A 144,179-nucleotide genomic window follows, 5' to 3' on the forward strand; every position below is an offset into this window, starting at 1 on the left:
AATCATGATTTTCATAGCTCTCTTGTATGTCGAAAAAGAAACCAAGGCAAAGTCTTGTCAGTAAGGATGTACAGAAAGACTGGAGAATTGTCTAATGACAAGTGATTTAAACATCCTTTTCCAAGTTCCTAAGGCTTCCTTTCTAAAGCAGTCTCTAGTACTTTAATTTCAGTATCCTCTTTCAGCAGACCTTGATTTCCAGAGGACTTCTAAAATTCCATGAAAATGGAATGCAATGTGAACTCAATGTTTCCCCCTAGTTTTAAAATAAGAAATGCAGCTGAGTATTTATTATTATTATTATTATTTTTAATATAGAACAAAAACAGGAGTGCTGAGATCTGCAACAAGGCCAGAGTCAGTATGGGTGATAAAGTGTCGAAGAAGGCAGTAAATTAGTTTTTTAAAACCAGATTTATACACTAAGGAAGAACTGGGGCAACGAAAATTAAACAAGTGAAAAACACAAGTTTTAACAAAAGTAATGATGATCTCTCTCTCTACCCCCCAAAAGCTTTGGAGTGATTATAAAACCCAAGAATCCTAGTTCATAGTTCTTGTAAATGTGCTGCTGTGGGACTTTTTACCTTTCTTCATAAATACATTGTTGACACAGGAATGATGCTGTTTACTGAGCATAGTGAAGGGGCATTTCAGGAGTTGCCTCTTCCTTCACAAACATAAGCACTGAAGAGGCTGTCAATCTCTCCTCCTGCCTTCGTGCAGGGCTCGGATTTCACCTTACCTATTGCCCGCCAGAAAACAGGAAGAGACTGCAGACAGCTGCAACCTGAGGAGAGCAGGAGCTGTCAATGTCTCGTAGGATTCTTCTTTGCTGTGACTGCTGCTCCCTATGTATTATTAATCTGTATTTATATTTAACTCCAGCTCTTCTTCCACCTCTCCCAGCCACCAAGCTATTTGCAAAGGAGAGGAGAGGGAGGAAAGGGTTGCTATTATTAGGCACCGGTGTGTGATGAGGGTGGAGACAATTAAATAACACCACTTTGCTTCTTTGAAAATGAGAGATTACTGGGGTGGACCGCTGAGGGTTGGTTAACATAACCTTTCCCCTCAAGAAGGTAAAACAATAGAGATACATTTCTGAAGCACTTAATTAAGCCTTCAGCAATGAAAGTCGGGAAATTACAGAGCCATAAAAACCCTCCAATTCTAGGCAAGAGGACATTTTCTCTGCAGTACTCTGACACTGCTCATTTACTACATCATTTTGACAATATCTCATATTTCCACAAGGTTTATACATAATCCATAAACAGGGACAGGAAGGTGAGGAACAGAGGGAACTGGACCTCCCATGCTGTCACTTCTTTTCATTTTTCCATTCCAGCGTGAGGCTGAAGGGTAGCACTTTAAGATGATTTCATTAAAAGGCCGCAATGTTAATAATTGACACAGCAAGAGGAAATCTGTGAAAAACGGCCACTGCTTGCTCACTCTTCCAGAGGCTAAGTGTAATTCAGTCATAATGAAGGTTCTTTAGTGGTCCTCCCCCAAACCTTTTTCGATCAGGAAAGCCTGGAATCTGTAGGCAAGAAAGATAATCACATTAAATCTCAAGCAGGAAAAGTTCAAATGCTAATAGCCCTTTAAAACTTTTTCCTTGTTTTCCCCTTTCTATATGTCAGCCTGTTGCTCCTTAAAGAACCAGCTTTCTGGGGTATTACTCAAGAAACCACAGAAGATTAAATAATAAAAAGAAATTCTGCCAAAATGGAAAACATCTGCTAATAAAATGAGATTGTGTCATCTAATTAGGGAGCATGCATTTAGCCTAGTGATTAGGCCACTCCCCTTCCAAATAGGACTACCTGGGTTTGATTCCTGCCTCTAGTTCTGGACTCCCGCTTCTTGCCAATGCAGACTCTGGGAGGCAATGGTGATGGCTCACATAACTGATGCCACCACGTGTGACACCTGGACTGTATCACAGCTCCCCATCTCAGTCCCAGCTCAACCCCAACCACTGTGGACATTTGTGGGAATGAACCAGTGGATGGAAGATCTCTCTCTTTCCCTGGCTCTTCCTCTCTATATGTCTCTCTGCCTCTCAAATAAATAAATTAAAAAAAAAATAGGAAAAGATCAAGATGAATTTAAAAATACTCAACTATTAAATCTGCATATGAATTATCTGTATCTTGACAGACTCTGGACATATAGCTTTGAAGGCTCAAGCAAATGATTTTCTTCTATTATTTCATAATGTTACCTTACCTTTGAATTACTCTTTCTCAGACCCTTATTTCCCATTTACTCTGATCTTTTGAGTTGAACAGTACAGAAGAAAATTCGTTGCTTGTGGCTAAAAAAGGTTTTCCTCAAATTTATGTGAACCCTTCTGAAAACAAATTTGGAAATCATTTCTCCCCAGATTTAAGAACCCATTTTATCAAGAAAAAATAGATACCAACCTGATTACTTTCTCTTAAAAAGTATCTTTTCTCTATAACCTGTGAGAAACAAAGATTTTGAGGGCTTAGCACACATACTTGGAAAAAGCAGTTAACTGTAATGACTACTAATGAGAATAAAAGGTATTTATTTCTCTCTCTCTCTCTATATATATATATAGGTTTTTTTTTAATAGCTGTGGACATTTAGCGTAGTGAGTTACAATTTGATGCTACTGAGACCAGGATTGTGTAGTATTTCCATAAAGACTTACTTTATTACAAAAACATTAAAAACATTATAGATAGATCAGAAAATAAATGGGGGTGGGCACTGAGACCTAGGGTTTTAAACTGCAACTTGGGACTCCTGCATCCCATATTGGAGTGCCTGGTTTGAGTCCCAGGTACTGTGAGCTTCCCATCCAGCTTCCTGCTAGAGGGCCTGGGAGGCAGTGATCAATGACTCAAATATTTGGGTTCCTGCCTCCAACAAGGGTTTGGTCTGGCTCAGCCCTGGCTGTTGCAGAGATTTGGGGAGTGAACCAGAGAATGGAAGACCTCTCTCTGTCTCTCTCTCTCCCTCTCTCTCTCCCCCTTCCTGTCATTCTGCTTTTCAAATAATAATTAAATCTTAAAATGAATAAACAAAAATAACTCAATGACAGAATGACGTAAGTTCCCATTCAATTCTTAGAGTATGGCAGCAAATCTGGCTTTAAGTTGTTTAGCGGTCACCTCCCAAAGGTACCTAACAGAATCCCAGAAGATAAGTAAGCATTTGGTTATTGTCATAATACAGTTTTCCTGGAAGAAGAGTTGGTTTAATGTGGTGACCCACTACACCCAAATAGTAAAGTGATGGATTTTGTACACCCTTAATGTAGACAAATGAGACAACATCAAAAGCAGCCAATTAGCTTTCTTTTTTGAACTTAGTCTACATCCTTTAGTTTTGAATTATCTGTATTTGATCAGGAGGAGAAAAAAGTTAAAGCAACAGACATATCTGCACTTATCTATCACTACCAATGAAAGAAAATCCTCCAAATGTATGTCTTAATGTAATCGAATTTCAGAGCAGCATGTTTTCAATGATGAAAAACGTTTTAAAATATATTTTTTATTCTAATACATGTGAGATTGCAATGGTTGACAGGCAGTGTTTTTTCTTTACCTTAGCTGCTGTGATAATAAAAGTAATCATATAGGGATACAGGATAGCTGGAGATGACATCTAAGAGATGTTTCAGTCTGGAATTATGGAGCTTAGGGTTCTTTTGAGTGAGAGCAGAGCATATTTGTCCAGGCTGGGCCTGCTAGCTCTCACTGGTCTGAGAACCGAATCATCCAGATTCTTTCTATCTCAGAAACCATGTCTGGGTTACTTCTAGCCACAAGAGACCCAGGACAAAACTGCATTCACTGGTCCCAGAAACGAAAAACCAGTTCCGAATTAGCACCTATTTTGAAACGGCTGTCTCCACAAACACCAACAAGGGACTGATTTCCTTTCCTGTCTCCACAGCAGAATAGGAAAATCTTATCATTTAAACAATTTTTTATATTTTCTTTTTTTTTTTTTTAAAGATTGATTTATTTACTTGAAAAGCAGAGTGACAGAGAAACAGGGAGAGAGATTTAAATTGCATCTGCTGGTTCACTCCCCAAATGGTTGCAACAGCTGGGGCTGGTCCAGGCTGGTCCATTCTGGTTTTCCACACGGGTGGCAGGGCTCCAAGTACCTGAGCCATTCTCCTCTGCCTTCTCAGGTGCATTATCAGGGAACTGGATTAGAAGCAGAGTAGCTGGGACTCAAACCAGTGCTCTGATAAGGGATGCCAGTGTCACAGGTTGGGGCTTAATCTGCTGTGCCACACACCAGTCCTCTTACCAAATCTTGTTCCCTTCTTAAAACTCACCAAATTGCTCCTGAGTTTGTAAAATAAAATTTCCTGACAACTCGGATTATGCTAGTCTATAACACATTGTTTTTCTAAGATATAACTTACCGTTTCTTATTTTTTAAATTTCACAGTTAATAAATGGTTAAGAAATTTGAACAATATACGGTGGGTATATTGTTGTGGGTATATAACCTGTTGCAGTGCAGCAGGTTAAGCTGCTGCTTGGAATGCCTGCATCACTTACTGGAATGCCTAGGATGGAGTACCAGTTCCTCTGTTGATCTAGCTTCCTGCTAATGTGCCTGGGAGGCAGCGGATGATTGCTCAAGTACTAAGGATCCTACCATCCACATGGGAGATCTGGATGGAGTTCCCAGTTCCTGTCTTTGGCCTGGCTCAGCCCTGGCTGTTGTGGGCATATGCAGAGTGAACCAGTAGATGGAAAATCTCTCTCCCTCTCTCTCTGTTGTCTTTCTGCTACTCTTTAGAATACATCAATAAATCAAGCACTCTTTACACACAAACACGCACACATATACACTGTGGAGGGCCACTGGTCCAAACTGAGCAGAAGTTGTTTATTTTCATCTTGTGTTCAAAATATATCTTTACATTTTTAACTGATACATACACTGTACACAATAAAATACCACATGTTGATTTGATATATGTATAAACTGCAGTGTTCCAATCACAGTAAACTCATTTACTCATTTATTATTTCTTTATAATAAAAACATTCAAAATCCTTTCTTCTATTTTTTAAAAAATATACATTTTTGTCATCTATCAGTATAATCCTACTATAGTATGGGACACTACAACTTTTTTCTATTAATTATAAGTCAGTACTATTAATCAACCCTTCTCCATCTCTTCCTCTTCCATGTCCCTATCCTCTCCATTCTCTGGTAACCACCTTCTTACTCTCAAGTTCTATGAGATTAACTTTTTTAGATTCTATGTATGAGTGAGATCATGTAGTATTTGTCTCTCTATATCTTGCTTTTCTCACTTAACATAACGACCCCCCAGTTTCATCTATGTTGTAACAAATGACAAGATTTCATCCTTTTTTATGGCTGAATAATATTTCATTGTGTATAGGTATATTTTCTTTATCCACTCATCAGTTGATGGACACTTAGCCTGTTTTCATTTCTTAGTTGTTATGAACAGTGCTGCAATAAATATGGGAGTACAGCTGTATCTTTGATAGATTGATTTATATCCTTTGTATGTATCTACCCAAAATACCAGCAATAGGATTGCTAGATTATATGGGCATACTATTTTCATTTTTTGAGGAAAGTCTACACTGTTTTCCACAAAGGCTGTACTAATTTATATTCCCACTAACAGAGTGCAAAGATTCCATTTCTCCACATCTTCACTAGCACTTCCTCTTACATTTTAAGTCTGAAAACAATGTGAAGAGAAATCTAGGTTCCTTGCAGTGCTTTCCAATGTTTGTCATGTTATGGAACATTTATAAATTGCTCATATTTAATTTATGAAAACCCATGGCCAACATCCTATTGAATGGGGAAAAGCTGGAAGCATTTCCACTGAAATCTGGTACCAGACAGGGATGCCCACTCTCACCACTGCTATTCAACACAGTTCTGGAAGTTTTAGCCAGAGCCATCAGGCAAGAAAAAGAAATTAAAGGGATACAAGTTGGGATGGAAGAAGTCAAACTATCCCTCTTGCAGACGATATGATTCTTTAATTAGAGGATCCAAAGAACTCTACTAAGAGACTATTGGAACTCATAGAAGAGTTTGGGAAAGTAGCAGGGTATAAAATCAATGCACAAAAATCAACAGCCTTTGTATACACAGACAATGCTATGGCTGAGAAAGAACTGCTAAGATCAATCCCATTCATAATAGCTACAAAAACAATCAAATACCTTGGAATAAACTTAACCAAGGACATTAAAGATCTCTACGATGAGAATTACAAAATCTTAAAGAAACAAATAGAAGAGGATACCAAAAAATGGAAAAATCTTCCATGCTCATGGATTGGAAAAATCAACATCATCAAAACGTCCATTCTCCCAAAAGCAATATACAGATTCAATGCGATACCAATCAAGATACCAAAGACATTCTTCTCAGATCTAGAAAAAAAAAAATGATGCTGAAATTCATACGGAGACACAGGAGACCTCGAATAGCTAAAGCAATCTTGTACAACAAAAACAAAGCCAGAGGCATCACAATACCAGATTTCAGGACATACTACAGGGCAGTTGTAATTGAAACAGCATGGTACTGGTACAGAAACAGATGGAAAGACCAATGGAACAGAATAGAAACACCAGAAATCAATCCAAACATCTACAGCCAACTTATATTTGATCAAGGATCTAAAACCAATCCCTGGAGCAAGGACAGTCTATTCAATAAATGGTGCTGAGAAAACTGGATTTCCACCTGAAGCAGCATGAAGCAAGACCCCTACCTTACACCTTACACAAAAATCCACTCAACGTGGATTAAAGACCTAAATCTACGACCGACACCATCAAATTATTAGAGAACATTAGAGAAACCCTGCAAGATATTGGCACCGGCAAAGACTTCCTGGAAAAGACGCTGGAGGTGCAGACGGTCAAAGCCAAAATTACCTACTGGGATTCCATCAAATTGAGAAGTTTCTGTACTGCAAAAGAAACAGTCAGGAGAGTGAAGAGGCAACCGACAGAATGGGAAAAAATACTTGCAAACTATGCAACAGATAAAGGGTTAATAACCAGTATCTACAAAGAGATTAAGAAACTCCACAACAACAAAACAAACAACCCACTTAAGAGATGGGCCAAGGACCTCAATAGACATTTTTCAAAAGAGGAAATCCAAATGGCCAACAGGCACATGAAAAAATGTTCAAGATCACTAGCAATCAGGGAAATGCAAATCAATACCACAATGAGGTTCCACCTCACCCCAGTGAGAAATCTACGAGTGGGAGGGAAATTATAGGGGGGAAAGCCATTGTAATCCATAAACTGTACTATGGAAATTTATATTTACTAAATAAAAAAATAAAATAAATATTGTTTTGTTAAAAAAAATAAAAAAAAAAGAAATCTACCAACAACAGATGCTGGCAAGGATGTGGGGAAAAAGGGACACTAACCCACTGTTGGTGGGAATGCAAACTGGTAAAGCCACTATGGAAGTCTGTCTGGAGATTCCTCAGAAACCTGAATACAACCCTACCATTCAACCCAGCCACCCCACTCCTTGGAATTTACCCAAAGGAAATTAAATTGGGAAACAAAAAAGCGGTCTGCACCCTAATGTTTATTGCAGCTCAATTCACAGTAGCTAAGACCTGGAATCAACCTAAATGCCCATCAACAGTAGACTGGATAAAGAAATTATGGGATATGTACTCTATAGAATACTATACAGCAGTCAAAAACAATGAAATCTGGTCATTTGCAACAAAAATGGAGGAATCTGGAAAACATTATGCTGAGTGAAATAAGCCAGTCCCAAAGGGACAAATATATGTTCTCCCTGATTGGTGACAACTAACCGAGCACCAAAAAGGAAACCTGTTAAAGTGAAATGAACACTATGAGAAACGTTGACTTGATCAGCCCTTGCCCTGACTGTTGATGAACAACTTAATACGTTATCCCTCTTAGTATTTTTTTTGTTTGTTCTACTTAATACTATTGGTTGAATTCTGTAATTAATACACAGTTATTCTCAAGTGTTGAAACTTAACTGAAAAGTGATCCCTGTTAAATATAAGAGTGGGAATAAGAGAGGGAAGAGATGTACAATTTGGGACATGCTCAAGCTGACTTGCCCCAAATGGTAGAGTTAGAAACGTGCCAGGGGATTCCAATTCAATCCCATCAAGGTGGCATGTACCAATGCCATCTCACTAGTCCTGGTGATCAATTTCTGTTCACAATTGAGCATAATGATAGGACTAAGAGTCAAAGGGATCACATAAACAAGAGTAGTGTCTGCAAATACTAACTGATAGAATAAAAAAGGGAGAGAATGATCCAACATGGGAAGCAAGATACACAGCAGACTCATAGAATGGCGGATGTCCTAAACAGCACTCTGGCCTCACAATCAGCCCTTAAGGCATGTGGATCTGGCTGAAAAGCCAATGAGAGTATTTCAGGCATGGAAAGCCAAGACACTCTGGCAAAAAAAAGAAATGACCTAAATGAAAGATCTTCGTGAGTGAGATCCCAGTGGAAAGAACAGGTCATCAAAGGAGGTACCTTTCTCTGAAGGGGAGAGAACTTCCACTCTGACTACGACCTTGTCTAAATACGATCAGAGCTGGTGAACTCCAAAGGCTTCCATAGCCTTGGCAGCTCATGACAAGAGCCTAGGGTGATTACTGATGCCATAAACAAGAGTGTCAATTTGTTAAGTCAACAACAGGAGTCACTGTGCACTTACTCCTCATGTAGGATCTCTGTCCTTAATGTGCTGTACATTGTGATTTAATGCTATAACTAGTACTCAAACAGTATTTTTCACTTTGTGTTTCTATGTGGGTGCAAACTGTTGAAATCTTTACTTAATATATACTAAACTGATCTTCTATATATAAAGAGAATTGAAAATGAATCTTGATGTGAATGGAAGGGAAGAGGGAGTGGGAAAGGGGAGGTTTGCAGGTGGGACGGAAGTTATGGAGGGGGGGAGCCATTGTAATCCATAAGCTGTACTTTGGAAATTTATATTCATTAAATAAAAGTTAAAAAAAGAAATTGCTCATATTTGTACAGCACATGGGGACAAATAGAAGAGTCTACCATTTACCCAATCTCTGACTTCTCTAAGAACTGAGGGAATCAATATTTGGGCATAAATGATCCTATTTGCCATATACCAATAATAAGTTAAGTAATGAAACCAAATTTGGACTAATAGTAGTCTAATATTAAACACAAAAGAGTAGTAGGGCTTCTATTATGCTGATATAGTGAACAAAAGGAATAAATATTAGATCTCTAAATAGTTAACAGAAAAATGGTTCATAAAAAAGCTAGAGGAAGGAAATGGTTTTATCAGGAGATTGCATGTAAAAATAAATGTAATACAGATATTAATCTTTTCCAGTAATACATGATGTAACACATCCTATTTTACTTTGCTATGCAGTATCACCATTGGGCCGACAACTTAAGTCTTAGTTACTCCTGTGTGCATTGCAGTCCTATGGCGTTGTGAGGGAAAGACAAACAGCGCTCTGATTTACCAGTATGCTGAGTCACTACATTTTCATTCCAGTTCAGGACAATGAAATGGTGCCAGCAAAGAGTCAACAACGGGAATGCAAAGGTTTCTGATGGGGAAATAAGAAGATGACATAACCTTACAAAACAATAGTGCCATTTAGGTGGAGAAGCCAAAAGAACTCAAGGCTTTAGGCAGAATCTCCTTAGTTTATTGCCTATTGGTAGGGGTGGAATGGGAAAGTGAACGGGTACAAAAAGAGCCGGAATATGGGAAGGCATAAATTGGGATAGCTTTTTAAAAACCCCATTTAAATCCAGTGGCTTTCACCCTTTAGTTAGAGAACACTGGTCATAGAGTAAATACATCAGCAGGTGTTGAGTAATTATACCAATAGATAAGAGAGATCAAAACAAGTATTATTCACGCAGTGAAGTTTCAGACATAAAAATAAAAGGACATATTATTCTACAAAGAATTTAAACTCTGATAATATATGTTAAGTTTAAAAATAACTTAATTGAAGCCATTACCTTATCAAAAAATCTACTGAGCTTGACAGCATTAGAAGAACCTGCAGCTAAGTACCGTGGATTTGTGCAATCCTAGAGAATAAAACAGAAGATCCACAAATAAATGTTAGCAAATATAAACTCTTTGTGTATCACAGTTGTTACTACTGCACACTTCAAGAGTAAAATATTAGGCATAAAACTCATAAAGTATTCAAATTATTTTCAAATTATGATGTACAAATAAAAGAGGAAAGTACTAAAGGAAGATAAAGCCATTTACTCTTTGTCACTGAAGCAATTTTAGAGTATATTGTATGAATGTATTCAACATCAGATAATTCATGAAGGATGATAGGAATGGTAATGCGTACTAATAATGAAACCAAGGTACTGGTCAGGTAGTCTACCTGCATTTATCCTGAAAACAGAAATAGAGCCATTAAAAATAGTAAACACTTCATTTTGTAGCACCAGTGCTCAAGTAATTAAGAACTATGAAATTCATGTGAGTAGTACAAAGCATGAAAGATATACAGTTTTTGATCATAATAGACAATAGATATATTACTATTACTTAATGGGATTATTTAAAATAGGGAAAAATAGGGCCTGAACAATAAAACAATTTAGAACATTATAATCACTTGTGACATTACAATAACTTATAAAGACCTTGAGAAGCTTACTATTTTTTTCCCAGAATTCCAGTGTGGCATTATCTTAGCTTGTCACCATGCACTTGCCACCTCAAGAGATAAGAGTATACTTTGATTTTTTTTCCTCATTGACACCTAAGATATGACTCTTTTCCAATGAATTTAGCGTTTCTCATCCATATCTGACATTTCAAGGCTCTCATTTTAAATTCTGGCCAGAAACTATAATATATTTTCCAAAGCCACAAAAAAGAGACAACAAATCTTTCAAAGATCCCAGGGTACTAGAAAAAACAAGGGTCTTTGACATCAGTAAGCTCTGAATCCAAACATCTAGCTCAGCATTTCTAGATTCTGGTTAGGTTACTATACTTTTAAAGTGGGCTTACTTATTAGAGAACTGGGGGTAACAATATTTATCCCATAATATTTTTGTGAAAATTAAACAAGATTATGCATGTTTGACACATAGTAGGTCCTGGAATATTAGTTCTGTTTTCATTCTAAGAAAAAGTTGTCAGATTGAATTTTCAGGTTAAAGGATAATTAATTTCATATAAGGATTTAAAACATAGAAACATCATTGTGTATGCTGCTGTATTTAAAATAATGTTTGAGTGCATTTCTACAGTAATTGAGGCATATAGGAGGAAAACCTTACACATGCATTAGTTATGTTTTACAAAACGGATACTGATTAGATATTGATCATCAGAATGTCAAAGATTCCTAAGATGATCTAAATAGAATACTAAATAATAAACTAAATCAAACAGCAAATAAAAGCTCCCTGAAACTTAATTCAAGGGCTGTACAATTTTAACTTGACCAGCTTAGAGAACCAGATGATTTTAAAAAGAAAATTTAAGAGCCCAGAGAGCCATCTGTCATTGATCATGGCTCAGGGCAAAGCCTGGAAATCAGTAGCTCTAAACAGCTTGTCTGAACCTTAGAAAGGATTATTAACTAGGGAAGATGCTTTAATATGGGCATAGAGAAATAGTCGAGACAAACTTATATTAGATATAACAAGCCTAATAAGAGTTTAAAAAACAAGTGCTCTTCTAAATATTTATAATTTACACAGTTTGCATGTATTTAAGTAGAAAGTAACTTTGATTCTCCATTTGATACAATGGTTAGATTCTTACTTTCCTATAGCTATTAGTAAACTCAAGAGTAACTGATGCTAACACTAATACTGTTATACTAGTTTAAAAATTTTTGTGAAATCTGTTTACTTATTTGAAAGATGGGCAGAGAAAGAAAGAAACAGACAGATAGACATATTCTAACTACTGGTTCACTCTCCAAATGTCCACATCAGCCAGGGGCTGGGCCAGGCTGAATCCAGAAGCCCAAAAATTCAATCCAGGTCTCTCAAGTGGGTGGCAGGTTCCCAAGTACTTGAGCTGTCACCTGCTGCCTACCAGGAAGCACATGAGCAGGAAGTTGGACTCAGAAGCAGAGCCAAGACTTGAACCTAGAAACTCCAGTATGGTATGTGCACATTCCTTTTTTCTTTTTTTTAATTTTTTTTGACAGGCAGAGTGGACAGTGAGAGAGAGAGACAGAGAGAAAGGTCTTCCTTTGCCGTTGGTTCACCCTCCAATGGCTGCCGTGGCCGGCGCGCTGCGGCCAGCGCACCGCGCCGATTCGATGGCAGGAGCCAGGAGCCAGGTGCTTTTCCTGGTCTCCCATGGGGTGCAGGGCCCAAACACCTGGGCCATCCTCCACTGCACTCCCTGGCCACAGCAGAGAGCTGGCCTGGAAGAGGGGCAACCGGGCCAGAATCCGGCGCCCCGACCGGGACTAGAACCCGGTGTGCCGGCGCCACTGGGCGGAGGATTAGCCTAGTGAGCCGCGGCGCCGGCTGGTATGTGCACATTCCAAGTGGCATCTTAACTCCTATGCCAGTTGAGGCTTTACATTTCAATTTGAGGCTTTACATGGTCCAGTGTTTATTACCTGGGTTATTTATACTGAATATTCCATGGTGGTAGCTAAGAAAAATAAGGCCCTTTCATTGTAAAACACAATGTGAAAAACAATAGAATGGTAGGCACAAGCTGACTCAGCTACCAGGGAGTAGAGGTGGGATGGAACCAAGCAGTTTTCAGAAATGTTGAGTCACAAAGTAAGGGCATTAGAATCACCTGAATTATTTGTTAAAATTATAGAGTCCTGGTACTCCTGCCAGACATTATGAATAAAAATCTCCAGCTGTGGGATAGTTATTTAAAAATTTTCACAGTTATTGCTGGTAATATAATTGTGCTGTTGGGATTGGGTTACTGTTAGTCCAGAAAATTTCTAAGAGTTCTCTCAGCTCCAAAATCCTACATGTGAGTAAGAAGGATAATTAAATGGAAAACAGGCTTAACTACAGAGCACAGACTCTGGAGTCAGAATGTTACCTGTGTAACTCTGTTCTGGTTACCTCTCTCTGCTTTTTGTCTTCAACTTCAAAGTGCGGAAGTTGTACCTGCCTTATAGGCTTGGTGTAAAGATGTGTTTGAGATAGTTATGAATGCATTAGAAAAGTGGTTGGAATATACTAACACTAGTGTAAATGTTGGCCATTAATATTATTAAAATGTCACCACCGCTGCATAACTGAAATGACAGCACAATATGTCCCAGAAATCCTGCTTGTGAATAATGACACACAGTCATGACAGAAGCTGCTGACCAACATTCTTTCTTGGGTAATGCAAACTGACTCATACGAGTACTGTTTCTTAGCCTCTTTAGCATCCAGTTCTAACTGAACTAGCTATCTCAGGAAGGAATGTAATCTTTTATACATACATACATTTATATAAATGAGGCCTTAAGAAGCATTCCTGGTTAACAGTTTGTAATTTTCTCATATTTCTGTTTAGTTGCTATAAGGTAAATTTTATAAAAGCTAAGAGGTTTCCTTTCCTTTTCTTTTGTTTGTTTTTTTTTTTTTTTTTTTTTTTAAAGATTTACCTATATATTGGAAAGGCAGAACCACAAAGAGGCAGAGACAGAGACAGAGACAGAGACAGAGACAGATATCCTCCGTCTGCTGGCTCAACCCCCAAATGGCTGCAATGGCTGGAGCTGTGCCAGTCCAGAGCCAGGAGCCAGGAGCCTCCTCCAGGTCTCCAAGTGGGCACAGGGGCTCAAGGACCCGGGCCATCCTTCACCACCCTCCCAGGCACATCAGCAGGGAGCAGGACCAGAAGTAGAGTAGCTGCAACTCAAATAGGCACCCTCCTGGGATGCTGGCACTGCAAGCAGCAGCCCTACACACCAAGCCACAGTACCAGCCCAAAGACGTTTCTTAAAAGTAAGAATCATCAAGGTATAGTGTCACCTTAATCAGTTTAATTACTTTTGTTGTGACTTTAAGAAGTCTTCTTAAGGTACTAATGCTACCTTACATGTTAAAGTGATCATATTAAGTGTGTAATTGATCATATAGATAGGATTAAGTATCAAAGGGATCACATAAATAAGTACAAGTGTCTGGTAATAACAACAGATAGAATTAAAAAGGAGAGAATATTAAAACATGAGAAGCAGTCCCCACAGCAGACTCATAGAATGACACACGCCCTAAATAGCACTCTGACTTCAGAATCAGCCCTTAAGGCATTTGGACCTGGCTGAAAAGCCCATGGCTTTCAGACATAGAAAGCCAAGACACTGGCAAAAAACGATCTGCATGAAAGATCTCTGTGAATGAGATCTCAGTGGAAAGAATGGGCCATCAAAGAAGGATATATTTTTCTCTGAAGGGAGGAGAGAACTTCCACTTTGCTTATGGCCCTGAAGCAGTTTGTGGCCTCAAAAGGCTTCCATAGCCTTGGCAGCTCATGACAAGAGCCTCGGGTGATCAATGACATCATAAATAAGAGTGTCAATTGTTAAACCAACAACAGGAATCACTATGTACTTACTCTCCATTTAGGACCTCTGTTCTTAAGGAGTTGTTAATGAGAATTAACTGTAAATCTTTTTTTTTTTTTTTTTTTGACAGGCAGAGTGGACAGTGAGAGAGAGAGACAGAGAGAAAGGTCTTCCTTTTGCCGTTGGTTCACCCTCCAATGGCCGCCGCGGCTGGCGCGCTGCGGCCGGCGCACCACGCTGATCCGATGGCAGGAGCCAGGTGCTTCTCCTGGTCTCCCATGGGGTGCAGGGCCCAAGTACTTGGGCCATCCTCCACTGCACTCCCTGGCCACAGCAGAGAGCTGGCCTGGAAGAGGGGCAACCGGGACAGAATCTGGTGCCCCGACCGGACTAGAACCCAGTGTGCCGGCGCCGCAAGGCGGAGGATTAGCCTAGTGAGCCGCGGCACCGGCCGAACTATAAATCTTGTTTTCAAACAGTACTTTATACTTTGTGTGTCTGTGTGGGTGCAAATTGTGGAAATCTTTACTTAGTATAGAGTCGGTCTTCTGTATATAAAGTTAATTAAAAAATGAATCTTAATGAAGAATGGGATGGGAGAGGGAGTAGGAGGTGGGATGGGAATGGGGGTGGGAGGGTGGGAATAACCGCTATATCCCTAAAGCTGTACCTATGAAATTTGTGTTCATTAAATAAAAGCTTTCTTTAAAAAATAAAAAAAGAAAAAGCCCATGACTTACATTATTTATAGAATAAGGCTTTAACGTTCCAACATATTACAAATTCAAAGACTATGCCCATCTGATTATCTAGCTAAGTTGATTGCAATCTTGATTACATTTTGGACTAGAACCCAAATAATCTGACTTTAAGCATATATTTCTTTCACTAGAATACATGACTGGAACACGTCTTTGGTTTTGCTGTTACCAGATAATAATACAAACACCCATTAGTTAAAATACACACCAAATTTATCTCCTCTGCAATGAAATCCTCAGCCAGGAAAGCAGTCCTAGTTAAAACTTCATGGCGCTTGGTTTCATGAATCTGGTCCAGTTTAGTTCCTATTACCAACAGTGGGATTTGGTTATCAGCAAACTGTTCCTGGTCATAATCCCTGTGATAAATAATAATGAAGTGAACAGAATTTACATTTACCATATAGATGTGTAATACATAAGTGCAACTATACTATACTATTGTACTGATAATTAACTGACTTCTATTTGTTCATTTGTTAATCTATTCTCACCATCTATCATGTTCCAACCATTCATCTAAAACTCAAAATTTGCTTCACTGTGCCTTTATTTTTCATTTTTTAAAGTTTAATTCATTTTTATTTTTATTTATTTGAAAGAGGAACAGCCACTGATTCACTTCCCAAATGATGCAACAGCTTATGTTGGGCCAGGCAGGCAAAAGCCAGGAAGCTAGAATTTCATCCGATTCTCCGACATGGATTAACAGGGATCCAAGTACTTGAACCTTCCAGGGTATATATGGGCAGAAAGTTGGATTGGAACTGGAGCCAGGACTCAAACCTAGACTCTGTGATTTGAGATGCAGATGTTCCAAGGGGCATTTTAACTGCTGTGTCACAAGTCTGCCCCACCCTATTACTTGTGGAACTGTTACTATTACTGTCTTTATAATAGACTACTTGAACAACTGTGTACCCACCAAAAAATGATAATTGACTTGACTTCCCTCAAAGCCCTGTCAACTAACACTAACAGCTCAGAAATTTTTCAGTGTAAAAGCAGAAAATAGATTTAAACCACTCAGAGAAAAACCAGGAGTACAGATGACACTCAAACCTTTTGCCAGAGGGGAAAACAGCAAGCTTCTGGGTACCTTTTGGCGGTATACCTAAGCTCTATATCTCCCATACACACTTGTGACTATGAATAATAAAGAACATATCATTTCAGGAAAATAAGAACTAGGGAAGCTGAAAACTAGAACACATCGAATATAGATGATACTACCACCTGGGGACAGATGGATTAAACAATTGGAAATTGAAACTGCTGAAATGCAAAATGAATGGTAAAAGGAAATAATTTAGTAGAAACAATTACTTGCAATGACACAAGAGCCAAGGAAGGCAGAGGATAGGCAGTAAGAATTATTTGGGGTTAGTGGCCTTGGATCACTAACCACTAGAATCCTCTTTTCTATACCCAAAGGATAGACTGGTGATGTAAATAATAGTTTTCATTACTGCAAGGAACATAAAACCCATTGTTGTTAAATTAATTTAAATTTTCTTCAGATTTAGAATAATTTGAATTTCTGAAATGTTATAAGCTGAATTTATCACACATATTAAATACAATTTTGCCCAATTTATGACACTAAATCAATACTGCAAAATCCAGTCAATACAACCCAGTCAAGCATGTCTATTTTTCTTTCTTTGACACTACTTTTCTTTCTTTTTGAGTAAGCTGAATTGAGGTAGGGGGCAAAAGTTACTAAATCTTTATACCTTGCACTATAATCTTTATATCTTACAGAGACTCAGCTACTGTTCAGGACTGAAACACAACTGTTTTGAACTATGTAATCTATATCATTGAAGTATTAACACTTCATTTAATTCATCAAACCCAATAATAGCAGGAGTTCAAGGCCTTTGATTTTTCTTACCAATATCAACATTGATTTAGGAGACATGATCCAAAACTGAAATTTGATTGATCTGAGAATAAGGTTTTAAGAGTATCTTCCTTTAGGACAGTTACTTTCTCCTACACTCACTAATTCTGTCTCACATGAAAAACACTGCATATATACCTCTAAACATCATCTTTGATACAACACATGTCTGTCACAGAGTTGTACAATTACACATTAACATATATAATGCATACATCTTTTTAGCTTATGGTTTCCTTTCTTTCATAACATCTTACATCCAACTTGAAATGTGATCTTGAAATTTTTTAACCATTAAGTGAAAAGCTGATGAGACAGCTTTATCGTGGATGGATAAAGTTGATAAGTCTTTAATATCACAAAGACATAGACAACTAAGTATCCTATTTTATGTACAGCCCTATTTTTGGAAAAACAAAAACCCCTGCAACTTTCAAGCCCATTATATTTAACTTCTGCTTTAGAGAAGATGTAGGAATCAGGAACCAAGTTTAAGAGACACTATAGAGATATATTGAGGAAAATCTAGAATACAAGAAACTGTACAAGGCAAGCCATCTTTTCCCACAAATAAACTATGACAAAAAAAAAAAAAAAAAAAAGGAAGTGGAACCTGCAACTTAAATACTGTTTTAGAAAAATCAATTGTAATATTTATGAATCAACTGAGGAAATTAAAATAATATTTACTTATTAAAGGATTATTGTTCCATTTTAGGTGTGATAATTATATATTGGCTATGTTTTAAACATCCTTATCTTTTAAGGTTACATATTAAAGTATGCATGATATATGAAGTAATTTTCTAACATTTGCCTCAAAATAATCTAGTTCAAGGTAGAGGAAGATGCAGAGTGGGATGGGTACAGAAGAAGCAAGAATAGCCATATGTTGACAGTTGTTGAAATCAAGTGACAAGTATATGTGGATTCATTTTCTATTCTTTATATTTGTATATGTTTGAAATTTTGTGCAATGAAAATTTAAAAATTATATTAGGTGAAAAACACATACAACTTAGTTAGATCTTTTTATATGGTTCAAAACTTAACCTGACATAAGCAGTCTTGTTTCTACCCTTATCCCTACACCCATTTTCGTTGGCCTCCTATAGGTAACTTTTTAAAGTTTATTTATTCTTCCACTGATCTTTATATAAGTATATGTTCTTATTTCTCTCCTTTTTTACACAATAGGAGGTATATGATACATAATCTTTGCACCTTGACTTTTTAAACCTAACAATAGATCTTTTTTAATACATGGAGGTCTACTTGATTATTTTGCAAATGTTGACTAGAACTTTAGTATATGGACATACTGCTATTTATTTAATGAATCTTCTATTGGTGGACATTAGGATTGTTTCAAATCTTGCTGTTACAAATGATGTCGATGAAGCACTGATGCATTAATGTTGCTTAATACATTTGTAGATTCATTTATAGATCAAAATTAAGCTGCTTGGTCAAAATGTGATTGTAACTTTAATTGCTATTGCCACCTTAAATTCCTCGACACCAATGCATATATCTTTCTGATATGAATACATTGTCTCAACCCTAAATTTACAAATAAAGTCCTTGAGCAGTAATAATTTCATTAGAAAACAGTTATACAAAAGCTAGACTGATGAAGATATCAATGACAAAAGGAATTGAGATACGAAATAGGAAATATCTATTTGATTTTGAAATAAAGCTTTTAATTTAGTTATGTTTATTCTTTTGGAGGTCATCAGGAATACAGATGTACACAGTCAAACTTACACTACATTTAGGTTTCACAAAACAATCAGACCTCCACATAGAAAATAAAAATCCTCAAAAGACTTTCTTCAGTTAAAAAATGGGAGATGGGGTTCTGTACTCAATGAGATGGAAGTAGGAAACTCTACACTGTCTTTCCCAGTGAATGCAACCATAAAACCTGGACAGAAAGTATGAAGCAGGCTAAACAGTAGCAGGCCCACTAAGGAAGAAGACCAGAATTTAAGTATCATTGAACCAACAGTGAGTTTATGATTTTGTTTTCCTTCCATATCACCTTTCAGAATGCAATGTAGCTTCAAACCCAAAAGTGGTCATTGTGTAGGCAGAGAACTGTAGAAGAAGTTTGATAGTTCTGATTTAAGGAGCAAGGCAAGGGGATTCTGACTGATTGGAGACAGTATGAAAATTCAGTATATTAATCCTTTTCTCAAAAGCCAATCTTCGGGCAATTTCATGATGGTAGAAGATGCTGTAATAAAAAAGGAATGCTAAGGAATTACAGAGAAAGGGAAATCTTTCTGATTGGCGGAGTTGTAATTCCAAGAGGGTGGGGCCAACTCTAATTGCTTTTATGAGTATTCTTTTCATTGTATTCTTTTCATTTTCACCCTGGACATGGGCACAGTTGCACAAGCACATGATGCGGAAGGTAACTAAACCCCCAGCTTTTTGTTTTATTGATCCAGAGGACGAACAATGAGGGCTCAGCAAACTGCAAAGTTTTGAGGAGATTGTAAAGAGGGTGGAGTTTGAGAAGGCATCTCCATAAAGCAGTTCATGAACCCCCGGAGTCATTCTCAAAATTGTGCATGCATGCATCTGATCCTAATTAGTATACCAAAGATGTTGAGAACTTAGTCAACAGAGACCAACACTCAGTCCCATATCAATCATTTGGTGGCATACAAATATAAAAAAAAACTGAAATCACACAAAATATGTTCTTGGGTCATAATGACACTAAACTAGAAATCAACAGAAGGTAAAAGGAAAATCTCTGAATACTTGAAAACTAAGCAACATATTTCTAAATAGTCTATGAGGAAATATCAAGGAATATTAGAAAGTATTTTGAGCTAAATTAATTTGAAAATAAAACAAAAACTTGTGGGATGCAGCTTAAGCAGTTTTAGAAGGGGAATTTGATAGCACTAAATGCTTACATTAGCAAAGAGGAAAGGTCTCCAGCTATTAATCTAAGATTGTATCTTACAAAACCATAAAGAGAACAAAGTAAACGCAATGTAAAAAGGAAGGAAACAAGAGCAGAAATCTATTAAATTGTATACAGAAAAACAACAGAGAAAAATTTAAGAAACTAAAGCTTTTTTGGAAAAGACCCATTAAATTAGTAAACCTCCAGCAAGTCTGATCAAAAAGCAGAGAGGACAAAAATTACCAAAAATCAGGAATGAAAAATGGTATTATCACTACAGACTATGTAGATATTAAAGGTTAAAACACAAATACTATAAACAACTCTAGTCACATAAATTCAATAACTTAAATGAAATTCCTCAAAAAATAGACTACCAAAGCTGACTCAAAATGAAACAGACAACTTGAATACTCTTACAGTTACTACTAATATGAAACTGAATTTGTAATAAATACCTTTAAAATAAGAAATCTTAAGTCTCCAAGGGCCTCACTGGTAAATTCTACCAAGCATTCAAGGAAGAAGTAACAACAAATATACAATCTCTTCAAGAAAATAGATGAGGAAGTGATATTTCCCATTTATTCTATGAGACCAATATCATCCTCACACCAAAACCAATCAATGACATTAGAAGGACAAAATCTGCAGTCCTGTAACCTTCATGAACATGCCAAAAATTCTCAAGAAAATATTAGCAAATCAAATCCCGAAAAATATAAATGAATAATAAAACATGGCCAAGAAATAGAAGGCTGGTTTTATATTTTAAAATCAATCAATCTAATCCACCGCACTAACAGTCTAAAGAAGAAATCCACATGTCCATATCAATTGATACAGAAAAAACTTCTCATAAAACTTCTTTTTTTTTATTTTTTTTTATTTTTTATTTTTTATTTTTTTTATTTTTTTGACAGGCAGAGTGGACAGTGAGAGAGAGAGACAGAGAGAAAGGTCTTCCTTTGCCGTTGGTTCACCCTCCAATGGCCGCCGCGGCAGGCGCGCTGCGGCCGGCGCACCGCGCCGATCCGGTGGCAGGAGCCAGGAGCCAGGTGCTTTTCCTGGTCTCCCATGGGGTGCAGGGCCCAAGCACCTGGGCCATCCTCCACTGCACTCCCTGGCCACAGCAGAGGGCTGGCCTGGAAGAGGGGCAACCGGGACAGAATCCGGCGCCCCGACCGGGACTAGAACCCGGTGTACCGGCGCCGCTAGGCGGAGGATTAGCCTAGTGAGCCGCGGCGCCGGCCTTCTCATAAAACTTAACATGCATGACAAAGCTAGCAGTACCTTAGGGATAGAAGGAGAATTTCTTCTTCAAATGATAAATGATATCAACAGAAGCCTACATCAGGAACAAGATGTTTAATTCCATCAATCCTATTTAGTACCACACTAGAAGTCATAGTTAGTACAATAAGTCAAGAAGTAAGACTACAGGCACACAGATTGAAAAGAAGGAAATAAACCTGTCTTAGTGGAACATCCTAAGGATTCTACTACAATATTCTGGTCACAGGATTCAAGATTGGTACTCAAAATCAACTTTATTACTTTATACTACTAGCAATGAACAATTTGAAGCTGGTATTTAAAAAATATCATTCATAATAGCTTTAAAATATGTACTTTGGTATAAACTTCTAAAAATATATAGGATTTGTATGCATAAAACTATGCTGATACTTATAAAAGAAATCTAAGAGGATCTAAATGAAATGGAGAGACATATTGTGTTCATGAATTAGAAGATACCACACAATAAGTGTCAATTTTCCCTGATTTGACCTACGAATTTGATGCAATTTCAATCAAAATCCAAGTAGAGTTTTTGTTGATTTAGACAAGTTGATCCTCAAATTTTTATGGAACAATTAAGCAATGTTGTAGAAGAACAAAGTGAAAGGAACTACACTGCCTAATTTTAATACTATCATGCAACTATAATGGCAGTGAAGTATTGGTGAAAGGATGGACACATAGCATGGAACAGAATTAGAATCCAGAAATAGACCCATACAAATATATTCAACTATTTTTTGGCAAAGGAGAGAAAGCAATTCAGTTGAGAAAGGATAAACTTTTCAACAAATACTGTTGGAACAATTGGACATTCACAGGCAAACGTTAATGTCAGCCAAAATCTTACATCTCATACAAAACTAACTTTAGGTCAAATATCTAATTATAAACCTAAAACTATAAATTTGTGGAAGACAAAATGTGTATGGATGCTGGATTAGGCAGAGAGTTCTTAGACATGATAATGACATCACAATCCATATGAGAAAAATAGAGAAATTAGAAGACCTCATCAAAATGAAAACTATTGCATTGTTACAGACATTGTTAAGAGAATGAAATGATAAGCTATATAATGGGAGAAAATATTTGCAAATCAAACACTTGCAAAGTATTATTTTGGAGAATAAATTCCTGTGATTGCTATAACATTTCAAACCAATTATAAAGTAATTCTGGTCTTACCCATTTGTCACTAAGACTCCAGTTGGTACCAAATCCCTGTTGAGAGCTTCCAGTGACCAACGATACAAGTTTTGGGATGACTTCTTATTTGTTAAGTCATGCACTAAAATAATACCTAAAATAATCAGAGAAAATAATATCAATACCATAAAAATTCCCCTTCATTTCACAACTGGCAGAGTGAAGTCAGTAAGTGCAAGCATTAGATTGCTTAATGTATCTAGCATTCTAATATCTCTAACAAAAATCAGACACAATTATTTTAAAATGTCCTTTACAAATACTTACAAATAATTAACTATAAAATTTGTTAGTTACATAACTCTTATTATTCCACAAGAGTTAACAGAATTCTAAATTTTCAGAATGTCTTTCCTTATTCTTCATTCAACATTTTCTGAGTTCTTACTTCATCTCTGGTTCTAACTGCAGATCACCTCATTAATCAAGAACATCAAAACTATTTGAAAGTGGGGCCAATGCTGTGGCATAGCAGGCAAAGCTGCCGCTTGCAGTGTTGGCCTCATATGGGTGCTGGTTCGAGTCTTGGCTCCTCCAAGTCAGACGAAAAACACACACACACACACACACACACACACACACACAACAAAAAAAGAAGAAATAAGAAAACTAAAAAATAGTGTCACAGATTTATGGGATACTATCAAACAAGCCAACATCCAGGTCTTAGGAGTTCCTGAAGGCATGGACCAAGAGAATGAATTAGAAGGTGTTTTTAATGAAATAATTACAGAAAACTTCCCTAATTTGGAGAAAGGGATGTCCAAGTACAGAAAGCACATGGAACTCCTAATAGATATGACCAGAAAAGAGCCTCACCATGACACATTGTAGTCAAACTCTCCATAGTAAAACATAAAGAAAAAATTCTAAAATTGGCACAAGAGAAATACCAGATCACTTTCAGAGGATCTCCAATTAGACTCACAGCTGACTTCTCACTGGAAACCCTTTAGGATAGGAGAGAATGGTGAGATATAGCCCAAGTCTTAAAATAAATATACTGTCAACCCAGAATACTGTACCCTGCAAAGCTCTCATTTATGAATGAAGGTGAAATAAAGACCCTATAACATAACAAACAGAAATTGAAAGAATTTGTTACCATTTGTCCAGTCTTACAAAAGATGCTTAAGCATGTGTTATACACAGAAATATAAAACAGGGTCATCACTATGAAAGGAAGTGAAGGCAGAAAATCTCCCAGTAAAAGTACACAGGAAATCCAAAGTAAACAATAGGAATACGTCTGGAAAAATGGTAGGGTCAAGTCATTACTTATCAATAGTCACCCTGAATATGAATGGACTCAACAATCCATTTAAAAGATACACACTGGCTGAATGGATTAAAAAACAAAAACCCATCTATTTGCTGCCTACAAGAAACACACCAACAAAGATGCATGCAGATGGAAAGTGAAAGGATGGAAAAAGATATTCCACGCTAACAGAAACCAAAAAAGAGCTGGTGTAGCCATTCTAATATCAGACAAAACAGACTTTAACACAAAAACTGTTAAAAGAGACAAAGAAGGGCACTATGTAATGATTAAGGGATCAATTCAACAGGAAGAAAAGAGTATTATAAGTATATCTGCACCTAATTAAAGGGCATCTGGATATTTAAAAAATGTTAATGGATCTGGCCAGCGCCGCGGCTCACTAGGCTAATCCTCCGCCTTGCGGCGCTGGCACACTGGGTTCTAGTCCCGGTTGGGGCGCCGGATTCTGTCCCGGTTGCCCCTCTTCCAGGCCAGCTCTCTGCTGTGGCCCAGGAGTGCAGTGGAGGATGGCCCAAGTACTTGGGCCCTGCACCCCATGGGAGACCAGGATAAGTACCTGGCTCCTGCCATCGGATCAGCACGGTGTGCTGGCCACAGCACACCGGCCGTGGCGGCCATTGGAGGGTGAACCAATGGCAAAAGGAAGACCTTTCTCTCTGTCTCTCTCTCTCTCACTGTCCACTCTGCTTGTCCAAAAAAAAAAAAAAAAAAAAAAAGTTAATGGATCTAAAGGGAGACACAGAATCCAATAGAATAGTAATGGGGGACTTCAATACTCCACTTCTAGTAATGGACAGATCAATCAGACAGAAAATCAGCAAGGAAACAACAGAGTTAATTGACACTATAGATCAAATGCATCTAACAGATACCTACATAACTTTTCATCCTACAGATTGAAAATACACATTCTTCTCACCAGTGCATGGAACTTTCTCTAGGATAGAACACATGCTAGGTCATGAAGCAAGTCTCAACAAATTCAAAAAAAATCGAAATCATATCATGCATCTTCTCATACCACAATGGAATGAAGCTGGACATCAACAACTCAAGAATCTCTAAAACACATGTAAACATATGGAGACTGAACAAAGTTCTCCTGAATGAATAGTGAGTCATATAAGAAATCAAAAGAGAAATTTAAAAAATTTCTGGAAACGAATGAGACAATACAACATATCATAACATGGTATACAGCAAAAGCAGTGTTAAGAGGGAAGTTTATAGCAATTGGTGCCTACAAGAAATTGGAAAGGCACCAAATAAATGATATCAATGCATCACAAGGACCTAGAAAGACAACAGCAAATCAAACTGAAAACTAGTAGGGGAAAACAAATAATTCAAATTAGAGAAGAAATCAACTAAATTGAAACAAAAAAATAGAAAAGATCAGTGAAACGAAAAGCTGGTTTTTTGAAAAAATAAACAAAATTGACACACCATTGGCCCTACTAAGCATAAAAAGGAGGGAAAAGACCCAAATCAATGAAATTAGAGATGAAAAAGAAAATGTAATAACAGACACCACAGAAATAAAAAAGAATCATCAGGAATTACTACATACGAAATGCAATGAATCTCAAAAATAAAATTAAATAGAATCAATTAAGATCCTAGATAGAAAGGCCAAGTAGACAATTACATTAAAATGAAGATGGAAGAGAAAAGCCTTAATGTCTACTAGAACTTACAATATCATCAGTCAAAAGACTAGGCTTTCAAATTTGTAACTCTTTCCAATACTACCCAGATTCTACTGTGGAAAGAAAACATGAAATTGATAATTTTTCTATCTTTAAGTTGTATAATATGTGAATTTGAAAAAGAAAGGCAGAAGAGGTAGGGTTAATTGGCTTCTTAATTTTTAAAGCCATCTGTGTAACTAAGGTGCTTATGCAACTAATAGTTGATTTGTTCCAAACAGCTCAGATAAACCTTTATCTCTCCTGGTGTTTCTCCTAAGTAGAGATTTGACGTGCTCCAGTATCCAACTGCATTGCCTCTACCTTCCTTAAAGAGGGGTTCTAACAGGCATCAAAGGGACAGATTTAGAAAAAAAAAAAAAGGAATAAAGAGCTACCATTAAGGAATATAGCTAATATGTATTCAGTACCTATATGTCAGCTATTTTGTTATCTAATTTAATTTTCAGAACAGTTCAATGGGGGTAAGAATGATTATCTTCATTACACACATGAGGAAATCAAGCCTGAGAAGCTGAGTAACTTGCCCTCAGTACACATAGTAAGTGGGGTAGCCAGAAATTACACTCAAGTAATCTGACAGTAAAAGACTAGAGGAAAACAGAATAAAATTTTATTTTAGGGCAAAGGAGTGGCAGGTATTCTCCCTTTCCTACTTCTGTGGTATAACTACTACAAAACTGTGACTGAGATTTTTGGTTAGGAGAGAGAAAGGATTAGAACAGTCTAAGTTAGTTATTAGATGAATAGGAAGGAGTTCATTTGAGCATCTTTTTCCTAATTCTTTCATTTGGGCTGAGGGTTCTTGCTTCATAGACTATGAGCTACAAGAGCAAGGTGAGGCTCAGATAAAAGAAGTCAGAGTGACAGCGGATGAGACTGTTGTTAATTTTAAGGGAGAGAAGTAGACACAATTTATAGGTTTCCTTCTATAATTACTAGCCTAGCTTACCACAGTGGGGAGGTCAGATACTGAGGGAAGAAAGCTATCACTGAGAGCAAGGATTGTACATATGAATGGGTGATTCTTATGCTGTATCTTAGGTAATTAAGGATGGTAGACAGAGTGAAGAACCTTGAATACTTCTACTAGGAGAATGTACCAGAACTAGGGTGAAAGAACACAGAAACAAGTTTTTTAATAAACAACACTTTTTTAAGTTTAAAAAACTGGAATATATTTCAGTTTTATTTGCAAAACCCATATAGGATATATATGTGATTCTTTCAATAATATTAAGGGAGAAGACAAACTACCCATGAATAGTAGTTATAGAAGAAATAATCAAATAAGTATGGATTATGATGGATTTCTTCATTTGCACTCTGTAAGTTTGCAACTCATAATTCCATAGTTTCTTGGAGCCGAATGGTCTTTATCTGCATTATTTATTTATACTTTTTATTCTACCTCTTTCTTAAAAATATCTGAACAGAAAAGGTATTACGCTTTCAAACTTCTCTATGCCAGATCAGATAGATATGTATTTACAAATCATTTGACTCATACATGTTTATCACTTGACTCTAAATCTAACAAGGTTTTGTTTCCTTCTCTCCTTTTCTCTAAGAAGTTACCATACACTAATTTAGTTTTATCTTACTGTTTTTCTCATTTTTATACAAGTTCATTTTATTAAAATAGGCTATTATCATGTATTTTCTTGCATGATGCTGGCATATATCAATGTCATCATTTTATAACTGTGGTTTGTTTCATTTATGAATGTTTTGTTTCTTAGATGGTGATACTTTCAGATAGAATTCTGAGCAAAATGGGGCATGAGCCTGAATTGACACCATTCATATATCCAATGGCAAGAACCTTTTCTACTTCTTTTGGTGGTACCCACAGTACCTTATTAAATGTGCAGATATTGAAAGAGGAATATAATGAACAAAGGTACTGAATAAATGCAATACTTACCTAATTACTGAATGAGATCTAAGCATAGCACACATAAGATCCTACTAATGGCATTTACCAGGAGGGAAAGGTTGAGATGCCAAGTCATTTGGTATATTAATCAAAGACAAGTTGAAATTATATTTCACAATTTAAAAAAGGTTTAAAAATATAAGAATGACAGACATGATAAACAAAGAAACTATAGGAAATCACAACTGAATGATTTTGGCACAGAGTAGGTACTTCATGGATGGCAATTATGACCTATATTTCCTTCAAGTATTCGAATATCTAAAACTGGATGAAATTTCTGAACCTTTAAAAATGTCTTTAGGCATTTCTTTATAATTATACAGAGCTCTAAGTGGCATAGAAAGAAATTTTTCTATCTCTGTAATATTTGGCATAAGACTATGGGATTCTTTTTCTTCTTATTATTTATTTATCTTCCCCCCCAAAAGAAACCTTTTATTTAAGGAATAAAAACTTCATGCATTTCATAATTACAACTTTAGGAATATAATGATTCTTCCCACCATACCCTCCCTCCCACCCACTCTCCTACCCCTTCTCCTCCTCCCTCTCCCATTCCCAGACTTGACTATGGATTCTTAATGGTCCAATTATACTTATTCAAATGAATGGAGAAACTCAACACTCAAGAGAGAGTATTCTGAAAGTTCCAGATACTTTTATTTTTCAGTATTTAGTTTATGACAATAATATAAACAGAAAGACTTAGACCAAGCAGATGTTTACTATTCTGAATTACATGGTTAGCATCTAGAAACACAAATTAGGATGTGACATGTAGATTGAAATCTGGAGTTGTAAGTATATTAGAACTTTTCTAAATTAAGATGAGCCCTGCATGTTACAGCATTTTATGTCAGAGATTTATACTCTTAGACCATTACAATATAGTAAAAATAAAAATTTACCATTTACAGAGTTGTAGAATACTGCTCGTGTGCTTTTCACACTGCTGGCACTGCCCACAGAGCCTCCAACATCCCACAATTCTATATAGTAGGCCTTTTCTTCAGGGGTTCCTTCTTTGTAGTCATGAACCTAAAAAATCAATCAATTCAATAATTATTATAGCCACTAAGCAAACTGGTAAGCATTGTTATTTCATTGGATATATTCTGTATCAGCATTGCTCTCTGACTCTGATCACTACCTCCTATCTATCTTTCAAGTTTACTCTTATTTAGTATTCCAACTTTAATAATCACTGATCACAGAGGACTCTATAGTTAATTGATCCTAACATCTTTCATAGAGCTCTCTCTTGCACTCCCAAAGCCTCATTTCTTTTCTAAGTAGGCATAATGATATATCATTACAGTCACTCTTTTGTCCCTTTCTCAAACTGTATTCACTTGACAAAATTCCAACCTGAGTTATATACCTCTTCCCATGTTTACAATCCAGGTAGCTGATGGTGGAACTCAGGAAAATCACATGCAACCTGACTGGATTCATTTCAAATTTCAGTGTACTACTGGAACAATCCTTCAATCAGTTCCATAGCTCGTTTACCCATTTCCTTTCCCAAATAACTATTTCATACTCCTCCTCTTGTTTAAATTTCCACTATCTCTTGCTCATCCTTACTTACAGCTTCCTAGAACAAAAGAAGTACAAAACGATTTCTATTAACCTGTCCTTTCCATATCTAGACAGCTCCCTGCATCTATGCCAAATAATCTGCTTTCCCTCCTGTTAAAATCTTAGGCTGCCTTTGCCCCCAGGGCTAAAACCTCTTCTGTGCATGAAATCCCATCTCCATTTTCTTACTCAAATATGATGTATCACTAGTTTCCCTCTTTCCCTCATATCATCAATTTTTCCTCTCCACTGAGTCACTGTCACCAGCATATAAACATGCCACAATTTTCCCCACCTTGAAAAAGAAAACGGCAACATGTCCTCCTGCAATCAAGCCACTTTTCTGTTCCTTTTCACAGAAAAGCCCTCCAAAGAGTTCTGTTCTCAGTTCTGATTATTTTATCTCACATTTGTTCTCTCTCTCTCTTTTAAAGATTTATTTATTTATTTGAAAAGCAGAGTTCCAGAGAGAGGGAGAGACCTAAGTAGAAGGAGAGAGAGAGAGAGAGAGAGAGAGAGAGAGAGACAGAGAGAATCTTCTATCTGCTGATGCATACCCCAAATAGTCACAACTGCCAGGGCTGAGCCAGGCTGAATCCAGGAGCCAGAAGCTTCATTCAAGTCTACCACATGAGTGGCAGGGGCCCAAGCATTTGAGCCATCTTCTATGGCTTTTCCCAGGCCATTGGATTGGAGCTGGATTGGAAGTGGAGCAGCTGGGACACAAACTGGCACCCATATGGGATGTCGGCGTCATAGAAAGTAGCTTTACCTACCATGCCACAATACTGGCCCTTCACATTATCTTTTGACAAGTTTTTTTTGTCAAACATTTCCCCATTCATCCTAATGAACCATCCCTTGTCAAGGTGAATGCTTGCACCCACATTGCTGACTTCAGTGATCAATTACCAGTTTTCATTTACCCCAACATATGATATAGCTAATCACTGCTTGTGCTTTGCAATTCTTTCTTCACTTAGCTTCTAGGATACCACTCTCTTGGTTGTCTTCACACCTCACTGGCTAGTCCTTTTCAGTCTCCATTTGAGTTCTCCTTATCCATCTGACCACTAATTATAAGTGCCCCCAAGGTTTAGTTCATCAGTTTCTATTCTATCAATAATGGCTCTTTTGGCATTTTTATCTATTCTTCTGTTAAATGTAATCATTTTGTTGATCAATTCCAAATTTATATCCATCTTAGGAGCTTTAGACTACCATACCTACCATACAGTAATTTGGATATTTACATTGAAATTTATTGCAAATTTAACATAACCAAAAATAACTTCCTGATCTTACTCTCAAACAGTAGAGACAAAGACTGTAAATGATAATTGAATCTCAAAATATCAATTTCACTCCAATACACTACATTTTAGATACTCTATTAGTTACCACAGATCAGTGAAAACATATGGTATCTGTCTTTTGGGACTGGCTTATTTCACTAAGTATAATGATTTCCAGTTGCATCCAATTTGTGCAAAGGAAAGGATTTCTTTCTTTCCTTTTTTTTTTCCCTGCTAAGTAGTATTCTGTAGTGTATTCCACACTGAATCCGTAAATTGCTTTTGGCAGTATGGACATTTTTATGATATTAATTCTCCCAATCTATGAACATGAAAGATTTCCCCGTTTTTTGTGTCTTCTATTTCTTTCTTTAATGCTTTGTAATTTTTATCTTAATGATCTCTGACATCTTGGTTAAATTTATTCCAAGGTATTTAATTTTTTTTACAGTTATTGTAAATAGGATTGATCTTAGAAATTCTTTCTCAGCCATGGCATTGTCTGTGTACACAAAGGTTACTGATTTTTGTGTGTTAATTTTATATCCTGCCACTTTACCAAACTCTTTTATGAGTTCCAATAGTCTTTTAGTGGTTTTTTGGTTCACCCATTTATAGAATCATGTTATTTGCAAATAAAGACAAATGAAAAAAATCTTCAGAATCACTAGCCATCAGGGAAATGCAAATCAAAAGCATGATGAGGTTTTACTTTACCACCGCCCCCCCCATTAGAAAAGCTCTCATACAAAAATCAACAAACAATAAATGCTGACGATGAAGTGGTGAAAAGGAACCCTAGTCCACTGCTGGTGGGAATGTAAACTGGGATAGACACTGTGGAAGACAGTACAGAGATACCTCAGAAATTTGAATATAGAGCTACCATATGATACAGCCATCCCACTCCTGGGAATTTACCCAAACCCAAAGATGTAAGTATACAAAAGAATGATCTGTACCACCCTGTTCACTGAAGCTCAATTCACCATAGCTAACATATGGAATCAACACAGATGTTCATCAGCTGAAGACTGGATAAAAAATTATGATATATATATATACACATACATATATACACACTCTCTCTCACATACGCACACACACCACGACATACTACTAAGCAGGGGAAAAAAAGAAATCCTGTCTTTTGCAACAAAATGGGTAGAACTGGAAACCATTATACTTAGTGAAATAAGCCAGTCCCCAAAAGACAAATACCTTATGTTTTCTCTGCTTTATGGTAACAAATAGAGTACCAAAAAGGTTGCTGGGTATATAACCCCAACTTGTCAAACATGGAGTTGAATGCTCACTGGTTGTCTAATCAATATGGCTAAAAGGGGAATGTCTTACTCCAAATGGATTCAGGACCCCACAACTGCTGACTCTGAGAGTCATTTACAAGAAGTTCATGGATTAGAAGAATTAATATAATCAAAATGTCCATACTACTGAAAGCAATTTATAGATTCAATGTGATCTCAATTAAAATACCAATGATCTCCTCAGATGTAAATAAAAGCAATTCTAAAATTCATATGAAAGCAGAAGAGACCCCAAATAGCTAAAGCAATATTATATAAACACAAAAATAAATTCAGAGGCATCACAATACCAGATTTCAAGACAAAGTAGGGCAGTTATAATCAAAGCAGACTGGTACTGGGAAAAAAAATAGATAGATAGAACAGAATAGAAACTCCAGAAATCAATCCACACATCTACAACCAATTTATCTTTGAAAAAGGAGCTAAAATCAATGCTTGGAAAAAGTACAGTCTTTTGAACAAGTGATGCTGGGAAAACTGGATCTCCATGTGCAGAAATATAAAACAAGACCCCTACCTTACACCTTACAAAAAATCCACTTACAATGGATCAAGGATCTAAGTCTAAGACCCAATACCATCAAGTTACTAGAGAACATAGGGAAACTGCAAGACATTGGCACAGGCAAACACTTCTTGGAAAAGACCCCAGAAGCATTGGCAATGAAAGTCAAAATTAACAAATGGGATTACATCAAGCTGAGAAGCTTCTGCAGTGCAAAAGAAATACTCAGCAATGTGAAGAGGCAACCAACAAAATGGTAGAAAATATTTGCAAACTAGGCAATTGATAAAGGATTAATATCAAGAATCTCTATAAAGAACCCAAGAAACTAAACAACAACAAAACAAACAATCCAGTTAAGAAATGGGTAAAGGACTTGAACAGATATTTTTCAAAAGAAGAAATTCAAATGGCCGACAGACAGATGAAAAAAATGCTCAGGATCACCTCTACTATTAGCAACCAAGTCAAAGCCTCTATCTTTCTCATTGCTTGAATTAATGTAATGGCTTCAAAACTGGTCTTTCTATTAGAGACATTCCCTAACTCCTCTTCTTGTTTACCAAATGGTAGTCAAAGTGATCCTTTTAAAATTTTAAGTTAGAGGAACCAGTGTGCTGTGTGAGAGGGTAAAGCTAGCTGCTGCCTGTGGCACTGGCATTCTATATGGGCACCTGTTTGAGTCTGGCTGTTCTTTTCTGATTCAGCTCCCTGAGAACACATCTGGGAAAGCAGTAGAAGATGGTCTAAGTACTTGGGCCTATGCACCCATGTGGAAGATCTAGTTGAAGCACTGGCTCCTGGGTTTAGATCGGCCCAGTTCCTGTCATTATGGACATTTGGGGAGTAAAGCAGAAGGTGGAAGATTCTCTCTCACTCACTCACTCACTCAGATCATATTACTCTTTTGCTCAAAACCCTCTAATGACTTTTGTCACTCAGAATAGGGTTTCTCTCTTTCTCATGGTCTGGACTCTACAGGCATTTATTGCCTGTACTGTATAACTATTAAGAAACAAATTCTGATCTATCAGAGCAGATGAAAATATGGTGAACATTAAAATATTCCAAAAATTCATTTTTTAAGAAACATTCATTTCAGACTTACTGAATTAGTCCTTTGAGGCTAAGTCCTAGGCAAGCAATTTTTAAATAACTCCCAAAATGATTCTGCTATAATCCCTTAGTTAAGAACTGCTGATTTTATAGAACCTAGCTATTCTGGTATCAAGAGGTCTAGATTATCTTTGATTGTCACTGGTCACCCCTGATATCTTTGAGCCTCAGTTTCTTTGCCTATAAAATGAAGGTGTTTTATTATGTGACTTCTAAAGTATCTACTGGCTTTGAATAATAATAATAATGATGCTAAAAAAAAAGATAAGCCAGTAGCTAATAAATGTCATGAAATGAATTAAAACTTGTGCACTATATTCAACAGAGTACTTTTACTTATTCACACAATTTTTTTCTTCAAATCCTTTTATCTAAGGAAAAGTCTAAGTAAATATGGTACTAGACAGCTACACTGACATTAAGATGATAATCATCTGACTGATAATAAAGACAACAAGACAGAAAAATGAGAACAACAAAGTCTTATCAGCCAGGGACCATTGTGGAATATAGAAATTAATCCTATACACTGAAATACAAAGTATCACAATTTTGCTGCATGGCATAAATAACTGATAATATGTGCTCATACCAAGTCATCAATAAAAGGGTTAAATGTCATGAGTTCTGTTAAAGAGAACAGGAAAAAGTGTAATATATTTTAACAAGATTTCTAAGTGAAACAATTGAAACAAACAATACAAAGTATTAAAAGAATCAGCTATCTGTCATGAAAAAGCTCAGCCACTTCAGTCAAGCTGTCCTAATGCTGCCTTCCTCCCCACCTTGTCCAACCAGAAAGGGTAGGTACTCCTTCCATAAAACCCTGTACACCTCTGTCATTTCACTAACCACAGCCTTATTTACCTGCCAATATGTTTTCTAATAGACTCTGAGCTTAAGAGCAGGGACCATGCATTACACTTTGTAGCTCAGGAAAACAGAATAATACTTAGCACATGTTAGATGCTTGAACATGTTTGTTAAATAAATAAATTTAGATAGATATCTCATCCTCCAAGGTTTTATTATATCCAATTTATTATTTTATTGAATGCCAGTGTATCACAAGTACAGTTCTGAGAAAGAGTTAAATCAGAACCAATAGGAAGTTTGTTTTAAAAAACTTCACAATCCCTAGACCACTCCTGAAGCTGCTGACACAGGCTCAAAAGTCTAACAAAATAAAAGCAACCCCCTATGTGATTTTGGTGTACAATTCAGTTTGGTAATCATTGCAGCATACCACTTTTCTCTAAAATTATTTCAAATATCTAGCATTGCCTCCTATAAAAGATTATAACTCCTCTGAGAATAGTCATTATGTAATACAGTTCCTAGGTAGTATATTCTCTGGCCTTACAATGTACCAGTCTTGGCCAGCACCCTCTGGATATGCACCCTCCCAAGCAAACTGACTGTCTTTTCCATACTCTCTTCTACAGTAAATCCACTTCCTGATCTCATCATTTTCATGTTTCCTTCTAAATGGAATTAGAAGAGAAGCTGCTCTCCTTCTTTTCAATTTGCTCAGCTGATACCAGCTAAGTTTAACTTAGTTCACATGGAATGAGTCCTCAGAACTTTATTTTTTTCTAAAGATTTATTTGTTTGAAAGGTAGAGTGAGAGAGAGAGAGAGAGAGAGAGAATCTTCCATCTACTGGTCCACTCCCCAAATGGCCACAACAGCTGCAGCTGGGGGGATCTGAAGCCAGGAGCTTCTTAGCAGGGAGCTGGATCAGAAGTGGAGCAGCTGGGATTCAAATTGATGCACATATGGGATGCCAGCCCCCTAGGCAGTGGCTTTACTGCTACTCACAGTGCTAGCCCCATGAGTCCTCAGAACTTAAAACCAGTAGCTTAAAGCTTGTGGCTATGACATGGTATCTTTTACATGGGTGATTAATATCCAAGGAAAAGTGTGACATTATAACAAGTATTGTTCTTGACACAGTAAGTGGTACCTTGGTGCTATATCAAGAGTCCAATTTGATAGAGGTAATGCCAAACTACTGGAAATGTGTTTTAATTTTAAATTAGATCATCAAGGATCTGATGCTTTAGAAGTCATTATATCCCTTACAACTATACAACAAAGCATTTTCTCAATAGGAAGCAAAAATACATGCTGATCATCAAATGAGAAAAAGAACTTCACTCAATACTGCTGTCACTTTGGACCTCCTCATTTACTTACCACTTGATTTTTTATTGAAAACCAAATGAAACTATGCACAAAAGGTTTTGCCCCATTGAAGAGTTCATTCATTGTCAGTAAATTTTAAAAAGCACAAAACAAATTTAGTAAAGAAAATGAGAAACATTAAGAAAGAATATTGTGTGTTGGATGTTGCAGATGTTAGTAAGTTTGGTTAAGTATCTGTGCCTGTAGAATTATTATTAAAAAGAGGAAGGAATGTTGGAAGTCTTAGGCAGGAAATGGGAGAAAAAAGAAGAGGGAGAAGAAATAAAAGAGCAATTAGAAGAATATATCAAAGAGTTAATTTGTCTCATTCACTGCTATACTTTCAGTTCCTTGCACAGTGTCTGGTACCTAGTAGGTATGCAACACATGTACTAAATGAGTGAATGAACAGCATAACGTTTACTGCTAATTGCCTCTTTCAGTAATTTCTTTTGTCTTCAGTCATTTCCTTTCCCTAAAAGAAAAACCAAAAACTTCACCTTCTCTTCTATTCTGAACTCATTCTTTGATTTAATCTCTAAACTTGTGAAAAAATGATTTAAACTTCTATCTCTATTTGTTCTCTGCCTGTCCTGTCATTTAGTTTCTTACACTAAGATCCCACTGCTCTTTGAAAAGTCAACACTGACATCAACATTACCAAATCCAATGTTTGTTTCTTCTATTTTTCTCAGTCTTTATATCTCTATAGTCTTTTTTTTTTAAAAAAAAGATTTATTTATTTATTTGAAAGTCAGAGTTACACAGAGAGAGAAAGAGAGAAGTCTTCCATCTGCTGGTTCACTCCCCAATTAGCCACAATGGCTGGAGCTGTGCCGATCTAAAGTCAGAAGGCAGTAACTTCCTCTGGGTCTCCCATGCAGGTGCAGGGGCTCAAGGGCTTGGGCCATCTTCTACCACTTTCCCAGGCCATAGCAGAGAGCTGGATTGGAAGTGGAGCAGCTGGGTCTTGAACCGGCATCCATATGGGATGCTGGCATTGCAGGTGATGACTTAACCCACTACACCACAGCACCGGCTCTTCTATAATCTTTCATACTAAAAGTCAATCCCTAGTTTATTAAGTTCTCATCTCTTCATTCTTTTGATGTTCATCTTCTTGGTTATCCTTCTACTTTTTGGATCAATCTTTCTCTGATCTCTTTTTCATCTTGAACTTTGTAAATATAACCCAAGAGTCTACTTCTTCCTTTAAAAAAACGTTATCAGCTCTCATGGTTCAATATTATCTCTATAAAATGATTCCAAATCAGAGTTCTCAAACTTCAGCACCTCATATCAAAATCCTTTCTGGACACCTTTAGCTGGATAGCTCACAGATGCTCCTCTTTCCCATGCCCAGAAGAGAGGTCATTATAATTTCCTTCTCTTTTACCTATAATGCAACCCTTCTCGCTTGGGGGGAAGATCCATCTACCCAGTTACTCAAGCACCCACACAATCATTAACACCTATATTTTACATGCTTAATGTACACCTCACTTTCTCTGTTGAAATGCTATAATACTTATTTTCTATATACCATAGATGTTTCTGCAATTATGTAAATGTTCAGTATAGTAATTACTAATTGAAATAAAGTTTGTTAAACTGCAGAACTAAGTTCTTAATTTTAGTTAGTGAAATTTAAATAGCCACATGAAGTTAGCAGTTGCTGTACTGAATAGTATCAGATTATTTTTTTTTTCTTATTGGATCTTCACATGCAGAAGTATGAAGCAAAATCCCTACCTTACACCTTATATAAAAATCCACTCAAAATGGATCAAGGATCTAAATGACCTGGTACCATTAAATTACTAGAGGATGACATCAGAGAAACTGCAATACACTGGCATAGGCAAGGACTTCTTGGATAAGACCCCAGAAACACAGGCAATGAAAGTCAAAATTGACAAATGGGACCACATCAAGTCAAGAAGTTTCTGCACTGCAAAGGAAGCACTCAACAAAATCAAGAGGCAACTGACAGAATGGGAGAAAATATTTGTGAACAATGCAACAACAAAGGAATAATCGTCAGAATCTTGAAAGAGCTCAAGAAACTCAACGACAACAAAACAAACAATCCAATTAAAAATAAGCAAATGACTTGAACAGGCATTTTTCAAAAGAGGAAATTCAAATAGTCAACAGACAATTGAAAAAATGCTCATGATCACTAGCCATCAGGGAAATGCAAATCAAAACCACAATAAGGTTTCACATTACCCCAGTTAAAATGGCTCTCATACAGAAACCAACAAACAATAAATGATAGCAAGGATGTGGGGGAAAAGGTTCCCTAATCCACTATTGGTGGGAATGCAAGCTAGTACAGCCATTGTGGAATTCAGTTTACAGATTCCTTAGAAAGCTGAAAACTGATCCTCCACATGACACAGTCATCCCACTCGTGGGAATTTATCCAAAGAAAATGAAATCAGCATATGAAAGAGTTATCTGTACACCTATGTTTATTGCAGCTCAGTTCACAATAGCTAATATATGGAATCAACCCAGATGCCCACCAACTGATGACTAGATTAAGAAAATGTGGTATATAAACACTATGGAAAATTAGTCTTTTGCAACAAAATGGATGCAACTGGAAGCCATTATACTTAGTGAAATAAGCCATTTCCAAAAATCAAATATCATATGTTTTCCTTGATCTGTGGTAACTAATAGAGCACAAAAACACCATTCTAGAACAAAAAGCAATAAAAATTAGGAACCAAGACTACAGGCTCTTGAAGGAGAGTGCCTGGGTTTGACTCTGAGCTCTACCACTTACTGGCAATGTCCTCTTGGAAAAGTCGTGTTATACCTTTGGGCCTCAACTGCTTCATTATTAGTGTCAAATAAAGACACTGGTAGTACTTACATCAAGGCTTGTTGTGGAAATTAAATTAGTTACTATATAAATGAATACCTAGCCAAAGTAAGCACTAAAAAAAGGTTAGCCAGCCATAATATTGTCATTTCCAAGAGCAATTATACATAAACTTTGTGCCATCTACTAAATCTCACTTCACATCAGGACCATGCCTTTTTTTTTTTTTTTTTAAGATTTCATTCCAGTTCTCATACATAGCTATGCTGTTCAAAGAGGAATCAGTAAACATTGACTATATGCAATGTGCAAATTAGTTACAATCCTATTAAAGTGAACTAGAAATGACAAATCAGTCTTCTTATTTATAATTTGTGAAAATATTAAATTCTATAAGTCTTGTTTTCATAATTAGGAGTAGCCATATATTTATGTTACTCATTAGATTTGGGGAAACAAAACTGGAAGACAGGAATGAATGAAGAATGCCAGGAAACTTTTTTTCAGTTATGAACAATTCCACACTGAATACCAGATCCAAACTGTTAATAATTACTGAGTACATACATTAAATTATTAGCTTTATCAGTACTTAAAATTAAACAATCACAATATCACATTTATGATCTCTATTTTGAGATGGTTCTCAACAGATCTGAAGTGAGTTAAAGGGCATAACTGTTTCTATGGTTTTGAAGAGTATAGTTTCACAGATATATACTAATTCTGGAAATCTCCTTTCTCAGGTTTCAATAACACAGAAACTGAAATTGCAATTGAATAGCTACTACAGAAGACAATGTTCTTCCAAGCTATTTAGGCAAAGGCTTTATAAGCTTTAAGCATTCTTTCTAGAGTGCAAAACTGCCCACTGTATTATAACAGCAATCAAAATGATTTACCTGTATATAACAACTTGCCTTAAGATTATAGTTTAAAATTGCCTTTTATCTAGATTGTCAGGCAAGAAATGCATTTTTCCCAAAGGTAGAATACAGAGACAAACCATATACAATGAACAGTGGTAAAAGCAAGGTCATTTTCAGCTCCACATGGCACATTCTTCTCTAACAATACAATGCAGGTCAGTCTGGCTTTTAAAGAGGCTATTAGTATCATACTCACTCCAGTAAAAAAGCCACCTAATTACAAGACATTTGTTGTAGTCTTTTCTTCCAGTCTCCTTCTGGGCAGTTTTATGCTTTATGTACAAAGTGAAAAAAAAATCTGCAGTCTAGGGGCAGTTGTTTGGTTCAGCAGCTTAAGCCACCACTGGGAAACCCATATCCCATGTCTGAGTGCCTCAGTTCAGTCCAGCCTCAGCTACTTGTCCACTCCAGCTTCCTTTCAGTGTGCATCCTGAGAGGCAATGGGTGATAGCTCAAAAACTTGGATCCCTTCCATCCACAAAGGAGACCAGGATTGTGTTCCAGCTTAGCCTAGCTCTGGCTGTTTTAGACATCTGGGGAGTCAACCAGCATATGAAAGTTCTCTCAAATAAAATGAAAATAAACAAATAAAAATTTTAAAATCTGCAATGTAGCATAAGCTAACTCCAACTTCACTTTCTCTAAAAGCAGGGGTTTCCAAAGTGAATTGCTACTGTTACTTTAAAAACTCATTCAAGGGCTGGCGCCGCGGCTCACTAGGCTAATCCTCCGCCTAGCGGCGCCGGCACACCGGGTTCTAGTCCCGGTCGGGGCGCCGGATTCTGTCCCGGTTGCCCCTCTTCCAGGCCAGCTCTCTGCTGTGGCCCGGGAGTGCAGTGGAGGATGGCCCAGGTGCTTGGGCCCTGCACCCCATGGGAGACCAGGAAAAGCACCTGGCTCCTGGCTCCTGCCATCGGATCAGCGCGGTGCAGCCGGCCGCGGCGACCATTGGAGGGTGAACCAACGGCAAAAGGAAGACCTTTCTCTCTGTCTCTCTCTCTCTCACTGTCCACTCTGCCTGTCCAAAAAAAACAAACAAACAAACAAACAAAAAAAACAAAAACAAAACAAAAAACAAAAAACTCATTCAAGAGTTTTGAGAACTAACTAATTTCATGTTCACATGTTCTCTGGATCTTTCACTAAAGCATTCCTTGGAGATACAATCAAGTATCTACCCTCATATACAGGGGACTGCTGAGACAAAATTTCTTTTGGAAACTTCACCACTAGTACTATCCCTAGTACCCATACATGTTGGGTCTTTAATTGGTTTCTCATATTCCACATCCTGCTTCCTCTACCCATCATTCAACTTCTCATTGTTTCCTTCCTCCAAATACCTGCACTTTTCTCTGGAATCTTACTCTATGGTCATAAAATTTGATTATAACCTACCCTCAGCCTCACTGTATTAACTAATGTCTGCTTCAATCCTGAAGATATAACTTCTCCATTTGCTTTCTCAGGTAGATGTGGTTCATTCTCCAACATTTTAACTTACTCCTCAAAGATACTGTGTGTGTGTGTGTGTGTGTGTGTGTGTGTGTGTGTGTCTTTACAGGCTCTGGGCCATCAGCTCTCCTCCTCTTCCCCCTTGTCTTACTGTTAATACCTACCAGCTTCCCATCAGTTATCTGATTTCAGTCCTTCCCCTGCTCTAAGTCCTGTCCATAACTGCTTCTATAACCACATGGTAAACTGACTCTACACCTTAGCCAGAGTTCTTCAAACTACTATTAACCTACACCAGAATTTTAGATGCTTTTTTAAAAAAATACTTAATTTTCATTTATCTTAAAGTGAGAGAGATAGAGAGAGGGAGATCCTCCATCTGCTGGTTCAGGTCAAAGTCAGAAGCCTGGAATTTAATATGGGTTTTCCATAGGGGTGGCAGTTTTAGCAGGAAGCTGGATCAGAAGCAATGGTAGGACTGAATCTAGGCATGATGGTACATGATACAGGTGTCCCAAACATGTCTCAATCATCAAATGTCTGCCCCTCAGATGCTTTTCAAATGCTGATTCCTAAGCAACATAACTCTGAAAAAGAATATTTGGGGGCAGGGCCCCAGAATTAAATTAAAACACTAAGATTGTCAGGTTGGTCATCAAAACAAAATATACGGGTACTCTACATAAAAGACACACATCATAAATAAAAAGAAACAGGAAATATGAAAGTCAAAACATGGAAATAAGATATACCATGAACACTAACTAAAAGTAAGCTACTTTAAATATTTTAATATCAGAGACAGAGATTTCAAGGTACAATGTATCATCAGAAGGAGGGAAATATCACAATGATGATAAGTGAAATACTTCAGGAAGTTTAAGCAATCTTAAATAGGTATACACATAGTAATAGAATCTCAAAATATACAAATGAGAAATGGACAGAATTAAAATAAGAAATTGACAAATTCACATACAGTTGGAGATTAAATTCTAATCCTTTAGCAACTGATGTCATAGGCAGATGAAAAAATCAGTAGAGATAGAGGAAAGTTGAACAAAATGATTAATAGCATTACCTCAGTAACCTTTAGAACACTGCATGCAACAATTACAAAATATGCAGTCTTTTCAAGTGCACATGAAATATTGACCAAAGTTGACCATCAAATGGGACATAGAGCAAATCTCAATAAATCCCAGGGGATGAAGTTGTACAGCATAGAGTCTCTGAGCACAAAAACAGCAAGCTAGAAATTAGTGATTAAAAGAAAATAAACACTGTCAAGTGTCTAGAAATTAAGAAGCAGATTTCTAAATAACTTATGAGCCAATAATGGAAATTAGACAATATTTTGAACTGAATGATAATGAACAAAATGTCAGGGATGCAGTTAAAGCTGCATTTAATGTAGAAATTTTACAGAATCAGAGTTCTAAGAAAGCCTAAAAAACCAATGAAGGAATGATTTCTATTAACAAGTTAAGATAGTAAGTTAAATTCAAAGAAATTATGGATACTATAAGGATAACCATAAAAGTTAATGAACACAAAATAATTATTAAAGAAATTGTAGGATCTGGCATTGTGGTGGAATGGGTAAAGCCACTGCCTGTGATGCCAGCACCCACTTGGGTGCTGGTTTGTGTCCCGACTGCTCCACTTCTAATCCAGCTCCCCACTAATGGCCTGAGAAAAGCAGCGGAAGATTTGGACCTCTCCTCCTGGCTCCTGCCTTTGACCTGGCCCAGCCCTTGATATTGCAGCCATCTGGGGAGTGAACCAGCAGATGAAAGATCTCTGTCTCACCATCTTTCTCTGTAATTCTTTCAAAATAAATAAATAAATCTTTAAAAATATATTTGAAAAAGCAATTGATAAAATTTAATACCCATTCATGATACAAACTCATAAAATATGAGTAGATGAAAATATTTTTTTCTTTATAAATTTTTATTTATTCACGTTTTTGACACAGAGAGACAGAGATCTTCCATTTATTGGTTCACTCCTCCAAAATGACCACAACAGCCAGGAATGGGTAAGGCTGAAGCCAGGAGCCCAAGCTGGGTCTCCCGTGTTGGGGGCAAGGATCCAAGTACTGGAGTCATCGTCTGTTGCCTCCAAAGTTGTGTATTAGCACGAAGCTGGCTTGGAAGCAGAGAAGCTGGGACATGAATCAGGCACTCTAATACGGGATGCAGGCATCCAAAACAATATCTTAACTGCTGCACCAAAGTCTTTCCCAGAACTTAATATAATAAAATGCATCTAAAAATATCCTATAGCAAACACCTTATTTAATGGTATTATATAGAAAAATTTCCCCTGAGATTTGGAATGAAACAAAGGTGTCTATTATTGCCACTTTTATTTGATATTGTACTGATTTTTAGCTGATTCAATAAGACAATGGGGGAAAACAAGACAAAAGGTGAGTAACATGAGCAGTCTGGTCCCATTGTGGGTACAGGAAAAGAGAGGTAATGCATGGGTAAGGGGAGAAGCAGAAAACCAACCTAAAGCTCCAATTCAACTTCAAATTTTAAATCACTGGGACTGGTTTTGTAGTATAGCAGTTAAACTGCCATATCAGAGCGCTGGTTCATATCACATCTGTTCCACTTCCAATCCAGCTCCTTCTAATGCACCTGGAAAATAGAGAATGATGGCCCAAGTACTTGGGTCCTTGCCACCATTGTGGGAGACCTGGGAGGAGTTTTTGGATCCTTGCTTTAGCCTGGTCAAGCCCTGGCTGTTGCAGCCATTTGGAGAATGAACCAGTGGGTGGAATACTCCTTTCTCTGTCATTCTGCCTTTCAAATACATAAATAATTATTAAAGAAATTAAATCACTAGGTCACAACTTTGTATCTAATAAGCTTCTCTGATCTTTGGTACAAACCTGTAGGCCTATGAAGCAGGTATTATTGACCTCTGTTATGCAGATGATATAATAGAGTATCATTAGAGAGTTAAACTGATTAGTCTAAAATCCTCTTTAAGAAGAAGCAAGCTGACTCAGGAAATGAGGGTTTAAATCTAAGTTTCTTTTCAGTGTCATGCTCTTTCACAAAAAGGGATCTAGAAAAAGCCAAAATGAAAGTTATTTAGAACTTGCTATCAGGTCTCCCAAATGCAAATAAATTTGCCATTGAACTCATTACCTAGAACCGATTTTTTTCCCTTATCTAAGAATTGAGGAACATGATATGCTAAATAACATGGACAGTTCCTTCCTCCTTCAAAGTCATGGCAATGCTATAAAAATATTTTAAGAAAAAGGGAGGGAGGGAGGAGTGAAAGAGAAGACAACGAGGAAAGGCAGGAGTAGGTGAGGAGAGAGAGACATATAGAAAGAGGGAAAAAGAGAATATGAACTAGCTTGAGATAGAAAGGGATATCCCCAGATGCTAGATATGAAGAAAGAACTTAAAAATGCAGATTGAGAAGTACAAACTGACACAAATACAGATGTAATTTCAGAGGCTGATGCCCAGAATTTCAGTGCTTACTCCACCATAGCAGACATTTCTTCCAGCTTTCAAAGCAAGAATATATCTGGGTGGCTGATAAAAACTAAAGTGTAGTTCTTGAACTATGGAGCCTTGATGAGCTGCTGAGTCAAGAAAAAAAGAACTGGAAACAACTGTCCACAAGCTCAGGAGGGAGCAATAAAAACTTTGTGTAAGGGGTCTCAGGCAGGGGATGGTAGAGATTAGACGACAGGTTCACAAGAAATGGAGGCCATAGACCTGTGCTACAATCCGATGCTGTGGGGGAATTTATATTACCTAGATGGGATGGAAACTCTGAGCTGAGAAGTTACAAGGCTCATTCAACCACCTAGAGTGTTGACAGCAGCAGAAACAAAAAAGGTGCTGCATAGGGCTATTGTCATTGACAGAACACAGGACTTCTCCAGGGAGAGGGAAAATCCCAATGAAGAAGGCATCCTCTCCAAAGAGAGGAAATACATTTCCATGAAATGAGGTAGTCTACACAGCAAGCAGGATATCTAACTCACTCCAAAAACAAAAAAAGAACAATCCAAAGAAATCATAAACTAAGTATGTTGAAAATGATTAAAATAGAACCACAATGAAAAATGAAGAAATCTGAAAAAACTGACATTTGAAAAAGAACCAAAGAAATAGCCTAATTTTTTTTTAAAGATTTATTTCTTTATTTGAAAGGAAGAGCTACAAAGAGGCAGATGCAAAGGCAGAGAGAGAGAAGTCTTCCATCTGTTGGTTCACTCCCCCAATAGCCACAACGGCCAGAGCTGCACCGATCCAAGGCCAGGAGCCAGGAGCTTCTTCTGGGTCTCCCACAGAAACGGAGGGGCCCAAAGACTTAAGCCACCTTCTACTGCTTTTCCAGGCCATAGCAGAAAGCTGGGTCAGAAGTGGAGCAGCCAAGACTCAAACCTGTACCCATATTGGATGCTGGCACTGCAGGCAGTGGTTTTACCCACTATGCCACAGCGCCAGACCAGAAACAGCCTAAAATTATTAACTATAGTTACTTGAACAATTGGATGCACAGTTGAAGAGATTCTTAACTGGAAAGCAGCTCTGAGTACATCATACAGAATGTAGCAAGGGAAATAAAGACTAAAGAGCATGGTAAAGCACTTGAAACACATGGAGGACAAAAATCTAATAGAAATGCAAAAGGAAGGGATAGAGGAAATGAAAGAAGACAAACAGAAAATGGTTAAAAGTTGAAAATTGAAGACATAATAAACCTGACAGCTGCCGAACTGGGTGAATAAAAACAAACGCAGACCCAGACATAGGTTGGCAAAACTGAAGAACACTAAAGATTTAAAAATCAAATCTTTCAAAAGTAACCTAAAAAATTACCTAAAAAAGGAATAGTTTGACAGAAGATTTTTTTTTTTTTAAGATTTTATTTGAAAGTCAGAGCTACAGAGAGGGGACGAGACAGAGATAGATCTTTCATCTGCTGGTTCACTCCCCAGATGGCCACAATGGCCAGAGCTGGGCCAGGCCAAAGCCAGGAGCCAGGAGCTTCTTTCAAGTCCCCCACATAGTTGGCAGAGGCCCAAGCAATTGGGCCATCTTCCATTGCTTTTCCCAGACCATTAGCAGGGAGCTGGATAAGAAGTGGAGCAGCTAGAATGCAAACCGGCACTCATATGGGATTCCAGTGTCAGAGCCAGCAGTTTAACTCACTATGCCCCAACACCAGCCCCTAGAAAGATTTCTAATTAGCAGCAATATAAGAGGGTACTAAAAAATTTTTAGAAAAGAAAATCAAATAATTATTAATTAAATATTTAATTTTAGTGCAAAGAAGTTTTGAAATCCATAAATATGTTGGGACTTCAAATTGACTTTTTTTTTTAAACTTTTTTTTTTTAGTTTATTTGAAAGGCAGAGTTACACAGAGAGAGAGGGAGACGGAGACAGATACAAACACACACTCGGGCTGGGGGTGGGGGAGATATCCTCCATACACTGGTCCATTCCCCAAAGAGTTGCAATGGCCGAGGCTGTGCCAAGCTGAAGCCAGGAGTCCAGAGCTGGATCAGAAGTGGAGTAGCTGGGTCTTGAACCCTCGCCCACATGGGATGCCAGTGTCACAGGCAGAGGGCTTCACTTGCTACGCCACAACCCTGGCCCCAGTAGGCATTAAAAAAAACAAAAACAAAACAAACAAACAAAAAAAACAACAACAAAAAAACACTTCACTTATTTGAAAGGCAGACAGACAGGGAGAGAGATGGAGAGAGGTGCAGAAGGAGAGCGGGGAATCAGGAAGAGAGGGAGGGAGGAAGAAATGGGGAGTGGGAGAGGGAGATAGGGAGAGGAGAAGGGAAGAGATTGAAAGAGATAGATAAAATAGATATGAAGATTTTTATTTGCCGGTTCACTCCCTAAAAGCCTGCAACAGCCAGGGCTGGGCCAGGTTGAAGCCAGAATCCCAGAACTCAATCCACTCTCCCAAGTGGGAGGCAGGGACTCAAGTACTTGAGCAATTATCTGCTGTCTCCCAGGGGATGCATATGCTGAAGCTGAATCAGAAGTGGAGTAGCTGGGACTAGAACTAAGCACTTCAACAGACGTGGGCATCCCAAGTGCTGACTTAACCATTGAACCACACACCTACCACAAGTAAACTTATCTTTTCATTTCATTTCATTTTTCCATGGACGTTTTGAACTACCATTGTATGTCAGAGTCTGTAGGATAATAACTTAAAGAATGGGAGGAAAATAATTGTTAATCTAGCTAACTACCATTCCTTCTCTTTCTTAATGCAAAAGAGATGCAGATGAGAGACTTGCTCAGAACCAGCTGGGATTAGAAATGGCCAAAAATACCTAGGAAAACTCTTCACTCAGTGGAAACTTCTTTTGCTTTCTAAACATGACATGGAATAGATGACCTAGACATGAAATTCCAAGTTTCTATCTTTACATTGTATTTCTAGGCAAAAGTTTGCAGTCAGTGGAGCAGGCTTACAGAGAATTATATATGGAGTGTGTTAAAACTAGATATGTAGCACAGTGATTGAAACTGGTTTGTGGAATTAGGCTGAGTGCAAGTTTTACTTTGCTTTTTATGAGCTAAGTGAATTTGGTTATTTCTTGTACTTCTCTATGCATTAGTTTCTGTACCTACATGTGTACAGCATAGTCGAAAAAGATGAAATAAATAAAGCGAAGACAAACAAAACCTTGGCATAAAAACCTGGTAGATAATAGGATCTTTTTTTTTTTTTTTTTTTTTTTTGACAGGCAGAGTGGACAGTGAGAGAGAGAGAGACAGAGAGAATGGTCTTCCTTTGCTGTTAGTTCACCCTCCAATGGCCGCCGCGGCTGGCACGCTGCGGCCGGCGCACTGCGCTGATCCGATGGCAGGAGCCAGGAGCCAGGTGCTTTTCCTGGTCTCCCATGGGGTGCAGGGCCCAAGCACCTGGGCCATCCTCCACTGCACTCCCTGGCCACAGCAGAGAGCTGGCCTGGAAGAGGGGCAACCGGGACAGAATCCGGCGCCCCGACCGGGACTAGAACCCGGTGTGCCGGTGCCGCTAGGCGGAGGATTAGCCTAGTGAGCCGCAGCGCCGGCCTGATAATAGGATCTTAATAACCCCCAGCTATTATTATTATTTAATCTTAATTATAGTAGTGTAATTTGACTTTGTAGCTTGAAGGCGTTACCTTTAGTATGACTAATGAAAAACTAAAACATAAGAGACACATACTCTGACATCCACTGAGCAGCCCACAGTCCAAGAGGGATTTCCCAGCACTTGATTTTGGCATAGAAGATGGACTAGAGAAGATTTCCCAACACCTGTAAAACATACAAGTACTGTCGTCATATAAAAGACATGGTGAAATCTATTCTGGCAAGGGAAAGACTCAGAAAAAGCAGTAATAATGATATGTAAAGCATGGTTATTTAAAGAGTGTTCACACCCTGCTAACACAAGCCTTAGTGAATAAAATGAAGATGATTGAGAGTGGTTGTTCTCTCAAACTGAGCACGAGAATCACCTGGAGGACTTGTTAAAACATAGAATGTTGGATCCCACCCTCAAACTTTCTGATTTAGCAGATGTCATAGGACATGATACTTTGTACTTCTAGTAAGTTTCCAGGTGATACCAACACTACTAGCCTAGGGGCTTCACTCTGAGAAGCACTGGTCTACAGCGCCTTTTTTTTTTTTTTTTTTTTTTTTTTTTTTTGACAGGCAGAGTTAGTGAGAGAGAGAGACAGAGAAAGGTCTTCCTTTTCCGTTGGTTCACCCCCAAAATGGCCACCATGGCCGGCAGGCTGCGCTGATCCGAAGCCAGGAGCCAGGTGCTTCCTCCTGGTCTCCCATGCGGGTGCAGGGCCAAGCACTTGGGCCATCCTCCACTGCCTTCCTGGGCCACAGCAGAGAGCTGGACTGGAAGAGGAGCAACCAGGACTAGAACCCGGGGTGCTGGCGCCACAGGCGGAAGATTAGTCAAGTGAGCCATGGCGCTGGCTTCTACAGCACTTTCATATTAACTTATCCTTTTCCTTTTGAATGACTTTTTCTATTGGGCCTATTTTAGAAATGTGGAATCTGAATAGACCTTAGCAGTAATCCCTCTCTCCTGCACACTCACACTGAGGTCCCTTCTGTAGCATCCTGTTAGATGGTCTTCCAGAGTGTTCTTGAATACTGTCAGTGACAAGGTACTGCCATTTCACAATTCCATGTTTAGATACTCCAGTTCTGACAGAGAGTGATTTTAAAAAGCTGCCAAATACTTGGCCTAGACTTATGCTTTGGGAGAAAAAGACATCTTTACTTCCTTTTCTGTATCATGGCCCTTTACTGTAAATAGTCTTATATACAAAACACCTTTATAATGACCTGGCCTGAAGCACCAGTATCTCATATGGGCACCAGTTCGAGACCCGCCTGCTCCACTTATGATCCAGCTCTCTGCTATGGCCTGGGAAAGAGGTAGAAGATGGCCCAAGTCCTTGAGCCCCTGCACCTGCATGGGAGACCTGGAAGAAGCTTCTGGTTCCTGGCTTCAGATCAGCACAGCTCCGGCCATTATGGCCAACTGGGGAGTGATCAGCAGATGGAAGACCCCCCCCCCCCGCCCCGCTTCCTCTCCCTCTCCCTCTCTGCCTCTCCTCTCTCTGTGTAACTCTTTCAAATAAATAAATAAATAAATTTTTTTTTTAAAGAATTAACTGAGGGGCCGGATCTGTGGTGTAGCAGGTAAAGCCGCAGTCTGCAGTGCCAGCATCCCAAATGGGCAATGGTTCGAGTCCCAGCTGCTCCACTTCTGATCCAGCTCTCTGCTATGGCCCGGGAAAGCAGTAGAGGATGGCCCAAGTGCTTGGGACCCTGCAGCCACATGGGAAACCTGGAAGAAGCTCCTGGTTCCTGGCTTCGGATCAGCGCAGCTCTGGCCATTGCGGCTATTTGGGGAGTGAACCAGCGGATGGAAGACCTCTCTCTCTCTCTGCCTCTCTGTAATGCTTTCAAATAAATAAATAAATAAACTGAGCAATAAATATACCACTTATGATAACTTTGAAATAAATAGTATGTCACTGAAATATTGGCAACATTGAAAACTTCTGACACAATGGAGCAAGGCAGCACTTTATCTTCTTTTAGATCTTTTGGGGTCAGGACAATCTGGTTACCAATGCCAAGGGTAGCATTCAGAGATCTGTATGAAGAGGAAAATGCATGAGTTCTCTCCATACATCCGTGTGTGGAATTACTCATTCAACAGAACTATGGAATTCTATGGATATGAACCATTTTATTCTTTAAAAGTTATATTAGTAACCTAGAAAGTTTAAAAAAATAAAAAATCACCACTGAAGACCACCATTGTCAATGTTTAGGTTTTTTATCCCACAGGAAGGGTTTTTCTTTTCTTTTTGACAGGCAGAGTGGACAGTGAGAGACAGAGAGAAAGGTCTTCCTTTTCCATTGGTTCACCCCCAAATTGGCCACCACAGCCGGCGCACTGCGCTGATCCCAAGCCAGGAGCCAAGTGCTTCTCCTGGTCTCCCATGTGGGTGCAGGGCCCAAGCACTTGGGCCATCCTCCACTGCACTCCCAGGCCACAGCAGAGAGCTGGCCTGGAAGAGGGGCAACCAGGACAGAATCCAGTGCCCCGACCGGGACTAGAACCCGGTGTGCCGGCGCCATAGGTGGAGGATTAGCTATTGAGCCACTGCGCTGGCCAGGAAGGGTTTTTCTAAAACAGGTATTCAACTGAGTTAGGTCACCATGTGGGATGCCCACCTTCCATATCAGAGTACCTGGGATAAGTTGCATTTGTTTCTGATCCAACTTCCTGCTGATGTGCCTGGAAGGCAGCAGATAATGGCCCAAGTACTTGAGTTCCTATCACCCCTAAAAGACACCTGGATAGAGTTCCTGGCTCCTGGCTTCAGTCTGGCCCAGCCCTATCTATTGTGAACATTTGGGGAGTGAACCAGCAAATGGAAGAATGAGATGTCTTTTACCCAGTCTTTCAAATAAATAACTAAATAAGTCTTAAAAAATAATAAAAGTAACACAAGTCTTCACTTAAATAGCTTGTTTTGTTTGGAATATTCTACCCATCCTCTTCCTCAGTCTCCCCTCCCTTATCAGCCTGAATTAATTTTTCAAGACTCAGTTTCATTCCAGTTATAAAGTATTTTTAGAGAATGAATACACTATTCACCATGCTCTGAGCCTCCACTGTACCTACAAATTTCCTATATATTACTGAAAACACATCATTATGCTTGTTTGTTTATAGATTTTGTGTACTCTAAGTTTCTTGAGGGTTGGGTTTAGGTTTCACTAACCTTTTTCTATCTTTAATTCTCAAATCAGGGCCTTAATTAGTATTTATTTAGTTAACTCAAAGTTTCCATGTTGCAGAATCTTAAACATCTAAAATATCTCCATGATACCTCAGATAGTAGAAAAACAATTTACTCATTTTCTCATCATTATTCACAGTGTTTTAAAATTTTCACTACAGCAAGAAAGGCTTTTTAGGTATGCTGAAATTTTTGTTTAAATATAAAACTATTTCCTTAATATACTTTCCCAGAAATAAAATCAGTATGTAAAAGGAAACATTTCAAGTTTATGATGTGTACCAACAACTTAACTTCCATTTGATTTCACTGCTACCAGCCATAGACAGGAGCCTATATACCTTGTTGAACTTCAAGGGTATCATGTAGTTAGCTTGCTATCTATGTCAACTTAGTAAGAGGAAAAAAAGTGACTTCTTGTTTTAGTGTGCATTTCTTCACTTTCTGCTAAAGATATACTTTATGATCATCTCTGCAAATCAGTTGGCTTTTTTTTCTTATGAATTGTTGAAATATTCTGTCCATTTATCTGCTGGGTTTCAGTGTTATCAATTTATATGACCTCTTTAAAGACATTAACTCATTTAATTGTGCAACTGAATCCCACATTTTCCCAGCTTTCTTTATTATTTTTGAGTATTCAAATGTAGATGTGTTCTATTTACTGTATTATCTGACGTCTCTAACCTTTAGTATCTACTGTTGACTTCTGAGTTTGCATACAGGTTTGTTTATGTTGGAGGCACATATCAAAGCATTTATTTATAGGCTTGATGCAGGGCCTAAACCCTAATGCAGCTTAACTGTGTCAGGGAAAACCTCTATGTGCAGTAATACTATAAGAAAGGTCTTCAAAAAGTTAATGAAAAAAAGTGTTTATGATAAATCTATGCATGAATTTAAAATAATTTTTGTACTATAATAAATTATATTTTAATTTCATTTTTTCCACAAACTTTTTGAAGTACTCGTGTATAGTTCTCCATGAATGAACTGCTTTGGATGATAAATGTTAGTCAACATTAGATGAAATTCTAACCAGTAATGAACAGCTGAAATGCTAGGAAATAGTAACTCTTCGTTTCTTTAAGAATATTGGGAGGTTCTGACTTTGTGTTTTCACCTTTAAAACTAAATTAGGTTTTAGAACTAAATTTGCTTAGGGAAAAAAAAAGACCCAACATAATTAAGTAAATGTCAGCTCCAAATATAGCTGCTGGTAATGTGTTAAGCTCATGCCTAATCTCTGAAAGAACAGAGAAAACAGAATGTGTATGTTAATGAGATTTTGAAGATTCCTTTTAAATTATCAAATACCTTTATAGAATATAAAACAAAGCTCTAAATCTCAAGTCACTGCTTTATATATTTGTGAAACCCTCAAAACTTCACATGGGAAAGGAGACTTTTTTGAAAAACAAACTTTGAAGTTTGAATACAACAGCAGATAAAATATAAAAAGTCTACTAATCTGTCAAAATAGTAAACAGCTATTAAAAGAAAACTGATAGACAACTGATTTTGCACATATAATCTAACTTAGTGGATGTGTGACAAGATCAATTACTTGCCTGGTGGGCACAGCTGTGTCTTCTGTTTTTACAATGAAAACATAATGGATGGGGCAAAAAAAGCTTACTAATTGCCTGTTGTTTTCCACATTTAAGCAGCAGTAAATTCTGCCCCTTTTACGTGATACAATGATTCCAGTCATAACCCCACCACCTAATACAGTGTCTATTGAAAAAAAAAAAAAAAACAACTAACTACTTCCAACAGTGTGTTACAGGGTGGGACTGTTAGATACAATAGAAAATGGAAGTACAGAGGAGAGACAACACCCACTCTATGTATCATGCAGAATTGTGTTAGCTCTGGACTCCAATTCTAAATTCCAAATTCTGAGTCCTAAATTTTACCTGGTGATACTCCTACCAAGTCCCTGTAGACCACCATAAACTTTTATATGTTGAATTGAGTGATTTTATTAAATTAACTTCAGAACCACTTCATGCTAAGTGACGAAAAAAAATGGAGTTGACATAAATTGTATAGAATTTCATAATGAAACTTCCTTAGTGGAATATTAAATAATGCTGTCTATACAATATTTTGTAATGCAAATAATCTTCTTCAGGCAATGTGAAACATCCTTAAACTGCTGCTCCCTGCCACAATTTTATGTAATTTCTGCAAGACTAATTTTCAAGCTCTTTGAAAACTGGGGTATGCCTTCTGTACATTCAAGCATCTAGCACAATGTCTTTGTTCATATCATAAATTTGAAGGTCAACTTCAGTAAAGCAGATCTATAAAATCCAAGGTTAAGATTTATTCAAGTTCTTAAGGACAGCTGAACTAGAGGTTATGGTGGGAAAGAGAAGGATGCTGTCCTAGAAGGGGGAAATGCAGACTTCAACAGTAGTTTCCAAATGCCCAAGGTGGGAGCTGAACTTTAACACCAGAATTAAACTGGGTTCAGCGGCAGATATAAGATGCTTCTCTCTATTCATTACTGTCTAGCACAAATTGGGTTTTCAACTGAGATTAAAATAGAGGCAGGCTTTTGCCCTAGCAGTCAAGAGCCTGCATCCCATACAGGAGTGTCTGGGTTCCATACTTGTCTCCTATTCCCAACACATTTTCCTGCTAATGCAGACCCTGGAAGAGAGTGGTGATGCTTCAAGTAGTCAGTTCCTAGTACCCACGTGGGAGACCTGGATTGCGTGCTTGCTTTCCGCTCGCTGGACTTATGGGGATTTTAGGGAGTGCAGAGGATCTCTCTGTCTCTCTCTCTCTGCCTATCAAATACATTCTTTTTTTAAAGACTGACAAGGAAATCAAAAAGCTCAGTTAACAGTAAAATAGGACCACCACTCAGTATTTCATTACATTATCTAGCTTAGTGTTTAAGTGTAGGGACTCTGGGTTCAAACTGGTTCTGTCATTCACATCTCTCCACTGCACTTTTTCATCTATAAAACAGCAACAGGAATAATTTATGAAGAGCATTTGCCAGTGTCATTCTTAGCTCACTTTTCACTTCCCGTTGATGAACAAAATCTCCTGAAGGCACGATCCTGCTAATTTCTGTACTGTTAGCCTAGAGCCTAATACAGTACTCAAAGTCTGCATACTTTAAAAAATAAAGTAACGGCCAAGGCACTCCAGGCTAACATCTCCTTGGAGACCGAGGGGGTAACGTTAGGAAGGCGGAGAAAGGCCCGGGCTCCCCTACCCGCACGACGCGAGAGCTTCGTCAACTAGAGCAAGGGCCTCTGGGAAGTGTAGTTTTTAGGCCTTGAGAGGCACTCCAGCCTCAGGTCGAAGAGCCAGGAAGTTGCAGGGGGAGAAGAGTCAATGGGAAGCGGTTATTGGATAACTCCGAAGTGTCGGAATCCCCAGAAGTGGATTAAGCCGCTCACCTGAGTCTCCCAACACCAAGACCTTCACCCGATCCAGAGACGCCATCTTGCCACTGCCTTCCTGGGGTAACGCCTGTTCCGGGAGTCTACACCAATCGGAGCGGGACATGGAGGGCAGCGCCTTCAATTTCATTGGCCGGCTTGGGCGTGATTGTCTTGATTGAAGCCTTCACCATCCTGATTGGCCGACCAGGTTAAAGGTGGAGTCCAAGGCCGGTCGCAGGAATTAGGCGTATTCTTTGTCGCGCGAGTGGCGTGGCCCGGTTAAGCCGGTAGTTGAGGTCCGGAGGGAAGCCGGAGTGGGAGTGTTCGAGCGTTCGCTTAGGTAAACCTTGTTCCCTGCTCCTTGTTCCCAGTTCTCTGGCCCAGCGTCGCTTTTCTTGGTTTCTCATTCTTTTCGCTCCTCTCTCCGTAACTGTCCTCCTCTCCCCAGCCACTCTCCTGCCCTGCTCCTCTCTTTGGTCCTTCTTAGAACCCTTGACTCGGAGCGGTCCGTGTGCGACATCGGGTAGGATGGACGTGGCTGCGCCGAGTGTGGCCCTCGACGCATCTGGGAAAGTCCGAGGGAGTTCGGGGTCTCGAGTCGGGAGGAGTGAGCGTTACTGCCCCGGGCTCGTGGAGGGCAGGCGGCCCCGGAGGTTTCGCGGGAGCCTGCTGTTTTCTGTACGAACGCGTGGAGTGCCTGAAGTGTGATAAACTGAGGAACTGCAGTTAGAGACCGTGCCTAGAAACCAAGTTCTCCAAACTAGAACAGTTGTATACAGAAATCCTCTAGCTGGATTCCCGCGTGCTCTCCTCTTTCCTTTTATTCTCCACGCTGCAGTCAGCGTAATCCTTTGAAAGCGCGAATTTGATCCCGTCTACCACCCGCCTTAAATCCTCCTAAATTAAGAAGAGGTTGTTTAATAACCTATCTTTTTCTTTTGTGGAAGCAGGAGTGGGGGAAGTGAACCGCGGGGCAGCTGGCAGGATGGGCATGATGGGAGAACACGTGCCTAGATGTATTCCAAGTTTTGTATGAGTACTCGACTACCTGTGTTAGAGGCTGGAAATTCGCTGGTGAACAAGATGAAGTCCTTGGTGTTAGCGACAGACGTGGAGAAGATGCTGGTGTGGACGGATATGAAACTGAGAAAACAGAATGCTGCCTTTTCAGCTTAGTTTCTCCAGTTTCATCCCTGTGCACAGTGTACGTGAAAATTTGTATGATGAGAACACATGCGGGGCTGGATTGGGTAGGGGGGAGGTGAGACAGAGATGACTGAGAATGAAGATAAAAATCAGCAGCAGGGGCCCTTGGAAGTCACACGCTCAGAAGTCTCCAGAGACCCAAGAAGCTTCTTTTATGTTGGGAGTGTCAACTGCTGTACAGCTTGGACTTACTGTTTCCATGGGGGAACTGGGCTCATTTTTTTTTTCTCCAGTGTTTCCAATCTTCATGGAGAGCTAGAGGTTGAAATTCATGTAAACTCTCACGGTGTTTAGATGTTGACAGCTAATTCAAAACATTTCGTTGAGTGGAACAGTGAGTGCAGACTGTCGGTTGGAGGCTTCTGACCTAAGTCACTTAGGATATCCAGAGAGTAAGGAGAGTCAGCGTGAGTGGGAAAGGGGGAGTGGTGGCGGAGAATGTAGAGGTTGTGGACAAGATGGCACAGCTTGACTTCATTTCTGAGCTCCAGTTTCATTTATTTAGCTGCCTGCTGGACATCTTCAGAGAAATAACTTTTGGTGTTTCCTCAAAGAGAAGTGTCTAAAAGTGAATGCTTTGTTTCTTCCAAATCCGTTCCTCTTCAGGTATTATCTATTTCTTAGAGTAGTGCTTTTCTCTCCACATTTACGATGGCTCAAAACAAATAGATATTTAAGGTTTTTCCTACACTAGTACTCTTTTTACTATATTGTTGATTTTTAATTTCATTTCTGTAATTTATTCTTCCTGTCCTTGCAATTTTTTGCTTTCTTTTTGAGTTTAGGCATTATTACTCTAGCTCTTAATACTCCTGCAGTACCTTCATCTTTATTGCTTCCGTCCATTCTCATACTGCTGTGAAAGTCACTTTTCTATCTAGTCACTTACTATGAATGCCACTTATGTCAGTTCTGAAAGTAAAACACTGTACATTAATTATTTCATTTAGTCTTTCCATCAATTGTATGAAGAAGGTCCTATTAATCGTTTTTTATGTATGAAGAAACTGAAGCTGAGATTTTTCATGGGTCACGGGCTAAGGAAATGGTAGAACTGGATTCAAAATCCAAAACTATTGGATTGCAGAATCCACATGTTGCTCCTTTGCTGTGCTATTCAGGGCTTTCTAAGGTGTTTCAGTCAGAGGAAGTAGGCTGAGTGTTAAGTGGTCCAAAGATGTCCCCTTGCAGGATTTGCTTTGGTAGGAAATTCAATAACCAGGAAGCCACCTTGTGTGAAACAGTGGTCAAGGACTTCTGCTGCTTGTTAGAGTGACCTAAAGAGTCTTTTAAAACTATTGTGATGCCTAATCTGGCCTTCCCAGATGAACTAAAGCAAAACTGGGAATGGGGTCCAGGGTTTATTCTTAAGATGCTCCCTGGATAATTCAGCTTTATAACCAGAGTTGAGAAGGACTAATCAGGAGCATGGAGTGTATGGGGCTAGGGACCTCAAGGAGGAGAATACAGTTGTATACAATTGTAGGAAATAATACTGGAAAAAATAGTTTACATTGATTTTTGTCATTCTTTGATCTGTTGCATGTTTCTGAAGCCATATGTTATGTTTTATCAACTATTGAGTTTGTGAAAGCAGAGAACCAAGACTGGGGTTGAGTACCAATCTATAGAGCAGATTAGACAGGAGAGCAAAACATGTTCAGTACTGTTTTCTATTTAGTTGTTGGATTGGATGTAGGCATTTGCCTGGCATTCTTAAACCCTGGGATGATAGGAAGGCTCTAGGACCATCGATTTGGATCTAGCTATTATTTTTTCTCCTTGTATTTAGTCATGCCTGAGTATTTACAGTTCAGGTGTATATTTTATGAAAAATGGCTTTGCTTTTACTTTTATTATAGGTAAAACCTTATGTTTTATCCTTGAAATACATGTGTAGTTTGGTTACTTAGGAATTTTTTAGTAGTATAGTTCTATAGATACAAAAGTATTTTATAAAAAGGTATTAAATCTGAAAGGATTGATAACCGCTGATTTCAAATAAAAGTACTGCTGAAACTAGCGTTAATAGAAGAATGTGATTCCCCAAAATATAACTGATTGACCTGAAATAGTTCAATGAGATTTCTCTATTAAAAATTTACCTACGGAATAGGGAGTAGCAGTGTGTGGCTGGCCTGACCATTCTTAGTTTGGAATATATTAAATTCATACAGAAATGCTCACATCCTTATTTATAATCACAACAGCCATTGAAGTAGTTGATAATACACTCATTTCTCAGGAGAGAAATTGTAGCATGAGGTTGTTTAAGGGATTTACTCAGGATCATACAACTTTCAAAATAGAAGATGTCTGACTCTGAATTCCAAAGCTCCATTTTTTGAAACACGCACGTAACTCTTCCAAGCTCATTGAAGTCTGGGCTTTGAGAGGTTAGCTTTCTGGGTCATAGCATAGAAATTAGATTCACTTTAGCTTCTGCTTTGTTCCACAAGGTATCTTAAGATTTAATGGTATTTTGGACTTTTCTTTCTCATTTCTTTTCCTCTCTCCTTCCTTCCTTCCTTCCTTCCTTCCTTCCTTCCTTCCTTCCTTCCTTCCTTTCTTGATTTATTTTATTTATTGATTGATTAATTTTATTTGAAAGTCGGAGTTACTGAGGGCGAGAGGGAGGGAGAGACAGACAGATCTTCCATCTGCTGGTTCACTTCCCAAATGGCTGCAGTAGCAGGGCTGGGCCAGGCCAAAGCCAGGAGCCAGGAGCTTCATTGGGGTCTCCCACATGGATATCGGGCCCAAGTACTTGGGCCATCTTCCACTGCTTTCCCAGGCCACTGGCAGGAAGCTGGATTGGAAGTAGAGCACCTGGGATATGAATCGGCTCCCATATGGGATGCCAGTGTTGCAGGTGGCAGCTTTACTCACTAGGCCACAATGCCAGCGCCTTCTCTTTCCTTTCTTTGAGACTAAATGATGTTTACTTAATTATCAGATTTAACTTTGCAATGTTAGTAAAACTGATTTTAAGTGTAAATTTCCAGCTATACAATAGTTAATGATTTTATCAAACATTCCCAGCTAGATATTACTTATATGTTCATTGATTTGTTGTGATTTTATTGTGAGAGTATACTTAAATAAAACATCCTAGATCTTGGTAGAAAAACTTTACTCAAGAGAAGAAGCAAAGATTATATTAACTGTGAAGTTTCTCAGTGGGTTTCCAGCATTGCAAAGATCCATATCATTAAAGATTGTGATCACTTTTTTTTTTTTTAGCTTTTTTGTGTGTTTCTCTTTCTGAAATAAAGTAAACTTAACATATGATTGTTATAAATAATCAGTTACTTTTTGGAACCAAGCACACTGTAGATTATGAGAGTAACCAATAAAGAAATATGATTACCATGTCTTTATGCCTAGCTAATTTTTTTTTTTTTCCCTGAATTCAGTGTATTGAAAGTTGAAGTTTACTACAAAGATGGCAGATCCGGATGTCCTCACTGAGGTTCCAGCTGCATTGAAGAGGTTAGCCAAGTATGTGATCCGAGGTTTTTATGGCATTGAACACGCCTTGGCCTTGGACATCTTGATCCGAAATCCCTGTGTGAAAGAAGAGGATATGCTGGAGCTGCTCAAGTTTGATCGGAAGCAACTTCGGTCAGTTTTAAATAATTTAAAGGGAGACAAATTCATCAAATGCAGAATGAGAGTAGAGACTGCTGCAGATGGGAAAACCACTCGTCATAACTACTACTTTATCAATTATCGTACTCTTGTTAATGTGGTAAAATATAAATTGGACCACATGAGAAGAAGGATTGAAACCGATGAAAGGGATTCCACCAACCGGGCTTCCTTCAAATGTCCTGTCTGCAGTAGTACTTTTACAGACTTAGAAGCCAATCAGCTTTTTGATCCCATGACAGGTAAGGCTTATGCAGTTGTGACTCTTTCAAGTAAAATAAAATATGTACCCATTTTCTTAAATGGACTCACCTAATTTTTTAGCCAATCACACATACGTTGTTATAAAAATGAATGGATCAATGTGAATCAACATGCAATCTTACCTGTTCTGTTTGATTCTCCTACTACTTTGAGAAGTGTTTGCAAAGCTTTTCTCTTTCACAGTGGAAGTACTCATCCATGGGAATTTCTCCCCCATGACTCTCCTTCCTCTGTCCCTATTCCCAACCCATATTACAGCAGGAACCTAATCTAGAGGGTTAATTACTCTGCCAGTATGAGCCATTCCAAAACCTTTACTTGTGACCTCTTTCAACACATTGGAGCAGCTACTTTTGCTGGTCACTGCTGAATAGTTAAAAATACAATGTATTTAAATGCTTTGTTGGTTGAAGCATAAAGTGCTACATTAGTATGTAACTAGGGCATATAACCTGAATTTGGGGAGACCCCTGAAAAAAGTAACAGTTTAGACCTAAAAGGTAAGTATGGGCCAGAGAAAACCACCTTTTCCAAGCTAACAAGGAGGTAGATTTTAGTGCCTCTTTATCATACCTTAACAAGAATTGTCAACAAGATATATAATTAACCTGATTCAATTAAGTGATTTTAAGGATTTTTTATTAGCACAATTTACAAAATGTGCATTTTTCAAAACTATATCATTAATATGAGAAACTTTAAAGTGCTAAATTGTATAGTTATTTTGTCTAGAAATCAAATTTGGAAAAAATATACAGTTTTGCTTATTACTAAATCAAATTGGTCTTATTTTCTAGAGGTGAAAAATCCATAGAATGTTTGTCTGTTTGTTGTGATTGTATTCGAGAGTATATATTACCTTTTAGTTCATAAATCTGCCTTTTATTATTATTATTTTAAGATTTATGTATTTATTTGAAAGTCAGAGTTAGAGAGAGGGAGAGAAAGAAAGCGAGATCTTCTATCTGCTGGTTTACTCTGCAAGTGGCTGCAATGGCCAGGGCTGAGCCAGGTCAGAGCCAGGAACTTCATCCAGGTCTCTCATGTGGGTGACAGGTCCCCAAGCACTGGGCCATCTTCTACTGCTTTTCTCAGGCCATTAGCAGGGAGCTCGATTGGAAGTAGAGCAGCCGGGACACAAACTGATGCCCATATAGGATGTTGGCATCGCAAGTAGCAGCTTTATCTGCTCCATCATAATGCCAGCCCCTCATAGATCTGCCTTTTAAACGTTATCTGAAAAATTTAAACTTTTATACAGGAAACATTTTGTTGTAGAAAATTACAGATTTGTGAACATGTTTAATTTTAAAATTTATGTTAATACATTTTAAAGAATTTTTTTAAATTTTAAGTGGGAAATAATCCCAGTATCAGTTTAGATTATTGATTAAGAAAAGGCTATAGAGAGCCTGTGGCTTTTTCTTATTATGAAGCAGTCATTTTGGATGAAAAAATCATCAGAGGAATCTACATTGTATTAAAATATTTGCCCAAACCTAAATATTTTCCTTTGAAATGGCATACTTAGAGGAAGGTTGTAGAGTATACTTGGAGCTCTTTCAAAGTAAACTAGAAAGGTCTTGTAATTTCTTTGCCATTCACTTAGATTTCCTAAAGGAGCTCTAAGTTTTGGTCTTTTGATTCCCTGCAGATACAGGTGCTACAGTGCTCCTGTCTTTGTAACTCTTGATCACAGTGGAGGGTGTTATCCAGTCCCTCAGAGAGTGATCTAAAGTAATATGCTTCTACTATATTTATTCATCATTTGAAGTTTACTTAATTTCTAAAAGGAGGTTGCTTCCATTACTTTTTTTTTTTTTTTTTTTTTTAAGATTTACTTATTTTATTTGAAAGTCAGAGTCACAGAGAGAGGGAGAGACAGAGAAAGAGGTCTTCCATCTGCTGGTTCACTCCCCAAATGGCCACAACAGCCAGAGCTGGGCCAATCCAGAGCCAGGAGCTAGGAAGTTCTTCTAGGTCCCCCAGCGCTGGTGCAGGGGCCCAAGGATTTGGGCCATCTTCTACTACTTCTCCAGGCTGTAGCAGAGAGCTGGATCAGAGGTGGAGCAGCTGGTACTCAAACCAGTGCCCATGTGAGATGCCAGCACTGCAGACGGCGGCCCTGTATATATATATACATATACATATATATATATATACAAGTATACATATATATACTATATATATACTTATATATATATATATATACTTACCACTTATACATCAATATTTAGGAGATTGATCCATGATGCTCTTTGAATTTCTCCTAGGGTTGGAACAGATAGCCTGTGGAACAGCTGGTTTAATATCTACATATAAACAAGGATTTTTGAGTCAGGAAGCTGAGATAGGGTAAAAGGCATGAAAACATTTTATATGAAAGAAAGTTGAAATTGAAACTGTTGTGTTGCTGTTAGTCTGAACAAAGTGTATTTTTAATGTGAGGGCAATGGTCAGCATAAAGGTGACAAAAAGAAGTGTAGGAGAGCAAGAATAAGTTACTTCACCTTGATGTTACTCGGGAGGATGCCCTGATCAACCAACATTAATACTCGACCTAATTGCCGGTTATATCCCTGAGTGAAGCCTGAAGTGCAGTGATTGAAAGCTCATAATCATTAGGGACCCTTGTTCTGAGAACATATTTGTCTTTTGTTTGTAATTTTGCTTTCACTGGGCTTTCCTCTGAGGACGAAATGTGCTGATGAGTTGATATTAGGCCCTGCTGTACTGTCAGTTCTGGCATTTTGGATTTTTCTTTATTGTTTTACTATATTAATACATTGATACTTTCCCTTGATCTGTGCATTCCCTTAAGAAATCTTTTATGTTTTGCTCCCTGCTTTCTTTCTGTTTTGCACATTCACATCCCACCCCCCAGTATAAAGAAGATGGAAAATAAACATTTGGTGTATATAGCGGGGGATGTGGGAACTATTTCTACTCTGACATTTATGCTTTGTCTAAATTGGTGGATTCCAATTTTCTCTCTAAGCTTAGTCCTGTACAAAGTTATCCTATTTTCTAGTTGCTACTGGAGATTGATGGTATTTCTGACCAAATGGTGGGGATATCTGATAGGTTTCTATTTCCATTTCTTTTTCTGGGGTTGAATTGTGGTATATGTTAGCAACTGGGAGATATTCGGGAATTTTATTTGAAACCTTCTTGACTTTGCTGTTTCCCTGATGGAAAGTTCTTTACTGCAGCATTTGAGAGGGTCTGTGCCCCTGGACAAAGGAAGGTGACTCCGGAGAGTCTCCTGAGGGCATCTGGTGATTCTGGGCTTGGGAGACTGAGTATAGGAATGATTGTTTCATCTATGTTAATTCATGCATAAGCCAGTAATTTTTGTCAGTTTGCAGGTTTCCCCTTTTCATCTCTCATTTTTCTAATATTATAGATTTTTCACCATACTTTTCATTCAGATTTTGCCTTTGGCATTCCTGGGATGAGCTCTCTAAGTGTTTGACACTTAGTATATATTGCTGATTGATTTCATTATATGGAATTGCTTAACCTTTGCCCACTAGTTCCTGGTTTCAGAAGCTTAATTAGTCTACACTAACAGTTTTAATTTCCTGAAATATGGAGGGAGGGGTGTTTTTAATCAAAACAAAGAGTAAAACATGAAATCTCTCAAATCACCAGAATAGCATCTTGTGGTTCGTCAGTGCGTGTTTTAGATTTAGCAAGCTTTCTGTGTAAATAGACTTAGTATTTCTATTTTAGCAGCCTCAACCACGGGTGATTTAGTTAATGCCACTTCTAAGTTAAGTTTAGCAATGTGTTGTATTCTCCTTTTAGATGCTAAAGTTAGATGATAAGGAAATAGCTTTATGTTTTCCATTTTTAATTTTAAAATTATGCAGCCATAGTGTCAGAAAATTTTGGAGAGAAAAAAAAAGTCACCCAAAGAACTAGTCATTTACATAGGACCATAATGATAGCCTAGAACAGATTGTGATCTCTTGGTTCCATAATGTACCAAACTCTGCTGTTTCTGTTTAGTGTTCAAAATATGTTTTAACGGGTATAAGTTACCCTGTTTTCTATTCCTTTTGGGCATTTTTATCTATTTTTTGCTGGAATAGGTAAGATGCTTTGGATGCAACTTTGTTTATATGGCATTTTATTCCCATTTAAGTTTTTCATTAAGAATTCTCAGCAGTAAGAAGAGTGGGCAAAAGAATATAGTTTTACATCCTCTGTAAAGCCTTATTGTGGGTGGAGTAAAATTGTTAGATGTTTCAATTAGAAATTGTTTTGGAGACCCTATTATTTTTTTAAAAAAGATTTTATTTATTTTATTTGAGAGGTAAAGTTACTGACAGTGAGAGGGAGAGACAAAGAGAAAGATCTTCCTTCCTTTGGTTCACTCTCCAAATGGCCGCAACGGCTGGAGCTCTGCCAGTCCGAAGCCAGAAGCCAGGTGCTTCTTCCCCGTCTCATGTGGTTGCAGGGGCCCAAGGACTTAGGCCATCTTCTACTGCTTTCCCAGGCCACAGCAGAGAGCTGGATTGGAAGTGGAGCAACCGGACTAGAACCGGCAGCCTTGTGGGATGCCAATGCTGCAGGCAGAGGATTAACCTACTGCGCCTTGGCGCCGGCTCCTGGAGACTCTATTATTGAATACATGTAGTGACCAGTGACTGGGCAATCCCATTTAAATACACATTGAAATAAGACGTGAACTTTTTTAAAAGTGAATCAAATGTATATTTAATAAAAGCTTAGCAATAGAAATTTTGAGATTCTAGTTCAGCTCATCAAATGATAGTGTGGGGGTGTACATGTACATGCTTATGTTGGATTTGGAGAATCTTACAAAATACTGTAATCACATAAGTCTAAGGGTATATGGATTGCTAGAATGTTTCAGATCGACTGTTAGTGGAAAACATGGTAGTTCTCATGAAGATTTAGCTAGCTTTGTGTGGTTGTGTGGAAAAGATTGAGATTGAATTAAGGATCAGTATAAGGAAGTCTTTAATAACTGATTATACATTAAGTCTTTACTAAATAGCTCTTAAAAAAAGCAACAATGGAAACTGGTGGTGAGTTCTGAACCAACTGAAATACTTAAGTTGATTTAGTATATACTTGGGATATTCATATGTATGTTTGAGATTAAATCATGTGACTCTCTTGGCTTTGTGCTTGTAGGTAAAGAATTCGATTTAAACAGATCAGTTTCTTGGTCTCCAGTGTCATTGAAATTCCTTTAATCTGTTTTAAACTATTAGGATCCTAAATTTGTAAGACTCTCAAAGACTTGTTAATAACATTTGATTTCATAGGGTAGACATCTTTTTTCTATCTTAGAGATGCCTTATAGCAGTGTTTTCAGTTCCTGAAATGCTAAAAACACAAATGCAGAAGGAAATCTCTGATTGTTTTGGTCAGTGGCTAAGTCCTTATAAGTCCTTAGTCTTTGGAAATTTGGATGATTTAATTAGAAAATTAATCAGAAGGCTCAAAGGTATGCATTTGAGTGAGGGAGGAGAATAAATTTAAATATATAATAAATAAATTTAAATATATGTATATCTGTGTGTGTATATATATATATAGAGAGAGAGAGCGTGTATGCATTTGGCCTAGCAGTTAAAATTCTGGTGAAGATACCCATGTCCCACAATGGAATATGCAGGTTTGGTTCCCAGCTCTGGCTCCTGATACAGCTTCCTGTCAATGCAGAGTCTGGGAAACAGCAGTGATGGCTCAAGTAATTCTGGTTCCTGCCACCCATGTGGGAAACCTGGATTGAACTCCCAGTTCCTGGCTCCAGCCCTAGCCTTAGCTTTTGGGGAGTAAACCTGCTGAGGGAAACTCACTTATCTGTCTGTCTGTCTGTCTCTTTCTTTCTTTGGGCCTTGCAAATTAATCAACCAAGCCTGCAACAAATTAAAGAAAGATAGTAAGGAACAAGTGTCTTTCCTCATCTACTCTTCTCCCCCACCTCTTCCTCCAAACCTTTAGTTCTGATTATTATTATTTTTTAAATTGTGTTGCTTTTGAGTATTTTGAGGACTTTTTTTTTTTTAAATCCTTTGTGCTCTTTCTTTTATATTTTGATGCTGATTACATAAGAACTAATTTATTTGTGAGGATTTGCTTTTTAGTTTTGATGTTGACATTCAGTATTCTATTGATTATTGTCTTGTAAATGTCCATATCAAAACCTCAGATGTTTTGCCTACCCACTGCACATTGAAATGAATTTAGGCCTAATTTAAAAAATATATTACAGGCTTTAGTATTCATCTAAGTACTTTACTTAGTCATTTTTTACCACTCCACCCTGCCCCTAACATTTTTCCCTTTAAAATGAGTTCTAGAATCTAGGAATGATGGATGATTAGACCACATCTAGGTAAGTGTCCATTCTAGAAAGGACAGAAGTAATTTTCACTGGTAAATTGAATTTTGGGAGATAAGGTTGTATTATGTGCGCTAAGACATTTGAGATCTTCTGAACTGTAGAAACATTAAATCTTTTTTCTTTTTGCATGCAAATGAATATTTTTGAAGTTTTATGTGTTCTGTAGTAAATTGTTAAAGGATTATTTTTCCAATTCCTTTTTGTTACAGGTACAATAATTATATGAAATGTATAACTGTGTTCTTGTTATGTGTTAATATTGGTTGCAATAATTCTTATTTCCATACATTTTCTCTTGCCTAATTAAACTGAAGAGATTTGCTTTATGAAAATAAACTTTGAAAATTAGAATAGAAAGTGAATGTTTGGGATATCGATATTTGATTTAACATTGTAACATATAGTAGAGAACAGACTAAAATGGCAAACCTAGGTTTTTCTTTCAATAGGTCTCCCACTCAACCCCAGGCCTCACTGTCACCACCTTTCTCTGTCTTAACCCTTAAATTTTGTAATGATCCTCCTAGTCCTTTTACCTTGCATCATTAAACTCATTTTCCGTTAAGCCCTTTTGAAATCAGACAACAGGATTCTTATTTATTTTGTTATTGTGACAACTTACAGTAATTAAAACTTGGTCAAATTCTCAGGCTTTTAGTCTCGGCTATGTCATAACTGTTACCTTGGGCAAATGCTATAATCACAGCCGGTCTTTTCTGAGATGTGTAAAATAGTGAGTTCTGTCTATTCTATACCATATATGGTTTCTCTCAACTCTAATTTCTTTCCATTCTTTTATTTGGAACATGGCTGATATTTTTAAACTATGAGAACCGTAGAGTTAATTTATCACTGCTTTTAGAGAATAACATTAGTTACTTTGGCTTAATTTGGAAGCCTTGCTTAGAAATTGAAACCCTTGGTTATAGTAATGTTCATATAGAAAAAGTGCTCTATCTAATTATACTATCTTCAGAAATACACTATGCCTTGGAGAATAATATTTGCAATTGTAGGCAATCCTATTCTCCCAAACTCCCCAATTCACTCCTTTCCATTACATAATCCATAAAATATTCAGTGCGAGGGGAAACAAAGTCCAAATATCCTTTGTAATGTAGACAGATCTGGATTTTCACAGTGCAATAACATTAACCATGTATGTTAGTATTGTATCTTGAAATTTATAGTTTCTTCTTTATCTCAGTAAAATTCTAAGAGTTCTTTCCCTAAGTACTTAGTTTTAACGTGGAACTATGGATTATCTTGGTTTTTGTTTGTTTTCCTGGAAGCTTGTCTAGGAGCATTGGGTAGGGAAAACAATAAAACTTTATTCAAAATGTTTTCATACAGTTATTCAAAAAAGTTACTCAAGCCATTATCTTTTGCTTAGATCTTGCACTACTCTCAGAGAGCCTCCTGGTTTTTAGCAGATAGTCTCCTTGTTCTTGTTCTTGCTGTCTAAAGGCTGTATACCAAGACAGTCTCAGTGATCCTTTTAGAATGCACATCAGGTCATACCACGCTCTGTTCAAAACCCTCCAAAGGCTTCTCCGCACACTCAGAAAAGTTAGAGTCCTTAGCAGAATTTATAAGGCCTTTTATTTCCTCTGCCTTCCACTTGTCACCACCCTCTCCCATGTTGACAGCAGTCGTGTTATTTGCTCCTTGCATGCACCAGGCCTGCCTTCATTTTACTTTTCTATGCTTGCTGTTTTCATTGGCCCAAATATCAGCGTGACTTGCTCCCTTAAAAAAACAAACAAAAAACCAAACACACTTTTAAATCTCTACTCATCCTTTGCTATATCCGAGATGCCTTTCCTGAGTTTTCTCTGTAATGGAGCAATACCACTTTTCCTTCACCATCTTTTTTCTTTATCATCTTTCCCTGCTTTGTTTTTTTCCATAGTATTTTCCAACACCAGATGTTGTTGTTCTTGTTATTATTACTTGTCTTTACTCCTCACTGCAAGATGAGCTTTCTGAAAGCAGCTCAGGAAATAACTGGGTAGCCTTTGGAAGGCCGAATGTCAGAAACCCTCCGAATCAAACCGTCTGCTCTGAGGTGTGGGCTCTGCAGCAGACATTTGATCCTCCCTGTTTCCTTGCCAGCCTCTAGGGCATGGACTGCAACAGGACTCCCACTTCAGCACTGCAGCACACTGGGCCCTGTCAAAGCAGCTGGGCTTATTTTGATTTCTTTCTTTTTTTGGTGGCAAAATGGCTGAATGTTCCTCTTGCAGCTAATACCTTGGACAAATCTTTGACAGTGAATTGTGGGCATTAACTGATGGCCTATTCATTTTATACATTGTAGTGAAAAGGGAAAGAATACAATCCTAAATAACAACTATCTGGGGGTTTGACTCAATGTTTTCTGCCTATTGTTTCATATATCTGTCCTTTCATTTTTATCAATTATAAATTTTTTAATTTTAATTTTTTAAAATTTAAGGTAAATACATTTCATGCAATTCATATATACAGGTTCAGGAACATAGTAATATTTCCCTCCAAGCTTCCACCCTTCTTCCTCCTTCTCCTACTCCATCTCTTAAGTTTTTTTTAAAAGATTTGTTTATTTATTTGAAAGAGTTACACAGGGAGAAGGAGAGGCAGAGAGAGAGAGAGGTCTTCCATTCACTAGTTCACTCCCCATTTGGCTGCAACAGCCAGAGCTGTGCCGATCCAAAGCCAGGAGGCAGGAGCCTCCTCCGGGTCTCCCATGTGGGTGCAGGGGCCCAAGGACTTGAACCATCTTCTATTGCTTTCCCAGGCAATAGCAGAGAGCTGGATGGAAAGTGAAGCAGCCGGGTCTCCAACTGGCGCCCATATGGGATGCTGGCATTTCAGGCCAGGGCGTTAACTTGCTGTGCCCCAGTGCCGGCCCCCCTTCTCTTAATTTTTACAATGATCTACTTTCAGTTTACTTTATACTCATAAGATTAAGCCTACAGTAAATGAAGAGTTCAACAAATAGTAAGAAAAAAAAAAACACTGTTCCTTAACAGTAGAGACAAGAGCTGTTCAATAATAAATTTCCAAAGCACTTTCTTCTAGTAAAACTAAGGAGGATAAATGGTTTTTCACTTTGGTTTTATTTGTATTTTTTATTCTCTTGACTGAATACTGTGAGCAACAAATTTGTTAAAATGAGTAACATGTTGGAAGCAGTTAAACTGAAGGTGTTTGCCAGCAAAATACACACCACTTAAGGTGTCTTCTGCGCTTAACAAAGGAAAAATACCAAGTTTTAAATTTTGTTGAATTTTGCTTTTCTTTTGTGCCCAGCCCCTTCTCCCTACCCTTCCTGCTCCCAATTCATTTTTGTTTTTGCTTTTCTTATTTTGGGAGAAAGTTAAAATTAAAATGATGTAGAACTCTCTCCCTCTTTCTTCACTCTCCCCCTCATCCCCAAAATTAGTTCTCCTTTTCTTTTCTCCTCATTTGGAGGGATAACTTACCTTCATTAGAAGAGTCCTGAGTTACAGAATTGGGACACTTATACACTACTGAATAGCTGACTCTAAAATAGAGTTTTGAAATATTTGTAAAATATCTTTTTCTTCCTACTTTTAATGGTTCTTTTCTGCAACTGCATATGTTTTGGTTCTGCTGGCAAACTTGGTAGGTTAAGATTCAGTTAAGTAAATGCCATGCATGTGATTTTTTTTTTTTTTTTTTTTGACAGGCAGAGTGGTCAGTGAGAGAGACAGAGAGAAAGGTCTTCCTTTACCGTTGGTTCACCTTCCAGTGGCCACTGCGGCCAGCGCACAGTGCTGATCCGAAGCCAGGAGCCAGGTGCTTCTCCTGGTCTCCCCATGGGGTGCAGGGCCCAAGCACTTGGGCCATTCTCCACTGCACTCCCAGGCCACAGTAGAGAGCTGGACTGGAAGAGGAGCGACCAGGACAGAATCCGGTGCCCTGACCGGGACTAGAACCCGGTGTGTTGGCACTGCAGGCAGAGGATTAGCCTATTGAGCCACGGCACTGGCCTGTGATAGGCTCTTAATGTTTGTTAAATAAATTCTTTATTGAAAATTCTTTATCCCTTCTGTTCCATATAAAAAAATTAGAGCTTATGCATACTCTTGGAAACGTTTGCTAAATTGTAGCTGGCAGGGATGAAAGGAGGGTGGGAGAGGTATGTGTAACTCAGAGTGATACAGTGAATTTAGTCTTTTGAGTCAGACAGATTTGTGTTTGAATCCAGGCTTAGTGATTTTTGTTTTCAAGCTATGACCTGATAAACTTAATATTTTTGAATCTTCATTCCTTCATATGTGACATTTGGATAGCACTGTTGCATAGACTTGCTTCTGATGAATATGTGGGAATATGTGTAAAGTAACTTTCTTAGTTTTTTTGTAGTAAGTGAGTATAGATGATCAAATAAATGTGTTATCATTGAACTTATAGCATGGTTGGTCAAGTTCTTCCTGAAGAATCTTTGGAGCCTTCATTCTCTCCTTTGCTTGCATCTTAGATCCAGCTTGCTTGTGGCTAAGATTCATTGTTCCTGGTTTCACCTTCTTGATTTTGTATGTGGCAAGGGTTTGGTTGCCGTTTCTTCTCTTATTCTTAAATGTGTATACTACTACTTATTGTAGGGTGGTTCTGTTACAAGAAGAATTGAGATATATTGATTACTTCTCAGCAGCTCTTCACCAAGGGTGTGCATCTAGGGAATACAATTGCTGCAGAACTTTAATAAAAGTTCGCATTCCTGGGCCCCCTAATTGACCTATTGAACCAGCTGCTCTGGGGTAGATCCTGAATATTAGTTCCAGCGTCAGTTTTTGTTTTTTTTTTTATGTTAATTTTAGTTTTTTATTTGTTTAAAATGCAGTTACACAGAGTGAAGGAAATAGAGATTTTCCATCTGCTGGTTCACTCCAACAGTGGGTTGGGGTAGGCTGAAGCCAGAACCAGGAACTCCATCTGGGTCTCCCACGTGGGTGGCAGGGGCTGTCTTCTGCTTCCTTCCCAGGTGCATTAGCAGGGAGCTGGATCAGAAGTAGAGCAGCAGGAACTCAAACTGGCACTCTTATGAGATGTCAGCATTGTAGATGGCTGCACCATAACAATGGCCCCTACTAACAATTTTTGTGTACCCAGTTAAGAACTGTCTTATTGGAATGCCATCTCAAACCACTAAGGCCAATCAGTGTATATAATTCTAGTTTTGGGCATTTTATGTTCTTCCCCAAACCTCTTCATTGACTTTTCTTTTACTAAAGAATAAAGTCAAGATGAAGCTTAGCATTCAAAACCCACTTATGGTCACCCCAATTTAAATTGTTAATTTTGTTTTTTTCATTCTTCTTGATAACTGTATTCCTACTGAAATTGCAGTTTAGCATCATTTTTCAACCACCTACTGTGAAATATGTTCGTTATTTTTTGCACTGATGCCTATTATGTTTATCTCCAGATATCTTTCTTCTCTGCTAAACTTCAGGCTTTCTGATGACAGGTTCATTGTCTGTGGATTCTACCACCATAGTCTCGGTAGCATGGTACTTAATGCAAAATATGTGCTGAATTTCCATGCCCCATCTTGCCTTGCTTCTTTTTTATTTTTTTATTTTTATTTTTTATTTTTTGACAGGCAGAGTGGACAGTGAGAGAGAGAGACAGAGAGAAAGGTCTTCCTTTGCCGTTGGTTCACCCTCCAATGACTGCTGCGGCTGGCGTGCTGCGGCTGGTGCACCGCTCTGATCCGATGGCAGGAGCCGGGTACTTCTCCTGGTCTCCCATGGGGTGCAGGGCCCAAGTACTTGGGCCATCCTCCACTGCACTCCCGGGCCACAGCAGAGAGCTGGCCTGGAAGAGGGGCAACCGGGACAGAATCTGGCGCCCCAACTGGGACTAGAACCTGGTGTGCCGGCGCCGCAAGGCGGAGGATTAGCCTAGTGAGCTGCGTCGCCGGCCACTTACCTTGCTTCTAACCTGATGCCCCTTCTGAATTCTGATTTGCATTTTTATAATACTCAGTAAAATTCATAAAAACATTGCTGGTATGTTAAAATAGTCTTAAGTCATTTTCCATAAAATGTCAAATTTCTACATTTGGCTTTTAACAGGCTGCTTCTCATTTACAATTTGTGTTTTTGTGATAAACAAAGCACTCAGAGATGTCAGGCTAGCTTTTTCTCTCATAATGTTTGCCAGACTTGATAATTATTGGGACACAATTCCCATGGGTCTCTTACCTGTTTTGCATGTCTTAGAGGCTGAGGTACTGAGTGAGTGCCTTTTTTCTGGACTGTCCTTTTTAAGGATGTCAATTTAATAAGTGATTTTGGAAGATAAAGACATTATTTATCTCCATAGCAGAAGAGCAGGTTTGCCTACTGTCTAGCATAATAAAAGTAGTATTTCCCTCCAGACCATGTCTTTTCAATGTCCAGTGTTGTAAAGATAGCATCACCCTCCAGAGCAAAGGACAGGCATGCTTATGCCTGTTATAAAAAATTTGGATTCTTTTTAGGTTCATGACTTCTTTCCTGTAACACAACCCACTGCATGTACGGTTATACCCTGGCTCTCTTGTGTCACGCCATGGGAACTGGCTCAAATGTTGACACTGTCTATTGCTATAGCCACGAGTAATGAAGTTCTTTGTCTCTGACCTACGAGTCTTGTGTCTTCTGCCAGTATCCACGAAACTGTGGAGAATAACTTGCTAGCTTGCAAGTAGGGTATTATCTCAGACCCTTCACTGTTCTTGACAGTAATACAAAAAGCCACTCTTCTCAGAACTGCAGAGTAGGCCCTTCTATAATAACTTGTTAAATCTGGATAAGGCTAGAACTTGGGTTCCTTATGACTTTATACTGTGTCTTTTGTCTCCCTATTTCTTTCATGAAAGTAAAATTATTCCAGTTAAAAAATCATCATTCTGAGATTGTCCTTCCATGAAATGAAGGTTAGCAGCATTCTCTCTCTCTTTTCTTAAAATAAAAGCATTGCTGTTTTATGAGGGTGAACTGCACTGACAAGCATGTTGATTTGTTTACCTAAAACTGAAGTTTGGTATATATGTTATGTTGTCTGTGAAAAGAAAAGGGGTAGGCTCTGTGATGCAGCAGGTTAAGCTGCTGCTTGGGATGCCTACATCCCATATTAGAATTTCTGGCTCAAATCCACCCTACTGATTCAGCTTCCTGCTAATTACCTGAGAGGCACTGCATGATGGCTCAAGTACTTAGGTTCCTGCTACACACAGGGGAGACCTAAATAGAGTTTCTGGTTCCTGGCTTTGCCCTGGCTCAACCCTGGCCAAGGGAGAAACTCTGTTTCTTTCTCTCTTTTTCTCTCTCTCTCTTTCTTTCTCTCTCTGCCTTTCAAATAAATATGTCCTAAAATGAAAAAAAAAGGGCTAATTGGGAGAACATTTTTTAAAAATTTGAGTAAACATGAATTGGTAATGATAAATAAACTAATATGCTAGATAAGCCTTAAAACATGTGTTGAATGGTGCCATTGTTAAGGAACAGGAAGGGAAGAAACATAGGATTGTTGAGGTAGATGGAAAAGTGTTGAAATTTCAGACAATATTGGATAGGAACAGCGCTATTTAGATGACTTTTAAATGAAGAATTGGAGTAAGAGGTTAGCCATGGAAAGCATTCTATGGATAGGGAACAGAGGTGGACAGGCTCTGCAGCAGAGTTCCTGGTGGGAGACATCCGGGAGGCTGGTTTGTAAGGCTTAGAAAATATGTGATAGGGAGGGTTAGATTATTCCCCATTGTTTTAGCCATCTTTCTGTACTTCTACCAGAGCACTTGCTTTTATGTTTATTTATTTTGTACCTTTTCACTGGAGGAATGGGATTACTTTCTTTAAAGGCAAATTTGATAACTACTGAACTAAAGGAGTAAGAGATGATAAAAGTTGTGGCATAGAAAAATAAAAAAATGTGGCATAGGAATCTTGGAGAGAGAGGACCTAGAGGTTCAATGGTTAGACTTAGGAGCACCTTTCAGGCCAAGTCATGGTGGCCTAGATTAGTGAAATGACCACAGACATGAAAAATGTTAAAGATGTTTCCAGGGGCCAGTGTTATATAGCGGGTTAAGCCACTGTTTGTGATGCTGGCATCTCATGTGGGTGTAGGTTTGAGTCTCAGCTCCTCCACTTCCAATCCAGCTCCCTGCTAATGCAACAGGGAAAGCAAGAGAAGATGACCCAACTACCTGGGCCCCTGCACCCATGCAGGAGACTGAGGAGAAGCTCCTGGCTCCTGGCGTCAGCCTGGCCCAGCCCTGGCCATTGCAGCCATTTGGAGAGTGAATGAGCAATTTGAAGATCTCTCTCTCTCTCCCTCTCTCTCTAATTCTGCCTTTCAAATAAATAAATATTATTAAAAAATAATTTTTTAAGGAATTACTACAGTTTAGTTATGGGTTAGATGTGATAGATGTAGAAATCATAAAGATTTCTTGAACTTTACTTTTGGAAATGAACTAGTTAATTTTGTTTAGATAAAAGTGGTTAGTAAATTAGAAGAAATGGCCGTGTGACAATGTACAGGATGACTAGAAACTTTTGCTTTGGGAGTTTATTTAGTTTTCCCTGTAATGTAGACCCAAATGTGTATTGTGCAAAAAGAAAGCTGTGTTGGAAAAGACCGCAAGTTGCAGTGGTAAACTGTAAATAATTTAGTTTGGTTGAAATAGTGTGATTGAAAAGGTATATATGGATGTCAGGGAGAAATTACTTTGAAATGCATCAAAAATAGTAGATGCAAGTTTGAGTGGCATAATGTTGGGGAAGTTGCTACAGGCTTATTTTGAAGATTTTACCTCCTTGACCTAAGACTTTTGTTTTATCTGTAGGAACTTTCCGCTGTACTTTTTGTCATACAGAGGTAGAAGAGGATGAATCAGCAATGCCCAAAAAAGATGCACGCACACTTTTGGCAAGGTTTAATGAACAAATTGAACCCATTTATGAATTGCTTCGAGAGACAGAGGATGTGAACTTGGCCTATGAAATACTTGAACCAGAACCCACAGAAATCCCAGCCCTGAAACAGAAGTGAGTATAGCCTTGTGCTCTTTAAAAATTCATCTTTCTTTTACCTACCTGTATTTTGGAGAGCAAGAGTGGGTAAGTAATTTACCAGGAGACTGAAGACTATATTATTACATAGGTTTTAAACTCTGACAAACTTGTGCCTGGGATGAAATTTGGTTGTACTGAATGTAGAACAGTGTAGGCCTTAAGCAAAAATCTTTAAATAGTCAGGTTTGACTTCAAGAGCTGTTTCTGCTCAATCAGTTTGCTAATTTTAAATTAGTTTTTCCTCTTGGGATATTTAGATTTTCCTGGCCAAATTCTGAAGACTGAAGTTCTTGTTTGTTTCTGAAGCATTTTAACCACCACATATTTCTTAGTTTTAAATATGACTTTTTTTGGAAAGGAAAGTATAATATGTGTTACTTGTTGGTTAGTACTTCTAATAATGGCTTCTTATTTTTACCTAATATTTGAAGTGCAGAGGCAGCCTTAGTTTTGCCACACCATAAAATATGGCTTATAGTCTTTGTAAGCATGGATGATCATTGGGGTCAGGAAGTACTCTCCTATTCTGTCCTTTTTCTTTCTCCTTCTCAGTGTCAAGACAAAATGAAATTCCTTGCCAGTAACCTCCCCTTTTCTGTCATCTGTTAATACTCACCTTAAAGATCTTTAAGATTTTAGTTTTAAAATATACTTCTCTCACCTCTGATAGTTATATCTTTTGAATATATTCTATCCTAGAACTTCTTAAATAATGTGAAAAGTTTCAAACATGAATTGCCATTTTGTCACCTGCAATTAAAATGTGTACATTCTCTCCATAGAAAAAGTTTAAATATACAGAGGAAGCATACCTAAGGTTTCTCTCATGTAGCTTTTCTTTAGTTTCATTGGTTGTAGTTTAGATTTGTCAATATGGTAAATGTAGAGATAAAAATAGAGTCAACTCTCTATGGTTAAAAATATCCTCTATTAAGGATTCTTCCAAATTTTAAAATTTGTTTGACTTATGGTAAATTTTTCCTTCTTCAAACCAGAATGAAGCTCATCTTGAATTTTTGTAACAGAATACTGGAAAGGATTTTTTAAAAGTAGTCTTGTGCTGATTTTTTTTTTTTCAATTCTAAGTACATACTTTCGTGGATATTGCAGAGTTAATGTTTCAGAGAGACTGTAGATGAAAATGAAAACTGTGTGTTCAGGATTGTGAACAAGGAGGAGGGGGGAGGGGAAGTAGCCTCAGAAATAATGAGTCATTTAAGGGCCTACATGAAGGAAAAACAGATAAATATTTAGTTGACCAGTCCAGGCTAGAGAAACAGGCCTTTTCTTTCACTGCCAGGTGGGGTTAGCTAATTTAGGGAGTCACATTTTGGAGCAGACATATACAAAGTACAGGTTCAGCACAACAAGATGAGGATGTTGGCTGAGGATAGAGGAGGCATTGAAAGGAATCAGGGAGACTATAGGTAAGGGAGGAGAGATTTAGAATATAGAGTCAGCACAGAAATATGCCAAAAAATATACAAAAGCAGATCAGGCCAAAAGAGAAGATAAGGGAAAGAAAAATAAATGCTGAGGGAGACCAAACTTCAAAAAGCCAATCTACACCAAATAAGCATAATCAGATTACAATGAAGGCAGCCACATGGACTTTTAGGAGACAACAGAAAAAGTAGAAGTTAGAACAACTAGGGACAGGTATGGTTACATTGAGACAAAAGTAAATGGTGCAAAATATCATCAAATGAATACAGAATGAAATAGGAGATAGAAACCAGCCATTTGCAACTGTAGCACAAGACTTCAAAATATATAGCAAGACAAATAGATGGATTGGATATATTTAGAGAGACTGAGAGTGGGAGAGCAAGTAACTGGGGGAGAGTGGGAGCAATGAGACAAATATGGAGGAGGCAAAAGAAGTGATTGAAACATGAAACAGAATAAACACCAGGAAAAAAGGCTATGGGAAAGAGTGGTTTGCAAAGTAGCCCTGGGTATAGCTATAGTAATGAAAAAAATGCAGAGGCAGTAGCTGGAAGGTGTGGATTAAATGACTGGAGCAGTGTAAATTGGACAACTAGAAAGATTGTGCTTTTTGATTGCAGAAGTGGAAGTGGGCATGGAGAACAGAACAGGAAGGATGGAATAAGCCCAAAGTTATTTCCAAAGGATGGTCAGAAACACAGTATTGTTAGTGAGAGATGTAATGAGCTAGTCAAATACATGGACAGAGGTAATCATCAGAGAAAACTAAGAATGAGAAAGAAAACCCAAGTAGATAGGAAGTGGGCTGGGAAAGAGAGAGTAAGCAAGTGAGCAGTGAGTAAGCAGAAATGAAGTCAGACTAAAGTAAAGGAAAAATGGTGAATGGCTTTTAAGGAGCAAAAACAAATGAGGTATTAGTAGCTTTCAAAATGAGACAGGGCTTCAATCAAGAGATGGTCATGTGCCATGGAGAAGATTTGGAGAAAAATGGTAGAGGCAAAGAGAGTTAGTCAGCAGACACTGAAAATAACACAGCAAAAGGTTTGCAGTGAGCAGGTAGTGCAAGAAATATGAACACAGTTTATGGAATAAAACATAGCTGTCTAAACAGGGAGGGAGAGCATTAGTAACTGACGCAAAAAGACAAGGCCTGAGCTCAGACAAAGTTAATCAGTTATATTAAAAAAAATTGGGAACACTTTGAGGGTAAAACAAGCAGGTAGAACAGGAAACAGCAGAAAGACAAAATTTGGCTTAACTCACAGAGATGGGGAAACATAGTGACTAGAGAAAGATAAGGAATGGTGAGGCCTGAATCAGGCTAACAGGTAAAGATCATGGATAGTAGAGGTGAAAAAGCAAAATAAAGTGAGAAACAGGTTATGGTCCCTGTGAGGTAGGAACAATGGTTGTAGATTGGTGGAGTAGCATAGATGCAGAAATAGAAGACCCAACTGCAAGGAAAAGAGACTAGGCCGTGCAGAGGGACATGCTTCAGTTTGTAAATGGCTTAGAAGAGCGATAATAAATTTGTGTGTAGTTTTTTAATAATTTGTATTTTCCATGAACTTTTCAAAGACCCCTAAAGTGCATGGATTTCATGATTTTTACATCAAAATGAGCATCTTTTGCAAAATTTAAAAGTTTTTTTTAAAGGCAGAGAAAGTAAGAGGCAGAGAGAATCTTCCATCTATTGATTGGCTTCCCAAATGCTCACAACTGCTCAGACTGGGCCAGGCCAAAGCTAGGAGCCTGAAACTCAGTCTAGGTCACCCATGTGAATGGCAGGGACACAACCGCTTGAACAATCATCTTTGGCTTCATAGGGTACACATTAGCAGGAAGCTGGAATCAGAACTAGGGCCAGAATTCGAACCCAGGGATCCACCAACAAGATGCTAGCATCCCAAATAGTGTCTTAACCACTGCACCAAATGCTCACCCCATAAACTCATCTTTTAGTTCCATTTTCCACAACTTTTTGAAATATCCTCATGTGATGTGTTCTAACCCATGCAACTTTTACCTGGTAGATTTCTTAGAATTATTAATGCATTTATACATGTCTGTTAGATATCATTTACTTATATTTTACTAATTGCTCCCTGGGCTGCCCTTCTTTTTTTTTTTTTAATTAAATTAAATTAGATTTTATTTATTTCTTGGAAAGTCAGAGTTACACAGAGAGGAGAGGTGGGGGCAGTGGGAGGGAGGGAGGGAAAGATGGGGAGGGGAAGGGAGGGAGGGAGAGGTCTTCCATCTGATGGTGCATTCCCCAATTCAGTGGCCAGAGCTGTGCCGATCTGAAGCCAAGAGCCAGGAGCTTTTTCTGGGTCTCCCACGCGGGTGCAGGGGCCCAAGGACTTGGACCATCTTCTACTGCTTTCCTAGGCCATAGCAAAGAGCTTGATGGGAAGTGGAACAGCTGGGTCTCAAACCGGCACCCATAAGGGATGCCAGCGCTTCAGGCCAGGGTATTAATCCACTGCGCCATAGCGCTGGTGGCCCCTTAATTTTATTTTTCAAAGATTTATTTATTTGAAAGAGTTACAGAGAGAGGTAGAGCCAGAGAAAGGTCTTCCATCTACTGGTTCACTTCCCAGATGGCGCAACGACCAGAGCTGAGTTGATCGGAGGCAGGAACTAGAAGCTTCTTCTGGGTTTCCCATGCGAGTGCAGGGGCCCAAGGACTTGGGCCATCTTCTATTGCTTTGTCAGGCTATAGCAGAGAGCTGGATTGGAAGTGGAGTGGCCAGGACTCCATCCTGCGCGCATATGGGATGCCAGCGCTGCAGGCCAGGGCTTTAACCTGCTGCACCACAGCGCCAGCCCTGTGCCCTTCTTTTTAATATCAAGACTTTGACATTTCTTTTTTTTTCCTGCTCTCATTCTTTTTACATAGCAAGGACCATGCAACACCTACTGCTGGAGCTGCTGGCCTACCAAGTGGGCACCACCGTGAAGCATGGACTACCAAAGGTCCCTCTTATGAGGACTTATACACTCAGAATGTTGTCATTAACATGGATGACCAAGAAGATCTTCATCGAGCTTCACTGGAGGGGAAATCTGCCAAAGAGAGACCCATTTGGTTGAGAGAGAGCACTGTCCAAGGGGCATATGGGTCTGAAGAGATGAAAGAAGGTAAGAATAGAAGTCACTAAAATAATTGTCTTGGGTTCAGTAGTAAATGAACTTGACTAAGTGGTCAACTGCTTAGACAATTCTTAGTTTTGTGAGTAATCCAGTGTACCTGTTTTCTAAAACAATTAGTTGCATAATATTAGGAAGTAAGAAATTGAGTGATAAATATTAAAACCAACCAATATACTTGTCCTTTTAACAGTTAAAAATAACAAATAGCTTCTTTAATCTGCATTTTTAGTTTGAAATTCTGCCTTTTCCAACTTAATTTCTTGTAAAAGTTCTGTTGTGTTTAGTGTGGATGAATTCTCTTCTCTTTTAATCTTTGATTGCTATAACATATGCATGTTTCTGAATTGGGAGCCATAACACTCACTGATTCAAGCTTTTTTTGTTGTTGTTGTCTTCTCATAAGTACCAAAGATTTATGCTACCTGAAATATATACAAAGATATCATATGAGTAAAGGATCAGGCATCTCATAGTTCAAGGTTGGCAGAATTTTATTCTAGAAGATCTTGGAAAATCTGTGTTGAGCCTTAGGGGTTAAGAGTTATGTAATAGCCTTTAGAAGGTTGAAAATTGCAAGTTTTTACTTTTATGTTTTAGTGTGATACTGGACTCAGAACTTTGTGTGAAAATGGGAGGGTAAAAATAGATAAAAGATTATTCAAGCTGGAAAGCAGAGGTGAAAGGGAGTTGCTGTACTTCTGGTTAGATTTCATTAGCAAGAGATCCATGTGTTCCTGTTCCAGCTTATGTATCATTACTAACATATCACCTGAGTATCGTTCTTTACTGCTAACGAATCATCAGCAATTGAAAACTGCTTGCTTTGTTGTTGTTGTTTATTTTTATTTTGGCCTTTATCCTAATGATTATTCTCTTCATAATTAGCACTATATATACTAGAACTTACCATTAGTGTGAGGTTGGGTAGTGATGGTAAAAGCAGATAATGCCCCAGTGCATTTCTTTTTGATATTTTCATTACAATCAGAAGTTTTCCTTAGCAACAGTACTTTACTCTTCCTCCTCTCCAGTGATTAGCTTGCTATGTGTAGTTATTTTGATTTAAAATGTTTTAGATAATATAGTACTTAGGTTATACAGTGATTTAATAGATTTATTTCCCCCAGCTTGGCTTCTTGCCTGTTCTTGAAGCAACCAAACCTTTTCTTTGAACTTAGAAACAAAAATGAATTAAAATATTATTAATCAATAGTAAATACAATTAAGCACGTAAGATCCTCTTTGATATTTCTAAATCCTATAATGATTGAATGAATCATATGAGCCTTAAATAAGTCACCTAGTCTATTCAATTAAGTTTTGTGAACATTTCTTTCTATGCTGTCATATATGAATTCATTAAGTTTCATTATGGTAGAACAGGTTTTATCCAGGGAATGTATGAATTGAGTCATATCTGTCCTACACTTAATTTTCCTCAAACTCAAATCACGTTAATGTTTTTCAGAATTTTCTAGTCTTAATCATGTCCTCATTATTATACTGAAAATTCTCATTCCTTCTGACTCTGGTTTCCTTATAAGTCTCCTTTCCCAAAACTGCCTCTACCCAGTGTTTGTTCTATTTTAGCTGATCTTTTTCTGGACTATCTGTACTCATAATATAATTTGAGACCTAGTGACCAGAACAATATGTATTATTAATGCATGGATTCATCATTAATTGTTTGAGTTTTAATTCTAGTATCTTTATGGTTTCTACCTGAAATTTTGTTTGTTGGTTTGGTTCTATAAGGACATTAAGACCAAGAAACATGTGCAAGGACTTCTTAGGATTCTCCCCTGTCTGTATCTGATCACGTCTTTCAGTATATTTTAAGTTATTTTTCTGTAGGCAGATTTTCTTTTACTTGCCAGTATAGAAATAGATCTATCCACTAATATAACCGTCAGCTTTTCCTATATTTTTTGTTGTAACTCGGCCTTTAAGCACCCAGAATTGCTCAGCATCATCAGTGAACTTGATAGTTTGACAGTATACCTCTTCTTCTTTTAAGATTTATTTTATTTATTTGAAAGACAGAGTGACAGAGAGAGGAGAGACAGAAAGAGAAAGAGCTCTTCTGTCTGCTGGTTCACTCCCCAAATGGCAGCAATAGCCAGGGCTGGGCCAGGTCGAAGCCAGGAACCTAGAACTCTCTCTGGGTCTCCCAGGTGGATGGCAGGGGCTCCTGTACTTGGGCCATCACCTGCTTCTTTCCTAGGTGCATTAGCAGGGAGCTGGATTGGAAGCAGAAGAGCAGGGACTCAAACTGGCATTCTGATCAGGAATGCCAGCATTGCAGGTAGCAGCTTAACCTACTGGGACACAACACCTCCCCCTACATCTTCTTTAATTTATAGCTATTAAATAAGACTTTTTTCTAGGCCTGATAGTTTTCCTTTACCATCCAGAGATTTGCTTATTTATTCGTGTGTGTGTGTGTGTGTTTTCTGTCTTCATCTGTAACAACACAATTCGCTTTTGCTCCAGACCTCTCAAGACCCTTGTCAGGAATCTGTTAGACATGATTTCATTTAGTTTACAAAACTAATTTGTTTTCCCCCACTTTTATGTTTACTTTGTTAATTAAAATGCTATGTTGGTAATTTTAAACTATTTGGAACATTTTTTAAAAGCAGTTATTGCCTTACTCTCATGTATTCGTTGCCTTTTTTCTTTTTTCCTGCTGAAATATGGCATTGACACTAAGAGCTCTAGGGATGAGGTTCAGCCTTTGGCAATGTTTTGAAGTGGTTAGGTTTGATTTAATTGTCATTTTGACATAATGTTATCAAAAACTCTCTGAGCTAAACTTTAACTTCTATTTTCCTTTTCTCAGGCACTCGATATATCATCTTTTTTTTTTTTTTTTTTTGGATAGGCAGAGTGGACAGTGAGAGACAGAGAGAAAGGTCTTCCTTTTGCCGTTGGTTCACCCTCCAATGGCCGCCGCGGCTGGCGCACAGCACTGATCCGAAGCCAGGAGCCAGGTGCTTCTCCTGGTCTCCCATGGGGTGCAGGGCCCAAGCACTTGGGCCATCCTCCACTGCACTCCCAGGCCACAGCAGAGAGCTGACCTGGAAGAGGGGCAACCAGGACAGAATCCGGCACCCCGGCCGGGACTAGAACCTGGTGTGCCGGCGCCGCAAGGCGGAGGATTAGCCTATTGAGCCACAGCGCCGGCTGATATATCATCTTAGGAGCTCTGTAGTTTACAAAATGTTCAGGGTTATAGTTAATCCATTCTAATGTGGTAATGAAAAGATGCTTTTACTTCATCTATGGCAAGAACTAGCAATTTTGGAGCCTTGTCTTGATGATGATAATAGATAGAGTATAATATAACTTAGAATACTAAGTACAGATCCATCCTAAGCATTTTACATTCTTTTCATCTTCACAGTAATCCAGTAACATAAATACTATTATTGTTTTCCCTTTCGTACTTGAGAAAATTGAAGCAACTTGGCCAAAACTACACAGCTAGGAAGTGTTGGGATTTGAATCAAGGAGGCGGGTTCCAAACAACACTTTTAATCTTTTTGTATAATTAAAATGGCAACATATTTGGTAATATTATCAGAATGCAGAATACAAATGGTTTTCCTAAATTTTTCTTCTGTACTATATCAGGCAAGATATATGTACAAAATGATAGGAGGTGTGTAGTGAGGGCAGTTTTATTCCTGAAATGGGATTCCTTTTTATAAAGAATTTTAAGTATGCTTATTTGCTGCAAGAAAATAAAACTGCCATTTATTCACTCATTCATCCAATATTCATTCAGTGCTTTACAAGTGTCAGTGGCTGCCTAGGTACATGGAATATCACTGAATAAAAAATATCTCTTGTGGTAAAACATGCATCCTGGGACGAGGGTGGCAAAGACAATATATGTATGTTATTTATTATGTTAGAAACCAAGTGCTCTGGGAAAAAAAAGCCCTGAGGTAGGAGTGTGTCTGGTGGGTCATGCTCCAGCATGATGGCTGGAGCAGAATAGAGAAGGGGGAAGAGAAAAGGTAAGAGGTGGGTGGTCAGGAGGGGCTCCAGATGGTTTAAGACTTTATAGGCCATTGTAAAACCTTTGGCTTTTACTCTGAACAAGATGAGGAGCCATGTTTTAGTTGCCTGTTAATACCAGCTACTATACCTCATCCTTCATAGACATTATTTTATATGTTCCTATCCAGAACCTTAGGAGATAGATGTTTTTATTAGCCCATTTTATAGAAGAGAAGTTTAGAAATTAAACTACTTGCCCAAGATGATACAACTTGCATATGGGAAAACAAATGTTCAGATCCATGTTGTATGACTTAAAGCCCATATGTATTTAACCACTATGGTACTTAAGCTCCAATTAATGAGAAACATTTTAAATATGTTATGGACACCAGCTCAAGAAATGTAATCATGGGGCCAGGGTTGTAGAGCAGTTGTTAGTCACTGCTTGGCAACACCAGCATCTCATCTCATGTCAGAGCATCGGTTCCAGTTCTGGCTGCTGGACTTCCTACCCAGCGCCCTGCTAATGCACTTTGGAAGGCAGCAGAAGATGGCCCACGTACTTGGGCCTCCACCACCTACATGGGAGATCTGGATGAAATTCGAGGCTCCTGCCTTTGGCTTGGCCCAACCCCAGCTGTTGCAGCAATTTGAGGAGTGAACCAGTAGATGGAAGATATCTATATCTCTTTCTCTCTCACTCTGTCTCTCTCTCTCCCTCTTCCCATCTCCTTCTTTCTCTCTGTTACTTTGCCTATCAAATAAATAAGTTTTTAAAAAAGAAAGAAGTGAAAGCAGTGAATCCTATATTATTTTACTGTATTATGTAGTAAAATGCATACTAAAATATTATATAATTCATCACTTATAAAGAATGTCTTTTGTACTTTAGATTATTGACTTTCTGGGTTTTACCCCTTAGGTGGTATAGATATGGATGCATTTCAGGAGCGTGAGGAAGGCCGTGCGGGGCCTGATGATAACGAGGAGGTCATGCGAGCACTACTCATTCATGAGAAAAAGACTTCTTCTGCTGCAGCGGGCTCAGTGGGGGCAGCCGCTCCTGCTGCAGCTGCCAACGGCAGTGACTCTGAGAGTGAGACCAGTGAGTCGGATGATGACTCTCCACCGCGACCAGCCGCTGTGACTGCACATCATCAGGAAGAGGACGAGGAGGAGGATGAGTTTGAAGAAGTAGCAGATGACCCCATTGTCATGGTGGCTGGCCGTCCATACTCCTACAGTGAAGTGAGCCAGGGGCCAGAGCTGGTGGCCCAGATGACACCCGAAGAGAAAGAAGCGTACATAGCAATGGGACAGCGTATGTTTCAGGACCTCTTCGAGTGAACTTTCCTCCCTTTTCCTCTTTTCTCTGGCACTCTTTTCTAAAAGATATTCCCCGTCTTTGAAGAAAAGTGGTTAAGTGGCTTTGTGCCCCTGTGGATGTAAAAGCAGCTGGTATCTTTGTTTTATACAAAGAATAATGGGTAAGAAAGTTTGATTTTTTTTTTTGTACCAGAAATGTCCTAGCAAGGCAGGTTTGCTGTATGCATTCCTTTCCCTGCTACTATTACAGTATTAATATTTTACTGTATTTCCTTATTTAATTTGTGTTCTTTTCTAAGACACATTTTTCTGCCTTTTCAGATGAGTTAGGGAGGTCTGTAAGGTGATTTCATCATGTCTGCCTATGCAAGCCTACTATGATAAATTACAATCAGTCACTCATCACATCCTTTCATCTGTTCTGACCAAGCATTCCAAACAATTCTTGATTTTGCTTTCAGCCAAAGCAGCTTGCCAATGAGCAAATAATTTATTAGGAGAGAAAAGTCATTTCCCCCAAATTAAGTTTGGGGTTAATATGTAAGGGGAAGTAGGAGAGTACATAAGAGGGAAGGCTGTGCCTGAATTTCATGATCAATGTCTCAATCTTACACATTAGAATTTGTGTCCTTAGAATTGATCAGACTGCTAGATTCTGTTATCTTGCTTAATGCCTTTTAGTTTGGACTTTGGGTGGTAGAAAACAAAGTATATTTGGTAAATTCCTTTGAAGAAATTAGAAGAAATATGTCCTTAGTACAAGGAGTCCATTGTGAAGGATTGAAGATTGCAGAGTATTGGATATAGTGCCTTCAAACTGCCTGGGTTTGTTCTGGTTTGGGAATTCTTGAATATAAAGCTGAGACTGGTTCTGTGAATTTTTTCTCTACTTTTACAGATTTCCTATCAATGCTTTAAATTGTTTAATGAGGCCATTCCAACAGAAATGAGCATAGAATAATTGATTACTCTACCCTTGCTCGCATACACTCTTTAAATGTCATAGAAGGCTTTCTTTGTCTCTTTTTTGATTTTTGTCAGACATGGTGTTTTAGAGTGTGTATTTTTAAGCATTGTAACCTCAAAAGATAGAGTTTCTTTGGGTTTCTAATGTGTACCACGGCATTATTCCCTAAGACAGAACCTTAAAAATGAAGAACTTGCATACAAGGATCTATGATGATTATCTTTTTGTAATGTTTTTCTTTGCATTGTAATTTTTAAGTATTTATCACTATATAGTACATGAGTGAAGTTACGATAGTGTTTTAGAGTATTAGAGTCTTGTATGAAGTGATGTTTCATTTACCTGGGTTGTATTAATGAATATTGACAATAAATCTATTTTATGCTGACTGAAATTTGTTATTTTCCAGCTCTGTAACATCTTGAAGCATAATTAAAATGAATACTCTTCCCATTAAAAATTTTTAAAAGACTTTTTAATTAGTCATTTTATTTCAAATAGTAGGTACAATTGCATGTGATCTGAACTTTTTCTAGTAATAATTTGCCTTCAGGTAAGTATGTACATTGTTTATGTGGGGCTATTCACCTTTTTTGTTTAAATTAAAGAATGTTTATTTTGGTGCAAAAAGACTTCAAAATCTATACATAGTGTTTTTTTTCCCAGAAAAATATTTTATTTAATGAGTACAAATTTCATAAGTACAACTTTAGGAATATAGGGAGTCTTCCCAGCATACCCGCCCTCCCCGCCACTCTCACCCTGCCTCCTCCTCCCTCACCCATTCCCAGTCCCATTCTCCATTAAGATTCATTTTCACTTAACTTTATACACAAAAGACCAACTCTATACTAAGTAAAGAGTTCAACACACTCACACACACAAAAAACCAAACTCAAGAACAACTTTTACAGTTAGTTCTCATAATACAATTGAGGATAGAAGTCCTGCATGGGAAGTAAGAGCACAGTTGTTAATTTAACAACTAACACTCTTCTGTATAATTCAGTGATCACCGAAAGCTCTTGAAATGAGCTGCCAAGGCTATGGAAGCCTTTTGAATCCACAGTCTCCGTCAGTTTTTAGACAAGGCCATAAGCAATGTGGAAGTTAATCTCCTTCCTTCAGAGAAAAGTGCATCCTTCTTTGATGGCCACTTCTTTCCACTGGGGTCTCTCTCAGAGGTCCTTCATGTAAAACATTTTTTTGCCACAGTGTCTTGGCTTTCCATGCCTGAAATACTCTCATGGGCTTTTCAGCTAGACCAGAATGCCTTAAGGGCTCAGATCAGAGTGCTATTTAAAGTGATTGTCATTCTGTGAGTCTGCTGTGTGGACTGCTTCCCATGTTGAAAAATTCTCTCCTTTTTAATTCTATCTTTATTACCAGACACTTGATTTTATTTACATGATTCCTTTAACACTTAATCCTATCTATGTGATCACTTTTACATTTAATGTGGTCACTTTAACACTTAAGATGGCATTTTTACCACTCAGCTTAATGGGACTTGGGGGTCCCGTGGCAAATTTTTAAACTGTACCCTTAGAAGTAAATCTGTAGGAATATTTGCAGAACTATACAGCTTTGCAAACTTCCTCCTACTTCTCTTATTCCCACTCTTATTTTGTACTGAGATCTATTTTCAATTGACTTTATACACATATGATTATTAAGTATGATTTTTCCAGATTCATCCATTTTGTTGCAAATGACCAGATTTCATTTTATTTACCACTTTGTAGTATTCCATAGAATATATATCCCATAATTTCTTTATCCACTCTTCAGTTGATGGCATTTAGGTTGATTCCATGTCTTAGTTATTGTGAATTGAACTGCAGTAAACATGGGTGTGCAGATAACTTTTATTTGCTGATTTCATTTCTCTTGAGTAAATTCCCAGGAGTGGGATGGCTGGGTCATATGGTAGGTCTGTATTCAGATTTCTGAGGTATCTCCAAATTGTCTTCCATAGTAATTTTACCAGTTTACAGTGTATTTGGGTACCTTTTTTCCCACATCTTCACCAGCATATGTTGTTGATTTCTGTATGAAATCCATTCTAACGGGTGAGGTAAACCTCATTGTGGTTTTGAGTTACATTTCCATGATGGCTAGTGATCCTGAACATTTTTTCATGTCTGTTGGCCATTTGGATTTCCTCTTTTGAAAAATGCCTATTTTAAGTTCTTTGCTTTCTACTGCATCTTTTATTTGTCCTTTGAATTCTTCATTTCCAAGATTTCATTTTGATTTCTCTTTAAGATCTCAATTTTTGGGGAGAATTTTTCTTTCATGTCATGTATGGATTTCATTAGTTTGTGCATTTGCTTCTGATTACTTCTAAGTAATCCTATGATCAATTTTAAATTCCATTTCTGGCATTTGTTCAATCTCATCATCACAATCTAGTATTGAAGTGTTGTGTTCTTTGGGTGCATCATGTTGTCTTATTCTTGTTTCTTGAATTAGTATGTTTGTTATTCAGCATTTGTGGGGATACTCACTGGATTCTTTTTTTTTTTTTTTTTTTTTTTTTTTTTTGCTGTGGTAGCTTTTATCTTTGAACTATGAGTGGATTGTTGGTTTGTCTGCATTCAGGGAATAGCTAGAGACATGTGGTGGGTGTGACCAAGGAGTTCTGTTCAGTGCTGAGGGTGTGAAGGGTGTGTCTGAGGTGACACACCCAGGTTTGGCATGGTATTATTATTTTTTTAATCAGAAGGGAGATTGGTTCTTTGTTGGTACAGACTCAGCTGAGCTCATCTCCTCAAACGAGACCAGTGGTTGGGTGCTAGCCCCAATGGGTATATTATTTGTCCACTCTACCACACGGACCACACAAGGATCTGTGCAGTCCTCAGTGTAAGCTCAGATTCCCCAGCAATGTCCCTCGCCAGGTAACCAGGAAGCCCTGATTGTGTGGAGCCTCCTACAGTGACTGCTGAAGTCCTAGCCACACCCTGAGTCCTCCCCATATAGCCTCAGTGTTTTCACAGTCCTGACACACAAACCTCCCACAGTCACGAGCACCCAGTCCCATCTGTTCTCCCCACCAGACTCAGGAGTCTCCACGTGGCTGGTCACTGGGCGTGGACATGAGCTGGTGCAGCTGTTACGTATGTCTAAAATGGCACCTGCTTGCCATCAGCTTGTTACAGGATGCCATTGCAGGGTGAATAGGGAAAGAGAAAGGCTGTCTCCCCACTTTGTTTTTTCTCCTCTAGTTTTGCAGGTATATTGTCCCCCACAGGGCCCCAAGCTGGATTCCCTCTAGCTCTTCCTGCAGCTTTTTTGCTAGTGGCTTGGGCTGCTGCAGTCTACCTCATCTTGCTTTCAATTGCTGGTGCAGAGGCTCTCGGCTGCTGGGGTTCTGAATTGTGTGTGTCTTTGCCCTCCACATCGGTCCTATTTGAATAGTTTCCTCTGCTGTTTTTTCTCTAACTCTTCCCTGAGACTGCATTCTCCTAGACTAGAACAGCAAGCTCCCTCCCTACTCTGCCATCTTCCAAACAATTCTATTCAATTTTTAACATATTTTAAACTTTAATGGTTCTAGAGAGAAATTAATTTAAATAGCAACCTGATAGTAATTTTAAACAGAATCATATTAATTATTAAAACAGCTAATTTTTAAGACTATATATTCTTTTTGTTTGTATGTATAATTTGTTATGGAAAGTTTTCACAAGTGAAGACTAAAGTATGAATAAGAGTTTGTCTAAACCCAAATTTGTGCCTTTAGGATTGCCACACTGATGTATTGTTTGCTTAATACCTTTTGGTTTGGATTTTGGGTGATAGATAGAAAATAAAATCTTCCTGGTAAGCCCTTATGAAGAAATAAGCAAAAACAGGGGCATTGAAGCAGAATAGAAAGATGGGTCTACTCACTAAATATGCATGAATCAGGGATTAAGTTATTTTCCCATGAAACCACATAGCCATTAAAAAGAATGTATTGATAGAAAAAGATATAATGTGTTTAATATAGAGGGATTTTTTTTTCTGGTGTGTGTGCAAAGGAAAGAAGTCACTGATATAAAGTGCATATGATGTACCAAATGCTATTATAACTATTTTATATATGTTGACTAATCTTTTATGACAAACTTACGAGGTAGGCACATTTATATAAATATATATGTAATTGGGGATGAGAATTATAATGATTTAATATTTTATAAAGGGAAAGATATTCTCATTTTGGGAAGAGAATCAAATGGGCATTGTGTGAATTTCATGTCGAAATTCCCTGGTAGAGTTAAAGAAATAGCACAGTGTCAAAAGCAAGCTCTTTAATGCTAGGATTTTCAGGTATGCCTTTTTTTTTTTTTAATCCTGAGTTTATCATTTCCTTGGATAAGCATCTCTGAATTTATACTGAAAATTAATTGGGAAATTTTAAATGTAAAATTTTGACTGTTACACACATATTTCAATAACATATCCAGAGGACTCAATAGAGTTTGATATGACTGTCAGATGGATTTGTCTCCTGAAGTGTGAGGAAAGCCAGTCAGAGACAGGATCCAAAATGAGAGCTCTCCCAGTTACCAGCCTCTGAAGCTCCAACAAGGGCAGACTCATACCAAGAGTGGTAGATCCATGTGGTCACAATCTGTTGACCTCAGAACAGTTGGATTTGTTACCACTCAACCCTATAATAAGGAATGGTCAGGAACACGGTTTCTCTGAATGTGGTTGATTTTATTAGTATAACTCAAGTGTCAGTTGCCCAACTATCTCAGCTTTTCATTGTGCTTTAAGAGTTAAATAGAACTTTATCATTTTGTTGTTGTTTCCCTAACCAAGGAACCATTTGCCCACCTCTAGTAAGAGTCACCTTAGAGAGTTAACTGTGGCTTGGCTTTAAAGGGAATTTTTTTTTCTCTCCTCACTGCACTAAAAAAATAGCAATTAACTTACTTTGCCATAAGTAAGGCAGTGAATAAACAACCCTGGCCCTAGGTGATCCATAATGTGTCTGCCCTTGAAGTTGAAACCTTTTTCTTATTTAACAACCCTTTTCCCCAAAAAACCTTAAGTAGTGTGAAGTTTAAATGCTTAAAAGAAAATGCTCAATTTGGCATTACCTGGAAGTCAGGAGATTAGGTACTAGTTCCAGCTCTAGCAAACTGGACAGTGTTACTTGTTATAATGCTATCTGATATAGTATCGTGGCCCTGTTTCTCCACTAATATGGAGAGAACTGTGCTAGGAATGCCGAGTCGCCCCAATTCTAATTGAGATCAGTGGTACATAATACTCACACCTTTTAAAGTTGGGACCAACAATAAAGACAACACAAAAGCCTCTCGTATCTTAGGCAGTCTACCCCAGGACGGGGATACTTAACTGAGGGTCCAGGGTGGGTGGCAGGTTTAGGATTGAGAAGTTAGCTAATGAGGCTTTTTTCTTCCCATGTTTTAGAAAGGTCATCTGAACGAGTGAGGGAGACGTAACTGAGGAACTGTTTTTGGTATTGAGAGAATCAAACCCTGAATGGGAAACTGGGAAGAGCAGTTCATTTTCTTCTACCATTGGACCACAATAGAAAGACTTAGATATGTACTTTCTTGTTCTCTTTATTCCAGAGTGTTAAAAAAGGGAGAACTGACAATCAAAAGACAAATATAAAAATCTTTAGAATTTAGAAATTGGTATAATTCTACCTGCCACTTATTTGGCATTTTGTTTCCACCAAAGGTATTTTACATGTGTTATCTCTGACAGAACTGGGCTACTACTCACTTTTCTTTCTTTTTAATATCTAAAAATCTCTTGGGGAAATAAGGGAAGATTTTTAGAAAGGAACTGACACTATGGTAAGTTGCTTTTTATTCTTTTGGCTTTTTCTGTTATAAAGGAAGCAAAATAATTTATGAACAATGTAAGTACAGACAAATCTTAAAACATATAAAGCAGGGATGGTGAACATTTTTTCTGCCAAGGGCCATTTGGATATTTACAACAACATTCATGGGCCATACAAAATTATCAACTTAAAAATTAATCTGTTAGGGCTGGCATTGTGGTAAAGCCACCAACTGCAGTGCTGGTGTTCCATATGAGCACCAATTTGAGTCCCAGCTGCTCCACTTCTGATCCATCTCCCTGCTAATGCTCCCGGGAAAACAACAGAAGATGATCCAAGTATTTGGACTCCTGCCATTCACAGGGAGACCTGGTTGGAGTTTGAGGCTCCTGGCTTCATCCTGGCTCAGCCCTAGCCAGATCTTTCCTCCTCCGGGCCCCCTTCTCTGTAATTCTGCCTTTCAAGTAAATCTTAAAGTTGACTTTCTATGAATTTATTGAATGTTGAGTCCCGCCTATGGTTGCCTTGGCAGAGCCAGACCAAATGATTTGATGGGCCTTTATATGTCCCATGGGCCAGACATTCCCTACACATGTAAATCATTTTACTCCTTTGAAGAACTGAAATGCCCTCGGGGCAGGAACAAGGACCCTAGTTTCCCTTTAGAAAGAGCTTTGTATCATTTTGGGTGTCAGAGGCAGCTTTTCCTATTCTACTTGCAAAGCAGGTAGACCTAGTACGTGACCCATTTTCAACATTCCCACGTTTCCCATCATGCAAAATATGTTATCGCTACCTAATGTAAATAAACCTGAGAAATTCTTCTGGAAAGCAGGCTACTGCCAGGTCCTAACTGTCTGGAATCATGTTAAGGCATACAGGATGGTTTTACAAGTCTTTGTTATTGTATAAATGTATAAATGTATTTAAAAATTCATCCAAAAAGAAATACATCTATCAAAAAAAAAAAAAAAAAAAGGAAAACTCTCTAACCCAGCCCCATAACCACTATTCTGAGAAAATCATTGTTTGCAGTTTAAAAGGTTTATAAAGGTCCCAAATCTTTGTAGACCTTAAGAAAGCACACACACACACACACACACACATTCATAAACTGCATTGCTTTTTACATAAATGAAGTAATATACACAATACCATCTGCTTTTTTAAAAAGAAGGACTAGATCGAATTTTTAAAACATAGTTAAATGGTTTGTGTAACAATTCCCTTGAAGGGTTGTTAGGTCCAGGTTTTTACTATTACCTTGCTGTAATGAGTTACCCTCATATTTTAATTCTCTGGAATATTTGTGTAAGATGGACTCATAAGAGACAAAAAGCCAGACCAAGGGAGTATTAGTCCACTTTGTGTTGCTGTAACACTGTATCTTGGTTCTTTATAAAGAAAAGAGTTTATTTAGCTCATAGATATCCTTTGATAGGTGCTGTCAATGCTTTTTGAAATGATTGTTGGGTAATTTTAAAAAGGGGAACAATTGGTGGTATTGATACTAGGTTAGAATATAAACTTGCTGATCATTAAGGCCATCGTAATCGACTTGGTGAGGAATTTGGCCTACAGACCTGTCCCGGTCCGTGGGGATGGAAAGGTAGGTTCAGATATGAGAAACTGTGAGAATGGAGAATGAATGGAATTTGGTGACTGACTGACTGAATAGGGCAGTGCTTTGGAAAAACAGCTCAAGTTTTTAGCTGTATGGTGGGTCAGTTCACCGTAACTGGAAATACAGGAGGATGAGCACATTTTGCTCTTGTTCCGGATTCCATGAGTGCTGACACCGTTTCACCTACGGGCTCCAGCTAGACATCTTGCGAGTTGGGTCATCCTTTCGTTCACCCCATCTCCAATTTATCAGCAAGTCCTGTCAGACTCAAAACGTAATCCCGTGTGGTAATCTAACTTTGAAGGTGCAGCTGACAGGACTTGCTGATAAACAACGTATATTCTAAGTCGGACCTCACTGCTTCTACCACTACCACCCTGTTCTCAGCCACATCGCTCCCCCCTTGGCCACTGCAGCAGCCTCCCAAGTGCCCGCCTCGCTTCCACCCCTTGCTCCCCCTCGACCCCAACACACAGGGATTTTTAAAAAATATATATAAATCAGTTGATTCTACACCTGTACTTAAAGCCTTTTTCTGATTTTTCTTGGAATAACAAACTGCTTGCTATGTACATTTACTGTTCTCCCTGTTACTATCTAATTATATTGACATACTTTCCATTTCTCAAGTATGCCGATCTTTTTCTTGCCTTAGGTCTTTGCCCTATCTGTATTCTCTACACAGAACAGTCTCTCCACTGTTGTCCCGGAGGTTTCATTCTCAGTTTAAACACCACCTCAAGAGAAACTAGCTGCCGCCCTCTTCCCTATCTAATCCCCTCTTCCATTCACTACTAGGTTTTCCTGTTTTATTTTCTTCGTTGCACAGTTACTATTTGAAATGAACAAATTTATTTCTTACTTCCAATTGTGTCTATCAGCTACTTCACCAAAATACCACAAGCCCCCAGAGGGTAGGTTCCTAGCAGATAGAATTAATGCTGGTGCATCCTAGGCTCTCGATAAATGCTGAGTGGGTGGGTGGATAGATGAATTGGCAAAAGGAGAACATAGCCTTTTCTTCACCAAGGCTAATCATATTGTTTCTACCTAAATTGCAAACTAATTATGTTCCTAATCAGTTAATTATGTTCACTTATGATTCACTAGTGCCATGTCTCCCAAACTATCGGTAGGGGTGCTGGAATATAGTTTCTGGGGTACAGCCAAGACAAGTAGAAGCTTCAATTCTAGGAGCTGTTAGCTTTATAATGCTCATGAAAGAGGGAATTTGGTGAGTACTTTGGGGCTGTATTGTACAATAAGGAAACCACTAGCTATATGTAGCTACTAAGTAACTGAAATACATTTAATTCAAATTATAATGTGATATAAATATGCTGAATTTTGAAGATCCAATATGAGAATAAAGAATGTAAGATACCTATTTTTTATATTGATTATGTCTTCAAAAGATATTACTGTAAGTATGTTGGATTAAAGAAAATATGCTATTAAACATAATTTCACTTATTTTTCTATTTCTTTTAATGCGGATTTAGAACTTTTTTAAAAAAAATAAACAACCCTTGTTGTTATATTTCTATAGGACAGCACTGGCCTGGGGCATTTTCTTCAGGTGCTCTGTAGATTTACACACTTAATCTCATGCATCGTACTTGATGATTATGTGAGTTTTTGACCTGAGTGCTGTGCCCACCCTATGCTCCCCAACCCTCTACCAGAAAGGTAGGCGTGGTTTGTGTTTAGACTCCTTATTCTTGGGAACCATATTGAACTTCACTTCTGGCTTATTTTTCCTCGCTTTGGGGAAGGTGGGGCTGGATGGGGTGGGGTGTTTTGTTCATTTGCCATTTTCCTGAAGTAGGATAGAATGGAGGGAACCTGGCAGTGATGGTGAGAAGTTTTTAACTACTGAGATCAATGGTGTGATATTGAAAAAGCTGCCAACTTCTGGTAACTGAGAAGCCTGGGCACCCTGTGAAGCCATGCCAGAGATGGAAGAGCTAAGAGCCAATCCTAAATCAGTGGAGGGTTATGGCCCAAAGTGTTTATCCTCTTGCATTATACATTAATATATGTGTTCAGTTGTTCATGTGTTTATTGCCACTCCCATGCTATTCCACCTGATGCTGGATTCTTAGCTCCTTGAGAGCAGAGGTTTTAGCTTCCTTGCTCCATGTACTATTCTGGCTCATATCCCTGGCTCCCTCCCTGTTATGGTAAGTAAGTCAAGACACATTTGGTGGACCTATATTGTGGTGCAGTAGATTAAGCCACTGCTTGTGGCATTAACATACGGAGTGCCGGCAGATCTAGCTTTCTGCTAATGCGCCCAGGAAAACAGCAGAAGATGATGGCCCAAGTGCCTGGGCTCCTGCCACCCGTGTAGGATACCTGGATGAAGTTCCAGCCACTTAGGGGGTGAACCAGTGGATGGAAGATCTCTCTCTCTCCCTCCTCCTGCCTCCCTCTCTGTCACTATGCCTTTATTTTTTGACAGGCCGAGTGGACAGTGGGAGACAGAGAGACAGAGAGAAAGGTCTTCCTTTGCCGTTGGTTCACCCTCCAATGGCCGCTGCAGCTGGCGCACCATGCTGATCTGAAGGCAGGAGCCAGGTGCTTCTCCTGGTCTCCCCATGGGGTGCAGGGCCCAAGGACCTGGGCCATCCTCCACTGCACTCCCGGGCCACAGCAGAGAGCTGGCCTGGAAGAGGGGCAACCGGGACAGAATCCGGTGCCCCGACCGGGACTAGAACCCAGTGTGCTGGTGCCGCAGGCGGAGGATTAGCCTAGTGAGCCGCGACACCAGCCCACTGTGCCTTTCAAAGAAATAAATATAAGGGCGGGTGTTGTGGCATGGTAGATTAAGCAACACCAGCAACCCATACTGGCCCTAATTCGAGTCCTGGCTGCTCCACTTCCCATCCAACTCCCTGCTAATTCTCCTGGGAAAGCAGTGGAAGATGGCCCAAGTGCTTGGGCTTCTGCACCCATGTGGGAGACCCATATGAAGCTCCTGGCTCCTGGCTTTGGTCTAGCTCAGCCCCCACCATTGTGGCCGTTTGAGGAGTGAACCAGCAGATGGAAGATCTCTGTCTCTGTCTCTCTCTGTAACTCTGCTTTTCAAATAAATAAATAAATCTTGAAAAAATAAAGGTATATACATATATATGTTTTAAAAGGACATATCTGTTGAATGAACAACTACACAGCAGCTTCTTTAGTCCAGGGGTAAACTATGACCCTTATTTAAAAGGCTGCTATTTTCAACTTCTGTTGTCATTTGTAAACCTAATGTCTGTGTTGCTTTCTTTCTGTATTAATCATCTGCCTGGAACTGTTTGGAATACTGTGAGTGCCTATCTGTGCAGCAAAGGGCATTTTCCCAGCCACGGGTGGAGGCACCTAACCAAAAGTACAGCTAACCCAAGACTCACCCATGAACTTGTTCACTTAGTCTATGTTAAGATTTCCCTTTCAAGAGGAAGTTTGTGAAGATCAAAGATTGGGCTATTTCTTTTGTTTTTAAATCAACAAGGGGCTTTATTTTTCTCATGATAAAATTAATGATTGTGTGATTGCTTTCAGGCTATCAAAGACCCAGGCACCTTTTATCTTTATGCTCAGCCTGCTTGGGCTACAGCTTTTTGCACCATAATGGCTCATCCACCTTTACCTTCAGGTAGAAAGATGGGAGGGAAAAGGGGACAAGTGAATGTGCCAGCTGCATCAGTATCCCCTGCCTTTGTGTGTGTGTGATTAAATTTACATGGCATAGAATTAGCCATTTTTAAGTGAACAGTTCAGTGGCATTTAATACATTCATAATATTGTGCAATCACCACTTCTAGCCAGTTCCAAAACACCTTCAGCACCCCAAAGGAAAACTCTGTACCCATTAGGCATTCTTGTTCATTGTTCTGCATCCTCCCCTGCTCCAGCTCTTGGCAACCAGAAATCTTTATGTCTCTGTAGATTTACTGAGTATTCTGTATAAATAAAATCATACAGTGTATGGCATTTTATGTCCAGCATCTTTCCTAAATGATTTATACATGTATCACTATAATGTTATACATTGTAGCATCTATCACTATCTTATTCTTTTATGGCTGAATAATATTCCATTATATGTATATACCAAATTTTTTTTTGCCCACTTAGCAGTTGATGGACACTTATTTGTTTCCATATTTTGACTATTATGAATCGTGCTGTTAAGAAAGAGTGTTTTCAATTTTGGAGGGAGGTATGCATAAGAGTTGTTGGCATATAGTGATTCTTTGTTTACATGCTCATTCTTTTTATGGTAATACCTCTTCCTGCACTATGTGCGGTAATTACTGTCATTCAGTGGGGAATAGACCAGGCCTAGTAACCAAGATGTCTGTTTGGGATGTAATAGTCACAAGAGAATACCCTCTATGATTTTGTGACCAGAGAATCTTTTTTTGGAAATGACTACAGATGACAGAGTAATAGGAGGTATTCAGATAAAGTAAGAACTCAGGAGATCTGAATTTTTTTTTTTCATGAAGGAATTAGGTTTCCTAAGTGACATGTTACACCCACTCCTAGGGTTCAGACTCATATGGACTCATCCTGGCCTTTCAGTGCACTATCATGGAACTGGGGTCTCTGTACTCCAGTTCTGTCATGTAGCCGTGCCTTCGAGTCCAGGGTCAGAGGTGGGCTGATGCTTCCTTTAGTTAAGTGCAGAAGGGAGGCCATTCTGGTAGAATGTGCTTAGAACTGTACCAACATCAGAGGTGGTGGTAACGGCAGTTGTTAGCATCCAAGGATGGATCTAGAACTAAACTGCCTCTTGCAGTCTTCGCTCAATGTGAAATCAGCTGTAATCAGCCCTATTCTACCAGTTTCATAAATGGGAGGCGGGCAGCTTTTCATTCTAGAGCCGTGACCTACCTGGGAGGCCTAAAGAATGATTCTGACAATGTTCCAAGAGAGCCCATCCCTGCTGCTCTGTGCCTGTGTGCAGGCATAATGGGTACGTGGGAGGGTGGAAAAAAGGCGAGACAGGGTGGGCCTTTCTGCGTAGCCTGGGGGTGGAGAGGATGCACCGTATGGAGAACACAAGTCTCATGACACATCTCTGTGACAGGGTGTCGCTTCCAGTAACGTTCGCGATAGCTTCTTTGCTGCCTTTGCCACTAAGAGTCAGTGAACGACAGCCTTGTGGCAGTGCTACAGGCATCTGTGCCCATGTCCTCAGCCTCAGGCCGGCTGTCCCGTTCCTTCCTACTGACAAAGCCTTCCCATCCCCCTGCCCACATCGACGACCACCTACGTGTAAGAACAAACACACCCTTAAACTACCAAATCATGCGTGGTGGCTGCTTTTCCCTGCTAAACCAGTACTTCCCAAGAGGTGTCATGGGCCAGGCCACTTCAGGGGTTGATAAGTCTGTCCCCACTCAAATCTCTGTCTTGGCATCCGCCTCACTATGCCAGCTACCCTCCCCACCCCCCCAAAGTGCCCTTGGTTAGTCCTTTCTTACACATGCTCTCCTCCCTAAGTGTTACCTTCCTTCTGCCTGGAATCTGCCCTGGATTTTCTTCTCTTCTCTGTCCTGAATCTCTTCTCCATAATCACCCCTTCAGGGACAAGTCTGTCTGTCTGTCTGTCTCTCTCTCTCTCTCATTTATTTATTTGAAAGGCAGAATTACAGAGAGGGAGAGAGGGAGAGATCTTTGATCTACTGGTTCACTCCCCAAATGGCCACAATGGCAAGAGCTGGGGCCAGGCCAAAACCAGAATCCTGGACAGCAAGGGACCCAAGCACTTGGGCCATCTTCTGCTGCTTTCCTAGGTCCATTAGCAGGGAGTTGGATCAAAAGTGGAGCAGCCGATGTGGTATGCTGATGTTTTAGGCAAAAGCTTAACTCACTGCACCCAGTACCAGCCCCTGGAACAAGGCTCTTAAACCTCCTTCCTATGTTGGATATAGGTGGTTTGCTTCCCTTCCCCACTCTCCATCTGTGTGGCTGAGCTGGGATTGATACCTGTCACTGTGATTTTTGTTAAAATAAGAAAGAGGCACACTTCCCATAAGAGTTACTAAGCTGATGGAACATAATTGGTAGCTGCTGGGGCCAATTGCTCTCACTCTTTGAGGGCAACCTGCCTGAAAAGGAAACCAACATGGAGCAAGATGGAGACTCAAGGTGGAGTTACAGATTCCCAGTCCTAACACTTGAGCCCCTGATTCTGATGATACTTGAAGGTATTTTTACCCTGCAATGATTTCTATCATATGGGTCAATTCCTTTCACTTTATTCTTGGGCCAATTGGAGTTCGGTCTCTATCTCTTGCCATTAAAAAATCCTGGCTGGTGCTGTGGTGTAGTGGGTAAAGCTGCCACCTGCAGTGCCGGCATCCCATATGGGCACTGGTTCAAGTCCTGGCTGCTCCGCTTCATATCCGGCTCTCTGCTGTGGCCTGGGAAAGCAGTAGAAGATGGCCTAAGTGCTTGGGCCCCTGCACCTGCATGGGAGACCGGGAGGAGGCTCCTGGCTCCTGGCTTTGCATCAGCGCAGCTCTGGCCATTGTGGCCAGTTGGGGAGTGACCAGCAGATGGAAGACCCCCCCCCCACTTTGTGCCTCTCTATAACTCTGCCTTTCAAACAGATAAATAAAATCTTTAAAAAAAGTCCTGACCAAGATGATGCCTAGCAGCTCACTGACACCCCTGCTTCATCTTCACTTCTATCTTCCCTGGGCCCTACTCACTGGGGACGGTGTCATTCCGAACAGTACCTTCCGAACGCCCATGACCCACATGAGTTAACTATCATTTCATACATGTGCTGGGACTTTCATTTTATCAAGGAGTTTTCCTACCCCACCGGATCTTTACAGGAAGCCCTGAGGAAAACAGAAGAAACCTTATTAGCACCTTTCTTCATAAGGAAACAAGTCAAAAGCAATTGATGAAAAAAAAAAAAAAGTAATTGATGATGATTCACCCTTGTCAAGCTATTTATAGGGGCTGGAGTTGTGGCTCAGTGAGCTAAGCTGCCACCTGTGACTCAAACATCCCGTGTAAGAGTGGTACCTACGTGGGAGACCAGGATGGAGTTCCTGGCTCCTGGCTTTGCCCTGAAATAGCCTAGATGTTTTGGAGAGTGAACCAATGGATGGAAAACTTCTCTCTACCCCTCTCACTCTCCCCTCTCCCCACCCCCACACTCATCACTGCCTTTCAAATAAATAAATAAATCTTTTCAAAATGTGATTTATAGTCACTGCTGGGACTCAAACTCAGGTTTCCTGATTGCAGGTCGAGAGTTCTTTCTTACATATTGTGTCATCTCCCCTGGGTAGAAACATGGCTCTAATGTAAACTTACACTGTCTACTCCTGTGGGGCCTTCCCTTCTCCAACCCCCATCAGCCCAATGGGACAGGGCCTCATTTTTGTTCCATGAAAATGATCTTCCATTTTCCATCATCTAGATTCCATTTGTCTAGGTATACCACCTACTGCCAGTCTCTGTTGCTATTATATACCGCTCAGACCCTATCCTAGCTTAACAAGATGACATCTGTTCCTAGTCATATTATGACTTTAGCTTTGCTGCTCATTTGAGAACTTCTTGACTTCTTCAACTTTCCAATTTCAACAACCCAAGACCTCCCACACAGCCCCTTAAGTCATCCATCATCCCCACATATCTTCCCAATCTGCCCTTAGTGTTCCTACTGGGCAGATCTCCGGGTGTCTATGTCGCCTACAGTGCTTACTTACGTTCTCCTTGACCTTTGCCAGTCTTTGTTTTTGTGTGTGTGTGTGTGTTTTGTTGTTTTGTTTTTAAGATTTATTTATTTGAAAAGCAGAGTCACAGCGAGACGGAAAGACAAAGAAAGAGAGGAGAGAGATCTTCTATCTGCTAGTTCCCTCACCAAATGGACGCAATAGCTAGGGCTGGGCCAGGCTGAAGCCAGGAGCCAGGGGCTTCTTCCAGGTTTCCCATGTGGGTGGCAGGGGCCCAAGCAGTTGGGCCATCCTCTGATGCTTTCCCAGGGACACTAGCAGAGAGCTGGATTGGAAGTGGAGCAGTTGAGACTCAAACCGGGGCCCCTAAGGCATTGCAGATGGCAGCTTACCCTGGTGCACCACGGTGCCAGCCCCACCACTCTTTTCACGATTTTTCTTTGTCAATTTCTTTAAGATCAGTTTGTCTTCATAACAGCTTCTGTAGTTAATATTACTGGTTGCCTACTCAGCATTCATTACTCTCTCCCTAGTAAATACTTGATTTTTGCTAAGGAATCCTCTTCCCAAGGAAGGTCATGTGCATCAGAGGAAGGGAACTCTACAGACATCTCCACAGTTGATCTTGTTTGAGCCAGGGCTAATTACAGCAGTGACTAGGGCTATGCACATATTCAGTTTCTCCTCCTAGAGACATGATAGGATTGCATTCACCAACTTGTTGAAGTTAGGAGTGTGGGGCCAGTGTTGTGGCGGAGCCAGTAAAGCTGCCACCTGCGATACTGGTATCTCATATGGGCACCAGTTCGAGTCCCGGCTGCTCCACTTCCAATCCAGCTCCCTACTAAAGCATCTAGGAAAAACTGCACAAGATGGCCCAAAAAGTTGGGATCCTGCCACCCACATGAGAGACCCAGATGAAGTTCCAGCCATTTGGGAATTGAACCTGCAGATAGAAGATTTCTCTCTCTCTCTTTTTTCTCTCTCTCTTTCCTTCCATCTCTCTGTGTTTCTGCCTTTCAAATAAATAAACAAATCTTTCAAAAAATGAAGTTAAGAGCAGCATGTGAATTTTTTTGACCAATAAAATGTGGATAGAAATGATAGAAATGTTTTATTGGCAGAAACCTTTAGAAGCCAGTGTATAATTCATTGAGTTCCCTTCCTGCTGCTGTAGTGATTGGTAAAGCACGGGTCAAGACACCCTGGTCCCTGAGTGACAGTAAGAGTAGAGCTCCCCCTGCCCGTCTGCATGACGTATAGGAAGAACAAGTAATGTTTTGTTCTACCATGGAGATTTGGAGGTTGGCTGTCACTGCTGTGTAAGAAGGCCATCCTCACACTCATCTGTCACCAGTGCCTGAGTCAGGAAACTAGCCCACGCCAAGCAAGCCATAGCGTTCTGCCGCAAAGGAATTGGTTGGGAAAAAGGTTTGTGCCTGAGATGGGAAGGGAGGTTTGTTGAGGATTTGAGGAAAGAAGTTTTCACACTTTTAAGAGAGCTACCAGAAGAGATGAATTCTCTCTTTACCTAGATAATGTGTGCAAATATGAAGCCTGGAATCACTACAGTCATCTTGCTATCAGTCTAAGGATAAAGCCAACACACAGGGTGAGCCATACTAAAGGAGTCACAGAGAAGTGAAGCCAAAGCCCTGACTGAGTTACAACCAACACCGTTCTGCCTCTGGACTTTGTCACTTAAGAAAGCCAGTAAATTTCCTGTACTTTTTAAGCCATTTGAGTTGGATTTTTGATTATTTACTTCTAAAAGCTTTTTTTTTTTTTTTCAAAAAAAAATAATTATTTAAAAAGTTGAGTTACAGGGAGAGAAGGACAGAAAGAGACCGAAAGATCTTCCATCCACTAGTTCACTCCCCCAAATGACTGCAATGACTAGGACTGGGCGGGTCAGAAACCAGGAGCCTCAACTATGTCTGCCACATGGGTGCAGGGGCTCAAGCACTTGGATACTCCACTGCTCTTCCAGGCACATTATCAGGAAGCTGGATTGGAAGTGGAGCAGCCTGGACTCGAACTGGTGCCCACACAGAATGCTTGTGTTGCAGGCAGCAACTCAACTTGCTATGCTACAATGCCAGCCCCCAAAAGCATCTTACCAGTTGTAACTCCCTTTTTTATGCCAACTTCCCACTTTTCCTGTTTCAAAGAAATAATAAATAATGGCTTACTATGTGTTTAGTGTTATGCTAAGTGTTTTCAGAAGTATATTAGATTCTATTACATTCCATTTGGTATTTGTAATACCAAATATTACATAGTGAGCTCCTTGGTAACAAGAATTATTTGTTATTTATACTTGTTTTCTCCACAATTGTGGTTATTTTACAAAGTAGGTGCTGAACAAATATTAACTTAACAAATATAAATTGAACTTCATCCTTAAAGAGCCTGCACTATTGTTGAATATTCAAGTCTCACAAACCTATAGTATTTCAGATGCATTCAAGATAGCACTAAGGGTCTTCAGTAAGTTCACAGAAAATGCATATTATGAAAAATGCACAGATTTCAAAGTAAAATAAATGTGCCTTCTTTTAATTTAATTCTCCTGGAAACTTGTTGAGGTGTCCCATTATAGGCTGTAGCTAAACATCCCAAAGACACAGTACTGATAATAAAGGCTATGAAGGAAGGATAGCATTGTTACCTGCAGGTTGGGAGAAAAAGCTTTTTGGAGCAGGTCGTATTTGGTCTTATTTAAAAAAAAATAAGGATCAGAGTTGAATAAGCATGACAGACAGGGGATTATATCACCTAAAGGTAAGGCAACGACAGGAGCAATAGCACATTGTCGAGAGGGAACATGGTGCACGGAAGAGCGCTTGGTACATTTGATCAAGGTGCTCAATAAAGGCGACATCCTTTGTTTTATTTTTCTCATCATGAGAGCTGATTGCCATTTCCCTTGAATTTCTTGGTGTGGGTCCTGATATAAAAGAGGTATTGAGCCAGCACCCTATTTGGCAATTGAATTCCTCAAACCCCTTACACAGAGTATGCAAAGGTGTTCCTAAAACTAAGAAGACATACAACCAGGCACTATTTCTCCACAGAGAGAGTAGACACTTCTTAATTTATCTTAACTATCTTAACTCAATGCTTCACACACACAGGTGCACAGTAGGCCCTGGGTAAACTACTTGCTGAATTGACTCAAACTCTCTGGTTTTGGGGAAGAAGTTATTTGCCAAGTGAGCCTGGTTTCTCAGTACTTCAACACTCCATCAAACCTCTGTCAGATCAGATTCTCAATAGGGTATCTTAAATACATGCTATTAAAATACTTAAATAGAAGTTCCATCTGTTTAAATAGACTGAGCTTGATGAATCAGCCCGGGAGGTGGGAGGCAGATCCAGCCAGACATGAACCCACTGGGTGGGGACAGGCAGTAGCTCTCTCTCCCTTTGCCACCGCAGAGTGCTCACTCCAGAATGTGCAGATTTATAAGGAAAACCAGATCAATCTTTCAGCAAAACATAAAGACTGAAGCCAACCCCTAAGGCAGTGTCTGGGCTAGCTAACAGAGGTCTGGCTGAAACCCAGCTGTAGACCACGCAGAAGCCTGCATTGAAGTGGGAAAAGAGGAGCCCAGGGACCTGCTCGTTTCACAGTTCCTGGGTCTCTGAAATCTAGAGTTTGTGCTCATGCAATTGTGAAATGCATTTTAAAAAAACACCTCGGGGTTTACTTTGGGAACTGTCACAAGTGGAGTCATCAGGACATGTGGTAAAACACATTGATGGAGAGAGTTGAGAAATCTGTATCTTTTTTTTTTTTCTTTCCCCAGCAAGGATTCTGCACAAACAACCATCCCTGATGAGATGTCATCAAGCCCAAACTTCCAATGGTCTTGGCTGCCAGAGTCCTAATCATAGCTTCTTCCCTTTCCCACCTCCCCTGCCCCTTGGTTGTAGGTTGCACTCTTGGATGCTGCCATTAAAGAAGGGAAAATTTTATGGTCATTCTTTTTTTAAGAAAATATTTATGTATTTATTTGAAAGGCAGAGTTACTGAGAGGTAGAGGCAGAGACACACACACACACACAGAGAGAGAGAGAGAGAGAGAGGGAGAGAGAGAGAGAAAGAGGCCTTCCATCCCATCCGCTGGTTCACTCCCCAGATGGCCGCAATGGCCAGAGCTGTGCTGATCTAAAGCCAAGAGAGGAGAGCTTCTTTGGGTCTCCCACATGGGTGCAGGAGCCCAAGGACTTGGGCCATCTTCTTCTGCTTTCCCAGGTCATAGCAGAGAGCTGGATCGGAAGAGGAGCAGCTGAGTCTTGAACTGGCAGGCAGGCAGCCCCCAAGGTCATGCCCCAAAATGCATGTCTTAAAATGCTCTTTCCAAGCTTTGCTCCTCTTAGAAGCACTTACCACACAAGCCCTGGCACACAATAGGTGCTCAATAGGTAATCTGTTCAGCTAAATGGAATCTGCCTTCAGTTCTTTTGGCTCAGAACAGAATTCGAGTGTACCTTATTATTACCGCCATTGGTCTGATTTCTCTAATGCCCTCCTGTCAACTTCTCCATCCCTCTGTGCCTTTAACTCAGGCTCCACTCATCTGCATGCACACCCAGCCCCACTCTGCCCCACTCAGGTGTTTCTATCACTCCTTTAGGGTTCTTTTAAGTGTATTTTCTTTATTAAAGGAGAGGGGAAGTGAGGAGACTATTGTAGGGTGAAAAGGGCCAGATTGTGGCCCTAGCTGCGCCACTTACTTTGGCTCTCAGGTAAGTCACCGCATGCTCAGATTTCTCATCTCTGAAGAAAAACAGTAATAGCTGCTTGCTTTACCTCCCAATATTGTTGCAATATCAAATGAGTTAACATGAAATCCCTTTAAGACCAAACAAGCTCTCCAAAGGACTCTTGTTGCAGGAGCGTCCCCAGCCCTCCGCAGTGCCTGCATGCAGTAACACGCATGGTGTGGAGGTCTTCACAGTGTTTCCCTGGGCATGAGCTCCCTTTTCTAGGAGAAGCTGGCTGGCTGACTTCCTCCGAATGGGACACTCACGCGCTCGTGAATTCCCCAGGGTCAGGGGTCAGGCCCTTAGCTTTGCAGCACCAGAAACCTGATCTTGGCAGAGCCTCTGAGTTGATCAGTCTCAGGGATGCTGACTCATACTAACCCGCAAGAGCCTGATATACAACCAGAATGCCAGTTTATTAATTTACGTGAGAAACGTGTGGCCTGATCTGCCCCTTTTCTCCCTAAAGGCCAGCTGCTTGATAAGCGAGATCATCAGAAAGTTGCCCCATGAGCAAGGAACGTGGACAAGTGGAGTTGGATGATTCAAATGTTTCACAGAATCAGGTCTGCTCAGCTGGGGCTCCTGCCCCCTCAGCAGGAATCCACCCTCCGAAGAACTGGATGCCTCAGGCACCCTGGCAGGGGACCCCATTTCTGAACTATGCTTGCATGCGCCAGAGCTGCTAGGTGTGCCCTTTACCCCACGTTCCCTTAGCTGACCAATCCTCTGAGCAACTCATTGCTCTATTTCACATATGTTAAGCCTTCTCAGACCTCTTGCACTGGAACCACGACTCCTAAAAGCCAGTCTGCTGATCAGGGTGAAGCTGGTTGCCACTCAGGCACCAGGGCACTTAGAAAAAGGTACAATTTTTATTTTATTTTATTTTTTGTAGCTCTACTGGAAATTCCAATTTGTTAGGTTTGGGAAGAGGTTTAGGATATAAGTTATATAAGGACCTAAGTGACTCTGATCATCAGCCAGGTTGAGGAACCACAGATACAAAGCCTCATTTGGCTAATAATCTACACTATCATTTTAAGATGACTTTGCATATTCTCATATGACCTGTTATGGATTGATGTCTAGATGAACTCTCAGAACAAAATGTTACTTCCTAGTTCTCAGGGCCAATCACTGTTGTTGATTCCTTCCTTCCTCCTTGCCTCCCTCCTTCCCTGCCTTCCATCTGTAAATATTTGTAAATACCTACTGCATAAGGAAGCTTACCAAGAGGAGACTGTGGCAGTTGGCACTCCAATTGCGAAAAGCAAAAGCTGCTTGTAGGTGATAATAGATTTTGAGGATTAGGGTCCGTAAGCCTGATGCAGAGAAAGCTCTAAAGCCTGACCTTGAACACTCTGGGGGTAATTTCCCAGTGGAAAGCAGCCCTGGGTCTCGGCATGCCTCCTGAACTAATGTCCTCCAGGAAACGACTTTATGCTTCCAAGTGGCTGAAGGGAAACTAAGTACACTCTTGCCAACTCACTCATGTCAGAGAGAACAGGTAATTGTCTTTCCTCTCAAACATGGTTCCCATACCACTAGTATCTATCAGTGACTTGTTTACAGCAGAGGTTAAAATCAAGGGAGCAAAGCAGGGATCATCTAAAGAGGAGGTGCCGATGGGTGATGGCATCTCTTGATTCCAGGCATTGCATTCCCATACCATGCACCTGAAGCATTACAGAAATCGCTGAAGCAGATTGCGACGTCTCCATTCTGCAGGTGAAGAAAGTGAGGCTTAAAGAAGTTGCTATGGTCTGAACAACTCATACAGACAACTAAACCTCGGAGTGATAAGTTAAGGGTACTAACAGGTACTTAAGACCTTTGAGAGGCCTTTATGTCATTGGGGACATGCCCTCAGAAGGTAGTTCTCCCAAGAGGATGGGTTATAAAAGCCCAAGAATAACGCCCCGCTTCTCTCCCTGGGTCCTCGCTCACCAGGTGATCCTTCTGCCCACGCTCCATGCTCCATCACTGCTGCCCTCACCAGAGGTCAAGTCCATGGGGCCACCTGAGCAAACTTCAAATGTGAGCTAAGAAGACTCTCCATAAAGTTAGTTTTCTCAGGTATTTTGTTGTAGTGACAAAAACTGACTAATACAGGGGGTTAAGTAGCTTGCTAAAAATCGTGGAAGGAGTAAATAGTGGAACTGGAATTTGAATCCATTCTCAGTTCCAAATTCTCTGTTCTTCTCATAATCCCAGCATACACGTTCACAGGAAGCTGAAATCAGGAGCAGTATGAGGACTAAATTCCGGCAATATAAGATCAACATATAAACATCAATAGTGTTTCTAAATACCAGAAACAGCTAATTAAAAATCATTTAAAAATATGTGAATAATAGCAACAGAAACTATTTGAAATAAAGCTTGAAAAAGCATGTATTGGAAGTTGAAATGAATCCAAGCTTACTCAGTTTCAAATTCTATGTTCTTTCCACAATCCCATGCTGCTTAGTAAACAATGGGTTTGAGAGTGGAATTGTTGAGAAAAATCTTCATTATTGTTATTCATGAAAATTATAATTTCTCTATACATAATGATATAAATATATTTTTTCATAAATCCCACAATAACAACTATTACATCCTTACATACAGAATATACAAACATCTAAATCTACACTTTATTATTCAGCTAATTCTGATTCCTTTCTGGGGGAAAAGGTCTATAACTGGGGTCAGGACTGGGAGTCAGGATATTTGGTTTATAGATCTGGCTGTGGCACTTACTGTGAATCCGGGGAGACTTTTTTTTTTCTGTTCCTTTTTCATCATCGTAAGAACCTGGTGACAACTGTAACTGTGTTTCTTAATTGTTTTTAATCAAAACATAGAACTTGAATACTAGAAAAAAACTAAACACATATTAGATGACTATTTAATAATAGTATTTATTGAACACTATATATAAATAGAATGTACTAAGTAGTCTTCATAACTTGTTTTGATTATTGCCACATCAACTGCATTGTATTTATCCATTTCTTAGGGACTGAGATGTAAATAAATTGCCAGAGATCACATGGCTGATAAGTGAAGAAGCCAATTCTGAAGTCCAGGCCTGATTCTAGGGCCAGCTCCTAAACATGGTCCTGTCCTCTATTCTCATGCTTTATGGTCCCACTCTGATGACTGTGTAAGACAGTGGCTACATTTCCTTTCCCTATTGTCTGATCTTGGGATATGAGGAAGAATATACTTTAGCTCATGTAAGGGAATTTCCTGGAGAATACTATTACGATTATCTCCTGTAGAGAGGAGAGCTGTGAAAATAATACTGAAAACAAGGTTACTCCAAAAAATTCATGGAAATGTAATTAAAAGAATTTTATTTTGTTGTAAAAAATAGAAATGCATGTATATAAGGAATCTTCAAAAAGTTCATAAAAATATGTCTTATGAAAAAATGATAGATATGCATTTAAAATTTTTTTTGCACCTAAACAAACTCACCCTTTAATTGTATTTTCCATAACATTTTTGAAGTATTCTTTGCTTAAGGTTGGAGAATATGCTTTTGTTTCAGTTATATAAGAGAAAACATTATATTGGTCACAAGGCCCTGGCCTAAAAATTACTTCTATTCCTTAGTATTATTGGTAAGCCTTTGTTTCCTAACTTTAAGGTCTTTTAAGGCCCCCAGTTCTCTGACTGGGTGTAAGTAGGAGGAAATAAATCAACCAGGGGAGTTCCTTTTCTGGTTAGTACTGATCCCATGAAGGTGAAGAAAAGATGGTTTCCGGGAGGGAGAGAAAGAATTATCAAAAGGACACAGAGAGAGAGAGAGACAGAGAGAAAGGTCTTCCTTTGCTGTTGGTTCACCCTCCAATGGCCGCTGGGGCCAGCGCACTGCGCTGAGCTGAAGCCAGGAGCCAGGTACTTATCCTGGTCTCCCATGGGGTGCAGGGCCCAAGGACTTGGGCCATCCTCCACTGCACTCCTGGGCCACAGCAGAGAGCTGGACTGGAAGAGGGGCAACCGGGACAGAATCTGGTGCCTTGACTGGGACTAGAACCTGGTGTGCTGGCGCTGCAGGCGGAGGATTAGCCTATTGAGCCGCGCCGCCGGCCAAGGCTGAGTCTTGTACAGACTGGTGGTACTCATTTGACATCCATCTTGTTCAGATGATGCCTTGATATCAACCTATTGCATCTGATGTCCCTGGACAGTTGGATAGCAAGGCTGAGGAGCCATTAGCACATCATCAGCCACATCCATCCCCCAGGATGATACTCGGACCAAACCAGTGAATAATTGTGGGACCAGGGATAACACAAGGAGGGAGGAACAGGTTCTGTTTTGTTCCTATCGGCATTAAATATGCCTCCTTTTCTTCTTTGTGTGCTTTGTATTGCATGTCGTGCAGGTGGGTTGGAGAGGATTGAAACAGGCTGTCTATAAATTGCTCTAGCTAATTTAGAAGTCATTCTGCATCGTATACCCAAGCCTACACTTTAAATAAAGTCAGAAAAGTTGCTCTACTTTTGCAATGCATCAATAGGTAAAATGGCATTTTTACCAAACCTACAAGTGACATAAAGCTGGAAAGAATAGCTACAGACCTAAATCAGAAGTCAAAATTGTCTAGACATCTGGAGTATGTTGTCTAACTTGATAAGAGGGGCATATCAGAAATAGTTTCAGAATTGTATACTTAGGGTAAAAAGAATGTATGCTTCAGAATTGTATACTTTTAGAATTGTATACTTAGGGTAAAAAGCCATGTAGGCTCATAATGGGGGTGAGTACCTAGATGGTGTTTGTTCTCATAAATGGACTGGAGATTTTAATTATAGACAAATTAATTATTTGACAGTATTACAATGTGTCTGCTGAAAAAGAACCAACCTTATTTTTGATTGCTTGAAAGGAAGTGAGGTGGAGGTTACAGGCAGCCCTGGTCCTATAGCAGTGGGCTGTGGTCAGACCACACTGAAATACTGGGTTCCGTGGTAGGTACCACAATTCTTGGGGGGATATTGACCAACTAGAGGAGGGTTAATAGAATGGTGAAGTTCAGGAAATCAGGAATAGTTGACAGAAAGAGTTACATTTAGCCCGGCAAATGGAAAAAAGAAAAGTAAACCCAAAGAATGCCAGATCAGTGTCTGCAAATATTTAAAAGGTTCCTGTTTGACAGCAGAATGAATTTGTTCACTTTTGTCAAGATGTAGAGCTAGGTGAAAGAGCAGAAGTTTAAAAAGGCAGATTTCAGTTCAGTATAAGTAAGAGCTTTTCAATCATCGAGCCATCTTCCTGGGAGTTGGGGGTGAGGGAAAAAGGGGGAGAGAGAGAGGGAGTGAGAGCTCCAAGCATCTAGAAGCACTATAGCTCTCACTAGCTTGGAGGAGACCTTTGCAATGAACAGAGGAGAGATGAGAAATGAATAGGAGTTATCTCTTTGATTGATAGTCCCTGGACCAAAGAAGACACCATTATGCTCGATTTGCCCCAGCTGGGTTCATTGCTGCTCTTTCACTTGCTATTTAATGCACATTCTTGGGCTTTGAAGTGGGGAGCTGCCAGCGTTGGCTGAAGGATCAGCCCGAGGATTCACAGTCCATGCCTTCCTGAGCAGGGATCACACTTGTATGCTTGACCCTGCACCCATCCCCTTCTCTTGTACCCATGCATTTGCCTAATTACAGGACCCCCTTTGCTTTTTAAGCATGGATAGGCAATCATTGTTTCTGCTGTAGAAATATGTTTATTATTCCATAGTCTGTTTTTCCTTGTTTGAATTTCATTTTGTAATTCCAAGACACTTTTGAAAAACTGCTTTTAAAAATGGTGGATGTGTAAATTGAAACAACCTGTCTAGATTGTGATCTATTTGTAAAATTTAAATATACTCCTTTTATCCAAACAATTTAAAAGCTGATCTATAGAAAACAGAAAAATTATGCAAAAAGCTATATGTAGCCCATTAAGTAATGGAAAAAGTCTTTGATACCTTGTTAACAGAAAAAAACCAGCAATCTAGGAAAATTACATATACAATGATCTTTTTTTACAAAATGAAAACTAATATATGTGTATTCAAATGCTTCAGACGTGATCATTCCTGAGTGTTGCAGATATGGAGTCCTATTGTTTGCTTTTCTGTGTTTTCTTAATTTTGTAGTAGATAATACTCCAATACTAGGATAAATCATTTTCAAAAAAGTCATGCAAAATAGACATGTACTTTGTGTTCTTATAAGATACTTGCTTAATAAATGAACAGATCTTGTTAACATAATTTTACTAGCAATTAAAATTACTACATAAAGAAAGAGATGGAAGTTTCAGCTCAGAGGCTGGGCTGTGCTGTTAACCATACCAGGAGCCCTTTCTCTGCAAACAGTATTTATTCAGTACCCGAAGAGGTGAACTATCACACCCCAGCTCAGCCATACCTTAAAGCTCCCCCACTACAAAAGGCAGGCAGGTTCATTCTGAAAATCCTTGATCTAGAAGCTTAGAATTACAACCCAGACGTTTTTCAGAAGACGTGAAAGACTGGAAAAGCCAAAGGTCTTCTCCTACTCTCACATACCACTTAATGCAACACACTGCACGCCAGATGTGTGGGTGTTTTTCTACATACACCACGTAATGCTGCAGCGAACACCCCTTGGCTGTCCCATAATTGAGTTCTGACACCATCTACATGGAGTAACAGATCTCACAGACCCTCAGTCTGTGAGGTCCCCACTCTAGAGACCAATCACAAGGCCCAGGTCCATAAACTGGGATTTCCATGAACCCCTCCTCAGGTTTGATTAATTTGCTGGAGTAGCTCATGCAATGGAGGGAAGCACTTACAGTTATGCATTCATTAGAAAAGAGTTTACAAATGATGCCAAGGAACTGCCAGCTTGAAGAGATGCGTAAGGCAGGGCAGGTGGGAGAAGGCAAAGTGCTTCCACGACTTTCCAGAGCAGGGGTCCCACTTTGGAATGCTTGCTGCTCTGCTGGCACCTCTACCTGTTCAGCTATCCAGAAGCTGTGCAAGCCCCAATCCCTGTGGGTATTTGTGGAGGCTTCGTTATGTAGGCATGATTGATGAAATAATTGATCACTGGTGCTTAGGTCAACCTCCCGGCTGGCCCTTTCCCTTCCCCAGAAGTCAGGGTGGGGCTAGAAATTCTAACCCTCTAATCACATGATTGTTTCCCCCTTGCAACCCGCCCCAGTTATTTCATTAGCACCACCATTTAAGAGATTCCCAAAGGTTTTAGGAGCTATATGTCAGGAAACTGGCAGAAGACCAAATAGATGTTTCACTGTATTTCATAGTATCACAGAAACTACAAGCCTGGATTCAAAATCTCTTAGAATAAAACTATAAGGAATACTTTCTCTTTTTTAAAAGGCTTATTTATTTATTTGAAAGGCAGAGTTACAGAGAGGGAGAGAGAGAAATCTTTCATCTACTGGTTCACTTCCTAAATGGCTGCATTGGCAAGGGCTGGGCCAGACCAAAGCCAGGAACCTGGAACTGCATCCAGATCTCCCATGTAGATGGCAGGGACCCAAGTACTTGGGCCATCTTCTGCTGCCTTCCCAAACGCATTAGAGGGGATTACATCAGAAGTGGAGCAGTGAGGACATTTTTGGATGCAGGCATCACATGTGGTAGCTTAACCCGTTATGCCACAACATCAGCCCAACAACAAACAGTATACTTACTGTGTGCCAGAGAATAAGTACTTTACGTGTTGCAATTCATTTAATCTTCATAATGACCCTATGGCAGATGCTATTATTATTCCAGTGTTAAAAATGGAGAAAAAATGGCATTGAGAATTATTGAACTTGCTTATAGTTACAGAGCTAGCAAAATGGGAGCCTCGGTGTTGAGCCCAGGAGTTTTGGCTCCAGAATCCTGGTTCTCAAACCATTGTATTACATACAAGTACTATCACATCATGTACCCTCTCCCTTTCTTTTTTCTTTTTCTTTAAACAGGAGTTCAATTCTCTAAGAGAAAGCATGATTAAGGTTTCTAGTTTCAACATCTTATAAACTTTAAATGTACTTTTATTTTTTTTAATTTATTTTTTATGTATTTGAAGATTTTTTTTTTTATGTATTGAAAGAGAAAGGTAGAGACAGAGATGTCTCCCATTCACTGATTCACTCCCCAAATCGCTGCAACAACCAGGGCTGGGCCAGGCCAGTCAGGAGCTAGCAGCTTCTTCTGGGTCTCCCACATGAGTGCAGGGGTCCAAGCACTTGGGCTATTCTCTGCTGCTTTCCCAGGCGTGTTAGCAGGGAGCTGGATAGGACGTGTAGCAACCGGGACACGAGCTGGTGCTGGCCCATATGGGATGCTGGCACTGCAGAATGGGGCTTTTTTTTTTTTTTTAATTTTGACAGGTAGAGTTATAGACAGTGAGAGAGAAGACAGAGAGAAAGGTCATCTTTCCGTTGGTTCACTCCCTAAATGGCCGCTACGGCAGGCGCTGCGCTGGCCCTAAGCCAGGAGCCAGGTGTTTCTTCCTGATCTCCCATGCGGGTGCAGGGGCCCAAGTGCCATCCTCCACTGCCTTCCCGGGCCACAGCAAAGAGCTGGACTGGAAGAGGAGCAACCGGGACTAGAACCTGGTGCCCATATGGGATGCCGGCGCCGCAGGCGGAGGATTAGGCAAGTGAGCCACGGCCCCGGCCCGACTGGGGCTTTTAACTCACTGTGCCACAGCACCAGCCCCCTTTATAAACTTGTTTTTTTTTTTTTTTTTTTTTTTTTAATGCTTTTCCCATTACTAAAATAATAATAAGTATAGATGCTAAACACTCTGGCTTTAATATCAGATAGACCTAAACTCAGATACTACCCACTAAGGAGTTACTAATTTCTTTCCTTTTCTTATATGTGAACTCACAAATTTGTGAAGAGAATTGAGTGAGATAAAATATATAATGTGTCTAGCAGAGTGCCTGGCCCAGAGTTGGTCCTCAGGAAATGTTAGCACTCATTAAGCATTTTAAGCATTTTAACAAATAAAGGATGGGAAGACTGAAGATAGAAGAAAAATATCACTCATAGTTCTGCCACTTGAACTGATTTTGAGCTATTTTCAGCTTGTCTTGTATCTGTGTGTAAGAAGAAGTAATGTTTTGTTGTTACTTCTAACTCAGAGTGAGTCTTGGTAGCCAGAATGTCCTTTGCCCAGTCATCATCATGGGTGTTGGGGATCAGATCTGGAGGTAGAAGGTGGGTGGGTAAGAGCAAGGTCACTCTGCATAATAAAAAGAGAAGGCAAATGAGATTCCCCAGAGGGAAAATGATGTAATCCCAGGATGAGAAGAGAATCTGAGCAGTATCTAGAGACAGACAGTTGAGGACCCCAAGTCTTAGTGCTCTCTCTGTTGGGACAGATACTTTTGTGATCTTCTTAGACCAGTTCCCAATTTGTTGAGAGTAATGATGAACCCCTGGGAGCTGAGCCCCAGACACTTGAGCAGAGTCCTTGTCCAGCCTTCCATCGCCAAGTTCTCCTCTGACCTGTTCCTTCCAGGGGTATCCATGGTGATCTCTTCTGTGTTACCCTATCTCAAATCAGGCTTTTATGAAGGTGGGAGCACATTAGTCAATAGTCCTGTGAATGCCTTCTGAGTAAAATATCTAAACTATGAAGTTGGCTTCCTGCAGTGGTTCAGATGCCTCCTCCAAAACTAATGTTGAAATTTAATGGACATTGTAACAGTGTTAGGGCACGAAAGCACCACCCTCATGAATGGATTAGGGTGGTGGTCCCAGGAGTGGGCTCCTGATACAAGGAAGGAATTGCCTAATTCTTCTGTCTCTTGAGTGTTCCCTGGTTTTTCTGCCACATTACGATGCAGCACGAAGGCCCTCATCAGAACCACGGGCCAGAAGACCTCTATTGTTTACAAACTATCTAGTCTTTCATATCCTAGCAGAAAATGGACCAAGACATTTCCCCATAGGCTTGAGTGAAGAATAGCCACTAGAATCCAAGGAGGAAATACTTAACCGCATCAATTTATAACCCCAAGGTAATGTTGCTGAACAATGGTCCAGGGAAGAATGTTACTGCTAAAATTCAAGCACCAAAATTATTATCTAATCATTTACTTTTCTGTGTGTGTGTGTGTGTGTGTTTTTTTTTTAAGATTTATTTATTTATTTGAAAGTCAGATTTCACACAGAGAGAGGGAAAGGCAGAGACAGAGAGAGAGGTCTTTCATTTGCTGGTTCACTCCCTAATTGGCCACAACGACTGGAGCTGCACCAATCTGAAGCCAGGAGCCATGAGTTTCTTCCGGGTCTCCCACGCAGGTACAGAAGACCAAGGACTTGGGCCATCTTCCACTGCTTTCCCAGGCCATAGCAGAGAGCTGGATTGGAAGATGAGCAGCTGGGACAAGAATCGGTGCCCATATGGGATGCCTGCACTGCAGGAGGTGGCTTTACCTGATACGCCACAGCACTGGCCTGTTTGTTTATATTTAAAAGTTGTATATTTTAGCTTGGTTTGGAAGTTATCACATCCATAAGTCAAGTAAATCTGGACTCTAAAGACTGAAGATCCTATGTGTTGTCAGAATCATAACTTGAGTAGAAAGATTAAGAGATAAAAAGAAAAAAATGGAATAGAACCTCTCTATTTCTATGGCTAAACCTTGGGAAAACTTCTCAGAGAACTAGAAATATCTCTATTAACCACCTAGGGATAGATTTTAAGGCAGGTCTGGTCTCCCATAATTACCCCTTCCAGGAACTATAGGGAAACTGGTTAATCAGTTTTTTTTTTTAAAGATGTATTTTTATTTATTTGAAAGAGTACAGAGAGAGAGAGAGAGAAATCTTCCATCTGCTGGTTCACTCTTCAAGTGAACATCTGGGGCTGGGCCAGGCTGCAGCCAGGAGCCCAGGGATTCTTCCAGGTCTCCCATGTGGTTGCAGGGCCCAAAGGACTTGGGCCATCTTCTGCTGCTTTCCCAGTTGCATTAGCAGGGAACTGGATTGGAAGTGGAGCAGCTAGGTCTTGAACTGGCATGCATATGGGCTGCTAACATCGCAGGGGCAGGTGCTGGCCCCACGAGTCCATCAGTTTGACAGAGAATGTTAGGAAGGGTGAAAATAAATCGGGAAATTTTAGATAAAACATTTTGAGAAGATCTTAGAGAATGTCCTACAAATCAACACTCCCTGTAAATCTTATGGAGTTGAGAATTAGAAGCAGCAGTGACTTCCCAGACAAAGCCAGGGCTTTTCAGGAAAGGCAACTTAAAACAGAGGCAGAGTAAAGAGAGAGAGACCAGCATTAGGAGCCCAGAGAGTCAAGCCAAACGGGTACAAGGGCTGAGGTTCTGGTTTTGTCAAAGAACAAGCCTGGGTGGTACCAGTGCATAGAAAGCAATGGAAAATTCCACGTAACTAAGAGACCAGGACTTACAGGAACCATTAGGGCTCCAAAGAGAGTGTCAAAAGGGAGCTGGCCGTAAAAGCATTTCAGGGTGTTTTGACTCCTGCATCAATTAGTAACTTTTAGCTTCAAGTAAGAAAAATATCTGGTAAAAGTATAGCTCCATAAGGTAGAAATATACTCTTCTCTCAAATATCATGAAGCTAAAAGTTGGTAGTACAGAGTTGGTGTAGCAGCAGCAACACAATGCCATTAATGGCATTAATGCCATTACTCTTTCCGATGCCAACCTCCTTAGTTTTCACCTTGGAGACTGCCTCCTAGTCGCAGTTAGCTTCTCTCAAGCATCACATCTACCACACAGGCAGGAAGAAGTGGGAGAATAAACCATACTTACCAATAGAGGCAGCCAGTCCCCTTAAAAGAGCATTCCCTGCAGTACTCCATCCTGTGATTTCTGCATTTTTTCAGTAACTCTGTTTGACATCAGCAACCCTAACTAAAAGGGAGGCTGTAGAAATGTACTTTGGAAGCTTGGAACTGAGTTGCCGTAAGTAAAACTGTAGTGCTCCCAGGAAGGAAAAAGGGAATCGTGCATGTTAAATACCCGATTAGCGGTTCCTGCCATAACTCTGCAACCATAATGGCCAAAAAATATATCCAACTCTCAGTCATGTGTTGGGTGAGGCTCTACGTGTATTGGTGTTCTCAGAATGTCCTGTCATTGATTCCAAGGAAGGGCGAGACAGTTTGTAGATAGCTTATTGCATCACTGGTCTTGAATTAGGACAGAATACAGGAAGATAAAAATGATAAAAAAAAAAAAAAAGTGATGAGTGCCGGCGCCATGGCTCACTTGCCTAATCCTCCGGCTGTGGCGCTGGCACCCCGGGTTCTCGTCCCAGTTGGGGCGCTGGGTACTAGTCCCGGTTGCTCCTCTTCCAGTCCAGCTCTCTGCTGTGGCCCGGGAAGGCAGTGGAGAATGGCACTTGGGTCCCTGCAACCACATGGGAGACCAGGAGAAGCACCTGGCTCCTGGCTTTGGATCGGCGCAGCGCTGGCCGTAGCGGCCATTAGGGGAGTGAACCAATGGAAGGAAGACTTATGTCTCTCTCTCTCTGTCTGTAACTCTCTCTTTATCTCTCTCTCTCTCACTGTCTAACTCTGCCTGGCAAAAAATAATAAAAAAAAATACATATATATATAAAAAGTGATGAGCACAGCTTGGGGGAAGTGCACCGTGATGATCACACTGGTGGGTAAGGTGATGAGATTTTGACTTTTATAGCTTTCTGTTGTATGTTTATGTTATTTTAAATGTTCTTTTAGAAAAGAGATTATTTCCTGTTGAGTTCTTTTTTTCCTATTCCAAGACTCCTTGTAAAGAGAAGGCATGTGGGCCAGCCTACATACAATTAGACATATGCCCAATGTGCAAATAAGCCCGAAGTTCACAAAGCAAGTTTAGGAAACAAACTAGGGAATGTGAGATGCACTCCTATAAGTGTATTGTGTATGTGTAATGTTGATCTCCATGTCCTAGGGGAGCCATAATGAGCTAGCAAAGGCTTCCAAGAGGGAGAATTAGAAGATGAGATGAAAAAAAGCTATTCCATGTAGGTTACTGAAGAGCAGGCAACACAGTAGAAGATCTACAGGGGAAAGATCTGGGTTCTAGGCCTTTTACCACTTTTGCCTTTAATCAGCTGAATAACCCTGGGCAAAGTAATTCCTTTGCTTTTGGTTTTCTTATAAAATCAGGAAATTGGACAACCTAAATAGTTTTATTTTCTATAATTTTTGAATCAGGAGAGAAAACTACGTGTGCCAGCATTGTGACATAATGGGCAAAGCCACCCTGGCATCATTGGCATCCCACATGGGCACTGCTTTGAGACCCAACTGTTCAAATTCTGATGCAGCTTCCTGCTAATGGCCTGGGAAAAGCAGCAGAAGATGGTCTGAGTGCTTGGGCCCTGCCACCCACGTGGGAGACCTGGAAGAAACTCCTGGCTCCTGGCTTTGGCTTGGTCCAGCTCTAGCCATTGCAGCCATCTGGGGAGTGAACCAGCAGATTAAAGGTCTGTCTCTGTTTCCCCCTGTCTTTCTGTAACTCTGACTTTCAAATAAATAAATAAATAAATCTTTTAAAAAGAGAGAGAGAGAAAACCTCAAAATGTTTTTGGAGGTTTGCAGTTCAGGGGAATGAGAGTAGACAGCCTAACATACGAGGAATTTTCACCAGGTGTAAAAACTCTTGGAGGAAGAAAATGAAAGCAAGGAAATCACTTGTGAATGATTTTAGGGGGATTATACCTTTATGGAACCCTTTGGATTTATCCAAATGATGAAATTAGCCCTGTTGTTGAATTGACCATGCTGGTTACAATTCTAACACCAGGAGGAGACCCCCACATGTAGCTGGTTGTAACCATTCCATTAACATTGCTGAAAGGAGCTACCATTCTAATCACCTAAATCAGTGAAACGGACTAACATTCCCTCTAGGAAGATTTTTAACCTGATTTTTTTCCCCATTTTATTTGAAAGAGACACAGAGAAAAGGAGGCAGAGACAGAAAGAAATTCTTCATCTGCTGGTTTACTCCCCAAACGTCTGCAACAGCCAGGACTGAGCCAGGCTGAAGCCAGGAGCCTGGAACTCAATCCTGTCTCCCACATGGGTGCCAGTACTATTACTTACCACCTTCCAGGGTGCCTGTATGCCTAGGGCTTAAGGCCCAGGACAAGCAGATCCAGATTCCAACAGGTCAGAGGACAGCTCAGACCACTTGTGGATTTCTACCTCCTTTATTCACAGTGGCAGTGAGAAATGCACAGGGAATGGCCACTTGCCCCCGATAGCTTTGTATCTGTGGTGGTAGTCAGATACACACACAGACATCTACATGCATCCACATATAGCCACATACAGCCACACAGCCACACAGCCACATTAGCCTACCCCCCTACGGCACCCCATGGCTTATCAGGATTTACAGACAATAGTGGCTCAGAGCCAAACTTTTGCATAATATACTTTTGGGAGCTAGCCAAGAAGGTGAACCTGTCAGTTACCATGACACTTGTCACCATAGAGAGACAGAGATATGTGAGCACACAGATAAGGGGGCAAGGGCAAAAGGGCGAACTTGAATAACACTATCTTCTCAGGCTCATATCCCCAGCAGGAGGAGACGCCCATTAGCAAAAAGCTGGAACCAGAAGCAGGGTGGGACTTGAACCCAGTCCCTCAGATATGGAACGTGGCGTGCCAAGCGGTGTCTTCACTGCTGTACCAAACGCTGGTCGTCCAGCTCAGTTATTGTTAAATAGCACCAGTTCCACAGTTCTCTGAACCTTGCCATACAACTTTCCCCAATGTCTTTTCTCTAAGCCCTTAGTCCTTTTCTTGTTAAACCTCCACAGATTTTTCTCTTAAGTTTAAGTTTAGGAATATACTTGCTTCTCAGTCTCTTGGCTAAGATCAAGTGTAAGTTTAGGAATATGCAGTCATCAGTTTATCTTACATTCTGCATGCTTTTTAATTGAAAAATTGTGCATGTATTTTTAATTGGAAAATTAAGTATGTGTGTGTATGTGATTCTAAGTGTGAGTATAAATGCACATGCAAGAGATTGCTGTGGTTCTTCTGAAATATTTTTTCTGGAAAATATCTCATAATCTAATATATGGCTCTAATGAGATTGTTTTTCAAATGCAAATAAGGCCCTGAATTCTGCAGAAGAAGTGCAGCTGCTCTCCCTGCACCACTACACTAATTCCAATCATTTTATTTTAATAGCTCTTCTTCAAGCAACGCCTTGCTCATTCTTCCTGCCCCAGCAGCTTAAAGATAAGGAGATAAAGTCTATTCCTGGGTTGGTAGTAAAGTCAATGAGAAAATGTTAGGAAAGAGGAAGAAAAATTGGAGATTTAACCTAAATTGGTGGAAATCCAAACTCTCCCCCTACCATGCAGCTCTGAGGTAGCCTCCCCTCTGTATCCCTGAGGCCTTAGCCTTCGGATTTCTTCGACAAGCTTCAAGACCTAAACCTTCCAGTTTAAGTTTTTGCATTTATTTTCAGCAAATGACACTGACATCATTCTGCATACGTCTGCTCTTTTAAAATCTCCATTCACTGTAATACAGAGAGAGCACATAACATAACACAGAGAGAGAAAATCCTTCCCATGCTTCCCTCATTGTAAAGCCCTTGACCAGAGATTGATGTCTATTTGTCGTAAGTTAATTCCTGTCACTTTTACCCCTCCAACAACCGGGGCGGGGCGGGGGGGGGGCTCACCTCTGGGTAAGCCTGAATGAGTTGGGCTATCTAGCTCTTACTACGAGGCACATTAAAGAAAATTTGAAGCAGAAAGTTTGAAAAAACAATGCAGGTCTAGAGTTTTTTTAGGAGATGGAGAAGGAACATGCAGAGCTTCCTTAAAATGTTCTGTAGACTTACTAAATCCCATTTACTTGCCTGCATCTCCTCCCTCTACATCCTATGACCCAATCTTCCCTATGATATTCAACTTCATTTTCTGAAGCCATTTGGCTTCTCAACTTTTCAGAATTCTCTCCACTCCTCAGCACATGACCCTCTCTACCCCTCAGTCTCAATAATTAGCTGCTCAAAAGAAATTTGTCCTTCTATTTTTTTTAGAGGTCATGGGACTGGGTGATACTTCTCAACATTTTAGCATTATTCAACATTATAAAATAAAGATAAGAATTCTACTTCAGGGAATTCTGGAAATTATATGAAATAATATATGTAAAGTTTCTTTTTGTAATTGGTAAAAGAAAAGAACTCCATACATTTTAGTTCCTATTGTTATTGACTGTATTTTCCTAGTATACTACAGGAAATACACTTGCTTTTATAGGCTTTTTTAAAGGTTCTTATTTCCCATTTGATTCTGTTTTCTAACTGAAGCAACCTACATTGTTTGACCATTTCCAATAAATATTTTTGTTTTAAGAAAATGGTCGATTTCTTGAGAAGGTAAACTATCCTTTGCTTTTTTATTTTTGAAGTGCCTATTACTTCCTGAAGTTGTTGATTTCTAAGACTTCAAAAAAAGTGAGAACAATATGAAAAGAACATAAAGAATACATTCTAGCACAAACGGAAACTTTACAGAGCTCTGTTGGTACCAGAAGGAAGCAGAGTGAAAGAAATATCAGGCTGGGTGGGGTGGGACAAGAAGGCTGTAGCAAAGTTTGGGAAAAGAGGAAGAAAAGTTTTGGCAGAGTGTGGAAAAGCATTTGAATAGCTCATGAACGATGGTTTCAAGCAGAAATGTATTAACTCTGTTCAGAAGATTGAAACACTATTAAAATGAACTAGGATGTCTGAAACAGAGCGATGAAATGTGAGATTATTGAACAATATGGTTTATGATGAATAAAAACTGGTAAAAAGTAGCATGGAAGTCATTGGTGGAGAGCTCCAAGCCAATGCAAAAGTGTCTAGATTTAAAGCAGATGACAAGAGTAAGATTATGTAATTCAGACTTATTTTTAAAAGATATCTGATTAGTTTTGACTCTATACTGCAAAATCCATGAGGGAAGAGGCCACATCTACACTCAAAATTATATCCTTAGTTATTTTCTAACATGCTTGGGAGGTAGAAGCCCTCAAAAATATTTATGGAAAGAAAGTGAAGAACTTTTAAAAAAAGAATTATTTATTTATTTATTTATTTATTTAAAGAGTAGAGTGACAGAGAGAGAGGGAGAGGAAGAGAGTGAGAGATCTTTCATCTGCTGGTTCACTCCCCAAACAGCTGTAATGGCAAGGGCTGGTAGCCAGGAGCCTGGAATTCCATCCAGCACTTGGGCCATCTTCCACGGCTTTCTCAGGCACATTAGCAGGGAGCTAGATTGTGAGTAGAGCACCTAGAACTAGAACTAGGGCTCATATGTGATGCTGGCATGGCAGGCAGTAGCTCAATCCACTGCATCACAAGGCTGGTACAGTGAAGAACTTTTTAAAATTCATTTTTGTTTTATTTGAGAAGCAGAGAGTTCCCATTTGCTGGTTCACTCTCCAGACACCTGCAGTGGCCCCAGGCCAGGTTTTGCAGGATGAATTCAGGTGCCAAAAGCTCAACCCAGATCTCCCAGGTGATTAACAGGGACCCAAGCACTTGAGCCATCATCTGCTGCTTCCCACAGTGTGCATTATCAGGAAGCTGGAATTAGGAGTTAGAGTTGGGGCTCAAACCCCACCTCTAGTATGGAATGTGGGTGTCCCAAGCCATATCTTAACTACTAGGCAAATATGTCTGCCCTATGAAGACCTTTTACTTGCAGTAGAGATACTGTTTGTAGAGAGATGCTATAAGCATTATTGTGCCCTTTTAAAGATAGATAGACTGATAGAGATTAACTTGCCTATATTTGAATCTAGGTATGCCTAATTTTAAAACTTCCTTTTTAACTTCTACTTAATTTCTTTCTTGAGTAGGTGACAAAGAATATCACAATGATTCATCAACTAGGATTCTTGTGCTGAAACTTTGCTGGCTTCTTGTTCCTGCTAAGTATTGAGAACTTGATTTGGAAAGTATCTAGCTTATTTTATTTTTGTATTTCCAGTAGTGTCTGCACATGAAAATGCTCACTCTATGTGTAGTGAACTAGATGGGCAGTGGAGGGCAGGAATGGTGCTTCAAGAAGACGATTCTTGCTGGTCTCTATAGATTCTATTGCTTAAGAAGAATGAATGTCCAGGACTATGGAACACAGCTTTCTTTCTACCAACTTCCCTCCTGCCATGTCTAAGGCTATATTGTTGAGTTCTTCTAAAAAAAGTTTCCATTTGTGCTGCAAAGAAGAATTAGTGAGAGTCCATCATTTTCCTCTTGCCATCAGCGTTGTGATGTACTTGATGCCACTAAGAATGTACATATTTAGCCAATTTATTTTGTTGGGAAGAGAAATTGAGGCTGAGAGAGAGTGCAGCAAACTGAGGTAGAATCATGTTTCATTCCACTTTGTGTTGCTATAGCAAAATACCCAAGACTGACTGTTTTATAAAGAAAATAGGCATATTAGCTCACAGGTCTGGAGGTCCAAGAGTGTGTACTGACATCTGATCACTCTGGTGAGGGCCTTCTGGCTATATCACAACATGAAAGATGGTATCATGGTAGGACTACATGCAAGAAGATTACACCTGGTGAGACTGGGAAGGGAACAGGCTTGCTCTTTCTGTAACGCTCTTGCAGGAACTAATCCATTCTGCAAAACCAGCGTTAATCCTTTCCAAGGGTGGTGTCCCCATGACCTAAGGTTATCCTAGACCCTGTCTTTTAAAGGTTCTTCCACTTCAACACCACTAGTCTAGGGACCAAAACATAGCCATAGCCTAACAGATCTCAGGTCTCTCCACTCTTGCCTTCCAGTCTACAGAAGAAATTAAGGCTCTCCCTAGCAGTAAGCCTCAACTGCCTCAGAGCGAGTCACGTGACCATCTCTTGCTGGAATGCAGCCCAAAGGAAAGGAATGGGCTGTGAAATGAATAGGAGGTTCTACAACAGCAGAACCGTGCAGGAATCAGTATTTCCTAGACAGGTCCAATTTCTGACAATAAAGTGTACTCACTGCAAAGAGAAGTGTGATTGCTTGACTACCTAATCTAGTTTGGATGTTATTGTTGGGAAGTCTGATCAAATTTGAGTTCTGCTGCTCTACTTTCTGAAATCTTTAATGGAAGTAGCCTAAAGCAATTGCTGCTCTCCACCAAGGAAGTCTTACCACTGCTCTGACATTTACTGCCTGCCTTTTCTCTCTCTCTGTGAATATTTGTGCCTTCCTGGTATTATTTTCATCTTACAAATGTAAAAAAGGAAGCAAAAGCAGGCACATGTCCTACCAAGGTCACATAACGTCAATGTTAGGACCCATCTCTTCAGCCAGGGAAAGATGGACCAGACACCTGCAGGTCTCTCCCGGCCCCTGGTCCTCCTTGGTGCCTGTCAGCCTGCCAAGAGCCGATGCCGCAGCTTCTTCTCAGTGCCCATCATTGTCCTGGTTGGCTAGGAGGCCCTGCTGGATTTGGAGAGGGTCAGGGCACAAGGCCAGGAAAGATGAGAGGCCACTGAAAAGTGGAAAAAAAATCCTAGTGAAATGCATCAAAACAGTGCTGAGAGCAAACCCTGGCTATGGACCGAGGATTGGCAAGAAAGTGAAATAGCCCTGTTCAAGGTCAGAACAGTGCGGACAGTCTCAAGTTGGAAGTGGAAATCGATTCTTCTTCTCTTTCAGTCTGGCAGCTGCATCTGGTGGGTGCCCAGGAAGCTGGAGTCAGCCCTGGCAACAGCAGCACTAGTAATAGACACAAGGGCCCACAGACATGGAGCTGGGGCCAGAAAGGGACATGTTCTTGGCCCTAATGAAGACAGCTGTCAGTCCACAGCCTATGAAGGGCATCATGGGCAAATTGACTCCTGAGGGTTCCCTGTTAAGATTTATTTATTTATTTGAAAGGCAGAGTTACAGAGAGCCAGGCGGGGAGGGGAGAGAAACTTCCATCCACTGGTTCACTCCCCAAAAGGCCTCAATGGCTGGAGCTGGGCCAATCCAAAGCCAGGAACCAGGAAATTCTTCTGGGTCTCCCATGTGGGTGCAGGGGCCCAAGCACTTGGGCTATCTTCTACTGCTTTCCCAGGTACATTAGCAGGGAGCTGGATCAGAAGTAGAACAGCCAGGACTCCAACTGGCACCCATATTGTTTGCTGGCACTGCTGGCGGTGACTTTATCAGCTATGCCACAGTGCCAGCCCCAAGGGTTTCCATTTTTATCCTGATTACTTTTTATGAGTTTTCTTAAACAATTTTATTTATGTATTTATTATTTACCTGAAAGGCTGAGAGACAGAAACAGAGCTTACAGCCACTGGGCCACTCCCTAAATTCCTTCAATGGGTCCTCACTGTAGTTGAAGCCAAGCACTCAATGCTGTCATCCCACATGGGTGGTGGGAGTCCAGCTGCTTGAGCCATCCCTGCTGCCTCCCAGGGTCTACCTTAGCAGGTCTGAGTCCAGAGCCAGACTGGGGATCTGACCTACACACTCCAGTCTGGGATGCAGATGTCTTAACAGCTCAGCTCAACATCTGCCCTCCATGAGTTTGTTTTTAAATACAAGAATCCTACATTCTTTGTAGTTAAGGCCTTGTTTTGATGAGAGTAGGAATAGAAGAGAACCTTCCTCTGTCATGAGGTTAAAATTCAGAGCAGAGAAGCTGCTTGTACTTTTGACCAGTGAGTTCTTGCCAAGACAGATCCAGGCGTTTTGGATCGATGGAGCACAGAGGAAGGGAAGTGGAAATGTAGGGAAATAAAGCTCCTTTTTTTCTGCTGCTGAAATTTTAGAGATAGAAGAAAAGCTGTATTTTGAAAACACTACTGTGGAAGCACATTTTCACACACACAGAGTTTGTATTGATCCATAAATGAGCAAATAAACTGAGAAGGGAAAGGGGAAGCGATTTAGTCCATTTTCTGTTATAACAAAATATGTGAGACTGGAAATTTTATAAGGAATAGAAATTTGGGACAGGTATTGAGGGTAACAATTGGGATGCTGCCTATCCCATATCAGAGTGCCTGGGTTCAAGACCTGGCTCTGTTCCTGATTTCAGCCTGCTGGGGTGCACCCTGAGGGGGTCAGTAGTTAATGGCTTGAGTGGTAGGGTCTCTGCCATCCACATGGGAGACTTGGATTAGATTCTGGCTCTTGGTTTCAGTGCCACCCAGTTTTGATCATTGTGGGGCTTTGGAGACAAGTATGTGTGAGTTGCAGGGTTGTGAGAGGTGAGGGGACCAGGAGATGGGAGCTCCTTCTTTCTCTCTCTCTCAAAGAAAAAAATGTGTTAAAAGAATATGAACCTATTTGGCTCATTGTTCTGCAGGCTGGAAAGTGCAAGACCACAGCACTGGTGTCATGACTTGGTGGAGGGCATCAAGTGGAAAGACAGAGCAAGCCTGCTAGCTTGGGTCTCCCTCCCTCATCTTCCGAAATCACTAATGCCATCATGAGAGGCTCATTTCATGATTTCATCTAATTCTAGTTACTTCCCAACCTCCAAATGGCATTAACATACACATTTTGGGATTAGGCTTCCAATACATGAACTTTGGGGAACACATTCAGATCATTAAGGGAGAGAACAGAATGGCCAGAATAAGATGTGACAACTTCTATAATGAACAAGAAAGAGAAAAGGTGTGGTGGAGGTTAATAGTCTACTCTTCACATTTTAATTAGCACCTATTAGGAACCAGAATTATGCTGAACACTGGGTATTCAGGATACACTTGGTATTCAGAAGCTAGCAAGATAAACATTACACCATTAAGGACCTTGTTTTAGAGGAGGCATTAGATATATTTACAGACAACTTCAAAACAAGACATAACATGACAGATTCAATAGAGGTACAAGATGCATGCTACAGAGGAGACAGAGGTTAATTCCATCTAGCAGATCACAGAATCCTTCATGGAAAAGGTGACATTTTATATGAAATGTGAAAGGTAATTTTATTTTCCTATGCTTTTTTTTTTTTGAAAGTTTTCCATTATTTATTTATTTGACAGGCAGAGTTAGTGAGAGAGAGAGAGAGACAGACAGAAAGGTCTTCCTTTTTCCATTGGTTCATCCTCCAAGTGGCCGCTATGGCCAGTGCTTTGCAGGAGGCGCGCTAAGCTGATCCGAAGCCAAGAGCCAGGTGCTTTCTTCTTCATATGCTTTTTTTTTTTATAGGTAAATCAATTAGCTTAAGAAGACTAAATATTTCCACATCCAATAAAATAATAGCATCAAAATATATATATGATGATTCCATGAGGACATATAGTTTTTTTTTTTTTAAAGATTTATTTATTTATTTGAAAGGCAGAATTTCAGAGGCAGAGGCAGAGAGAGAGAGAGAGGTCTTCCATACGCTGGTTCACTCCCCAAATGGCTGCAATGGCCAGAGCTGCGCTGATCTGAAGGAGCCTGGTGCTTCTTCCAGGTCTCCCACATGGGTGTAGGGGCCCAAGGACTTGGACCATCTTCCACTGCCTTCCCAGGCCATAGCAGAGAGCTGGATCGGAAGTGGAGCAGCCAAGACACAAACCGGCACCCATACAGGATGCAGGTGCCCACATCAGATACCAGCACTGCAGGCGGTGGCTTTACCTGCTATGCCACAGTGCCAGCCCCCAGGATGTATCATTATTATCTGTCAGATTTAAGGTCCACATTTAATTGCTCCAAAAACCATGCAAAGTATCTTCAGGAAGCCAGAGAAAGCACAGCCCAGAGAGCCTAATATAAGCTCTGGTAAGAAATAGGAACTTCTCCAGAGAAAATGACAAGTCACTATTTTGGAAAGCAACTTCGCCCTTCCCCCAATAATGTGCAAGTACTACCTCCTTGGAATTATATGTCAGATAATATTTGTAATCCACTGTTATTTTAATACTCCTATGTGAAATCATTTAAGAACATGGCAAGTATTGAAGTTAGAGATTGGATCACTTTATTCAAGCATTTTTACCAGAGGTCAGCAAAGCTTCTGTAAAGACTCAGATGGCAAATATTTTCTGCTTTGTGAGTCCCCTGGTCTCTGTTGCAAGTACCTGCCTCTGCCTTTGCAGCCCAGAAGTAGCCTCAGACAATATGTAAATGAATGGATGTGGCTGTGTGCTAGGAAAACTTTATAAAAATAGTGAGCTAGATTTGTTTCTAGAGTCTAGTGGTTAACCCTCGATTTTAACCATCACTTTAAACAGACTCTGCTCATTCCTGCTAGTGTCCCACTTCCGTAACATGAAGGTCCAGCCCTGTGTTGGTATTTTCCAATCAATAGGTAATAGTTTCCTTTTTACTGTGTGCCGGGTACTACTCTAGGTAACAAGAATGAAGTGGTGGACAAAACAGACAAAGTTAAAGCATTCCGACTTTAATGGGAAGGGACAGGCCTTAAAGAGATGATAGATGTGTGTTTTCAAGTAGCAAGAAATGCTATGAAGAAAAATAAAGCAGGGAAAGAAGACAAAGAATCACAGGGCACTGTTTTAGATAGGATCATCAGATAAAGCTTTTGAGAAGATGACATTCTTTAAAGATTTATTTTTATTTGAAAGGCAGAATTACAGAGAGAGCAGGAAAGACAGGGTGTGGGGGGAGAGAGAATCTTCCATCTGCTGGTTTATTTCCCAAATGGCTGCAACAGCCAGGGCTGGGCCAGGCAGAAACCAGGGGCCTGCATGTGGGTGCAGGTGCCCAAGCACTTGGGCCATCCTCTGCTCCTTTCCTAGGCACATTAACAGGGAGCTAGATCGGAACTGGAGCAACCAGGTTTTGCATGGCTGCCCATAAGGGATGCCAGCATCACAGTTGGAGGCTTAGCCAGCTATGCCACAGGGCCGGCCCTAAGGAGGAGATGAAATTTGAGCACAGACCTGAATGAATTGAGAAAGGAAACCATGAGACAAGGGTGTTCCTGGCTGAAGAAATAGAAAGTTCAGTGATGCTAAGGCAAGAATGTGCTTGTGGTGTTAGGATCAACACTGGAATCAGTTGTAGCTGGCGGGCTGAGAGGAGAGAGAAGCTTCACATACTATAGGGTTAGAAAAGTATCCAGGGCCCTCTAGGGTATGGCAAGAAGAGTCCTAATTTATAGTTTGTTTACATGTCATCCTGGCTGCTGTGTGGAGATGACACTGCAGGAGTAGAGACCTGGATGGAGACTGCTATAGGAATCCAGAACTGGTGATGACAGCCCAGGCCAACATGCTACTGAGAGGAAGGTAGGAAGTGGCAGGATTGGAATACATCTGGAAGAGTTTACTTGTGCACTGGATGTTGACTATGAAGGGGGAAAAGAAAACAAAGACAAATTAAAATTTTTTGAATGGTGAATGGAGAATGCTCAGGGCTCGCATTGTGTTGCAGTGGGTTGAACCTCAGCTTGTGAGGGCAGAATCCCATATCAGAGTGCTGGTTTGAGTCCTGGCTGCTCTGCTTCTGATCCAGCTCCCTGCTAATGCACCTGGGAAGGCAGCAAATGATGGCCCAAGTACTTGGGCCTGTGATACCCACATGGGAGACCCAGATGGATTTCCAGGCTCCTGGCTTTGGTCTGGCCCAGCCACTTGGGGAGTGGATCAGCTAGTGGAAGTATCTCCTCCCTACCCTGATTATTCTGCCTTTTAAGTAAAAAAGTAAGTAAAAAGATTTTTTTTTAAAGAATGGTGTCATTCTCTGACATGAACATTGGGGAAGCATGGTAGGGGAGATAAAGAAATTTTCTTTGAGAAGCTTAAACTTTTTTTTCTCCTTTTTGATGAGCTTATTCTAATCTCTGAAAGCATCTGTTAATTCTCCATGACATTTCTATAGCATTTAAATAGAAAATTGAGTGTGTCAATTGTGCTACTTTGGAGTTAGATTAGTCATAATTTTAATGGTCCCCAGCAGATTTAGTAATAAAAAAATATTAAAATAGCAACAGAGGACACTTGAATAGCATTTAGGTATCTGGCACTATTCCAAGCCCTTTATCATGTATTCACTTGTACCTCAAAACAATTTAAGATTTAAGACAAAATAGGCATAGAAAAATTTCTGACTTGCCCTAGATCACAAAGCTGCTAGTACGCAAAGAGCTAGTACAGAAACCTAAGTAGGACCAAGTGTTTAGCCTAGTGGTTACGGTGCGCCACCCCACACTGGGTTTCCTGGGTTCAGTTCCTGACTCCATCTTCCTGTTATTGCAGACCTGTTAATGCAGGCAGCAGTGATGGCTCAAGTAATTGGGTTCCTGCCACCGATTCTAGGGAGGCCTGGGTTGTGTTGTCAGCTCCTGGCTTTGGCCTGGCCCAGCTCCAGCCCTTGTGGGCATTTTGGAATGAATCAGCAGGTAGATACTATCTCTCCTTCTCTTCCTTTCTCCCTCCCTTTAAAATTTTACAAATAAAAATTGTTGGATCTAGGGTCTATGCCCTTAATCATATTCTCCTGACTCATGTGTTTTTTCCTTTATTTTATTAATGTGGTATAATATACTGATTGATTTTCACATGTCAAACATCCATGTGTTCCTCGGATAAACCCCACTTCATTATATGCATGATTTAGCTTGCTGGTATTTTGTTGAGAATTTCTGCATCTGTATTCATGAGGTATATTATTGGTCTGCAGTTTCCTTTCCTTGCCCTCATAGAATAAGCTTGGAAATGCTTTTTCCCTTTTTCTGGTTTTTGAAAGAGTTTGTGAAGGATTGGTGCTTGCCTTTTTTTGGGGGGAGGGGAGGGATTTTTTCAATTACTAATCAAATCTCTTTACCTTTTATAGGTCTATTCAAATATTCTGTTTCTTCTTGAACCCATTTTGTTAGTTTGTGCCTTTCTAGGAGTTCCTCCATTTTTACCTATATTATATAATTTGTTGACATACAATTGCTCATACTATTCCTTTATAATCCTTTTTATTTCTGTAAGTTCAGTAGTAAATTCCCCTCTTTCATTCTTGATTTTATTCACCTGAATATTCACTTTTTTTTTCTTGGTCAGCTTCACAAAGTAATTTGAAATGTGTTGATATACTAAGAGTCAACTTTTCTTATCTATTTATTCTCTATTTCATTTATTTTTACTTTAATATTATTTCCTTCCTTCTGCTTGCTTGAATTTGTTGTTCTTTTTCTGATTTCTTAAGGTGGAAAGTTGGGTTATGGATTATGATCTTTTTTTTTAAGATCCACATTTATAGTTATAAATTTCTCTTTAACAAATACTTATCTGTTGGAGCCAGTGCTGTGGCATAGCGGGTAAAGCTACCGCCTGTAGCGCTAGCATCCTATAGGGGCGTTGGTTTGAGTCCCCGCTGCTCCTTTTCCAATCCAGCTCCCTGCTATGGCCTGGGAAAGCGGTGGAGGATTATCCTAGTCCTTGGGCCCCTGCACTCACATGAGAGACAAGGAAGAACCTCCTGGCTCTTGGCTTCAGATCGGCCCAGTCCATTGCTATTTTGGGGAGTGAACCAGTGGATGGAAGACCATTCTCTGTCTCTGTCTCTCTCTTTCTCTTTCTCTCTCTCTCTGCCTCTCTGTAACTGTTCTTTTCAAATACATAAGTAATTTAAAAAAAAAAGGCCCAAATGCTTAACTGTATGCCATAAGTTTTCATATGATTTTGTATGTGTTTTCCTTTTCATTCACTTCAAAGTATTTTCTAATACTCACTATGACTTCTTTGATTTACTGTTTGAGTGTGTTGTTTAATTTCTGCATATTTGTAAATCTCCAAAATTTCCTTTTGGTACTGATTTTAAATTTCATTTTGTTGTAGATGGAGAACATACTTTGCATGCTGTTAATATTTTTCCATGTATTAAGACTGTTTTATGGATTAGCAGATATTCTATATGCCCTTCCAAGAATGCATATTCTGTTTCGGGGTGGAATGTTATATAAATATCTGACAGGTATGGTTGATTTATAGTATTATCAAGTCTTTATTTTCTTGATGCTCTGCTTTGTCATACAAATTATATCTTTGATTATTAAACCTATTAACACAGTTTTATTACCTGCTTACTCATTCATCTTTCAAATCATATAGGAAATAAGAATTTTAATGTAAAATGCCTTTATATTACCTCTTATACTGCTCTAAATAATTAACTTTTCTGGGGCTCTTTATTTTTTCATGGATTTGAATTATTGTCTAGTGTCCTCTCATTTGAGCTTAAAGGTCTCCTTTTAGTTTTTCTTGTAAAACAGATATATTTGATTCTGTTAGTGATAGATTCTCTTAGTTTTTGTTTACCTATGATTTCACTTCTTCTTTGCTGTTGAAAGATGATTTTACTAGACATAGAATTTCTGCTTCATTGTCATTTTCTTTTGGCACTGTGAATACATCAATCCACTCCCTTGTACTTTATGAAATTGCTTTCTTTGCTGATTTCAACATTCATTTTCTTTGACTTCCAACAGTTTGGTTATAATGCGTCTCAGTGTAGATCTCCTTGAGTATAACCTACTTGGAGTTTGTTGAGTTTCTTGGATGTAGAGAATTATTTCATCAAATTTTCAAAGTTTCTAGCTATTATTTCTTCAAATATTCTTTATGGTCTTTTCTCCTGCTAGAGTTCTTTTCATACATCTGTTAATAAGTTTGATGATTCTCCATAGGTCTCTGATACTTCAGCCTTGATTGCCTTTCCTTCCCGTTCTTTAAATTATATAATATCAATGCACTTCAAGTTTGTTGACTTTTTCATTCTGCTAGTTCAAGTTTTTATTGAGCCACAGTACTAAATATTTTTTAATTCCAAAATTTGTATTTGGTTCTTTAAAAAAGTATATTTTCTATCTCCTTATTGATATCTTTTATCTGATAAGACATTATTCTCATGCTTTCCTTTAGTTCTTTGAATATATTTATAATAGCTGATAAAAAGTTTCTTTTCAGAAAGTCCAATGTCTGGGCTTCCTCAGGAAGTTTTTTTTTTTTTTTAAAGATTGATTTATTTATTTGAAAGGCAGAGCTACCGGGGGTGGGGGGGTGAGAGAGAATCTTCCATCCACTGGTTCACTCTCCAAATGGCCGCAATGGCTGGAGCTGAGCCCATCCGCAGCCAGGATCCAGGAGCTTCTTCCAGGTCTCCCATGTGGGTGCAGGGACCCAAGGACTTGGGCCATCTTCTACTGCTTTCCCAGGCCACAGCGGAGAGCTGGATTGGAAGTAGAGCAGCCAAGACCTGAACTGTAGGCAGCAGTGCTGATGCCAGCACTGTAGGCAGTGGCTTTACCTGCTATGCCACAGTGCCAGCCCCACAGGAACAGTTTTTATTGCCTTTTTTTCTTATTTCTTTGCATATATCTTAGTGTCTATCTAATAATTACAGCGATGTCCTTAAATACTTTGAAATAATATCTCCTAGCCATTATTTATGAGTTTTTTGTGCCTATTGGAGCATCCTGTCATTCTTTGGAATTTTGTAACTTCTCCTTTGCCTTCACTTACTACTTTATAGAGTTTCAAATTCAGCCAGAGTCCATGTATCAGGGCCTTTTCAGGATTTACCTAGACATTCAGACAGCCCTATACCTACTTCTGGTCTTCTAGATTTCCTGGAATATGTTGTACTTTTTCAAAGTTTCCCATGGATATTTCATTTCTCAGTGTCTCCTTTTAAGTTACTTTTTTTTAAACCCCAATAATTTTGTCTCCTTCAGGAAGCTGTAATGTTAGACAATTTCCACTGATTGTTTTTTGGCAAATGCCCAGAAGAAAAGCCTATCACACTGAGTGAGCTCCCAGTCATATCAAATAAAGACCTGTGAGCTGGGCCAAATTATGACAATTATCTAGAACAGAGCACCTCCAAAACCATCCTGCCTCCTGGCAGGCGTTTCTAGGCTCTTTTTCTTCAGTTGTTATGTCTCCAAAGTTTCCAGTGCTACCGAAGAGTTGGAAAGAAGGGGATGAGAATATACTTGTTAAAATATCACAAAACTCACTTTTAAAAAATAATAACATTTAACCATTTTTCTTCCATAAATGTTTTCAAGGTTGTTCCATTCTTTGATTAATTTCTAGAGTTCTGAAAACTTCGATTTTTGACCAGTTTTTTTTTTTTCTTGCCAACTTTCTCATTGCTTTTATGGAGGAACAGATTTTTAAGGTCTTTATTCTACCATTCCAGGAGTTCTTCTCTCTCTTGAATATGCTAAATTTGAATTAGTTATTAGCATGAGTCAGGACTGCAAAATTAACATCATGTGATCTGGAAGCAGATTTCTTGGGTTCATTTCTTGGTTCTGTCAACGTCTAGCTGTGAGACTTTTTACCCCTTCTATAAAGTGAAGACATTGATAATTATTGATAGGGTTTTTGAAAGAATTAAATAAGTTATTTACAGGTCAGGTATATAGAACAGTAGTTAGAAAACTATGGCTTCTGGACCAATCCTTCTCATAGTTTGTGTTTTATGATCCATGCACTACAAAATTTTGTATTGTTTTTATATGGTTTACAAATCAAAAGATTGTTTCTTGACACAAGAAAACAAGAAAATTATATGAAATTCAAAGCCAGAAATAAATTTTATTTATATATGGCCATTGTAATAAATTTACATGTTACCTATGAGTGTTTCTGTATTATAATACCAGAGGTAAGTGGCTTGATCATGGCTATATGATCTACAAAGCCTTAAATATTTATTATGTAGTCATTTCAAGAAAAAAATTTATGAACTCTGATGTAGAAAATTGGCAGACATGAAAGCACTTGGTATAGTCATGTGACACTTAAAACAGGGACACATTCTAAGAAATGCATTAGGTAATTTCTTCACTGTGTGAAAATGAAGATGGTATAGATGAATTACTTTATATAGCATCTTGATGTAGTCAAGAGGCATGTGAACATGAGATGTATAAGACTACCAAGTATAATACAGGATGCTGTATTTTATAAATAGAAAGAGTTCATTGTAAAATAACAATAAAACTATTATAGACACACAAACTAGTAACACATTTATTACCATTATGTACTGTATATAATTGTATGCTCTATACTTTAGTATAAGTGGCAGTGCAGTAGATTTGTTTATAACAGGATTACCACAACAGAGCGATGTATCTTATTGTACTGTTATTATGGCTATGAACTCATTAGATGACAGGAATTTTTAAGCTCTATTATAATCTTATAGGACCAATGTTGTATATATAGTTTGTCATTGACCAAAATGTCATTATTTGGCGCACTACTATACTCGTTAGCTATGAATCTTACCATGTAGCTCTACTCAGTCTCTACTCTTCTTTAAAGATGTGTTTCTCATAGTCCACACTGGCTTCAATACTGTTTCATTAGATTGTGTTGTCCTAAACATGACATCGCAGTCTCATCGCGATCTGGCTCCTGTCTCCCTCTTTGATCTTATTATGCTTCTTGCTCATTCTGCCCTAGTTGCCCTGGCCGTCTGTCAGGTCCGGGAGTGTACTGAGTGATTTCCTCCTCAGTGTCTTTGTATTTGCCTTTTTCTATATTTGGAACAATTTCCTCAACTCTTCACAAGCCTGTATCTATATCATTCTTCAGATCTCAGTTTAAATATCTATCTCAGATAGCCCTTCCCAGATAATCTTGTATGGAGTAGGAGCCTACCGCTTGCTGTTCCTACTAAATATTTTATTTACTTCTTTTCTGGAAATAATGATAAGTTATTATTTCATGTATTTAATTATTTTTTGTTCTGTTAGCTCTTTGAAGACAATGGGTTTATGCTTCTTGTTCTTTATTATACTCATATATAGTAGTGCCCTTGATAAATATTTATTGGATGAACGAATAATATTTTAGCTTCAGTTCCCAAGGGTAAGTATACTAATTATTTTACTTGTCTATTTTTTTTCATAATTTCATGCCAAGGAAACAGTTTGCCTTTTTTTTTCCCCTCAAAGGTATCTCACATGTCTCTGGCTGGGCTGTTGTTTGCCTAACTTTGGTCAGATACACTTCTTTGGTCTAATCAACTATGGTCAGGAATTGGGAATGAAATAGAATAACCAGGGACAAACATGGTTTCTTCAAGTAGAAAGACACAGAGGGTGCAGTCAGAAACTAACTTTGTACTTGCCCTTCATTGCCTCCACTCTGAGGTACAGCTTCCTCTGATCCCAGGTGAACTCTTGGTGTGACTTCCTAGCTTACATGCTCACAATTTGACAATAAAGTCTCTCTTCTGGTCACCTGATTCCCTAAAATAGTCTTCATGCAATAATCAATCGATCTAGAGTAGTGTAATAACAAAAATTCTGCAGTTCATTGCAAAGTTCATCTCCTTTTCCCCAACTTGCACTTGCTCCAACTGGGAGCTTGCCCTGCAGGTCGATGTGGGGAGAGTCTGAGGGTTATTTCCTTTTCTGCTGTCCTACTCACTAGGCTCTTTGGCTGCTTTTACATGAAGGGAAGTAAGAGAGGTACCAAACAGCAAAAATCTGACTAGTACCACTATGATGGTCTTAATTTCCTGTAACTACAACAGAAATGCCTGTCAATCATCTAGAGGTGCTTTTGTGATCTCTTCAGAGACTTCCTTTGTGGGTCATCCAACTGTGGCCCTTTCCCCTGGAAGTAGCTTCTACACTCTTTGATATTTCTAAGTTTCTTTCTACTGAAGCTTGTCTTGCTTTCACAGAAACCTTCCTGGGCACTATCTTAACCAGTTCCAGCAGAGCAGCCTTTCTCCTGAGTTGCCTATAACCCATTCATGAAAAACAGGCACCTTGACCCTACTAGTAGGAATCCAGTTACCTTTCAGATGCAGTGTCCTGTTCTGCTGCCTTGGGTACTTCAGGTAGCCCCCAGTCCTTTGTATTTCTCCCTGCTGACCTGAAAACCTGAACTTTCCTGCGCCCTCCTTGACACCCTTCTCATTGTGCTAGGTGTGCAATAGGAGGATCCATGTTGGTGCAAGGTAGACATGAGATGGGGGATGAAAATGGTATCAAAACACATCTTCAGCATCTCCAACCTTATTTTTACAAGACTGGTGATTGTTGATCAACAATATTCACAAACTACAAGTCTTGCTTCAGGGATCTAGCAACTCCCTTAGCAATATGGGAGTGGTTGGTATTCATTATATTAAGGGTCTCAGCAAAACAACACATGTGTTTGGTACCCTCTGAAACATTATATGTCTCATGTGTGAAATACTCATTTTGACTTGTCTGCATATTTGACAGTTTTTATGAATTCTAAAGATAGCATCATAGAATTTTCAATTTGTTCTGGAGGGTTTGCAACAGCCTATGGCCAAAAAAGTTTTAGCTTCATTTATTAACTAATACTATAGGGACCATGTTGAAGTTAAGATGAGCAAAGAAAAAGTTAAGTTGGTGTAACTATTTCAGGTGTTCTGAGTGTGGTATTAGTTTTATTGCATGACAGATTCTACTTCTTCTCCTTGAGGCATCATTTTTCTAACACAGCTACAAAGGCAGCAGAAGGTAGTTTTGCGTTTATTACTTATGTGTTGGTGGAGTGAGAAAGAACAATTTCTAATTTCTGCCAGTAAAATTCTTTTCTGTTCCTGTCGGTTGAGCTTGTTCTGGCAGAATCATAGTCTCCCTCCCCCTTTCCCTCCCCAGCCTTAACAGAGATTCATTTGTGCTCATGTTGGATTGATGTAGAAAAAGTGGAAAAACTCTTCTTTTTGTGGAACCATTAATTCCTTCTTGAATTCAGAAATTGGGATTGAGTAGCCTACACATCTAATTACCTTCTCTGCTATAAAGTGGAGGGAGCTTATGAAGATAGATGAAGAGTTAAATGTTTTGTGGCATTTTATTAACAGCTGATATCTTTTTAGCCCTTACTAATTATTTTCTTTCCACCCCCTATCTATTTATTAACTCACTATTTTCTTTACCCTTCTTTTTTTTTTTTGGATGTGAGTGATGTTATCCTGAATCAGAACAGGTACTTAAAATATGTTACCTAGTGGATAACTGATTTTGTAGTAGTTTTACCTTTATGGATTTTTATGGACACTTTACCATTTAAGGAGCTTAAATGGAGATGATGGCCTGGTTAAAGACCTTTCCAGGCATATAGATCTGAGGCCAAGTGGCCATGAAAACCGAAGAGAAAAACCACAAACTGAAGGCCCATGTTCTATTTAATGACAACCACCCATAGACTCAACCCAAGCAAGAATACTTTGATCTACACCTTGTGCTTCTCAGGTGTTACAATTTTTTTGTTACAAAAATTAATTTTGAAATTTATTTACTTGAGAGAGAGAAAGCATGTAGTCCTGTCTGCTGGTTCATTCTCCAAGTGCCTACAGCTGACATTGGGTGAGGTGTAAGTCAGAAGACAAGAACTCAACTGAAGTCTCTCACATGAGTGGCAGAGAATCATTACCACTGCCTCCCAGAGTCTACATCGGTGGGAAGCTAGAATCAGGAGCCAGAGCTGGCTTTCAAACCTAGGCACTCCAATATTGGATACAGGTGTCTTCAACATGAATCTTAATTTCTAGGTTCAAATCCACCCCAAGCTGTTTTTTTCCATTAAAAGTGCTTTATATTAGACAAATCTAAACTATCAAATACTTTATGTACATAGTAGAGAATACCATTTAATCTGCCAAGAAATAGCGATTATTTCAATAACATATCAGCTTTATAAATCATCTTGATATTGTAAACAGAGCAAATAAAAATTATAAGTAGATTGAAAGACTAGCAATGATCCAGCTCCATAATTCCTGCATGCCAAGCTGTTCTTAAATGGCTAGCAGAAAGGTAATGGAAGACTCTTACGTGTTCTGATTTAAAAAAATCCATGGGTCATATTTTATATCACTTCCAGCTAATGCCTACATGATTAATTAATATAGCTTTTGGGAATTCATCCCCCTAACAAAGCTGTTAATATTCAGTTTTATTTTACATTTGGTGAGAAATTTTGTAGCTGAGGCCTGACTCACTTACTGGTGATTCTAAACTCTTAGATAAGAGAGCTGCTGTGGGTCATTTTTTTTTTTTTGCAACTTCCCTCTCTGCCTTATATTTTCAGCTGTATGTTCTTAAATACAGGAAAAGCCACCAGTTACTGAGTTTTGACTACAAACAAACCACTGTGCTAACTACTTTATTTACATTACCTTATTTAATTTTCTAACATTCTATCCTAAGTCCTGAGTTATGCTCTCTCGTCTCTCTGCTCATAGGGGGAGCTTTTCTGTTCTCATGGCTTCAACTTTCACCATCATACTTAGTCTCTAAATCTGGATATGTGCATATCACCATGTCCGCATTTACAAAATCCAGTCAATGCCTTTGCAAGCATGACTTGCAATACCACCCTCTAACTCAGTATCTCAGAAACTCTTTCCATTCTCCCCTGTATATTACCTCATCACGTTGCTATAATCCATACTTAAAATTTGCAGTCATTATCATATATATATATGTAGAGAAATTGAGAAAAAGAGAATTTTCCCTCTGTTGCCTCCACCAAATCCTACTTCAAGGCTTCTCATCTCACATGGGAATTACTGTAACTATTTCTGGGGTGACTTCTTGATTCTTGGCACTTTGTTCTTTGATGTATTCTGCTATCATCCTTGGCCAACCTATTTTGTATTCTCATGTTAGGCTGGTTGCCAGTGGCCAATGCAGTCCAGTCTAAATCCTCATTCTGGTACTGCTAATCTAAATCTCTCTATGATACCTTCTTTTTTCCCAAGATATGATCTCTGTCCTAGCCAAGCCCAGGGCCCCTGTCACCTTTAGGTTTCTGTTCTTTAGATCCCCTTTACCCAGAATTTTCTCCTTCTCATTTTTTTCAGATAAAAAATTTAAGGCATCAAGAAGTGGAATGATTTTCTTGAGGTCAAAAAGCAAATCATTCTGCTAGATTTTAACTTGTTCTTCTGATCTTCAAACTGTGCTTTATCTTCTTTTTTTATCTCCTTTTTTATTTTGACTGCTTAGTTCAGAATCATATTAACATAGGATAGAATTCAAAGGTGGAAACTCAAATTGCATTTGTGTAGCAACTGCCTGACAATAAAATCATTACCAATTCAGGCCAGCATAGCTCCTGAAGACTGCCTCCCTTGTACTGGATTCAAGCCATGGCAAATGAACACATTTTGGTACCTCTAGCCAATCTGGTCTGCAAAATATGGCTGCATTTTAATAGCTTGTTAATCTGTAGTCCTTTTTAGGAAAACCTTAGAATTCAAATACAATTATAGTGGGGTACCTACACTTTATTTCAGTCACTGAAATTCTCTGCTAAAGTTCAAATTCAGTCATAGAGGCATTGCTCATAGTTGTCCTAGGTTTGTACTTTAAGCTGCACCCAAAGTTCCAGCACTGTATTTTTTTATGGTTCTAAAAAAAGATCAGATAGCATATGTTCAAGCTGAGCAAGTTACTGGGATGCCAATAGTATGTTTCTGTAAACTTTTGATTGTGGATTTCCTATGCAAATAGGACCTTGGGTCTCTGCTAGTGTTGTTTGTAAGTAAGGATGTGACCTTTAGTTCAAACGGATATCAAACATTATTGGACTCTTATCCAAATTATTTCTCAGGTCCTTAAAGTGTGGAGTTGTGGATTTGTGATCTGGCTGGCAACTTGCTAACCAACACATGTTTTTCTCCTTCTTTGTTTCCTTTTCTAATAAACGTAATAACTATCTGTTTCCATTCTTCTAGGGGTATCAAAGGAATAAGGTTGTTGATGAACATTGTTAAAAAAAGAAGTTATATTTTATTAAACATCTGATGACCATAACCCCATCTAGGCAATAGCTGAGTTTTATGACATAAAATATATAATATACACATAATGGAAAGTTTTTGTCACTCATTTATTCAGCCCCATTATTTGTCATTATCACTTTGCTTTCAGTCTGAAACCCAGATTCTCAGAAATATAAACATCCAATTTTATGTGAATTAGAAACACTCATGGGTCTGATGTATTTAAGGAGAATTAGAATAGTCTAATGCCTCTGGAATCTTCTCCTTTTTTCCTTAAGACTTTAGTGTTTTGGTTTCAGAGGCTGGTTGTTAATAGTAGCAGAATATATGCCAATCTCCTTCCAAACTTTCCAAGCATGATAAAAAGCTAGTATGTGGCGGTGAACACAGAAGCTTCTTTCCATTGTCTTCTTAATAAAAGAAGTCCACACACTATGTCACAAACAGAACAATGGACCACTCATTCTTTGTTAATTCAGCACCTACTGTGTGTAAGATAGTCTTTGTTAGGGGTAGTGGATGAGAGGTAAGATAAGAATAAGACACAGTCTCTTTCTTCAAGGAATTTATATCCCAAGACAATTCTGTTATCCCATCCATACCATAATTTATATTTCAATCTAAAAATAGAATTGTTTTTCTACCTTTCTTTTCATACTCAGAATAGTGTAAAAAGGTTTAGATGAGTGGCTGGATCTACCATTATCGAGCTTGTTTTACCTTGAAAAGTCACTTTACTTCTCTGGGCTCCATCCAGTGTCCTCATCTGTAAAAACAGGAGCTTCTAAATTCTTATCATTCCTTCAACATTCAGCTACTGTTAAAGCACCTACTATACATAAGGCACTGGTCTAGATATGTGGGATACCTTAGTGACCTAAACAGACACATATTCCTGCCTTCCTCTTCCCTTACATTCTGTGTGTGAGGAAGGCAGACAATGAACAATAAACATGGTAATAAATAAATAATATAGTATGTTAGATTATCATGCTATGGAATAAGGATCTCAATGCAAGTTGGAATCAAGAATATAGGATGGGGAGGAGTTACAATTTTATACAGAGTGGTTAGATAAGACTAGGAAGGTAACATTAGGCAAAGACTTGACAATACCTTCCTCAATGCCCTCAAAATTATTGTTTTTTCTATGTGGCAAGAGGGGAAAATATTGAAGAGGTGATGAAGAAGACACTATAGAAATGGCTCAAAGGCTTTTTACTTTGCTCTTTCCTTTCCTTGCAGTCGAAGTCAAATATATGATCTGCAACTTTTCTCCCAATGCAGCAGCCACAAGTCATATATGGCTATTGAGCTCTTGAAATGTGACTAGTCTAAATTGAGATATTCTGTAAGTGTGAAGTACAAACTAAATTTCAAAGAATATAAAACATCTCATTAAAGCTTTTATGCTGATTACAGATTGAAAAGATAACATTATATATATTTCGGGTTAAAATAAATTTCTAAATGTATTGTTTAGTGTTTATTTTACTTTTTAAAGTAGCTACCAGAAAAATTTAAATTATACTTGTAGTTAACATGACATCTCCATTGGTTGGCACATATCTAGAACTTGAAATGCGAGAGTTCTGCTGTTGGTTTATATGTCAATCTTGTTCAAGTTAGTCACCATTCAGTTTGCTAGATGTCTTTCCTCCGACATTACTCAAAATTCTTCCTGTAGCCTGTTGGTCAATGAATGCAAACACAGGATTCACATTTCTAGAATTCCAGATACTTGAGGACTGTCATTAGCAAATAATTTGGGAAGGATGAGGGAAGAAAGGGAGTTTAGGATCTGGATAGATTTGCAAAGGCATATTTTAGCAGCTATAAGATAGACCATGTTGATTAAGTTGTTTTGCTTATTAGGATACATTATTTTTATCTTTAGTTTTCATTCTGAACTTAATGACAGAAAATGTTAGATGTCATTAGTGATGAGTGAGCATAATGTTGGTATAAAACAGGAAATTTTTATTAAAATCACAGCTGGTCGTGGTGGTCAACAAACTTTGGAGAGTTAAAATTAGGAGAAAGGCTTATATAAAATAATATCTTGTTTTATAGAAAGTCAGGATATAGCATGGGATCAACAAAGCATACAGTTCTAAGGAGCTCACTGTACAGATTGTTAAGTTCCCCTGGATCATGTTTTTGAAAGTATTCAAAAGCTTTGGAGGATATTGAAAGATTGTCCAGGGACTGGCGCTGTGGCATAGCAGGTAAGGCTGCTGCCTGCAGTGTCAGCATCCCATGTGGGTGCCAGTTCAAGACCCGGCTGCTCCACTTCTGATCCAGCTCTCTGCTGTGGCATGGGAGAGCAGTGGAGGATGGCCCAAGTACTTGGGCCCCTGCACCCACGTGGGGAGACTGGGAG

At 39.3% G+C, this 144,179-nt stretch overlaps 2 protein-coding genes across 5 annotated transcripts; one reads left to right on the plus strand and one right to left on the minus strand.

Annotated features, from left to right (window-relative positions):
• Window positions 1-287: 287 nt before the first annotated feature.
• RABL3 (RAB, member of RAS oncogene family like 3) lies at window positions 288-54,818 on the minus strand. Of its 2 annotated transcripts, XM_002716648.5 has the most exons (8): window positions 54,677-54,818; window positions 48,125-48,216; window positions 28,560-28,689; window positions 22,695-22,809; window positions 15,578-15,728; window positions 10,089-10,160; window positions 2,436-2,474; window positions 288-1,546 (listed from the first exon to the last, which is right to left on the minus strand). In XM_002716648.5, exons 1-8 carry the CDS (start codon window positions 54,807-54,809, stop codon window positions 1,481-1,483), a joined length of 798 nt encoding a protein of 265 aa, XP_002716694.5. In that variant the 5' UTR covers window positions 54,810-54,818; the 3' UTR covers window positions 288-1,480. The 2 variants fall into 2 exon arrangements, with proteins under 2 accessions (XP_002716694.5, XP_051715244.2); XM_051859284.2 differs by lacking the exons at window positions 288-1,546; window positions 2,436-2,474 and adding an exon at window positions 5,480-9,664.
• Window positions 54,819-54,839: 21 nt separating this feature from the next.
• On the plus strand, window positions 54,840-86,628 carry GTF2E1 (general transcription factor IIE subunit 1). Of its 3 annotated transcripts, none has more exons than XM_002716646.5 (5): window positions 54,840-55,001; window positions 59,284-59,760; window positions 75,019-75,220; window positions 79,599-79,840; window positions 84,786-86,628. In XM_002716646.5, the coding sequence occupies exons 2-5, from the start codon at window positions 59,313-59,315 to the stop codon at window positions 85,208-85,210; spliced, it is 1,317 nt and encodes a 438-aa protein (XP_002716692.1). In that variant the 5' UTR covers window positions 54,840-55,001; window positions 59,284-59,312; the 3' UTR covers window positions 85,211-86,628. The 3 variants fall into 3 exon arrangements, with proteins under 3 accessions (XP_002716692.1, XP_051715242.1, XP_051715243.1); XM_051859282.2 differs by lacking the exon at window positions 54,840-55,001 and adding an exon at window positions 55,342-55,865; XM_051859283.2 differs by lacking the exon at window positions 54,840-55,001 and adding an exon at window positions 56,334-56,473.
• Window positions 86,629-144,179: the final 57,551 nt, after the last annotated feature.

This window comes from Oryctolagus cuniculus, chromosome 4 (assembly GCF_964237555.1).
Source record: "Oryctolagus cuniculus chromosome 4, mOryCun1.1, whole genome shotgun sequence".
NCBI classification, from domain to species: Eukaryota; Metazoa; Chordata; class Mammalia; order Lagomorpha; family Leporidae; genus Oryctolagus; species Oryctolagus cuniculus.

What these genes read in the sequence shown, in the direction of transcription:
- RABL3 (XM_002716648.5), bottom strand. Translation starts at nt 54,809, where the DNA reads ATGAAATTGAAGGCGCTGCCCTCCATGTCCCGCTCCGATTGGTGTAGA. An exon ending in GCTGCTCAGTGGATGTCAGA is followed by an intron (nt 28,690 to 48,124) that starts GTATGTGTCTCT and finishes TTGATTTTTTAG; the next exon opens with GTTCATGACTACAAAGAAGG. An exon ending in ATTCTACAACTCTGTAAATG is followed by an intron (nt 22,810 to 28,559) that starts GTAAATTTTTAT and finishes TGATTATTTTAG; the next exon opens with GTATTATTTTAGTGCATGAC.
- GTF2E1 (XM_002716646.5), top strand. Translation starts at nt 59,313, where the DNA reads ATGGCAGATCCGGATGTCCTCACTGAGGTTCCAGCTGCATTGAAGAGG. An exon ending in GCTTTTTGATCCCATGACAG is followed by an intron (nt 59,761 to 75,018) that starts GTAAGGCTTATG and finishes TTTTATCTGTAG; the next exon opens with GAACTTTCCGCTGTACTTTT. An exon ending in GTCTGAAGAGATGAAAGAAG is followed by an intron (nt 79,841 to 84,785) that starts GTAAGAATAGAA and finishes TTTACCCCTTAG; the next exon opens with GTGGTATAGATATGGATGCA.